A 115,590-nucleotide genomic window follows, 5' to 3' on the forward strand; every position below is an offset into this window, starting at 1 on the left:
ATGCATCTTGGATCTTATTTTTTTTTTTATACTTTTTATATATATTGATAGCCGAAAAGCATAATTGCCTAACTGTTACAATATCAATAAAATACTTTTTTTTCTTGTTTTCCGAAAACATTCAAATATGACTTAGGCAATTATGGTATTAGGGCCTAATACCATGCGCCTTAACATGAAAAATATCTAGGCTAATGATATTTTTCATGTTAAGGCGCATGTTCCATGTGTCCAGTAGATGTCGCCAGAGGCCAGGTAGAAGATAACACATTTTTCTACGGCCGATTGCCATGCGACGGTTTTCCAAGTGCCAACATCATCCCTGGGTCGACCGCGCATGCGCATGACGATCCCATTCTTGTCCCGCAGGGCCAGGCCAGGAAGGCAGCATTCCGGGTGGAGAGAGTAAAGAGAAATAGACAGTAGAGACTTGAGGCCGTAGGACTGTTTATTTACAGCCAAGAATTACGGGCTGAGCGTCCGGACGAGCGGCGGCTTGTATGCGGGATATGGTGAGTAGAAACACGGATGATGTAGCGACACCTCCTCGCCACCTTTATCACGTTTTCTTCTTCTTTGTGGCGAACTGACGTTTCATTGAAAGGTAGGGCTCCGCTAGGGGCTAGCTTCAGCTTTTATTCTCACTAGCCTGCTCAGCCTGGCACGGTGGAAAGGGTTGACGGCAGTTTTAGAGGTACAAAAAGAAAGAAAGAAAAAAAAAAGGTTCGTTAACATTTATTTCATTTTTTTGCAGCTTTTGTTTCACTGCCGAGCCGCAGTGCCATATCAGGGATGGTCAGGCTAGGGAGAGATAGCCGGGGGCTCGGCTAATGCTGCACAAAAGCAGAGGTGTGCATGTCACAATAAAACACACACACAGACACTAAGCAAATCTGACAAGTGAGCCATGAAGGTTTTTGAAATGAGACTTTAAGAAACATGTATTATAACGTGGCACCAGAGCAGGCTGCAACAACAACGAATTGTTGTGACAGCTGACAATTATATTTTGTTCTCCTTCATGCACGCATGAGATTTATTTTCACTCACACAGAGAAATCCTGACACTTAATAGTCAGTGCATACAGTGATTTACACAGTTTGTGTTTTTCTCCCAGCCACTTATTTCTAGTTTCTTTTATATATTTTTCAGAGAGCTGTTATTTAGTTTTGTATATTTTGTATATTCTTGCAAATTTGATATTGTTAGTGTATATATTCTTGTCCTGTGCATCACTGTGACAAGGAAATTTCCCATATATTGGATAAGTAAACAATATCTTATGTCTTATTTAGATAGATAGATAGATAGATAGATACATACATACATACATACATACATAAATACATACTTTATTCATCCCACTGGTAAACTTCACAGTTGCAGCAGGATTGTACAGGCACTCGACACCAAACAAAAAAAATAATTTGTTTAGTTTCAGTTGGAATTTCAAGTCTAACCTGGGACACAGGCGGAAGGGAAACAAACACATCAGGCACTTTCATTTATTTCTCTGCCTGAAAAGATTGTACTAATAAGGAGATAGTGTTATGTGTTATTGTACCTTGTGGAGGCCGGTCGGTAGACTAGCAGATCTGACGATCTTCCTTAAGACAGACAGTCAGGCAGGCTTAGTTTTCATCTCCCGGAGCAAAGGCCCCTCAGCTGATAGGGGCGCTGTAGACATTCTTTTCTGGGTGATAATCGTGTTAACAAAACACCCAGGGTCATTTGAAGGGAAGGAGACCTCTCGGCATGTTCGGAACAGAAGCAGACGAGCAGCAGTGACATTTTTATTTCTTCTTTATTTGAAAATGCTGCTACATCTCAACCTGCAGTGCCTGTGTTTTATGAGAAGCGACTGGGAGTGTGGTTCAACTCCAACCTTTATTTCTGACTTCATTTTGCAGGATTTTCAAGCGTTTGATTACCTAAATATTGTACCCACGCGTGCTTGTTGTTGTCATGTTCTTGAGCATTGATGGTGCTCTGCTTTAGTGGGAAGTCTTTCCACAAGGTGTTGGACCTCGTCTGCAGATTTTCTTCCAGTCATCTTGGAGAAGTTGCCTCCAATATTGACTGAGAGGCTTACAATTGGTGATCCAGTTTGCGTAAAGTTGTTGACTCTTCATGAAATTGCCAAAACCAATTCTCTATGGATATGGCTATGTCCACAGAGATGTTGTCCATTTGAAACAGGAAGTTGTCTTCCCTTAACTGTGGCCGCAAAGTTGCACATACCGTGGAAGCAGGAAGCAGTCTTTTCAGTCAAGAGATAAATAACTATTTTTAAGTATTGTTTAGTATATTTTGAAGCTGAAAATGCTAGAAAAGAACCAGTGAAGGTCCTTCACTGGTTCTTTTAAATGGACATGATCCATATTTTTATTGTTTAATAAAGTCAGTGCAAGCTCAAAGTAAGAAATAAATGCAGTGTGTTGACTTTCAGACTGTAGTTATGCAGCTGGAGGCAAATCATGTATGTATATCACATATAATATATGTAAAGTAAGCAATTGATTTATAAGATATTTCATACTTACTCTAATCTGTCTGTTTGTTTGTTTTTTTGTTTGTTTTTTAACTCCTCAAGGGCAACTCGGGGCAAATTCTGGGACAAGACATGGAGCACTAAGATAGCCCTCTCCATCCATCTCCATTTGCTGCCTCGGCTGCAGCTTGCCAAATCCAACCATCTACCCCTGCTGTAGCGGTTTGGCCTGGGCTCCTCCAAGAGAAGGAGAGGGGGCAAAAAACCCAAGTGGGAGGGAGTAGTAAACTCTCCCCAGCTGCTGTCCAGACACACACATGCTGCATTGCTGCCATTCCCCAAGCCCTGCTCCATCTTTCCCTAGGGCACAGCCACTAGCTTGCTAGCAAGCTAGCGATTGGCACGAAATCAAGGCCTGTCCTCAGGGATAAAAATACAAGCTGACTGTGTACACGGGCCTCTTCCTTTTTTCTCCCTTTTCCCGGGCCAGCTAGCCACATACTTACCAAGTGGGACTCCTTTTGTTTAACCGTCATTCCTGCTGTCCCGAGCAGTGGCCGATTGATAATAGGCCGTCAGTCATACAGCTGGGCAGACTGAAGAAACCAGAGGTTCTGTTCTTCCGAGGAGAGGATGATGGAGCCGAGCATGGAGAACTGCCTGACCCAGGTTCTGCAGAAGGACGTGGGCCGGCGGCTGCAGGTGGGGCAGGAGATCATCGATTACATTTTGGACAAAGAGAAGTCTCATGATCTGGAGCAAGATCAGACAGCGCTGGACAAGATGGTTGATGGCATTGCCAGCTCCTGGGTCAACTCTAGCAACTTCAAGGTAAACTCACATGACAAGTCGCGCAGTGAGAGGCCTTGTGGGAAAGCGCCAAGTCGTTTCTAAGGCTTTCACAAACCTGCATCCACCCAGATTTATGCCTTCACTATTGCCCAACATCGGTATGATTCTCCATTTGCTTTCGGACACAAGCTTCCATCCATGTGTGTGTTGCTTTCATCCTCTATTAACAGCACCGTCTCCACCTACACAAACCTTCTTTCAGTCGCTGACTGACACTGTTTTCACAGAGGTAGTGTTTTAAAAACATGCTTAAGGTGTGGGGTTGGATGTTATTAGGAAATGTCATGGTTCAGGTGAGCATAACTGCTCATGTTTGAAATAAAAGTACTTTATGGTTTAAATCTCTTATTTAATAGACTATCAATCATGAACATGACATTAGGCGTCAGCTGTCTAAGCTGGGCTCAATGTTGACAGTTTACACAAATAATTAGTATGACTGACGCTTGAATCCCATGCAGCAACTGGAAAGCAACAAAACAAGTATGAGCTTGTGACAGAATTCTCTTGTTTTTTGAGTACACACTGTGTTATCTTATCATTGTATGGTCATATAATCATTTCTAGTTTGTTTAAGGAAGAATTTCCAGTTTTTGTTGTGAGATAAAGCAAAGAATTCTTCGACAAGGCCATGTAATGTTATTGTTTCCCTTCCACCATGGAGCTGGACTACATTCTTGTGGTGTCATTGATTGTGCTTTATTTTGGAGTTCAATCTAGGGCACACTTTTATCTGGCCCCGAAAAGTAATTACATCAGCAGTTGTTCCAGCGCCCCAATCCTGGAAGCTTTCTCTGCCTTATCTGTGAAAACCCATTGTTTACTAAAAGTCTGATTTCATGTTGCGATATGCTGCTCTTGCTCCGTGTGGGCCTAGAAATGTCAGAGATCTCTGCACGAACATAGCCTCAGTAGCTCAATAAGAGAACGTTTTCAGCCATATTTTTTTCACTTCATGCCTGTGCAGTCTCTTTGTCAGTTGTACCTGAATGATATGGGTTCACCTGTGCCGCTCCTTTGTGGAGTGGAACATGGGGAAGGAGGTCGTTTAATTGGCTCTGGCTGGGATCCTGCTCAGATGAAGGAGCAGTGTGACAGCAGAGCTTGCAGAGGCTAGCGGGGAGGGCTACCCAAAAGGGATGCTTCTTAGTCCACGTCCATATGTACCAAAATGATCCTTTTTTCTCCTGGTTTTTTTTTGGCGTTGTTTCTAGAATTTCTGTGTAAAGATGAATCCATCGCAAAACCGCATCTATTTGTAGAAACGCTGTAGTACATATCCCAGGCCCATGCGTGGCGCTCTTTCTGCTACAGAACTCAGCCAAAAAAAAGAAGACGAAGAGGCGGAGCATGTGCATCAACCCTGTGCACAGTTAACAAACATACAGTCTGGATTACAGTCACCAATCCTTTTTAGCTCATCTCTGGTGGCGAAACAACAGTATGTATTTTACCCTAGTAGCAACCCAACAAGATTGTAGTCCGCCATTGATGTTGCTGCTGTTATGAGACATCGGGGACTAGGGTTGAGGGGCGATGTCATCATTGTGTTCATATCAGGCGTCCACACAAACGTCTTTTCCTCTCTGGGACCTGGACTCAAAAAGGTTCCAGTCACAGAAAAATCCAGATTGGTCATGACGGTCAGGACTTGTGCGGTTTCACCCAAAACCCGTATTCTTGCAAATGTAGCCGTAACAAACTTCTTCAAATTGTGCCACACTCAAAGTTGGGGCTGTTTTAGCCCTGTTGTGTTGTTCTAAGTTCTTTGGGTTTGAGTTGCTTTTCTGTCTTCAGAAACTTGCCAAAGCTTAAGTGAGTCTTTTTAAGGTGAGATTGGGCTAGTTAAAAAAAAAGAGCCGTCTACTTTTTCAGGCTGTTCGTTAGCTCAACACAGACCGTGTCCTCTGCACAGGCCTAGCTGATCACTTGGCAACTAATGTGGAAAGTATTTAGTTTGAGAGAGAGAGAGAGAGAGAGAGAGAGAGAGAAGGAGGGTAATGGATTCATTTGCCATAAATGGAGGTTTGGGGGACGTCTCTAATACCTAGCAACGGCTTAAAGAAAGAAAGTTACAGTCTTTCCTAGTCATCTAACCTCAACCTAAATGTAGCTTTTAGTCACTTAGGGTGTTCTCTGCTGTGGATGTCTTTTATGTTTGGGTAGCACATGTCAGGTTGCTGTACAGGATAGTTTGAGAAGTCAAGGGTAGAGGCCTTTCACAGAGCTACAGAGTCAGCCAGTGTACTTGTATGTCAGACTGGAAGGGCTCAAGATCAGGATAAGGTAACAATACTGTTTGGTTTGGAGTCAAATTATCGGATATTTCTGGAACAAATTAAATTGTTACTACAGCAACGCTGGTATTGTCTGTGTTTTTCCTAACATCAAAAGGTTACCAAGAGGAGGAACGCTGTTTATGAAGGACACTGCTCGTGACGTTTCAGCCTGTAACGGTTGTTTTTCCACTGACAGTAAACTTTAGCTTGTTACAGCTGATACGCACAACAGTAATATTCATTCCCAGGCTATTGTCTTAATGCTCGAAGAATTTCACATGAAAATCGGCACACGTGTGGTAGACAGACACTTCTCATTGTCTTATTCCAGAGAAATGTCCCTCGTGTCCTCTCCTCCTCGGGCTGCGTCAAGTCAGCAGGCACCTACCAGCTGTGTTTCAGCTGTTAAATCCACTCAAATCAAGCTTACAAGAACCTAATCATTGGCTCCATGCAGAGGTTGTGGCGCTGCCGGGGAAGCAAGGCTGAGTGAGGAGTGGCCTGTGTGTCAGAAGTACACTGAGAGGCTTTGTAGATGGTCTGCAGTCCCTGGCTAAGGTTACATTTAGTCTCGTAGTACGTTGTCTCCGTGTGCTCCTGGGAACATCTGCTCGTGTTTGACGTCTGAATTGTTCCGTCTGTGCTCCGTAATTATCCCGCAGACACCACGCCCTCATCCACATTCACATTAGCCCATTTCACAGCAGACTTTTAAACTGATCAGGCATAACATTATGACCACCTGCCAAATATTGTGTGGGTCGCCCTTGTGTCTCCAAAACAGCTGTGACTCATCAGAGAATGGACATGGACCTTCTGAGGGTGTCCTGTGGTGTCTGGCAACAGGACGGTGTTAGTGTGGGGGCCTTTGGGTCCTATGGGTTGAGGGGAGGGGCCTCTGTGGATCATCCCACAGATACTTGATCAGTTTGGGATTGTTCCTAAACTTGTGTGTGTGTGTGTCAGGCTGCATCCTGCTGTGTCATTGTTATGGGGTGGGGGTGCCTGGTCTGGTCTAGGTGGGTGCTACATGTAACATCCACATGAATGAATACCAGGTCCAAAAGTTTCCCAGCAGAACAATGAATTGTCAGAAGATGGTCTATGTTATTTACTTCATTGGTTTTAATGTTGTGGCTGATCGGTGTAGTAGCGAAAGCACATAATTAAGACACAGTCTGTTCTTTCCTTGTGGGGACAAGTTGAATTGTGAAAAAGATGCTTGTGTCATCATTCATTTATATTTCCTCCTGCTGCCAATTTATGCTAACCTGGCATAGGCAGACTTGATTAACATTAAGAGTTGGACTCTGATAGCCATTGGATTTCAGTATAGATGGTTTTTAAACCAATACAGAGAAGAGAAAATACAACTGGACAGTCCTACAACCAACCAGAGCCGTTTCACTGCAAACTCCACGACGCTCAGCTGTCACGTATGACCACGTTGCTGTTGCTTCTCTGTCCATCACCACATTAAGCCCTCCCAAATGTTTCTGATGAGCCCAGCAGATCTTTGCCAGAGCATAATCTGTTCCCAACTGTGTGACTCCAAACCAACATTACGCCACAAATAATAACTGGTGGGTGGGGGAAGTTCGGCTGGATTCCGGCTTAGTTTCATGCACTTACCTCTCTCTCAGCCAGCACAGCACCTCAGTATACTTCAGTACATACAGCACTGACCAACTGAAAAAAAACAAACAAACAAAAAAACTAAATTCTATTGACCTTTCACTAATGGTAAACCCTGATAAAAACCTGAGTTCAGGCGTCGCTTTACTTTATTCATTGAAGTTCACCCTTTAACAAACTAATGATTTAATATTTGCATTAAAAAGCTATTGGCATACAGAGAACACAAATGAATATGTAATATTTGATCAGCTTCTTCATTTACCACTCCACCCGTGTGACAAAGGCGTATGTCAAACCATAAACCAGAATGCAATTCGTCATCTCTCTCGTTTCACGCCTCCTGCTTCCAGGAGACCAGATAGGGTCCTATAAGTAATAATCCACCCTGTCACCTTTCCTCTCCGTCCTTTCTGTCTCACAATTGCATGTGCAGAGCTGAGCATGGGAGCTGAGTCGCTTTACCGACTAAATCAATTCAGGCTGGCAGGACCAGTTCCCGGCTTGACGAGCCTTGAAGCGATTGCTCAGACAACCTGGTGCCACCTGTAATGTTGTTCCGGTCGGTCTGGGCTCAGCAGGCCGAGGCGTTTTCTTCTAGAGACAGCCTAGAAAGATCTGCTGTGTATTTGTTCCTGTGCTCAAAACAAAACACAATACAAAAATGTCCTTCCATTCTCCCTCCAGCCCTGACCACCAGACAGTCATTTCTGTCCTGTCTCGTTTCGTAGCTCGTAGCTTTTGTAGCTTTCTGCTCAAATGCAGATGCCTTAGGGACTAGCATGACTGGTCGTGCATCTCCTGCGCCTTGTCAGGCTGCTCTAGGGGTTTGGGTCAGCTTAGCTGCAACTGTTTGTGAAGTACGTCTATGGTTGCGTTTCTCAGACTCAGCACTAGGGACTGGTAGTGTCTTTGGTGGCTGCTTTACTGGCTTTGTTTCCTCGCGTGGAAACCATTTCTCCACTGCTTATTACTGTGCTGTGTGGTTTTATACGGGACAATAATCTCAGTAATTCTGTCTTCCTTCAGCAAAAATAAACAGTTTTCTGGTCTCTGTGTCTAAAGCTTTGAGGGGAAAAAAAAAGTGACACCAACATAAACAAAACACAGTTGAGTGTCATGTGGTGTACTCGCTTCAGGCTGCTGCTGATCTGGACTGCACGGAGGAAAATGTGCTTTATGGGGAAACTGGAATAGAATAAGTGAAGGAGCGAAGTCCTAGCTCTTCTGTTTGTGGCGGTTCTTGTGTGTCTGAAGGGAGGACTGGCTTGCTGACATCATCACAGACCGGACGGATGATTAGTTGCGAGGTACTCGTACTCTGAGACAGCGAAATGTTTGAGGTTGCAGCTGAGTGACATCACTTTGAAGCTGCGCTCATAAAAGGCTGTTTCTGTAGCCCTGCAGGGGAACATAACATCTCTACAGGATATTGTCCAGCGAGCAACATGGCCTATAAAGAAAAGAAAACCATTTCCTTCTGGCAAGTGCTTACATTAGTTAGCTTTACTCCACTCCCTGCAGGCATTCAGCATTGCTAAATGTAAGATTAATGTGGACATGGTTCAATATTTAGTTGAAATTGTCCCGGGTGCACAAGTGTAGCTCCTATGCGTACATGGACCGGCAGAGAGGCAACATTCCAGCCTGACTATCAAAATATTTAACACTGAAAACACACGGGCATATCCACATTTTTCTCAGGTTTTTTTACAACCTTTCCACTCGTTGAGCTGGTAAAGAAGAATTCGACCACGATACAATAGAAACCCAAAAACCAAAGAAAGAGACGAGGGACGCTGAAAGCAAAGTGATGCACCTCCATGTACATGTGTGCAATATATTATACTTTTGTATGTGGGCTCTTTCTTTGGACACAGGCAAGCTTGAGTAATGACTGCCTCGGTTGCTGAAGATGACAAATCAATACCAAAGAAAGGTGTCAAGGTCCAGTGAGGATTTAATATTTGTCAGAAGTTTAGAACTAACCATGTCAGCACGGCAAACCTGTTTCAGCACCTGAAGCAAAAACACACGGTGGAATGGGAGCTTTGCGTGTCTCTTCAAGGTTCGGATCCCGGCTCCCGTCCCAGCTCTTAAAGCACGGCCTCAGTTTCCATTGTCACCCCAGTGAACGGGTGAAGGACATGCTACTCATTCATGTGGTCACAGCTTTTAAACACAGTGAACCACGAGCCGCACATATTTAGCAGAGGTAGCGTTGCCTTAAACAAAGACTGTGGCGCTGGAGCAGGCTTCACTCTCTGGTAACAAATGAAAGGTTCACTTGAACCATTCAGCCTGACGTGAGTCTGAATGTTTGTTTTGTTGAGCATGACCAGACAAACATTTCCTACTAATGATGCTTTATGTTTTAATTTAAAAATAATTTAAAGTGATGGGCAGACTGGTTCCGTGAAGAACGTTAGTACGTCAAAATCAATCAGACACACTTTTCTAGACTCTTGGGTCTTGTTCTTTTATGAGGCCGACTTTTTTGTCCGTGTGTCCCTGGGGTTATTTGACCAATAACACGTCTCTTTCATTTACTGCATCACGCTGTACAGGTGGAGTCGACTGTGTGTATTTTATTTCTGCTTTCACTTTGAGTGATGGCAGCAAAACCATGGGAGACCTTCTTTAAACTTTAAAGTGTAAAGCTAGGGCTTATACTTTTGGATCTGTTAACTTTAGACAATGAATGTACAATATTTCCATCCATGTCCACTGCATGTTTGTACCCGAGGTGAACATCCAGGTCTACTTCCTGACTGAGCTGGTCACTTCAGTGTGAAGGAGGACTTTGAATCCTTGGCATGGTCCCAGGGTCAAAGTTAATCCCAGACACGTTAACCGTGGGACTGCAGAGATTTAAAAGCTGCAGCGCTGCTGAAGGAAAGCTTTCAAGAAGATGTCGGACACGCTGTGATTTTACTACATCTGGCTGATTTGCGAAATAAAAATTGTACTTTTGTGTGAGAAAGACAAAGCTGGGGAAGGGTTAGCAATGGGAGGATTTATGGTAGTGTGAAGTCAGGAGATGCAGTCGTGATTTATGAGTTGTGGGAATGTGCGGTGGTGGGATTTCCTTTGAGCAGAGCTGGACAATGGTTTGATTAAATTTAAAAGTTTGTAATAAAACTGAAAGCACGTTCCCTGGGATTTATTTATTCATAAGGAGTCGTTTCTGATTTCTGGTTCAATAGTGGAGCAGATTATTATTTATCTAAATAACTTCTTCATGAATCAGTTATTTCAAATTCAGGTTTTAATTTCAGCACCTGTTGAGGTTTAATAATGAACCCGAATTGATTCTGAAGAAAATTTGGTTTTGTTAATTGGATCCTGTAAGATTTACATTTTACATTTAGTCTGTTTTACTGCTACTTAATCTAAATGTCCAAAATGTTAATGAACATTTCAGGTAACAGCAGCCACATTAAGAAGTCTGTTATATTATTTTTATGACGGTATTTGGGAAAAAAATGGTTTAAATCTGCCAGTACCAGTCCATTGTGCTTAGGTTAGTATTTCCAAGGACATGGCTTTAGTCTGGGATTAAAGGGTGGCATTAGTCCCTTTATGGGATATTTGCTGCAGTCAGTATTAACATAATTGGGTTAAGCTGCAAAATTCTAGTTTGTCGGCCTATTGTGTTGAAATAAAATGACGCTAGGATTTGCTTACCCTGGAGGAATACTGCTAAATCAATCAAATTTTAGGCCTAGAGAAGATTTTTAGCATCCGTGCAACGTCCTCTGATTCTTAATACTGTGGAAAAATGGTGGATGAAAGCATTCATCTGACTCTGGAGTGCAAAAATCGACACTGTTCAACCGCTGTTTGATTTGGAACCGGTTCTCAACCTCGCTTATCACTGTCCCTCCCTATGCAGCAAGTGTGTAAGGGTTTTACTGACTGGGAGCTGATTTGTATATCACAGTCATGGATAAGACATCTTTGCTTTTTACCTTTTGTCCTGTCAACTGTTTGTTTACTTATTAGTAAAAATAGGAAAATGCTGCAGCGTTTAATTTTGCCGAATGCCAGTTCCGTTAAAAGCTAATGACGTGGTTGCCTGTCGGTGGTGTGACTGTAGTGAGCCTCCCTGCCTGTGGTGGGTGCGGTCCTGGGCTGCAGGAGCAGAGGTGCAGAGTGTGGAGCGGAAAGTGCTTGTGTGCGTTCGTCCAACGACAGCAGAGCCAGCTTGGCTACAGGGCTGCGCCATGATGTTTATGACACAGTAGCGGAGGAGGAGGAGGAGGAGGAGGAGGAGGAGGAGGAGGAGGAGGAGGAGGAGAGTGTAGTAAAAGATCTGATGCTCTGACTTAGTACCCAGGGCCTGGATCCACACCAAGTCCTCTGTTCCTCTATTTCCTATCCTGTTTCACTGCTGCATCCCTCTTTGTTTTTTGGATTCTTCCTTCGTGCATGCTCATATATATGTCTAACTTTGTAGCACTCCTCCTTATGTATTCGTCCCTTCCCACACACTGTTATCACTCTCCTCACTTTCTACAGTTATCATTCACTGCCACCCTATTTTTAACCTTGTGAAATCAACCTTCTTAGACATTTCTTACTGAAAGCAATCTCTGCTTTCTTGTCTTTATTTAGTGTTGGAATGTGTGAAATCTGATGCCTTTGTGTGTCACCATCATTGTCACCAGCAGCAGCAGCAGCAGCAGCAGCTATAAAGTTACTTTCCTGGTGATCTACCCACATAACTGTCTGTAAAACAGTGTCTGGTGGTGGGGACCCTTGTGGCGCAGACCCCAGTAGTAATCTGTTCTCTTTTTTTAATCTGCTCAGCGGGAGGATTTTTTTTTCTTCCCTTCTTTCCTCAGTTAAGCTAGCATTTCCACGTGCGTTGCAATCCCCCACCTCGTCACGTCTCCACATGACATTGCATGCAAATGAGATGGAGCCCGGTTCGATTGTCCTGCCGTTTATAAAAAATTATGCATTTTTGGTTTAATGTTTAATTTTTAACAGTTGGGGGGGAAAGTTAGATGTGCTTTTCCCAGTTAGTCTGCCTAAATTGAATTTTAAATTCCATCTTTCAAACTATTAGTTGGGCGTTTGGGAGCGTAACAGTCTGGCAGATGGAGAGAAGAGATAGACCACTGAGTCAGCTTAGCCTGGGCCAGTCTGCCTCGGACAGTTCAGTCTCCCATTACAGCATGATGAGAGATGAATGAGGGACCAATAATTCTTATCAGCACTCCACCAGGACCATAACAGGCATGGCATTATGATATCATGAGCTGACTGTTGTGGTGCAGCACCCCCCACCCCGCACACCTTCTTTCAGGCATCGGTAATTTAATCTGAGGACAGAAAGCTCTTTATTATGATTCGATCCCCACAAAAAGAACTGAAAGGACGTTTTTTGTGCATTAAAATGATACCAAATTGCATGACTGATATCTAATGTAGATATATTGAGTTAAATTTATCCCACTGTTGGATAATTAAAGGATTATCTTATCTATCTTATCTTACACTGAGTTCAAGTTCTTTTCATTTCCATGAAATGACTGTTAGAGTCAATTTAAGAAAATCCAAAAATACCTTTCTGAGCCAAACATTAGGCAGATGGGCGTGGACCTGCTCCTCAAGAGTGAAGCCAAAGCAAGTAGAGCTCCCCCTGGTGACTGACTGCAGTATAGGTCATAAGCTCCATGTTGGTGGTTGGGACTAAGGCCGAACTAAAACACAAGTTAAACAATTTTTTAAAATTTATTTGTAAGTTTGTTTTAATTTGTTATTGGACGCTACAGAAACGCGATGTAACATAACAGATGTTTATATATTGCCATGCCAACGGCTCCGTAATGCAGTCCCATGGTACTACACCAGAGGCGTGCATACTCCAGTCATTCAGTCACATCAAGCACCATGTTCTTCCTGAGGTGGACTACCTCCCATTCCCTTTAGGAGAAAGTCACAGCACATTATAGCTCGTCTCAGCTGCTTCTTGTTTGTGTGTGTGTGTTTGTCTGAGTAAACAACCTGCAGGCGTTGATCAGCTGAGCGTCAGTGAGACAGTTTGTATTGTATTCTTGTACTGGCACTGGCCTTCTACGTGTGTAAGTAATGGAGGCATGAAAGCTTCTGACCAACATGCTGCATACTTCATGCAGACTTTTGCTAACGCAGGTTCATCCGTAGCACAATGTAGGGTAGGTTTTGATTTTCCACACAGATGGGTTATTATTGTGTTGTTATAAGTCTCAGTAACTTTGCATTGGTCACAGTGGATGTTTCTAAAAAGGCTAGCTGTAACTTTGCTTACAGGATCTGTTTGCTGCAGGATCTTTGCAGCAAAATGCAGAAGCTGCTTGGTAGTGATTGGGCTGCAGCATCATGCGGAGCTAAGCCTGTGGAATCCTGTAACTCAGGATTTCTAGTGAAAGACGTCAATAAGCCTGCAATAAAGTGATCTGTATGGTTAAACCAGGCCAAACATGGGAATACATACAGCAGTTCTAGATTTTAGTATCTGACAATCATGCTCAAAGTTTCTCCAGAAATCCTCAGTTTCATAACATTCATCAAGTGGTGAGCCGAGACTTTGATGTGTCCCTCTAGTGTCCCTGTGTGTAACACCAGGCGCGTGGCATTGTCCTTCATGGTAGATGGAGCTCTAGCCTCCTTGAGCACCTGGATTACATCACAGAGTGCGTTTACATGCACGTGAAAAAAACTCATTATTGCCTTAATTGGACTATAACAGGAGAACCTAAGTGCATGTAAACACATTACTCCGATTAAAATCGGAGTTCTATTTATCCAGTTGAGACACCCAGATAATGCAGAGATTGGAACAGAGTTTTCAATCGGATAATGTGTGTGCGCATGTTCTGCAACCACTGTGCTGGCGTGTGACTCTGGAACAAAAACATCCAAGAAAGCCGGTCACAGAAGAAGAAGAAGAGAAACGGAGCTGCTACAAGAACCGTCTGAGGGATAGCGCGGATCTTACCTGCACCAGAAGTAGCGCGAACATTATGTACAAGATTAAAAAATGTAGTATTATCCGTCTGGTTGTTGTTTAAAATGCTGGTCTGCTGCATGAACAACTCCTGTTTATTTTATCACATAAATATTAACGTGGTATTAACCCGCTGAAAAGACACGTATCGCCACCTAGTGTGGAAGAGGAGAACAGTTATTCCATTTTCTTGCGCTGCATGTAAACTGGGACAAGGACTGTAGTGAGAAAGTCGAATTTTGAGCATAGCTCGATTAAGCTCTGCATGTAAACGCACTGACAGATAATAGGCACCCAGTCAGGCCTGCCCTGCCAGAAGTGACAATTGCTCATTTCCTGAGAAATGAGCGAGAGAAGAAAAAGCAGACAATCAACTCTTTCAATCAGAATGGGCCAGTCGGCCTCTGTGATCTTCTCTCAACCTGCTAGACCGGACTACTTGGAAGTGGACCAGCACACAAAAGCATCTATCCTCCAGAATGAGACAGGCTGTACGCAGAGCACACCGAAACAAACAAGTTGCCGACAACAGAGCTGACACTGTGAAGGTGATCTCCTGTAAAACCAAACACAAGACAGATGAGGGCTGTGGTGTAGACTGCAATCACCTCTGAAAGGAGTTCAATCTGTGTTGTGAGGCTGTGTGAGGGATAACACATTTATTACCTGGATACTTCATAAACAAAAACAAAGTCCAGGGAGAGTAGCCATTAGATTTGAATTTTGGTCAGCGTTACATGACGCAATTCCTTCCACAGTGGATCAGTGACTCATCAGGAACACAGTACACAACAAGGTGTTATATTTTCACCTTAGAGGATTGGGTGTCGCTTCAGGTACCACTAAGACAATGTGTCCATCCATGAGCTTGAATGTTTATCAGATGCCAAAAATATGGCAAAGCGGTTTGACACAAGCTCAGCTTTTGCAGCGTTAGTATCATTCATCTCGATGACCACTATTTTACCAGTGCACATGCACTCACTTGTCACTTCATGATGCTGAAACAGCGTCATGAAGGTACCGGTTCAAATCTGTGATCATTTTGGAGGTTGGAGATTGGGGTGGTGTCAAACTGGATTAAACTGAAGTGCATTACAGTTCAGTAATGCTACAAACCACAGCCTCCAATATGAAAATACGATTGAATCAAGAGCTCACGCTGTTCTTTCAAACAAAGTTTGATCAACCACAGTTAAATTTACAAATCAGAGAAGTGTGTTACTGGCCAACCTGTTGCCAGATTTTATTTTATGTGTTGACACAATGTAGTGTTTTATCATAGACTGTATAAATATGGAAGACGGAACTGCTCCTCTAAAGTGAAGCCAAAGCGAGTAGAGCTCCCCCTGGTGACTGGCTGCAGTATAGGTCATAAGCTCCGCCTCCTCTATTTTAGTGGATGGGACTTGGGCCGAACTAAAACAGTAAAACACACGTCACTTAAATGGTTTGGATGGTTTTGGTCATTTTAGATAGTTAATATAATACTGATGCGTGCTCAAGCGTCAGTGTTGTGGTTAAATTTGGTTTTAGATGGTTATTTGACGCTATAGAAACAGGATGTGCCATAACGGTGACCATGTGTTGCCATGCCAACCACTCCCTAAAGCCGTCCTTTTGTACCGTGACAGATATAAAAAAGAAATCAAAAATAAGTCTGGTGTATAATTCAACATTTCCTTGTAACTGGTGGAGGCAGAACACAGCACAGTATTTATTACACAAAAACTCTTTGAGTCTGGAGGAAGTGTGGTCAGGTCATAAATATCATGGCTCCCTGTGGCTCCACTACTGGACCGTACTGATCAGACCCTGGTTCCAAAGTGGCAAGATAGCGCCACCCACATCCCTGGGAAAATAGCATCAGGGAAGCAGAGAAACGTTGTCCATATTTATATAGATGGAGAGAATACTGGACACATGGAGTTGATGGGTCCATGAATCATATAGTACTGTGCCCTGAACAGGGCCCTGATGCTGGTCCTGAGTGACTACCTATAACACTCTTGAAGTTCTAGGCAGCATTTTCATTCAGTCGCCACCAGGAACTCTAACATCTGTGTTGTGTTGTCAGCTTGGTCATATGTTCTGCTGAGTCAGCAGAGCCCAGGGAGGAAGCCACAGAATGGACTAGCTAATCCAGCTAATGTGCTTCGTCATGGTCCAGAAAAAAAGTGTGGACCTGTGCTGTGTCGGGGGACGGAAGAGTGTCTTGTGTAATACAGAAATGTCCTTGCTGTCTTCATATTGCAGTGAAATGTATCCTTAGATTTTTTTTTTTCATAGTGCAAAGAAAGTGCAGCTTGTATTCACACTTGAAGTGCTACATGCAGTGTCATCTAAAAGCAAAAAGTTGTTGCTGCAGTTCTAATACAAAGGTGTCATCTGACTTCTCCTGTGTTCTGTGAAATACTGAAGGATTACATGTGGAAGTAAATCAGGATAGAGATCTAGCCATTTAATATCGGCATTAATATCTAACAGGACGCCACCGACTTTAAACTAGAATTTGAAGATGAGGGTGCAGTAAACAAGTGATTGACTTGACTCGTAATAATAAAAACACATTTGTATATGCAATACAGTACACAATAAACAAAGGCAAAAATGAAGTAGCTACCAGATGCTACAGTGTATTCTTTATTGAACAGTTATTTTCTATTGTTTTGTGTTTAACTGTGTAAATCTGTCCCTGAATCTGCCTGTTTTGCCCCTCAGGTTGTGGTACCATTTACCTGAGGGCAGGAGAGAAAACAGTCCGCCCTGGACAAGCAGCACAGTTCTCATTTTATTCTTAACACAATCCACAACGTGCTGATGCAGCTCGTCCCACACCCTGACATGTTAGCAGCTGATGTTTAATTTGCAGAAATACCCCCGGTATAATCTCATCTTTATCAGTCCCGAACAAACGGCTGCCCTCCCCGTTTCAGTGTGCCAAGTGTTTCTGTGGTCGTAATAGTTTGCTGCCACTTTCGTAACACCCTTGTCTGCTCGCAGAGTGATGTCTTCCCCTATTCTGTCTGGCAGCTGCCGTGGCGGTGTGTGCATGACGCAGCTTTGTGTGTCCAGGCTTAAGTTGTACTGAACGGCCCAGAAAAATGCTGCAAAATGCAGTTCACGTAGCAGGAGCCAACCAGAACAGCTGAATATCCTTGTTGCACTGTTGTGGATGTTATATGAATTTAGCAGATCTGGATTTAACTTGGCTATGTGTGTTCATAAGGAGATTGCATGTGGTGATCAGTCGGTGTCCTCCGTGACCCAGGCTCTCTCTGTCGTGTGCGTGCATTCTCTGAAACATACCAAAGGTCACTGCGCTTGTATAACCCTTCATCAACAAACAAATAATTGCTGACGCGTCCAATTGAGTTTGAATGTGGTTGCTTCCCGTCTAACAGCTATTACAGTGCCCGGTCTGTTATCAGTGTGCTTTTTCTGAGTGTCGTCGGTTGTTGCCTGCTTTGCTGTTGCCGTTTTTAGTCATGGGCCCGTGGCGAACGGAACTCATGAGCGCCTCCGCTCACGTCACAGCCGGTCCCGTGGTTGCCGTCTGATGGACCACATCTCTACCTCAAGGATGCAGTTGGCCGCGCTGAGGCCGTTTCACAATAAACACTGTCAGTTGCACCACCGTCAAAGCAGAAAAAAATACTTTATTAGTGTATGGTGACTGAGAGTAGCAGGCTATTTCTGACCTGTTTCCCTTTAAAAAAAAAAAAATGAAATTTACCAGTTTTTAGCCAATCTCTAGTGGCCCTCTGGGGCCCTTCTGTTTGGAGTTTGCATGTTCTCTGTGCGCTTGCATGAGCTTTCTCTGGGTGCTTCAGCTTCCTCCCATATGTGTGCACGCTGGTGTGGATGGTTGCGTTAGCTCTGCCGTAGACTGGCAACCTGTGCAGGGTGTCGCCCAGCCAAGATACGTTCCTCATCCTCCGTGATGGTGTAAGGAGAAGCGCTTATGGATGACCCCATCGTGGAGGCCTCCAGCCTTACCTTCACCGGTCAGATATGTGCAAATCCTTCAGAGCAGACTGCCGTCTGGTTTCATGCCTTCGTCTTTGAACAAGTGTGCTGCTTTCCACCGATTTATTAAACCATTTTCTTTCCGTCCATAATCAAATAATGAGTTGTGTTTGAATCCGTCAGCATCTCTGTGACTTTATCTTAAGAGTCTGTTTAGGGAACAGATGTTGTTGTTGTTATCGTAACTGCCAGCCACGACTGTGACCATTTCTGGCAGTTTACTTCTCTTCCAGCCCCTGCAGAGAGGAAACTGGTCCAGGCTCCTTTGTTATTAGAAATTCTTGCATGCTGGCATTTGCAATGAGTGCAATGGAGGACAGGAACATCAGCAGTATCTTTTAATAACAACTCTGAATGAACTTAGAAAGTAGTATTTCCTAATTAACCTTGTTAGTAGCTCATTTCCTACTTGCACAGTTCTGATAGTATTATTTAGTTGAGCATATTCTGTCTTAAGGCTCTGTTAGGACATAGACACCGTAACTTAACGCACGTAACCTCCAAGCGTCCAACTGCTAGTCGGCGCTGTGTCTTATTTGCCAGTTGGGTTCATTTTCGTTTCCACTTCCTGCTTCATGTTTGACAATGGCAACTGAAACTTTCAACGTAAATTTCACTGTCGTACAAATGTATCTTTTGCTGCATTTCCATTGCCCCTAGAAATGCACAAAACCTAGATATGGTGGAGGGGGGCATTTTCTGAGAGTTGGGGTGGTGTTTAGCTCGCTCAGTAGAGCTCCCGCCCCATGTGTTGAGGCTATAGTCGTCGCTGTAGGCGGCCCCCTGCCTCCCCGTTTCCCGTCCATCTCTCCACCACACTTTCAAATAAAGGCTAAAATGCCAAAAAAATATACTTAAGATTTCATCAGAGTTGCAGTTCATTCGCAAAACACCTTTAAATGGAAACACATTAAAAGAGTGATTGTACTGTATCGAAATTGCAGAACTATTACTTTTATTTTGCGGAAAACTGTAAAAAAAGACATGCAGCTTCTGAACCTCCCCAGTTAACCTTGCCTCAGTGTGATCCATCTGTATTGATCCAGAACAATCAATTGAAAAATTGCGGAGATGGAGGAGAAATACTAAAGCAGAAACACACAACAACCAAGCAGACTAATCCCAACTCTTGCGGTCTGCAATGCCACCGCGTGTAGATCCATTTGTGTGGAAGTCAGGTGACAGTGGTGGAGCACGTGTAGGGTCTGGGTTGGGTTCCTCGTCAACTTAACGCAGAAGTCTAAACCTCCTATTAGCATCTGCTAGCTTCTCTCTGTTACACTGACAAATGACTGAAGAATTCGTTCACTACTATTATCAGATGCAGCTAATGACAGGGCTGTGATCTCGTGCCTTTGAAAGTGTGAATACAAGCATGTGTTTGTCCTTGTCTTCAAACTATTATGCAGTCTGAATGTCATTCCCCACAGCTGTGTGTGTTCAGGCATCAAGAGATGTTTTGCCTGTACTTGTACATAAATCTGACTTTGTGGGTGTAACTCTGTGTGTATTGTTTTCTTGCAGAGCCTTTCGGGTGGCTTAAAGAACTTTGCACAATCATAGCCCAGTACGGAGATTTGTTGAATGTCAGACCCCACAGCTTTTGTCAAAACAGTATTTATATGCAAACATTTGAGCTCAAACTGGATCGGCTCAGGAGCTCCACATGGTTCCACCAGCAGATGCTATGGGGCTATATCTGTTTAGTGGATAGGTTATGTTTATGGATGACAAATTACAGGAAGGACTGGAGACATGTGGAACCCAGATGCACATGCAGGGGGCAGGAGGGGTCACTGAAGGGTTTGAGTTTGAAAAGGATGGAAAACGATGTGGCAAACAATCACCAGAGGCCGGCTGGGCCGTCGGAGATGTTGCTCGCAGATTTATCGGCTGCAGCGAGTTCATCGATTTTGCCCCTCTGGTCTCTGGGGGCCTATCGTCCCGTACACTTGAATATCAGACTAGTGTGTCTTTTTAAATTAAACCTGTGTAGGGAGAAAGAAAAACAAGTCTCAGATCCACAAAGCATTTACATACCAAGCATCACTGTTTCTACAGCCCCACGCGCTTCACTTCAAACTGGAGAGAAATGCAAAGCTTGACGGGTGAGCCTGCTGCGCATGGCTACGGTTGCTATGCTAGGATTGGACACTTGTGGATCAAAGGCATAAGTTGTATTAAAGATGGACAACTGAACAACTCATCCAATGTGAAGCCAAAGCAAGTAGAGCTCCCCCTGGAGACTGAATGTAGTAGTGTAGTTATAAGCTCCACCTCTTCCGTGTTTTAGTTTGTTATTTGACGCTGTAGAAACAGGATGTGTCATAAATGTGACACATGCCAAATGTTCCGCAAAATGTAAAAATTGTTGTAAAAAACAAAAAAAAAATACGTATTGTGTATAGTCCAACATTTCCTTTTAACTGGTGGAGGTAGAACAGAGCGTAATATATATTATACGATGACATGCGTGGTACTGTTGTCGGGTCATCAGTGGCGCCACCCATCTCCCCGGGAAAATAGCGTTAGTTTGATTAATGCAAGAAAGTGGCGAGATGTTGTCCGTATTTATACGGTCTATGCTCAAAGGCCAGAGGGAATTTTTTGTGTTGCTCAAACTGCAGAGCTCTTTGAGGTCAATTTTGGGCCATGTAAATAAATCTGACTTCACTGAAATCCATTAAAACACCAAGTGAGGGAAGAATATGTTTAAGGGGAAGTTTGTCTTCCTTCCAGTTGGCAGTTGTTTATTTTCTACCAAGTCATGACTAGATGCATGCAAACAAAGCATAACAAACTCTACCGTTTGAAGCTGGATGAGAAAGAGAGAGTGAAAGAGAGTGAAAGAGAGCGCTGCATTAGTATCAGTGGCATTATGTCCGCAGGAGGATGCTCCCGTTTCAGTGTTTTCACTGCAGTAATTCAAGCATGAAGCGCTGGCTCCGGAGGAAGTGAGCCGCACAAGAGTGGCGTGTCAGTGCGTAGCTATACGTTCGTACGTGTGCAACTCTGCGTGTTTACTTGTGCTCTTTGGTATTTTCTGTAATGAGTGCAGTAGTTGCCACCCTGCCTGTGGTCCTGAGCTGAGTCACTGTGTGGTCGCTGCTGCCTGATCACACCTCAGGAAAACGATAAGCGCTGCTGCTGTTTCAAAGCGCTGGCATAACATCGCACTTACTCATTCTCTTACTGGTGCTGCATCCAGCGGCCGTTAGAAATAGTTCGGGTGAGTGCAGCCGTGTCTGTGGAAGGCTCCGGTTCAACCGTATGGCAGTAACATCACGACACTTTAACTGTGCTGAGCTGTGAATATGGAGGTGCTCGCTAAAACTGTGAAAGGAAGAACAATTGAAACGACTTTCGATATGAGTAGACGTTGATGGATGTAGTCTGTCCAACCAGTATTAAATTCCACGTAAATGATGAGGTCAGCAGGTGTTAGTGAATGTGAAAGCATGGCCAGACTCCTCCCTGTTACAGTGGTTTGTGTATTAATAGCCCGTCCTTGGGTGTGGACTGAAATGTGCATATTTCACAGTAATTATACTTACTGGCAAAACTAATTTCATTAACCACTGTTCAGAGAGTAAGTCATGTCAGTGAGCCAACAAAAAAATAAAATAAATAAAAAGCCCTAGAATTCTCTAAGTAGTTTTGCTGATGGGTGCTTTGGACACTCCCTTCTTACTTATGTTAATTATACCTGTGCTTTTCTTGTAGAGACCTGCTTGATGACCAACAAAGTAGATAACTGTGGGGGGGCACAGAACTGATTTGAACAGAAATATTTATTATTTTATTTTCTGTATTTTCTGTATTTCAGCTACTGCATGGAAATGCACTCGGTCTGAAAACTGGAAGTTGAGCCAAAATCATCTTTATCTGAAATCTTTATCTCGCACTTTTTTTTTTTTTTTTTAACCTTTACAAAGAATCCCCCTCTCTGTTCATAGTTGACATTCCTTTTCTCTCCACACCTAGACAGAGAACTGATTTGCATACAGGAAATCAGAACATTTCATTTGGAGCACGATTTGCATGAGCGAGTCAGTGCAGCTGTCACGTGGACCGATTGTAGTTCGAAAGTTTATTTGAGCCAAACGTACATTCAAATGTCAGCTACAGCCTTTAGAGCACGGTTTAAACCTCCGACCCACCCAGCTCTAATCTGGCCACAGCATGAATTTACAAAGCAAAAATGACAAGATAGCTTATGTTCCTAATTTGTCCACTGTTCTAACTCAGACTAGTGGACAGAACACGACACTGGGACACAAGTAAACAGCAGACAACAATGAGCCCAAATCACGCTTCTTTTTCTTAAGAAATGTCTTTTTTTTTAATTTCTATATTTTTGAAGTTATTAAACGTAACCTTTCTCCTAATATACTTGTTCTGTCATAACTTACTATTATTATGCTAATTGGGCTTTTATGTGACCCGCGAAGTAAAATGAGTTTGACCCCCTGCTTCAGATGCTGGATGTTTTTTTTTTTATAATCTCTGAGTAATAACTGCAAATAAAAAAAAAGCCTTGTGAGGTACCAGTTGGTACCACACACATGCGTTTCCAGCTGACCTTGAAAAGTAGACCTGATGTAGACACGGGCCACGCTTTGTGGAAATGTTAGAGATGTTTGTCGCAGGGGGCTGAAAAGAAGTAGCCAGGTATGGCATGCTTAATCACAGAGCACCAGTCTGCAGGAAATGACAGGTTTCTCAGTTTGTTCCCATGCACTCATTCTAACATCTTACACACTTTGTTCTGTGTAGTTGATTCAGCTGTTTGATTCTGGGTATCAGATTTATCCAGTTTTACCAGTATTTTACCTGCAGGAAAATACCGCAAAGATGATTATCTCTCTCTCTCTCTGCCTTTCTGTTTGTATCTGCGTGTGTGAGCCAGTGCACAACCGGTGCATATGTGTGCGGTGTTTCCACTGGTAATGAGATGACAGGGTGGATATTGAGGGGAAAGACAAGAGAGAAATCCTTGATTTAATTTAAAGTCTCCTCCACATCACAGACAGACGGAGCAGCCGGCTGTGGTCTGCTGGGTTTTTCCAGCAGGTCTCAGGATGAACCGGCACATGCTTTCTAGGGAATGAGGTTTGATGTCGGTGGGTTAGTTTGATCAAAGACTGATCGTTAACATCCACAAATGCTTGTCTGGGCTGCTCTCTCTCTCTCTCTCTCTCTCTCTCTGCTAGTTCCTCAAATCATGTCATGTTGTTTCTTTAGTTAACCGTGGAAAAATTAGCTTTACATAAACAAAACCTTGTGTAGTAGAACTGAACATCTTGTAAATAACGTTGGCAGAAACACACACAGGAAGTCTGTGGAAACCTGCTCCACAACAAAGGATTGGTGTCAGGGCAGAACAAGGAAGAAAATCCATCCATCCAGGCAGGCTACTTTACACGTACAAAAAAAATACACTCTGGAAAAAATGTTCAGTTGCTTGCTAACGTACCCAGCAGCTGCAGATTGACTCAAAGGCAAGAGACGACGTGTCTTTTTCGAATCTGTCTCAACACATGTGTTGTGTTGTAAACACTGCAGAGACGCTCACTGTTCACGCTGCTCCATTCAAACTGCTGCGTGTGCTCAGGTCGCTGGAGCAAAGATATGACTGAGTCAACATGTGCATATTTGTTTAGCTTGTCAGTTACTCAAACCACCTTATTTAAAGGTTTTAGAACGGCCTTGTTTAAAGCGGTTGATTCTCAACTGGTCACGGCCCAAAAGTGGGTTGCAGGCTTTTGCCTGGGCAAGAAAATGTCAGGAGAAAAAAAATCAACAGTGTCATCCATTCACACTCCTTAACAGTAGATGGCAGCAGGCAACGAGTGACACCTGCCATTTCACACCACCGAAGCAGATATGAAGTGTTTGTTTACATATGAAACAGGTACAACACAGATGATATGAGATATGGGTTTCCTTGTATTTAGTAGGACAAAAACCTGGTGTTGGCACTTGAAAGCAGAATGTTTTCCAGTATTTGCCTTCGGTAATAAAACGAATCCAGCGCGAATCACATCTCGGTGATTTATGGAGTGTGTTTTTACGTTTCTGCCTCTTGTTACTTAAGAATTATGAAGGACCTGCTGTAAGTTTGGACAGATGTTAGGGAGCAAAGTGCAGATGTCACTGACCCATTCACCCATTCAGACAGATGAAATCATTCAGCATTGATTTGTTCATCAGTAAAGGTGGGGCTGGTTGAAATACCACCAGGTCGTTTGTCATTTCTTCACTGGGAACAATAGTCAAGTAACCAAAGCTGTCAAAGTGTAAAATGTCCTCTGGCTCGTAGCGGAGTGAAGCAGAAAGCAGCAGACGCATAACTATAGATAGCACATCAGAGTAAAACAGTTTGTTTATCCTGTGTGAATGCACCACGTCAAACATTTCCGAATCACATGACGTCCCCAGGTAACACTAATCCTGTGCAAATAGGGCTTAATGCCGTGATTAAGCTTTTTAAAAAGGCTGTTATAGAAAGACTTCTGCTTCTGCAGACTGAACGCTAGCGGTGAAAAATCCCTGACCATCCTCACATTCACCCTGACATACTGTATAACATGTGGTAAACCTGGGTGAGTTTTCTCCCAGTGTGGATGTGTCATTTAATATTTTGTATTTGCTGACAGTGAGTCACCATTTCTGCTGTGAAGGAAAACACTGTGGATGGGAGGAGTGAAAGAAATTAGACCCGAGCATGTCGGGCAGGAGGATTTAGGAATTTGGAAGGGATGATGTCTGCAAGATTTAGGTCCTCGAGGGGGGGTTGTTTGCATGTGTGAGTGTTTTTTTTGAGGGGCTCCATGTGAATGATGGCAAAAAAAAAGCTAGACATCTGTCTGCAAAGAGGAGGAGTCTTTCTGTCTGTCCACTACGCTCATTATTTGTCCTTCCTCTTCTTCTGTGTGAAACTTTGTGACTCGGTTGGTCAGAGTTCAAAGATGAAACTAGGAAGAGCGTTCCAGCTCCAGCTCTCACAGTTAAATAGGTCAAAAAGACCTTAGATTTAGGTTTACCTTTTTAATTTTGAACTTATTATTGGAATTTGCTCCAGATGGAGAGCGAAGGGCCGGATCGTAGGATTAGCAAAAGCGTAAAAGCATAAAATCACAATGACTGGATGCCATTAAAATCCTAAAAAGTAGTTGATTACAGAGTGGAAATGACTCACATTTGTTTAAGTCTGTGGGAAACTGACTTTCTGTGCTGTAGAAGACCTATAAATCATGTACTGCAGCAACTGTGGAGGATTCGATGTAGTGAGATTTAATGCAGATGATTCCTGGTGCCCACAAGATGGAGACAGAGCTACAGATTCAGATTCAGTCAGGAAGGATTCATTTGTTTGTGAACATTATTGAGGGGTTTTCCAAAAATTGCACCATGTCCTGGACAGAAGTCCAGGTGATGCGTATGTGTTGCTATGGTGTTAGCAGGGCTGCTCTCACTACACGTTCATTGAGCAGCTCTCTCACCCCATGACAAGGAAAGTTGAAGTGGGAGGGGCTTGTTCTTTTATATCAACGTTTGGGCAGAGGATGTACAGTCATGGTGCGGGACAGAATCGCTACTTTATGCACTAATCCAGTCTTATGTGTCTTATACTGTGACGCTTCAAACGTTATAGGGACGTGTGTTAATTCTAAAAAGAGCAGATGCTTAAAATGTACTGATATTGAGTTTACCCAGAATGCTTTGCAGCAGAGCTTTTTCAAATCCCTTTCTCAGCATGGATTTATCCAAGCCTGTGGCAGTGGCGCATGCACAGATTAATGCAAATGATGTGTAATAGTTAAAACATTGTGTGCAGTGTGTTCTGGGTTTGTTCTGCGGTTTTACTATCACATGACGATTAAGATGTATTTCCTTGTTCCCTTGTGTCTCCACTAGGTGGCTCTGCTCGGCTTGGACCTCTTATCTGCTGTAGTGACGAGGTTACAGGAGAGGTTTAGGGCCCATATAGGAACAGGTAAGCTTCAGTATGTTATTTAATAATTCACTTTCACATGGCTGCTTCTTCGGGTCTCTGATTTCAATCAACTGATAGTTTGCTCTAATTTCAGTGTTAAAGACAAAACAACAATGGTCAACTGGCCGTCTGCTGAACATGAATGTTTAAACCAGTGAAACCTTCTATCCTTCCTTATCTTTTACCACCATTCTCACCTCACTCTCACCTTCTGCTTGGTTGCTGGGTGCTCTCTGTGTTTAACTCCTCCTCTGTACTCTAGTTGAAATGAGAATTCCAATACCAATTCATATTCATTTTCCTGTTTCCCACCAAACAGCCCCACCCCTTGTGAACAATGTTAACACCAACATCTGATTGACTGATCAGATTAGATTAGATTAGATTCAAAGTTATTGGTATTCCACGTGTACAGATACAGAGCAACAAAATGTAGTTTAGCATCTAACCAGAAGTACAATAAGCAGTAAATACAAGTATGCATGTAGAATCAATAGTATGATACAATATAATATACATTTTTATTGCATATGGACAATATTTACATATGAAAGCCTATGTACAGGTGAGGTCATATATACATTGGAGTGAGCAAAATATACACAATGACTGGTTAAGCTACGATATTATACAGATAGGTTTGTAAAAGTAAGTAACTATGAACAGGAACTATAACATCACTTACATTAAAGGAAATGGGCAGATGATAAATTAGGTGACACAAATACAGATGAAGTGAGCACTAAATAATGAGCAGTAGCTACCTAATGGTACTTATTTCATTTCTTTTGTCCAGATCACAGCATTGAGAGAATATATATGTACTTAAATTAGACTTTCTGTCATCTTTCCCTCAGTTCTACCCAGCCTTATTGATCGATTGGGAGATGCCAAAGACCAAGTGCGAGAACAAGACCAAACTTTGCTGCTAAAGATCATGGAACAAGCAGCCACCCCGCAGGTATGAAGACACACACTGAGAGAGGTTATCTGTTTCATCACTTTAAAACTTGAGCACGACTTAAGGTGAATTTTTTTTGCCAGTTTAGAGCATTTTTTTGTGTTGTGTTCTCCTGAAAGTACACGTCTTCGTCTAAGCTCGTCTTACTTAAACTGCAGCTTGTTTTCGGTGTAATCAAAGTCCTTGCTCTAGTAAAAGCAAACGTTTCACCACAGTCCTCCCATATATAGTGAGTATACCTCACTTTTAATGAAAGTGTTCAGGGTTATTTAGTTTAAACAGTGTGACTGTATTCACAACATTTACACTGTAAAATGTGATGGTAGGTATTTGCTTTGTCACAGTTCTTAAAAAGAAATAACAGTTCGACTTATTTTTATTATGATCCAGTTGTGGCTATAATGTGTGTGCGTGTGTGTTGTTGCAGTATGTATGGGACAGAATGCTGGGAGGCTTCAAACATAAAAACAACAGGACCAGAGAAGGAGTGTGCCTTTGTCTCATCGCCACACTGAACACGTGAGCTCAATCCCTCCAATTAGCTCCAACTAGTTGTTTACTAACTGTCCTCCATAGGAATCATCTTTCAGTAATGGTTTTCATTTTTATTTTCATAATTAATAAGGAACCTTTCTATGAAATGTCCAATTCCTTGAAGTAAACAAACTAATTCTGACAATCCTTTTATGTGTCGCCTCCAGTTCATGTGTTCATTGAGCTGATATTTCTTCATTATCATTTTTTTTTTCCAGATATGGAGCTCAAGGCCTGACCCTGAGCAAAATAGTTCCCCACATATGTAACCTCCTGGGGGACCCCACAAGTCAGGTAAAAGCAGTCATACTTCTTCATCATCATCATACGGATACACAATAAAACAGGATGTTACATCGATGGTTATTTCATATAGTGAGATGAATTCCAAAACAAGAAACTCACTTAGAACAATTCAAAAAGTCTCCTCTCACTGCAGCGTAACACCAGCGCCACATATGTCAAATCCAGCAGAAGCATCAATGTTGATGCAGTAAAATGTCAAAAATATACATAGAAGATGTAAATATAATTGATTTTACTCACCAGAACTTAAGAAACTATTTAGAGTTTATAGTTGCTGACCTGGAAGTGGTGGACACACCCTCTCCCTGGCTGGGTCAGACTAAGAAGATCTGCAACCAAACTGATAGCCTCTCCTCCCTCCACCATCATGGTTGCTGGCCCTGACGTCCCACCACTGGTGGAAACAAACCCAGCACATTTGCAAAGGAAAACAAGTTAATGTGTTTGTGGCTTTGTGATCATCAGGTACGTGACGGGGCTATGAGCTGCTTGGTGGAGATCTACAGACACGTGGGGGAGAGGGTGAGGCTGGATCTCAGCAAGAAGGGCCTTCCTCAGTCACGGTACGGTAAAAGCCCAACATGTCCCCTCCTTTCTCACTGTGTCCATTTCACTTTCTCCGTTTCTTGAGTTTTTCCTTGTTTTGCTGTTTCATTTCTCACTAATGCCAGTGTTATTACCTCTCATGTTCAGACACAGAGGCAGCAGGTCATAGCAGACTTCATACAAGCTTCTCCCTCTACTGGAAACTTTACAAACTGCAGGCTTAGAAATCTGCTAAGGGAGATTCACTGCTCTTATCCATCCAGTCGTCCTATCTTATTTTTTTTATGCCAAAAAATGGTTTTCAGTCAACTTTGCCCTTCTCATCTTCAGACCTCCTCCACAATTCACCGCACAGCCGCAAGCTATAATACAGAAACTTGCTAATTTCAGGGTGAGCCTTTTTGAAGGTTAGTCCATCACGCAGGGCTGGATTTGGCAGCGCACACGTCTCAGCCGTCCTTGTTTTGGGTTCCCATAGATTTCCACCTAATTTTAGCTGGCCTGGATTATAATTACTTCAAAAACTAAACTGTGCTAGAGAATTAAATTCTCCTTCTCAACTGCTCGCTGGGGCATCTGTGAAACTTTAATTTGTGACAGATATTATAACACTTCCCTCATCTTTTGTAGTTTTATCATGTTTTTGCTTGTTTCCACATGATAATCTCTGTTTTCAGTCCTTTATTCTTTGTGTTTCATGTATTCCGACAGGATGTTTATGACATAACCTCCCAGCTTTTTTTTCTAGTCATACATGACTTGTCTTTTTTGTAATAGGCCTATAAACAAAGTACGAGAAGCTGTATTTCTTTCTTTATTACATTTTCCAGCAAACACGTAACCCTATTTTCTGTTACCTTTGCTGTCCTCTTTGTTGCGTTCTTCACTGGACCATATGTCTTTCTCTGTGTGTCTCTGACCTTACTGCCAGTTACTCATCTACGTGGCGGTTTCAGACGCGTCTATTTGGGTCTTGGCCGTCCCTGCTGCACGGAGCAGAGGGGGAGCATCTCACCTCTGCTGTGATGGACGGTGCAGTCGGCAGGCCCTAGGATCCTCTCTGCTGCCACTGTCTGCCACTTCCTCTCGTCTTGTGTTTTCCTGGCTCTCTGCGTATTTATCACCACATTTTTTTCTCCCTCTCTCTCTGTCACCTCTCATAGGTTGAATGTAATCTTCGGCAAATTCGATGAAGTCCAAAGATCCGGGAACATGATCTCATCTTCTGGCTCAGGTGAGCGCTGTGCGTCGTCGCCGCTGTTGCCTCCTGTGCAACCTCCTGCTTTGCTTTTGACATCAGCCTCGCTCACCTTTGCTTCTGTACGGAAAGGCCTTTCACCATTTAATGATGTTCCAGCAACAAAACACATTCAACAAGTTCAAGAGCACATATTCAGAAAATGCTTGGTGGTTTATTTTGGTTCACTCAACACTGTTGTCACATCCAGCTCAGTGGGAAATGGAGAAAATCACTCGGCGTAATACGGAAGGAACTGAGGACAGTCTGTGGCTGTGGAGCAGCTCGTGGTTGTTTGTCATGTGGCCGAGACTGAAAACGGCTTCATCATTCAGAGCCTCATTTTTGTCACATTGTCAGCCATTTCCCTCCCGTGTTACCACTCCCCTTTGTGTGGCGCTACGTCCGTGTGTGCCAGCTTCAGTTAGACTGTAGTCTCGGCGCGTACTGAATGTGGAAATGGAAAGTGGGGTGTAAGCCAGACGGGCAGCCCGGGGCTAGAGGGGATGAGTTTTCACCACAGGAGGCGGACGTCCACTGGAGCTTCCAGATGTCCCTCTGAGGAGCCAACGACTAAAAACAGACACCCAGAGGCATCCCTGTAACCAAGTAACTGTATGAGGATAGACGAGGCTAGAGCAGTTACTGTGAATGTGCAGATGCTTCAGTGTTTTTAAGAGATAGCGGTTTGTGACTTTCGTTGCTCAGACACACTTCAGACACAGCTGACCTCCCTGCAGGGAGAACACATTCGACATGCATCAGTATTTCAAAAGAGTCTGGGACACCCACTCTCAGCTCCTGCTCATTCAGTCCCTCGTTTAATAGGCGGTTCAGACTTCTGCGTTAAGCTGACGTATGAACTAACGGCGTGACGAAAAGTCGTGAACTGTGCTGAATCCATTCCCTATGTGTATACACCTCACTGCTGGTGCCTGCTGTCAAAAGAAAACCACTCAGCTGTTTTCCTGCTTTTTTAACCTGTCATTTATTTTAACAACACACTCTGATCTGAGGCTGCTGTCCAGTAGAGTCCTTCTGGTTTGTCACCGTGTAATTGTCGTTGTCATGGTAAACGTTTCTCAGGTAGAGGACCTTTAGATCGTGCTCCTGTGTGTATTTCTGAAGTCTGAAATTTCTTTTCTTTTTTAATTTCACTTGAAGGACGCTGGCATTAGATAGGGACGGGCAGGCAGGGTCTAACAAAGTCTGATGTTTACATTATGGAAAGTGTCACACTTGGAATTTTTGGAAACTGGCCAATTCTGAAGGCTGAAAGTCCAGATATCTAGATCTAGACCGACTCCTCTGACAGGAAAAACACTACATCTTTTCATGAACAAAAATCCCTGTAACTGTGTAGGAGATGTACAGTTTTAAATTCTGAACATGACAATAAAAGATGGATTTTCTTTCTCTGTGCCTTCCCTCCCAGTCACCTCTGCTGATTTTCTTCTTGTTACTAAGTAAAGCATCTTAACAGTCATGTGGAAGACTTGGAGGACTATGTAAACATGAGTCACATTAGCAGTTATTAGACGCTCAGTCACCTTCTCTTTTTCACATCTGTGCTGAAATTGACTTAGCGACAGCCGAGAATGTCTGGTGCTAACGCGGAACTGTTAGACCTACAGCTTAGTTTGACAGTTATGCTAACATCTCCAAAATAAACTCTGTGCACAGGAGAGAGGAATGCTAGAGAGAAGGGGGGATATGCCGTGTAAAGTTAATGACTTTCTATATGACTACGGATGAGATCCTTCAGAATTGGGGAGGATTTAAAAACACACAGTTACCTCAAATTCTATTGACAAGGCGACAAAAAGGGTGCACGGGCGTGAAATTATGAATAATCTGCCTGCGCACGAGTAAATGATCCACATTTGCACCATCTGATGCAGCTCGTGGTGGTGAGATGGAGACGGAAGGACACACGTGAGGAGGGGGAGGACGGTAGAGCTGGAGGTAGACGAATAGGGAGAGGGAGCAAAACAAAACGGCCATTTCTGTAGCACTACTGAGGTAAACAGTGGTGGAGATACAAGGCACAGACCACAGAGAGAGAGAGAGAGACAGTGCAGCATTCCTCTTCCCACTTCAGTGCTGAAGGCAGCTCTGCATCATGACAGCTGGAGAAGGTAAGACTGGATACAGGATGAGTTTTCAGTTTGTGTCGCACAGATTTGAATGGCTCATAGATTATCCATCCTCCTCGTGGTAGCGCGTTTGTTTGTGCTTGTGTAGTGAGGGCTGGTTGATGAGGAGAACTCTTATGTAATCTTCCTCCCACACTGTTTCAATTGTGTTGTGACTCAGTGCTGCTAAATAATATAGCTGGTTGGTGCTGAGAGTGGAGGCACTATCTGTCCTTTCTTGACACTTCAATCAATAGGTGACTGAATTATTTAGAGGTGAATATTTTGTGGCGTATTTTTTTTTTTTTTTGCAGTATTTCTGGTGTTTTTGTTGTTTCATTCCGTGGCTCTTGTTGATGTGTTCTGTGGAAACCATCTATTCTTTTCAGCTGCGCAAGCATCGGCTCTCCCAAAGAGTCTCAACACACTGATCTCAACCGAGACGATGAGGCATGAGTACAAGTATAAACTCTGTAAACTTCCTTTTGTTTTGAAGTTTACCTACAGCTATGTAGGTGGAACTGTTGTACTGCTTAAAGAACATTCAGTTCATGGCCAAATCAGTCCCTTATTCATAAAATAGTTTTGAGAAAATGGAACAGCATCATGTACTAGTATATATTTATATACATTACCTGCTGTGTTTGCTGAAAAAACTCTTTCTCTGTCTTTTATGAACTCAATCAAAGTGAATGTCTGGGTCTGCAGATTTACTGTAATCAGCAGGATTAGGATTATTATTGCAAATGCTTGCTCAGACCATAAACCTAGAATGATGCCTAATCCTAAAATTAAAAGTGCCTCTCAGTGTTTAGATCAGAATAGCAAGAATGTCATTGAGGTAATTTGTCTGGTGCAAAACACTGAACAGAGCATGGAGATAAGATTAAATGGTACAAAATAGTTTAGTTTTAGATAATCAGCAGTCTAAACCCTCAAGATATCACATTTTGTGTCGTATAAAAGAGAATAGATGAAACTAAATGATCAAACTATCAGAAGGGGTTTGAATGATTTGTAGGAACTGCTGTTATTTATGATGCTTTACAACATTTTAGATTTGATGCCCCCTAACCCTAACATGTTTGCAGACCAGCGGTACCATGTGGAATGAATTGGGAGCATTAAATGCAGCCCAGCAGTGGGTGAATAGGGTAAAGGAGTACGCCCAATTTAGTGGTTTCTCTTAAATAACAGAGCTCCGGTTACTTCAAGTTTCCATGGCTGTAGGGTCGGTCTGTATCAGCGTTCACCCATTTATAACAAATCAATGCATAATGCAAACTGAAGCTTCAAACTGAGGCAATATTTAAAACCACAAAGGCGCTCGGCCAGCAGCCTCATCTTAAAACGGAGAAGTTGAATATGGGTGGTTTGTTGTAGCTACAGTCTATCAGACAATGAGTTCTCAGTCTCTGCAACACAATCTATGAACTCCTTTATACTCCCAAGGCTTTTTTTTGTGTTTGTATTTGTGTGTGTGTGCGCAGGCTTCCTTCGGTGTCCTCATTTTCAGTGCCTCACTGTTACATAAACATTGCGGACACAGCAAGTCTGTCCTGTCCCCAGTGTTCAGCTGTGACGAGCAGCAACCCCAGCACATCTAACGGGTCACCTTCAGCTCTGTCTTGTCAGTGGGTTTAGGTACTCATATTGACACACCCATCGAACTTTATTTTATGTTTTAAAAGATAACGCAAATGATAGGAGTCCCTGTTTCATGTAATGTGTCAGCCATTTCTGCTAATGTCATGGATTCGCACATAGACTGTATATAAATATGGACAACCCATCTCCACTTCCTTGCATTGGCCAAATTGATGGTGCCATTTTTTAATTTTGGAGCCAGAGTCTGATCAGTACGGTCCACCGCTCTACCTCCACCAGGTACAAAGAAATGTTAGATTATACACTGTACTTGTTTTTTAAAATATTTTTTGCAACTCTCGCGGTCCCATGGGAGCGCTTTATGGAGAGGTTGGCGTGGCAATTGGAAGTTGCTATTATGTCAGGTCCTGTTTCTATAGCATCAAATAACTAAAACAAACGTATCCAAAACAGTGACACATTTAAACAGGCATCAACATTGTATTAATTAAAATGACTCAAACCTACACAGGAAAAAAAAAAAAAGAAATTTTTTTGAATATATTTAGTGTTTTGGCCCAAGTCCCATCCACTAGCATAGAGTAGGTGGAGCTTATGACCTATGCTGCAGCCAGTCACCAGGGGGAGCTCTGTTTGCTTTGGCTTCAGTTTTGACTTCACGCAGTTGTGCTGTCCATCTTTATACTATCTATTATTTGGCATGGCACAAGTGCTGACATGCTGCGTACATGCAGACACATGCAGGAAAGAGTTAACAACAGTGGGTGAGGGGGAGAAAAAAGGGATGAATGTGGAAGAAAGAATGTTTTTTCTAAGGAAGCCTTTGATCATCACACACTCTGCTTTGCAGAGAGATTAACGCCTTCTTATGCATTGTTGGTCTGTGTATCTGCTCCCATTGGCTGTTTCGCAGTGCGAAGGAGGCTTTGGCTTTAAAGCACTGAAGAAACCCTTTTTCTGTTTATGAATAGTTCCAATTCTTGATGTTATTTATATCTTGGAAAAAATGAGATTGAAATATTTATTTTGCACTGTTAGATGTCCGTTGTTATTTGTTACAGAAATGTACTATTACCATGTAAATTAAAGTCTAATATTATCTATTTATATTCACCTTTAGGTTCCTAACCTAGCATTTCAAAGTTGCTAATTAATGATAAAAGTAATGATGAAGGTATGTATATCTCCTTTAAGAGGGGGACTTGCAGACGCCTCTGGTCAATAACCAGCTGAGATGAGACCAAAACTGTGAATGTGGCACTTTATATGCAGCAAAGAGACATAGTACGACATGTAGCCAGGCTGCTGAATGATGTGACTGTCCTCCTTGTGCCCTCTGCCAAGTGAAAAGTGTGAGTAGTTCTTCTGCCCATGTGACTCTGAGGGTTAAAAGGAGTCTTTTCTGAGTAGAAGAAGTGAAGCAGTGGCCTCTTTGCCAGGGCACAGACTAGAGCACTGATGCTCATACATCAAATTATTTGGCAGAGTTTTTTTGTTAATGAATGTACTCTTTCTCTATTTCTGTCTGGCTGCTTAGAAAATGATTTGTACACTGCAGGGAATTGATGGAGCATTAAGGCTCTTTTAAAGTACTGCAGGATATAGATACCACACATAGCCTATGTCAGTGCCAGACATTTATACTATATCTATAGTCAGCGCTGTGTCTTTTTTGATAGTCAGGTTAATTTTTGTTTCTGCTTCACTTTTGACAATGGCTACTGAAACTTAGCACAGGTCCTCTGTGGGTGCTCCTCTCGGTAGGTGTCTCATGTAATGCTGTAATCCTTCATGTCTGGCCTTGTTGTAATGCTGTTGGTGTGATGCCAGTACAGGTCCTGGAAACAAATCTGGGGCTGATTGTTTGCAGTTCCAGATTTGAGAGAAATGCTTTTTATGGCACCATGTGTTCAGATCACACTGAATAGCACAGTCACATATTTATTATATATACTGTATTCATATTTCCCTTTTCAGTTTCTCTTCTGTTCCTCCTAAATGTAATTTTGGTTGAAACAGCTCAGATTGGTTGTCAGTTTCTGTTTCCCCTCTACACTTGTGATGTGCAGTGCTGCAAGGGAGGAAGGAGAGAGTCGAGTCATGGCCTCTACATTTTTCTCCCCTGCTGTTTTTTTTTTTTTTGTCTCTTGAGCTGGATTACTCCTGCGGTTACCTACTGTTCATCAGTGAGAAATCCAAGACAAATAATGCAGAGCATGTTAAGATTCACAAGCCTTATTAAGGTAAATAGACCACCTTTTAATACTGCCTGCTTATTCATGCTGAATTAATTCATAATACCACTGAATTAATTTATTATTCATCCAATTAACAGACTGAACCAATTATAATAAAATACTAATATTTTAGGTAGAGTTGAGAAGGAAATGATCATAGATGGTTTTGAAAGCATATGTATAAGGCTAACTACACTATGTACTATGTAAAAGTCTGGAGCAAAAATTGCAAATATTGTAACAGTCTGATAAAAGCAGCACCATAAGTCCAGCTTCTTTTCAGCTGAGTTCATCCACATGTGGTGCACTGAGCAGGTTTGCCAAGAGGGAAAGCATCAGTCAGCCTTTACTTGTCAGCTGGAAGTAGCAAGTCGATTCCCTGCCTCTATGAAGTCTAAGTGACACAGCCAGCTCATTGTCTTCAGAATGAGCAAGGCTACAATAAACTGTCTCTGTTCAGTCTGTGTGCTGTGGTTACAACACACCCGCAATGAACGACCGCTTTTCCTTTGGTTGAAACATGGCAGTTTGGAGAATGTTGTCTCAGATTTCCTCATGTATTTCTTATACCAAGAAAGATGGAACAGTAGTTCCAGTCGGCTACAACTCTTATTCCGTGTTCATTAAAGAACCATGAATAGAATACATATATAAAAATATACAAATAAACCACATACTACAAATAACGTTTTGGAGTGTGTGACTTCACAGTTGCTTCATTTCACAAGCAGTGCGGTAACATTTCAGGATCTTAACATTGTGATGACATGAAAACTGAGATTTGCACTTTAGATTCCAGATCTAATAGGTCTGAAGTGTTTAATACTTTTGTTTGAAAAGCTTTGTGAAACATTTGCCTTCTGGTTTTTGCTCTATAGCAACAGCTGACAGCTGATATCTGTATCTGTACAGAGAAACAACAAAAGTTAAAAATCTCTCAGTACAGATTTCAAGACCAAGTTCAAGTCCTCATGTCATATGATTAGGAAACGCAACCAGTTTTATCTTCAGTCCCCATGTTCACACATGGAATTAGAGACCAATTAGAATCCTAAATAACATTTTCAGTACTTGTTGTGAATCTTGTGCAGACAGTGAGAGCCTGAACTGAGTAAACCCATGATTATCTCCAAAGGATGTGTCTACCTCTTTGAGATTTGTTTCCTATGCTTTACTGTAGCCGTGTTCAGTTGCTGTTTGTCCATGGGTCTTCCTGCCTTCAGTTCAGCAAGTGAAATGCTGAAATAGTTGTTTTTTAGGTTATTGTATTGAAATGTGGAGCACGGGCTCAAACAGCAGAATTCATTGGAATGCTTCTGTCACATCATCAATAAACAAACTGACCAGAGTTACTGGACACTATAATAATACACATGGCATTGCACTGCGTCCACCATGTTTTGCAGATGATATTGTGTGCTTCGTATCATAAGCCATTCTAAGTCCTCTCCATACGCTTCCTTCTGTCATTCTGGTGCAGGTTGAAATAAAATCTTGTACTTCCAAACCCTCCCTCACAGTTGGATGTGAACACTGCAATTATAGCTGTATTTCTGCCCTGCGCTCTATTAGCAATACAAAAGCCTTCGGCAGCCACAGTATACAATCAGAGCTCCCCTTTCAGTGCAATAAATTCCACCCCTGCTTGGTTGTCAAGGCAATGATTCAAGAAAACAAGAACTCTGTTCCTTGGTAGATTTCTGACGGACCAAATCCTGATGGGATTAAACGGATGGAAGTTAAGCTTTGAGAGAACCAGAAAGTCAGCACAGCACACTGCGAAATCATCAATGAGTGCTTAATATCAAATTTCCTCAACTCATAACTAACATTTACAGGGAGTTAATTTTCGCTACTTCAGCAGCGTTTCTGGTTTGACAGCAAAACACGACATCTCTATGACATATGGCTGATCAGCAGTGATCTGTTTCTTATGTAACTCCACAGTGTTCTGGCTGAGCCACGTTAGGCCTGCAGCATGATGCCGAGCCCAGTTGGATTCCCCTGAGCTTCAGTGACCAAGTGATAGGGACAGACTCCTGGGAAAGAAGAGAAAATAAGAGGGCAAAAAATTAGGTGTGGGATTCAAAAGAGTTTTACTCTACTGTACTGTGCAGAGAAAGATGAGGGATTAGAGAGGTTAATGGGAGGGGGAGAGGAGACGCTGAGACCCCCCTCCTGTCTTTTCACATTGTGTGTGTTTCTTTGGATATCTCATTCCTGTGGGCTGAGAGTACACCAACGGGAGAGAACATCCCCCTATTATATAAGTTCAGACACAGCTTACTGGTGACTCTGATGATGAGAGTGCAGTTTCAGCATCTTTGAGTATTTTAATGCGCAACACACTGCATTCCACAGTTTATCCTGACACCTGGTGGACATTAAAGGTAGCAGTGTGCGTTTATGTTGTGTGATTAATTGACACTAATATATTCATGTAGTAGGGCTTGGACAGAAAAAAATTCTTAATAAAGTATAAATAGATATTAATAAAGTTTTATATCAGCCGATTTCCCCATCAGACTTAATGTGCATGTGATCTCTTACTTCTTCCTTTGTCTGGCTTGTTCACTGTACTGACTACGCACCAAATAAGTAGCATCCATGAGGTCTCATTGGGTTTTGGGACTGCTAGCTGAACTTGCAGGCAGTGCCTTGACAAGCAAACGTGTGGACTGCCTCGATGTGTCTTTCTTTGCCAGATATGTACCATTTTACCGCAGCCAACACAAGCATTCAGGACCAATATTATAAAGCATGCCAAGCAGCATTTGTGTTCACAGTTTCAATCGCCCGTCATTTCACTTTAAGAAAGCACCGTTATCTGCCCCGGGCTCAAGCAAGCTGTGTGTTAGTGTACATGCTTTTATGTGTGACTATGTGTGTGTGTTTCAAATGCTCATCTAATGTTGCACTTAGCTCCGATGTTCCCCCGACGCCCAGATTAATCACCTCGGCATTTGTGTCAGCATTGGTGACAACAGCTGCTCCGACAGCTGTAATCAATACTTTTCTAAGTGTGGCATTCACGCTCTTTCCCTTTACGTGGAGGGATCTTCTATCTCCTTTTTGATGCCTTTTGCTTTGTATCATTTCCTTTACTGTATATAAAATAACAGCATGTTAAAAATCAGCTTTCAATACAGCTATGTTTCAAGGTTAATAGTATTCTTTAGGTTCCTCATATATTTTTTGATTTTAGGATGTCACTTTAATTTGCCAGGTTACAGCAGCATATGGTAAGGACAGTGTTCAAGACAAGAAAAAGTAAAACAATAAATAAATACCAAAAGGACAAATGAAATAAAACAGTAGTTGTACGTGTGTGGAGCAGGATTGGTTGTACAGCCTCACAGCAGCCACATCTGGTCCCGCGGGAATGTAATATTTTATATCTATCATCCCCTTTATCCTCCCTTAAATCTAAGATTTTAATTTGGAATAAGTCAGTGGAAATCTAAAGGGTAACCCACAAAAAAGAGCACAGTTATATGTCTGCATTGTTTGCAGTCATTGTGTACTGTACATGAGGTATTTTATCGAAAAAAACTAAGCTAAAACAATGGCAACTGACTTTGGGTTGGGTTTCATCCAAGCAGTAAGACTGTTGGGGAGTTGAGGTTTAAATAAGAACATCTTTGGGTGTTAGTCATCTGAAACTCGCATGACGAGGGTCTGTTAGCGCCAGATACTTACCTGTAATTGTAGGAACGTATGTCGATGACATCCTTCTCCCAATAAATTGTACACTAATGACCCATTATTATGGCTTGTGAGATTTTACCACTAGTTCAAGCCGGCATTAGTGACCTGTGCGATTTTGTGCCAGCCAGGCCAGAAAAGACAGATTTAAGATCCCAGCTAAGCTGATGCAAACTACAACATAGAGCAGGGCTGGGCAATTGATTTCTACAGGGGGCCACATGAAAGATCTGGTCTGTGAATGTTGCCTGAACCATAACTTGAACTTAATTCTGCTCAATATTAATTTTCTAAAATTGTAAACAGCAGTAAATTATATATTTTGCTACCTGTAATCAGCTGTAATCAAAGGTATAAGAATATTTTGCCAATTTTTATTTAAATTTATGAATTTTGGTGTAGGTCAAAGAGGAAAATAAAGCACAATTGTCTATAGTTTTGGATATAACACACTGGATGTTGGAAACTTTGTCCTTTGGAAAGCCTCAGCGGACCAAGGAGGGACCATGTAGCTACATGAATTATTTTCTGTATCTCAATAAATCTCAATAAATGTTGGATAGATGTTAGATGTTAGAATAGATAGCAAGAAGCTGTCTAAATGTTCCTTTTTGAAGAATTAACGAATGCAGATTGTAACAGCACTGTGGCGTGAATTAAACGTCATGGCTTTTCAAAGTAAAAGCAGCACAGTTGTATTGCATGCATAGCACAAATAGTTGCCAGACAGGGATCTCAGAAGTGCCGAATGTGGCACGCGGGCCTTTAAATGTCCAGGTCTGACATAGAGTCATATCATATCCAGAAGTTCTCAGATGACACTGCAATTACGGAGTCATCAGTGACAAACAGGAGCAGGAGTAGAAGGATCTGATGAACAACTTCATCTCATGGTGCGGAAAGAGAACCTTCTTCAGATCAATACAGCTAAAACCAAGGAGATGGTAGTGGATTTGTAGAGGTCCAGGCTCCACCTGCAGCCTGGAACCATCAACAGATGTTGTGTAGAGGTGGCTCAGACCTATAAGTACCTGGGTCTACAAACTAGACTGGTTGGCTAACATAGTCTCAGTGTACAAAAAACTTCAGAACCGTCTCTATTTCTTCAGGAGGCTAAGGTTGTTTAATATCTGCCAGAAGCTGCTGGACGTGTGCTACCAGACTATCGTTGCCAGTGACCTTTTCTATGCTGAGCTGGGGAGGCAGCACTAAAGAGAAGGACACCTCACAGCTGAACCAAGTGGTACAGAAGACAGGCTCTGTGGTCTGATTAACTGTAAAGCACACGCCTCAGAGGCTATTCTACTTAACACGAGAAAGGGATAATGGTACACATTGATTATTGATGACAACTTTAATGAATTTTGAGCTTTTAATTGCAGTAGATGAATTGTACCAGTCATGCTGTGTTTATCCACGAAGCCTGTTGTTGATGTGAATTCGTTTTTTTGTCAGTTTTTGCAGTAATGAGATAATAATCATTCTGAGAAACTAAATGCTTTTAAACACAGCTGTATAGTAGTAATATTATCCACTTGTTTTGTTGTTGGTGACATACGAACGTGTACTCGGTAAATGCAAAGTAGCAGAGCTCACAACGACAGACCCCTCCCCGCTGGTATCATGGAAGCTTCCACAGTCCAGCAGCATCACCGGTGATGTTACTGTGACACACACGCACGCACGCGCTCGTACATCATCGCACACGCCGATAACTGAACTCTCGGGGAAGGCTTAAGGGGCGCTTTGTCTGGCACCGTGTCAGAGCCCAGCATGCACCAGAGGCACATGCAGAGCGCGCACACACATCCAAACACACCCTGTCTGAGGAGAGATGCTTGGCGAAAAAGAGGACGCGTGTTAGAGGGTGCTGCAGAGACATGCTGAAGAAGCTGATGTGCAAGAAAATCTGCGATCGTAAGAACGATGCCTTTATCTCTCCTCTTTCTTCTGGATCCGCGCTGCTTCCTTCCTTTCATCTTACTTTGTGTTTGTCGTCCTGCTGTCATTCTTCTATCTCTCCCTGCATGTATCCTACCCATCCTTTGCCAGCCTGTTGCTTTCTCTCCCTGGATTGTACAGATTGACTGTTTTGTGATTAGTTTCCTCTACATAATAGATAGATGGATAGATTGATGGATGGATAGATGCTTTATTAATCGGTTATGTGATTTGGCTTCATTAATGGAATAAATGTTAATGTTTGGCTAAAAGAGTGGGGCTTTATTCACATAGAACAGATTAATGTACGCCTGTCTAAAAGCGTGCAATATTTTCTTTGGTGAATATTATATATGTCCTCAGAAATAATTCAAGCTACCAGCGCCCGGATAACAGATACCACCCAGCACGGTCGTATGTGCCCCGGGCTAATCCTTCATGTGAACGGTCACGTTGGGCAGGTGACAGGGGGCCACGGATCCATGCACGCCTGCCAAACCAGATTAAAGTCAGACAGATGGATAGATTAAGGATACGTACACACAACCTGACAAATTGACTGTGTTGCACCATCCCCTGAGGCGAGAGAGGTCACACACTGTAGGGATGACTCAGTTTAACAGGAAGAGGAGGAGGGGGTTTGACGACGCTAACCAGAAACTACTCCTTGTGGAAACGCTGAGCTCTGAGGGGGGAACAATGTGTTTTTCAGCGATGACTCGACGAGGCCTTACGGGAAACCAGTCATCCAGCCATCAAGTGGAAAACATTTTGCATTTGGCCGTAACCCAGTGACCGTTTCACTCGATTCAAATCAACTGTATCCTCATTGATTTCTTCTTGCTCCTCTTGTGTTACAGATAAGAACTTTGAGGATGAGGACTCTGTGGATGGAGGCCGGTCCTCCTCCTCCTCGTCCTCCAAGGCTCCCCCCAGTGGCAGGAGGACCGTAGTGAGCTCCGTTAGAAGACCCAGCTCCGCCACCACCACAAAGCCCACAGGTGAGGGAGGGGTTTATTCCACCCTGATGCACGTACTCTAGCTAACAGGGATCCTGTACCATACAGTACTGTCAAGGCCTATAATGTCTTTTACTGTTGCCACTGAAAGTTGCATTTGCTCCAGTGTTAATTATTGTTATTGTTAATACTTGAGGTGTCTTAACTCCGGGTTCCCTTAATTAAATTTTACACTCTTTCATTCGTTTACCTCTGTGTATGTGTTTATACCACTCATTACCTACCAGCATTCATGCAATTCATCATTGTCATATCACAGCAATACCATGTCATTGACCACTTTCATATTATATTATACTGTATATTCTTATACTATTACTAGCATTTCCAGTCTTATTAGGATTTATATTATAAGATAAGATAAGATAAAACTTGATTGATCCCCATTGGGCAAATTCAAATGTTATAGCTGCACAAGTCAGAAAACAAGAGTAACCAGAAAGAAATGAAATAGGACACAGAGAGCAGGCAGCAAACAGCATTAAATAGGACAAACACAACGGGCAACAAAAAGTAGAGTACATAGAGACAACAGTTGTGCATACAGTGACAATGTAAGTAGGCTACATTATAATCCACAAAATCAATCAGCAATTCTCCTTTTTTCCTCTCTTTTGTTCATTTATGTATCTCTCTTCTTTTCCTTTAAATACATAAACCTTCCAGATTCAATATTCACCCATACAGCACAGCGCACCCTTACACGCATGCACACACATAACACTACACATAACCTTTTATGTTGTTCCCTTTTATTATTATCATTCCTCAAAAAAACGGTGGCACTTACAATGCAGTTCCAATACTCATAAACTTGTTTTATGTATTTTAGCTAAAGAGGCAGCTGCTGGGGCTGTAGATGAGGAGGATTTCATCAAAGCCTTTGAAGATGTGCCCTCAGTCCAGGTACACTGAGCTCAGTATTTCATATGTTTGGTGGTTAGCCTGCCCTTCATACCTATCCACTGAATTATCTGCTTGATTATTATATCCATATCCATGACATAGGTGACTCTGTAAAACACGAGGTTGACACATATGCTCTTGATTGTCTCAATTAACTTTGAATTAATTATTATGAAGAAGTTTGGCACGTCCCCTTCAGGATGAATCGGAATCATTTTAGTGAAAAAAACAAACAAACTTGTGATTGTTACCAAATGTGGTGAACACTGTACTTGCTTGGTATCTGAGTAGACCTAACTAAAAGCTGTATGCAGCTATGCCACATAAATACGTCATGGTAAATATATGCCTTCCTGAATGTCTTCCTGTGCTCAGTTCTACTCTAACAAAGAGCTGGAGGAGCAGCTGTCCAAGATAAGAGAGGTGCTGTCTGACGACAAACATGACTGGGAGCATCGAGTGGTAGCGGTAAGACTCCAAATTTAGACTCTCTCATACACATGCACATGAATAACAAGCGTGTGAATTCAGTGATAGCACACCAAAACCTGCCTTTGTTTCACTATGTTTCTCCTGTTTCTTCAGCTGAAGAAGATCCGTTCACTCCTGTTGGCGGGAGCTACTGAGTATGAGGGTTTCCCTCAGCAGTTGCGACTTCTGGAGGCTCCTCTCAAGCTGTCAGCTAAAGACCTGCGCTCCCAGGTGGTTCGTGAGGCCTGCATCACATTAGGGTAAGATGAGGAGAGTGCACTGCCCTGGTTTTTGACAAACGACAGTTAAGCCCCATATTACACTAGGTCAGATCTGGTAACCTCTGTTTAAAATGCTAATTACAGCCTCACTGGCTGTGTCACAGTGTGCACTGAGAAATACTCCAGACTCTTTTCCACTTAATCAGCCAAATAAAAGTCTGGTTTTATCACAGTACATTATGGTAAAGATGGTTATACATGTGTCGCGTCCAAATTTAGGAAAAAAGAAAAAATGTCATCTCAACAGCAGTGAAAGAGTTTTGGTGGATGCATGTTTTTTGCGCTGAAAAATGGCAAACCTCAGGATTTTGGTTTGACAAGGGCCAAATTGTGTTGGCTACATGGGTAGGTCAGAGCATCTCTGTAGGGTGTTCCTGCTCTGCAGTGGTCAGTGTCTGTCAAAAGTGGTTCAAGGAAGGGACAGTGGTGAACTGGGAACAGGGTCATGGGTGACCAAAGCTCATTGATGGCCATGATGAGGAAGGGCTGGCCCTTATGGTCTGACATTGCTGAAGGAGTTAATGCTGGTTCTGATAGAAAGGTGTCAGAATATACAGTGCATCACAGTTTGCTGTGTACGGGACCAGTCAGGGTGCCCATGCTGACCTCTGTCCACTGCTGAAAGCACAAACAATAGACACATGAACGTCAAAACTAAACCACGGAGCAATGGAAGAAGGTGGTCTGGTCTGATGAGGTTTTCTGTCCCATCAATTGTGTGTGCGTCCCTTACCTGTGGAACATATGTTACCAGGATGCGCTATGGGCAGGAGGCAAACTGGTAGAGGCAGTGATTCAATGTTCTGCTGGGAAACCTTGAGTCCTGCCGTCCATGAGGATGTACCACCTACCCAAGCATTGTTACAGACCATGTACGCCCTTTCATGGAAACAGTATTCCCTGATGGCTGTGGCCTCTTCAAGCTTTCTGGGTAATACACCCTGACACAAAACAAAAATGATTCAGAAATGGTTTGAGGAGCACAACAATGAGTTTGAAGTTTTGAGCTGACCTCCAAATTCCCCAGATCTGAATCCAGTCGAGGATTGGTGGGATGTGCTGGACAAACAAGTCCAGTCTGACCTCACATCCTGTGTGCAATACAATGAAACTAGTGAAATGGTCATCACCTGTGACTCATTGTGGGAGTCAGTGTTCGTTAATAGAAAGGTTTGATTGACAGCACTGGCATTATCTTGAATCTGTAACTGATGAGGTTACGCTGTGAAGAGAGTATGCTTAAGTGTATTTTTTTTTTCTCCACATGCTTAAGCTAATGAATATCACTGCTGCTCGGGTATGAAACTAGCAGCAAAGCATCTGTCATCCAAGTTTTAATCCAACCCTGATGAGCTGGAAAAGAGCACAGATGCCCTGAAAGAGCAGCGGGTTGATGAATGGATGGGAGCTCCAGAGCAAACACCCTAACTTTTCTCAGTCACTCCTTGCTGTTGTCGAGCCCTGTTTGCAGTGCATTAGTTTTACCTGGGGACCTCTGGATGCGCCGCATGAAACATGGATGTAGGGGGGGTCGTTTCTTAGTCATGTGACGTTCCAGGTAAAACTGATCCCATGCGAATAGGGCTTTTGTCTAACATTCAGTTTTCTTTTGACATGGTTTCTTTCTAAAAAAAAGACAATAGATGACATCTTAATCTGACACACCGATCTCTATTAGCATCTGTCCCCTTAAGATAGAAAAGTGAAATAAACTTTTATGTGTTAGGTTGGATGGTTCACACGCCCTCCATTTCCACCTTCTTGTTTTGACAGACACAAAACACGCATTACTGTGAACCAGTCAGTTAAGAGTGGGGTGGTAGGTGGGTTCACGTCTTTAACACCGTGTCATTCTGTGTTTCCCTCTCAGATATTTGTCATCGCTGCTCCGTAACAAGTTCGACCATGGAGCGGAGAGTATCATGCCCACGCTGCTGAACCTCGTGCCCAACAGTGCCAAAATCATGGCCACGTCCGGGATGGCTGCCATTCGCCTCATCCTCAGGGTGAGAGACCCAGTGGCTCCTTCTGCGATGAAACCATGTTACAGAAAGAAATACTAAAAGCTCACATGTCCACTTTTACTGTTTTTCCCTCAGCACACACACTATCCACGTCTGATCCCCATTATTACCAGTAACTGTACCTCCAAATCAGTTGCAGTCAGAAGGTAAGTTGGCTTTATTGTTGCTTTCTTGGACATTTTGTTTCAGTAAAGTAAATCTACTCCTTAAATCATCAGCCAGGTTATGTTTTGATTTAAATCCCATAAAAACTCTTAGTAACTCCTTCTGGATATAACTTTCTGATTTTTTTCCTCAAGTTTCTCATTAAAGAAGTGTTAATTTAAACCTTGTGCCGTTTCCAGACGCTGTTATGAGTTCCTCGACCTCATGCTGCAGGAGTGGCACACTAACACCTTGGAAAGGTGAGCTCAGTATCTGCTGTTTCCTCCAGCGCCTGCTGCGTTGAGTGCATTTCATGGGTCTCCTCCTTCTCCTCCTACCTCCTCTCACATGATGACATTTTAAGTCGGCTTACATTTGAATTAGCCACGTAGCGGATCGGTGCACGACTAATGAGCCCCATTAGATTGATGAGTCCTGAGAAAACCGTCATCATCGAAACTCCCTGAGATGAGGCGGCTTTCCACCCATGTAACCGTGACGGCTGCGGTGGAGACTTTAAAAGGCGCGTGAATTATCCTTTGGGTGGCCACATTCCCTGTGGAACACCAGAGGAATTAAACTGGGAGAGACGGGAGAAGAGAAGGAGGAAGCGGATATCCTACAAGCTCTTTTGTTCTTGCATTTGAGAGTTATTCGTCAGTATTATCTGCGCTAATCTTGATGTGTGTGACTATGTTCCCTTACTATCCCAGACATGTGGCTGTTCTGACCGAGACCATCAAGAAAGGCATACATGATGCAGACTCTGAAGCTAGATCCATTGCAAGAAAGTAAGTAATACATCTGAAGTATGTTAAGCTGCCTGGTTATGTTTAAAATCTTCCTCCATCATCTGCTCATCTTCTGCTTTTGTTTTTCCTCAACTACAGGTGCTACTGGGGTTTCCATGGTCACTACAGCCGTGAGGCAGAGCATTTGTTCCAGGCCCTCGAGTCCACTTATCAGAAGGCCCTCCAGTCCCACCTGAAGAGCTCCGACAGCATCGTGTCTCTGCCCCAGTCCGACCGTTCCTCGTCGTCTTCACAAGAGAGTCTTAAGTAAGAGCCACAGCCCTCCTCGTGTGTATAATCTCTTTATTGCTGCATCTTATTTCTACATCTTTTAGTTCTTAGTTTCTATACTGCCATCTGAGATTTAGCCCCCTTCTGTGCGGTCGTAAATTACAATTTGTTCATAGTAAACCACCAATGCATTCGTTTTATTGAATGCAGTTAAAAACATGTTGGTAATTACTGTCAGATGGGCAGCAGACAGGTGAGCACGTCACATGCGGCCGCATGCACTCGCTGTCTTGAATCGATTTCCCAGATTACAGATTCCCTGTGGAACATTTTGGTGAATGACCTCATACTCGGTGAGGAATACGCAGCTAATGTGGTCACCATTATGTGTTTGCCTTTCAGACGGTGAGGTCATTCTTTTTGTCTGATGCTCAGTGCATCAGCTGGACTGACTTTAACAACTGGACAGTCAAACAGAGCTCCGAAATATACTGGTGCCTGCTCTGTGTAGGGCCATGGGTCATTTATCATTAGTATTTATATTTGAATCTCTCTAGTCTAAAACGTGTGTTGCTATTCCTCTTTTTTTCAGCCGCCCATTTACTGTGAAAAGTGTCATTGGAGGGAGCATAACAAGGAGTAAGTAGCTTTCTGTTCTATTTGTTGGTGTGGGAAAAAAAATACATGTACAGAATATTATAGAAGTCTGGTGAAGGTAGCAGAGAGGCTGCAATTGAAAGTGTCCAAGATGAAATTGGTCCAACCTGCTCAGGCTTCTGAGTCACGGTTTGTCTAGTTTATGAGCCTGTTCAGATCTGCAGTTAACATTCGTGTCCAAATGCGTCTCCAGACCTGATAGTTTTGCGCTCTATGCCAGTAAATCCTGACATCATCTGGGGCGGAGGAGAACATTTTTACAGCTGATGTCTGTAATGCATCTATACCACTTCTCCAGAACCGAGAACCAGAGCTGTTTTCTACATGTGCGTCGTTATTATTGATTATTAAACTTGCACAAAACTCGAATGAGAAAGCTTTACCACACACGGCCCCTCAGACATACATACGCATCAATAATTGAAGCAGAATCACAGTCGTGAACTCATTTCAAAGACTTTCATTTGTAATTGTTTTTAGTTAGTTTACTGCTACAAGGAAAACAAAGAGCTAACAAAGACACATCACTTTTTCCATTTTAGCCAGTCATTTGTCACAACAGATTTTTTCCCTGAATGAATGAGGCAAACGTTTCCCTGTTCAGTATAGGAGGTCTTTAATGCAACTCAGTTGCATTGTGCTCAAACCAAGGGAATGCAGACACATGTGACCCAGACCACCTCCAAATGTGGTCAGAGATTGTATCTCTCAAATGTGATATCAGTGCGTCCTGGGTTGTTAACACTTGTCTTTTAATGCGAGGTCTGATATCAGATGAGATTAGACTTTATTGGACGATTCACAGTACAGCACTTAAACTATTTAAAGAGTTTGAAAGGGATATAAAAGGCTACTTAAAATTAAATAGGTGCCATAAAATATTTGACTCTAAAAATGTGTATGTGCAGAGTTTAGTTGGTTAGCGCCTCAGAGCAGGCTTTTCATGTTGTCACGGTTGTTGTTGCGCCATGGTTATGGCCTGCACCTTGAAATAAAAGCATATATTGTAGATATCATTCATTCACTTTGAAATGGAAATGTATCCACAGTTGTATTTCATGTTTCAGGTAAACTGGTGGGGTCCAGGGTGTCCACTACACCAGGCTCCCTCCAGCGTTCCCGTAGTGACATCGACGTAAACGCTGCCTCCAGCGCCAAATCCCGTCTGTCCACCGTCCCCGCCTCCTCTCCCTTCAGCTCTGCGTCCGCCCTTCCCCCGGGATCCTACGCCTCACTGGGTAACTATCACTCATCTTCTCTGACCTTCTTATAAACAGAAATATAAACTTGCATGGCAACGAAAACACAGTGGCACGATTGACGTGAGAATCAGTTCAAGTAGTTGGAGGACAAAGTGATCGGCTGTGTGTGCATGTTACAGTGAAAATTAAAATTTACATGACTACAGTCCTTTAGGAATAGTGTCACACAGAAATGTGTAGAGTATTCAAGCAAAGCTACTCAAGTGGTTATTCTTCCCTAAAACATTTTCTCCCGTCATCAGTGGCCTTTATGGACCTGACCAGGATTATTAATGAGTCTTGATGTTGTAATTACACTGTTCTGTCAACAGGAACGCTTTCAGTTCTATGTTGACACATCTGACAAATTGATTTGACGAGGCAGTGTAAACCACTGCCTGTTAATAAATGTGAAATATACCGGTTCCCATGCAGAACCTCCTTCCCCTGGTTCTCCTCTAACAAGTCTACGGCTCGATAACGACTGTACTAATAACGAGGCCTCTTCCTTTACCCGCTCACTCCACTTCCTGCTTCAATTGCTACTAATGTCTCCCTCTATACCTCTCCTCCCACTCTGTGCTGCTCTGCTTTTCTTAAATGCCCAAAAGATGGCACTCCTGGTAAAAGCGATGGTAAGAGTTACATGTTTGTGTGGCTGTGTTTGTATTCGTGCAATTGCGCACAACCCCAGAAAATGAAGACGTATGAGTGTGTCTCTTTTTTTTTCTTTTTTTTTTGTCAGATGTCACAAACTTACATGTTTACATTTTCTCTTCATCTGTGCTTTCTTTTCCTCTCTTTATCCTCCCAAGTGGTCTTCAGTTATGTGGAACTCTGCATGGACTGTCTGCATGGATTTCCTCCTCTGACTGTAACCCTAACAACTGTGTCCATCAACTCTCTTACTTACACAGCAATATCTGTCACAGACAGCGTGCAGCAAGATGTCATGAGTTTCTATACCCTGACACCTGAAATGTGGAGTACCCTCAGGCTATTTGGTTCTATTGCATGTGTAATATCTACACCAATTGAGCATAACATTATGACCGCCTGCCTAATATTGCATAGGTCTCTTCTGTGCCTCCAAAACACCAGAGAATGGACGTGGATCTTCTGAGGGTGTCCTGTGGTGTCAGTGTCATTGCTATAGGGTGGGGGTGTCTCGTGTGGATGTATTAGTAACATGCACATTAATGAATTCCAGGGACAAAAGTTTCCCAGCAGAAAACTGAATTGTCACAAGACGGTCAAGTTATTTACTTATCCTGTCAGTGGTCATAATGTTATGCCTGATCAGTGTATGTGTAATATTATGCATTACAATAGCACATGAAATTCAGTGAGATGTCACAGTGACACTGCAGGTTCTATTTTCTTTGTCAGCCACACGTCAAATAGATTTTTATGATGAGAAAAGGAAGCAAATCTTTGGTGTCAAATGTTGACTGTTGTGTCACTGACCCTAGACTTAAATTGATGTAGGTGAGATGGGTTTTGGTGCATATTTAAAGAAGTTGTAGGCTTCACACCTCCTGGTTTGTGATGGACTTTAAAAGTGAGTCATTAGAAACTCCTTTGTCAAAAAACAAATGTATTCACTAGGGCTGTCAAAATGAATACTTTTTAATGTGGCCACATTCTGTTCTTAGGATCTTGGCCTAAAGTTAAATTGGCATCCTCCCCACCCCCGTGTAGCAGTAATGCCTTTGAAAGCAGTCTGAAGTGTGGTGGTAATAAATCGTTTCCCCTGCGGAGGGCATAAAAACGCCCGGGAGCATCAAAACTACCAAGGAGAAGAAAGAAATCAGAGCTAAATTAGTAGAAAGATAAATAAATTATTCTTTGGGCCTGAAGCTCCAGCGTCAGATCCCTGCCAAACGTTTATTTACTGACTTTCGACGACATTTAAAGCAGATTTTTAAAAGGTGCGACTGATTCATGTTAATCCCACGTTTATTATGGACACCGTTCAATTAATGACAATTAAATATTTAAATGATTTGACAGCCCTAGTGCTTACGTTTTATTGATAACAGAAGCTACATACCTACATACATGTTCTGCTGGCTGTTATATCACATTTATAGCAGATCTAGTTTTTAGTTGGTTGTGCAGTCTATGTTCTGTTTTTTAAAAAAAAATCATGATCGACTGTATGTTTGCTACAGCAGCACCACGACATGATATGTAATGTACATTCATGCATTCACAGGATATTACTTTCTGTTTCTGGAATAGGCTTATGTTCACATCTAACTTAAAAACAACACGTTAACATTAGAACATTTCTTACTTAAGCCCATGTGCAGCTTTTAGCCTAAAGCTAGCAGTTTGCAGCTTAGCAGTTCCTGTTGGTTTAAATTAGGAAGGCTAACACATTGTGGCTAAACTTACAATACACGTTTTCTCCTCATCTTAAGTCATTTTAACTGGAAGATGTATATAAATGGAAATGGAGCATTCTTTACAGCTGCAGATACAAGCCTAGCGTGTATGGCAGCTGCAAAGAATATGTAATGTTTGTCTGTCTTTCTCCAGACCTGGGTCAAAATGTTTGCAAATATTTCTTTTGGTTTCTTTTAATGCCTGAAGAATCATAGGTGGGATATGACACAGGTACTATAAAGTCCCTTAACTTATCCTGTGGTTCAGATTAACCGTATTGACAGCGCACGTCTAGCCATCTTGATGTCAGGATGCACATTAAAATGAACCCTGAGATTTATTGGGAAACACTAACTGACCCAGGTCTGTCTGTTTCCCCCCTTCCTCTGTGTTTTCAGAGGTTCTTTGTCCCTTCATCCAGGTCTTCTTCATTCTGTCCCTAGACTTTTCTTCCCCAGCATCTCTGTCCAGGGCCGGGGTAAACGCGGGTTAAGTTACTGTCCTCTGTTAAACTCCTCCACCTTCTCTTTTTTTATTTTTAAAATTCCAGGTCGCGTTCGCACGAGGAGACAGAGCTCGGGCAGCGTGGGGGGAGCCAGTGCGTCAGTAGTGGACAGCAGGGGGCGAAGCCGGGCCAAAGTGGTCTCCCAGTCCCAGCGTATGTATACACACCTCAGACACACAGCCGAGATAACGCAGAATCTCTTCAGTCACGTTCACGCTATCAGTCTGAGCCTCTCACAGCTATAAGCGCGCGTGCTCCATACCAGTCTGTCCCTCTCATACTGTATTCCAGTCTTATCCTCGTCTCCACTGGCTTCGACATCATTCTAGATGTCCTGCTGTATCTCGTATGTCTATCTTTCTGCGCCCTGAAATAAATTTCAGTCACTCACAAATCTTGTGTATTTGTGCGTGTGCCTCCATGCATACACAGTGTATGTGCCCGTGTCTTAATTACGCCACATATGTGTATGTGTGTTTTGGTCTCTCCGCATATTCTCCAGATCTGTGAGTGATCAGTATGTTGCTAACAAACCCACAGCCACGCAGAGCGCATGATGGGTGAAACTCAGTACGTAACCCTTTGTCTCATTTTTAATGTTCTTGATCTCCATCCTGTCCTGCCTATTGCTTCCATCACCCAGGATCCAGATCAGCCAATCCCATCAGTGGTAAGGCCTCAGCTTCATCCAATCACGAGCCAAGAGCCTCATTCTTAAGTCCGTCCCGTAGCACACAGAGCTCTGCATGTCGTCCTGTTCTTTTTCAGCCTTATGTGTTTGTTTCATCATAAAAAATAGCAGCATGCTCCACACATCACATTGTTTCTTTTATTTATGATGTCTTTCCCCACAGTTTCGGTGCTGATTGAACTTGGAAACATTTTCTACCAGCCTACTTTTTTTTGTTTTCTTTTTGAGTGTTGAATCATTGTCTCGTTGGTGGCAGGTTCCAAGGTTAATGTCTCCCCACGGTGTAGTTAACTAGGACATGAATACACCCCCCCCCCCCCACCCTGTGTGTGTCTTAGCTGTAACATCTGTATTTGATTGTTCAGTGTTTCTAATGTAACTTTTTTTTTGTAAAGTTTTTTCACTTCCACGTTGTGGTGAATTATTCATTCACATTCAAACGTACAGTAAGTGACAGAGGTGCACCGTTAAAATAGAGTAAGTTAATATGTGTTGACCCAGGGCCTGTGAGACTTGGCCAAACAGTCCGAGCATGTTCTGAAGGTGCCACCACTCCCTGACCCTTATCCTGACCAGCCTCCCTGAATATTGTCTAACAGCGACGTATCTTTTCGTGTGTGCTTCTCTCCTCTTCCCTGACAGCTGGCAGTCGCTCCAGCTCCCCAGGCAAGCTGCTTGGTCACAGCAGCTATGGCCGGATCCCTCGGACCGCAGCGTCAGCCTCCACTACACCAGCAGACAAGCGCAGCAGGATCCCTCGGAGCCAGGGCTGCAGTCGAGAGACCAGCCCCAGCCGACTGGGCCTTGGTAAGGCCGGGGCTCGCCACGCACCACTTACACCGGTCGCTCTCTTAAATCAGAAACAAGATGCGGTTCTGTGAGACCACTGTTCACGGGGAACATCTGAAACTGTGAATTTCTATGACTTATTGCAGCTTACATGAGTTTTTGAAGCTGTTGTGTTAACTTCTCTTACTGCACAATTTACTGCTGTGCTTCAGCACTTTGAAATCTTAACTTAAACCATTTTACTTTTATGTGGTGTGATATACCAAACAAGGCTTTGATTTCACGGGCAATATATAATTAATTTAATTATTTCTATTATTCATTGTTTTTTTTCTAAGAAACACTACAGCATTTACACAGCTCAACCACAACATTAAAACCACTGACAAAAGAAGGAAACTATTGGACATCCCCAACTAATGAATCCCAACTGTTTCTCAGGGTCCAAGGGAGACATACACAATATTAGGAAGGTGGTCATAATGTTATGCCTGATCTGTGTACATTTTCTGTACTGTAGCGATAAATCTTGCACTTGGAATCATGGATGTTTGTATTTAATCGCAAAGCATAGCACAGTATTTGTTAGTGCATCCACTTTTTGTTGTTGTTGCTAAGTCTCTCATCATCGTGCATAATCCTTGATAGAGTTATTCTGACGTATGATTGGTCGAGAGGCAGCATTGTTTCCGCGTGCTGTGGTAGTTGGCAACTTAAAAGGAGGTAAAAATGAAAAACTTTGTGATGAAAACCTTGGATGATCATCTCTTGGTCAACCAAGAAAACCCAGTGATGCTTTTTTATGTGTCTAATGTTTGCTGCAAGTTGTCACCAGCTTGATTGTCCAGACTGTGTAACCTTTACTAGCAGTGTGCTGTTTGACCAACTCACCCACTCACTCACACTCTGCCTAGCTGCTGCTTCTGTCTCTGTTTTATTGTTTGCTGTTTCCCTTCTTCTCTTCATTTCCATTTCATAGTCCTTCTGTCTCTCTGTATATTTTAGACAGTTGAAGGAATCAAGAGGAAATCTAGCCATATCCACTGGTTTATCAGTCCTGTGCTTGTATTTACTATCTTTTATACTATTTGACCCAAACAAGATATTTAGATTTAGATCAGCACATCTGGCTTTTTTTTTTTTTTTTTTTAACTTAACATCAACGCCATTTTAGCACCTTTACAGTCTTTTGTAACGTAATGAGCGGTGCATCATTCATGACTTTGCACTTTCAGTTTTCTTCTCTCTATCATATCTATCCCTCTCTGCTTTTCCCATCTGTGTGTTTCATTCCCATGAATGCTCACTGACATTCCCACCTAACTTGTTGTCCTGACAGCCAGGCTGTGTGGTAAAGCTCTTCTCCCTGCTGCTCTCCCCTACCGCACGCTAGCCCGGAGCCGTATTCCCCGCCCCAGCATGAGTCAGGGTTGCAGTCGCGACACCAGTCGCGAGAGCAGCCGTGACACCAGCCCCGCTCGGGGCTTCACTCCTCTGGGTGAGTATGGCTTAACTAATAGCTGTCAGGACTGTTTTCTCCCAGCGGGTGTCGCTACTGGGCAGTCTGTACCAGACGCTTTCATGAGATTCCCAGCCCGCCTACTGTCTGTTGTCTGTGTTCCCCGTGGTAACCTTGTGGACACTTAGCGTCTGCCTGTCTTACTCTGTGCATGCACTAACCGTTTTTCTCTGGGTTTAAAAGCAATTTTTAAGATGAGTTTTTTATTTCCTGCCGTTTATTTTGGATCAGTGCATCTAGTTATTAAATTATGTGGATAGATAGAAGATAAATGACTGTTACCAAGACAAACAGTAAGCAGACACTATAGTTCGTCTTCTAAAGCCTCACCTCAGCTAAACTATTATCACCAATTATTATAAAAAAGCAGTTGTGCAGAAGTGTGTAACAAATCATAATATTAGCTTTGGAGTCAAATTTAAACATAGTCTGTGTTTGCAGAGCTTCTCAGGAGAACCGTGACTGTAGCACAATCACTTTTGTTCCTAACTGACCCATCATATGACGTAATGGGCGTAACGTTTTCTCTTTTTACTGTAGCAGCTGACACTGTTCAGTTACACATTTTATACGCGGCTCCGTAGATCATTGTTGGAAAAGGTCTCTTAATAATAAATGATCATCAAAAACAGTTTCAGATTGAGAATCTCAACTCCCGTGGTTAATTTTTGAGTTCTTATTTTACACGAGGAAGTGAGGTTGGAGGGACCAGGGAGTTGTTTGCGTGTGAAGGTCATGGCACACTTTCTAAAAAATGTCTAATACAATCAGTTATTAATCTATATGTAAACTTTTACACTCTCATTAGCTAAGCAGAATTTCCATGGAGGCTTAGCCATGTTGTGGATTTTGACTCAAACAAGCCCATCTTTCCATAAATTTGATGTTGTATCCGAAACCTTAATACCTGTAGGGAAAGGGCAGAGATGTGTTCTGGTCAGTTCAGCACATTAAATGGCGTCTGAGGATAACGTGAAAGGCTGCTACGGTATGTGACTCCCAGTGTTCGTGTGCACCACTAACCCGCTGGTGCGGATGTTGCCCCACTCTCCTGTCCCCCGCAGCCTCCCGACGTCACTCCCGTTCAACCAGTGCTCTCTCCACAGCCGACCCCCACGGCCAGTCAGGTGACCTGCATGCCCAGACCTCACAGCATCCCCTTCCCTCTCAGGCAGTCTCCTCCCATGTTCCATAGTTTCGATTCAGTTATGCTCACCAGCTTGTTCCTGTGGTTGTGTTCGGTGGTGATGTGACTGCAGGAAACAAATCCATCTTCCGTTCATTTCTGTTCGCTCCATCGTAGTTCAGAGCATTTGATTTCAAGTTTCGTCCAACAGAAAAGGAATGGGTTTAGTACTCTGTATGTACTAAAGCATGTACACACAAAAAATCATGATAGTTTGCTCTTTAAACACCACTCAGTGCCTTATATGTTTTTCTTTTTGAGGTTTTTGTGAATTTTTGATCGCTCTTTTTTTTTTTCGGCCTTGTCTTATCTGGTGGCATGTGATTCATTTGTAGTTTTGTTGTTCAGGTGTTATTCATCCAGGAGGAACGTGTTTCTTCACAGTGACATGGCTATACGCTGTCATGTGGTTTATCATCCTTTGAGTTTTATAATTTGTGCCTCTTGTTCCTGTGTTGTTCATATTTAATGGTTTTTCTTCATTGGTGCATTGATGGTTGTCATCTCCCAGGGAAACAGCATACGGTAGCTGCAACTCTTGCCTGCGCTTTTACCCAAGTTTGCAATTTGGGTTTTTGTTTTGCCTCAGTTTTTCTTTCTTTTTGCGTTTGGTGGTGGAAGACATTCCCTTAAATTTACACCAACGTCATTTATGTTCAAATGTGTCCAAAGACCATTTATCTTTGTGGTTATAAATTATAGTTGAAAGCAGGTAAGTTCACATTCTTCATGTTATTCAGCTAAACTCATCGACTTCCTTTACCTTTTCGTCCCTGCTTCTTGTCTAGACCGCTATGGTTTGATACACCAAGCAAGAATTTCTGCATCAGTTAACGCCATGAGGGTCCTAAACACCGGCACCGAGGTGGAAGCAGCAGTTGCTGACGCACTGGTATGTTGCTGTGATTTTTTCAATAAATGTGTTGTTAATTAGAGAAGAGCAAGTGAAGAATTTAACGAACACTGAAAGAAGTTTCTTAACTGTTGGCTTAGGTGCTTTTCAAAGTCCTCGTTCTTACCAGGCCTTTGCTGTTATTAGTGTGCAAGCGTATCATTGTTCAAAAATAGTGGTATTGTTTTATCATTATGATTTTTTTTCAAAAGTGGACATACGCTTAAACTAATACTTGATTTTAGCACGTTTTGATTTTTATTACAGCTCTCTGTCTGTCTGGATAAGTAAGACAGACATACGGTCAGCCTGGCACGTTTTTACTTCCAGATCCAACAGATGAAGAATAGAAAGAGCAGTCACAGCTAGCAAGCAATCAGACAGAGCTGCAGCTCCTTTAACATTTTCTTTTTGACTTCTTGATAGTTAATGGAGAGTTCTTGCATGTGAAGACATGTGTGCACTATTTCAGGAGAACTTGATGGGAATTTGATATTGAACACAGCCAAAGTGAGCTCTTTCTATGTTACAAAGTATTTTTTTTTCTTACAAATGTGTTAATCTGATGCCTAGCTGGCATTGTGAACATTGCACATACACGCATTGTGCAAATGTTTTGAACATATTTATGTTTGTTAGATTTTTTTTACACTGCAAAAACCAGGTTTATATCCGCAGTATGTCAAGATGTTCTCACATTCTTTTATTTTGACCTTTACGTGGAATATTCGAACTATTAAAACTTGTCTGACCACAGATCAGTTATTGTGTGAACCTGCATCCCCAGAAGGACTGTTGTTATAATTTTAAACCTTCCGTCTTTCCTCTTTTCCTCTTGGTTGTTCGTTACCATTTCAGCTATTAGGAGACTCCAGGAATAAGGTAGTTGGTCATTTTTACATACTGCTTGTGTAACCATGCCATCACACACTAATCTAAATCAAAATAATAATAATGCAGCTTGGCTTCTGATATTTACTCATGACCCACTTCATCTGTTTACCTATTTAATATTAAGTTCATTTCACCTTAAATGTTTATCCCTGCCACCTCCCCGATGTTTGCATCAGTGTTATACCAGCTTTGACTTTTTTTTTTCCAAAAGTCCATTGCATTAAATGCTCTTATATTTGGCATATCCCCCACTGCACTGCATTTGTTATCAAGACCTTTGCTTTCTTGTGGCACTGCTTGACTTGCTTTTTAGACAAAATTTGAACAAAATGATTCTCTAAACATTAACAATACCATATGTGTATGTACAAATGAGATTTAACTTCCATCCACAGAAGAACTTAGATGTGTTTTCAAAACTCAGCAGAGAAAACTGCATGACTACCAGATGCAACTGACAACCTTCAATGAAAGCTTCTCACCTCATGGCTGAGTTTTCATATTTAGGTGTCCTCTGTGTCTTACACTGCATTTTCGTCTTCCATCAACAGAGGAAGCCGCTGAGGAGACGGTACGAATCGCCGGGCATGTACTCCGATGACGATGCCAACAGTGATGCGTCTAGCGCCTGCTCGGAGCGCTCGTACGGCTCACGAAACGGAGGCATCCCCCATTACCTGCGCCAGACGGAGGATGTGGCAGAGGTCCTGAACCACTGCGCCAGCTCTAACTGGTCAGAGAGGAAGGAGGGCCTACTGGGCCTGCAGAACCTCCTGAAGAGCCAAAGAATTCTGAGGTAGGAGTGGGCTCACGACTCTGTGTCAAGCATAATACTAGACCGGAAATAGGAGCTTTGACATTTTGTGGTTCAATAAGGACTTCATTATTCATGTAGTCAGGGGACACATATAAAGGCCGAGGTGTTACGAACATACAGTTCAAAAAAACATGAAGAACAGCACAAGGTGTTGACCTGGCCTCCCCACTAACAACATTGTGTTACCGAACACCACAGGACACCCTCAGAAGATCCATGTCCATTCTCTGAAGAGTCACTGTTTCAATAAAATTCTTCAAGGGGACCAGCATTTATGAGAAGCCAGTATTTTCTCTAGTCATGCTCTATATTGATGTTGTGTACTGTGCGTTGTTGATTTATTGGTTGAGAGATGTTGAGAAATGCTCCTCTGACTTCTTGATGTCTGTTCATTGTTGACTGCAGTCGAGTTGAGCTCAAGAGACTTTGTGAGATCTTCACAAGGATGTTTGCAGATCCACACAGCAAGGTATAGAAGATACACTGTACACACTAAAGCAGCATTATTTATTTATTTATTTTTTACTAACCATGTAAATGCATAGTATCCAAAATACAGCAATAAATCATGGAGATCTTTAATGTAATAGTCGTTTGCTGTGACTTATTTGGTGCTGATGGAGTGTCTCTTGTTGCATGGCCTGCCTTGCTGTGGATTTAACAACAGAGAGTAAGTGTGCATCTCAAACCATAATCTGACTAAGAAGTTGTTGTTTTTTAATAAAGGAAGCAGTGTTCTGAGCTAAATGTCTAAATGGACTGTGCACATGTTCTCAGGTGTTCAGCATGTTTCTGGAGACTCTTGTGGACTTCGTCACAGTACACAGGGAGGACCTGCAGGACTGGCTTTTTGTCCTGCTCACCCAGCTGCTGAAGAAGATGGGGGCAGACCTGCTCGGCTCAGTCCAGGCCAAAGTTCAGAAGGCACTGGATGTCACAAGGTCTGAATTGCAGAGTGGAAGATAACTGGCTGTTAATTTCCAATAGATCTGGGGTCATTATTTCATGCTATTGGCAAATAGTCAATGTGATTTAGATGGAATGTAAACTGCAGATATTTAGGGAAACTCATTGACTTCTCTTTCCTTTGTCTTTGTCAGGGAGTCCTTCCCATTCGACCAACAGTTCAACATTTTGATGAGGTTTATAGTGGATCAGACTCAGACACCAAACCTCAAGGTAAAAGTAAAAGAGAATTCTGTTTGATTGGCTGGTGCCGCTGGTGTAATTTCAGTAAGATGTGATCAAAACCCGCTCTTCCTTCAGGTTAAGGTGGCCATTTTGAAGTACATAGAGTCCCTCGCTCGGCAGATGGACCCAACAGACTTTGTCAACTCGAGCGAGACGAGGCTGGCAGTGTCTCGAATTATTACTTGGACCACTGAACCCAAAAGTTCAGATGTCAGGAAGGTAGGCCAGCTCATAGTGTTAAAACCACAACTAGCATCTCTCATCATATTTGGCTTATGGTATTATTTAACACTGATAATTGAAACATAAAGTTATAATGTTGCCTTGTTTTTATTTGTTAGTTAGTAATCAATTCTGTATTTATTTAATTTCTGTTCTGTAACTGTGAGTGTAATACAGGCTCAGAGGGTGCTTTAATTGCCATGTCAGAAAATTCAATTCAACTCGATTTCATGAAAGCAACAATTTGATCTATAGCTTTTTTTCTTTGCCTAACGTATGCCTTATGAAAGTGTTTCAGTAACATTACAAGTGGACGGGGCAGCTTGTTGCGTAACTAACTGCTGGAAGATTTATAAAGTGCAGTATTTATTTGCAGATAAAGATAACATTTTGGCTGGACGGTACCTGGCAGATATCGATATCTGGTTGAACCACTCCACGTCTTCATTTGCATTCCTCAGCCTGTGGTGTTTGTCTTGCAGCAGTGGTAAACTTTGACGATTGGCACTCTGCGTGTGGATGGCCTTGGGTCAACGGCCCAGTATATTTCCCTAGTCTGTGTGGGCGTCATATGTCCTCCCTCCGTGTGCCTTACTGTTTGCTTTTCCACGGCCGTTCATCCAGATGAAATCTTCACCTAGTCTCAAATCACGGCCTCCTCCAGACAAGCTTTAAATAAGTCTATTACTTTAGAACACGTGTGTGAAGGTTTGGTCCTGTATTGCATTGCACTGTGATGGTAGAGGACGTGTGTCATGCAGTAATGCCCATTCTGCCTTGCCCATTGTGCCCCAGACCCTTCATAACTGGGTGAGCGAGGAGCTAGCTGGCAGGTCCAGTACTGCAGCCTTACTGTCCACTGAGGGCAACCAGGAAGAAAGGTGTAAGCAGGTAGAGCTCGCTCCAGTAGCCAGTCTCAAACACAACAAGCACGCAATGCCCTGCCTGCCCGGTGCCTAACCACCAGCCTTTAAAGCTGAAAACAGAGTCTACCATCTGTCACTCACCATTTGCGCTCAAGCTCCTTTGCTGTGACAACCTAAGAACAGTGTGTGCCTTGCAAATTGATCACTCACCAAATAAACCGAGCTTGTTGTGCAACCAGAAAACTTACGTTTAACCTCAGAGCCTCTACAGATTACAAGGAAAGGCTTGTCGCTTCGTATGGATTTTTAGATTGATTGCTCAACATCGATAGGAATGCCCTTTTGTCACTACTGTGTGCCTAACACATTTTACGTTCGACTCACTCTAACAACCTGTCACCCACCTGCATACCTGCATGCTGTTAACATTTTACGTTTCTACAAAAAGAGGGATTTTTAAGGTTTAAGGTTTTGATGTGTGTATTGATTCTGGCAGAAATGGTTTTTGTCCAAAGAAACCTACATTAAGTACATTTAAGCTCCATGGCAGCAGCGAGAGCTATATCAGATTCATTAACATGTCCCTAGAAAGTCCTTTTTTTTAATTCACACATGAAGCCAGTCAATTTCAGAACCATAATCCCAGGTTCCAACAGTGGATATGGAACATTATACATGAAATTTACATTTACATCATTACATTATCAGTAACTTGGTAGTCCAATGGTAGTCCTCACATGTCTACCGGTTTTAGTGTGCATCACATATTACCTAGCATTAAATATTCATTTCTTTTCTCCAAAAACAAAGTTGTCCTTTCTACCGACTCTTTGAGTTTATCTGTATTCACTTGCATGATTCGACGTTGACATAGCAACAAAGTCCTTGATGGATTGTGTTCTTCCTCAGTGAATGCAGTCTTGAATACTCACCTTTTAACAAGTTTCTGTCTACAGGCTAATGTGTTCATTATTTTAACAAGAAGTGCGCTTGTAGCTGAACAGTTGGTTTCCTTGGTTTCAGATGTGTTTTCAGCATTCATTAGAAATAATCTACACATGTTGGCCTTCTGTTCTTGTTATTGATGCTGACCACATGGGAAGTTGTCAAGTATCACAGAAATTTAACCAGATTAGATGTGAATGTCATTCCATCTGAGTGCTCCTGAAAGCAAGGAAACCATCTGACCTGTCTGATCAGTTGTCCGCCCTTTCCTAACCTGTTGTGCTACGCTGCGTTTAGGCCGCCCAGGTGGTGCTGATCGCCTTGTTTGAGCTCAACACCCCAGAGTTTACCATGCTGCTGGGAGCTCTGCCCAAAACCTTCCAGGATGGAGCCACCAAACTGCTGCACAACCACCTGAAGAACTCGAGCAATACCAGCAGCAGTGTGGTAAATAAAATATGTCTCTGAATGGTCGACATATAGTAGGACAGACAGTGGAGCCAGCAGATACTGGGGTTAGCAGGATTGAAAAGTGTTATTCCCTTGATTTCCAGGGTTCTCCCAGTAACACCATAGGACGGACGCCACCGCGCCACACCCCCAGCAGAACCAGCCCCCTCACCTCGCCAACAAACTGCTCCCATGGAGGACTTTCCCCAAGGTAGTTGACCACTTGCTATCTTACTGTTTAACACGCCTACTGTTTCAGTGCATGGCTGCGGTTTAAACCTGGGGATTCTGCTGCCGCTGTCTTTATCTCGTTTGTAATCCAACTAACACGCAAGCTGACCTGTGGGTTGCTTCAAGCATGGTACTGATTGAGTCGCTTTGAGAGATTATAACACATTCTTCATCCATTATAGTGTCTAACAAACATCTAATGCAAAACACTTACCAACTGATGAAATATTTACTCAATAATCTCAGACACAATTACTCTCGTATACGACCGTCTTTCAGAGACACAAGAGGAGCAATTTTTGACTTTTTTACCTGCTCAGTTTCCCAAAACTAAATTCTTCCACATATCTTTTGTCTTTGTAACACTGGTAATAAATTTAGTGTATCTTTGTTGTGGTTAAACCTTAATTGTACACAAATGCCCCCCTTCACAACAGTAGACAGAAAAGCTTACTTTCGGGAACCCTGTTGTTGCTTTACAGTGTTCTCCACTAAAATAACACTCACTTTAACCTCAAAGCTCAGACTAGTTTCTTTTTGTCTCTTGTCTTTCTCTTTCTGCACACTCGTTGTTTTTCCTCTTTCTCCTCCCCCCTCGTGTCGTTTATTACCATCCACCGTGCCCCACTCTCTCGCTCCTGTCCGTCCGTCCTTCCCTCCCGGCCGCGCTGTGGCAACAGTCGGTTGTGGGGTTGGGGTGTCGACGGGCTGTCAAAGCAACCTGCCCCTGCCCCTCCTCCTCCTCCTCCGCCTCACTCCACCCCTGCTGCCCCCTCCTTAAGGGTCCTGCGCAGAGCATATTCACCCAGGTAATGAGGCGGCCTGTGACACAAAGGAGATTATGCCCCTCGAAAAAAAAAAAAAAAAAAAAAAAAAAACACTCCCTATTTTTTTTCTTTCCTATCTCCAAACCTGTGGAAGATATTATTCAGTCTTTAAGTATTTCTCGATGCAGCATTGCTACAGTGATTATGCTGTATTGAGTGAAATCTGTTAGAAGTTAAGGTTTATGTCAGCCCCGACCTTTCCCCCTCAAAACTAATCTATAGTGTCCATTAAAAGCAATGCTAAAGCACGTTGCATGTTTATGTGTGAAAATTCAGGCTCGCACATCTGCTTCTGATGCACACTTTACGTAAACGTGTGTGTGTGTTTCTGTCTGTGTGTGTGTCTTGTAGCATGATGGAATATGACACAGAAAACATGAACTCGGAAGAGATCTACAGCTCACTCCGCGGCGTCACAGAAGCCATTCAGAGCTTCAGCTACCGGAGTCAGGAGGACCTGAATGAGCCAATCAGGCGGGAAGGCAAGAGGGACGATGCAGTAAGTGCTCAGCTTCTCATCTGGTACAATTGTCCTAGATATTCCTGCTTGGATCACAGTCATTTTCCATTAAATGCTTCTCTACCGCTGTCACTTCATTTTGGAATTGCAAAGAAGTTAATAACTTAACCTGTATTGATTTGGTTTTGATTTGTATGATCATCTCTGTGTCGGTTACTGTTGCTCCCCCACTAAATAATAGGTTCAGGACTGTTTTTGAACCATGTGGTCAACAGCTACGAGATTCTACAGTTTAAGACTGATAATTGTCCCTCTCCTGTCTGCTGTTCTGCTCCGCCCCACCTGTCCTCCTGTCTTCCAGGCTGGGCGAGAAGGAGTCGCATCCTCTCCTGGTTCTGATGCCCGCTTGGGCTTGGACATGGTGGAAGGGGGCCGCACCGCTTTGGACAACAAGACGTCACTACTTAACACCCCATCGCCTCGCTCCTTCTCAGGACCACGGACCCGTGAGTTTGCCCCTTACGGTTACGGAGAAACCATCTGCACCTATGACAAGAGCGCCCTGAAGGAGGCCGTCTTTGACGACGATGTGGAGCAGTTTCGCGACTGTGAGTTTCTGTGATAATGTATTTGCGAAGAGGCGCTGCCTTTATGATTCTTTCTGGGTTTTTCCAGCAGAAAGACCCACTCAAAACTTATATCAAGTGCTAACATTTGAAGTCGAAAAAGGCGCAAATAGATTGTATTGCCATCTTTTTTTAAACTTGACTTGTCACATCTTACACATATAATGGTCAGTCTTCAAACTATGCTTTCAAGGCTTTATCATAAGACGCTCATGGCTGCTCTATACAAACCACCGCTCCCAGATGATTTTAATGATTATTTTCAAATAAGAAATTGTATCTGCCACAACTGTGGCAGTTAGTATGTGTTCCCCACTCTAGTTGACTAAACATTCAGTGCGCTTACATGCTGAGCTTAATCGAGCTATGCTTGAAATCCGACTTTCTGATAATAGTCCTTGTCCCAGTTTACATGCTGCGGAAAAATCGAATAACTGACAGGAACATGTCCTCCTACACACTAGGTGGCGATATGTTAATACGGCCCCCTTCCCAGTTGATCTATTACCTCATATAATAAACAAGAGTCGTTCATGCGGCGGCCCGACATTTCGAACAACAACCAGATGGACAATAGTACACTTTTTTATTCTCGTACATAATGTGTGCGCTACTTCTGGTGCAGCTAAAATGCGCGCTATCCCTCAGACGGTTCTTCTACTGGCTCTGTTTACCGTCTTCTTCTGCGACCGGCTGTCTTGGATGTTTTTGCTCTGGGGTCAGCGTATGTGCTCGCGTGTTATCCGATTAAAAGTCTGATTGAGCGCACACATGACAGAGAAAATTGAATTCCAATTATCTAGATGTCTTAATCTCATAAGGAGAACTCCAGTTGTAGTCGGAGTAACATGTTTACATGCACTTAAGTTCTCCAGTTAGAGTCCGATTAAGGCAATAAGTAGTTTTTTCATGTGCATGTAAACGTATCGAGTGTCATTAATGCCAGTTGACACGATATTTAGACCACACAATGTTTGCATTATGTTTCCCACAGTCATGGGTGTTTGGGTGTGCAGCTCCTCTGCCACGCTGTGCTGTGTCAGTTGTTGTTATTGTCATCACATCCTACTCTCTACGCCCTCCTGTGTCCCCTTTATCTCCCACCTCCACCTCCATCCCTCCTCCACCCCTCCCCCTCCAGGCCGACGTCAGGAAAGTGGTGAAAACAAGATGACACTCCCCAAGGTCTTTGCTCCTGGTAAAGATACGCCTTCCCTTCCTGACTTGCCGTTCTGACTTTCTGACCCTCGCTGACGAACAGGATGACTTTCTGACTGCACCTGCACGCCGTTCACCTTTTGTCTGTGTTTGCATTGCATTCACTCCGCTCTTTCATTTCCCCTCCTCATTTTCCCATTGCCTTCTAACTCCTTCTTCACGTAGTAGCTGTGTGTTCACTAAACCCAACCCACCCTCAGGTTGATGCTTTTAGTCAGAGCTGTGACATTCTTTATAACGAACTGACCGCCTCTGCGATTGTGTTACTTGTGTCATATTTTGAGTAAGAGAATATGTTCATACGATATATATAACATCTGCAGCATGATATTGGCTTCATCACAGTAACATCTGTTAGTAATTAAGCATAGAGAGCTACTGTAAATAATAATAATAACATCACACTCAGGAACTAATTTGTGCATCCAGCTTTCTCATGTATTTTCACAGATATGTATATTCCTTTTGTGTAAAAATCCAATTTAAAGTTTAATTTAAAATTTTAAAAGTTGATTTTCATGCGGCTGCAATTTCAGGCATTCATTGCATACGCTGCACTGTGTTCTCACACAGAAAACATTCCAATTTACATCGCTGCATATTATCTTAAATAATATATTGACATATATTTAAAATTGAAATGAATTGTAGATTTGTATTTAAAATGTATATATGTCTGTTTTCTTATCTTGAAACAATTAAAAACTGATGCTATATTAAATGACAGATGGATGACGTTAAGACTGGACTGTTATTGGGCCACGGCAGTAGTCAGTAGTTGTCTTTTTTTTTTTTTTTTTTAATGCTTCAACGTATCTCTCTCACCTTCTCAAGCGATCGGTCAGGACCACTCAGACCTGGTAGCCGACCTGCTGAAAGAGCTGTCCAATCACAACGAGCGCTCTGAGGAGCGGAAAGGCGCCCTGGTGGAGCTGCTGAAGATCACGCGAGAAGACAGCAGGGCTGTGTGGGACGAACACTTCAAAACCATCCTCCTCCTTCTGCTGGAGACGCTGGGTGATAAAGATGTATGTTGACTGTTGGCTCTGCATGTGACTCAGAGAGCATGTATGCTAGAAGTTTGATAACTATACAAAGAAATGATGTGAACAGGTGTGTTAAGGTAATCTCAATAAATTTAACGTGGGTTTGTGTGGATGTTTAGGATTGAAGTATGAATTTGCTCATGCTACTGTTTCCCCCCAGCACACCATCCGAGCCATGGCCCTGCGTGTGCTGAAAGAAATACTGAGGAACCAACCGGCCCGCTTCAAAAACTATGCTGAGCTCACCATCATGAAGACACTGGAGGCTCATAAAGACTGTCACAAGGAGGTACAGAGCTCCTGCCAAATGAAAATCAGGCATAACATTATGACCACTGACATGAGACGTAAATAACATCGACCATTGAACACTGGAACATTTGGACCTGGTATTCATTCATGTGGATGTTACTTAGACATGTAGCACCCACCTAGACCAGACCAGGTTTAGGAACAACTCAATAAATGTGAAAAACATTACCTGGCCTCTGTGGGATGATCCACAGAGGCCCCTCCCCTTAACCTATAGGACCCAAAGACCCCCACTAACAGCATTCTGTTACCCACCACAGGACACCCTCAGAAGACCCATGTCCATTCTCTGATGAGTCATAGCTGTTTTGGAGGTACAAGGGAGACCTACACAATATTAGGAAGGTGGTCATAATGTTATGCATGATCGGTGTACTATTGTGCTGTGTTTTAAAGTTGCATCCACTGTTGTTGTTCTCCAGTGTTGTGGCAGCACCACAAGTTGAGCTTCATAAGAAGGGAGACATGGATAAAATGTTTGCCACTTTTTCCTTTTAGTGAAAAATATATGTATAGTGCATCTTATTATTAATTGCACTTACTAGCGTTTAACAGGTTTCTGTTAAAAAGCCTCACTATTAGCTTTGTTTTGGTTTCTTCTGCCCTCGAACACAAATTTCAACCAAATCCCCATTAAATTCTCAAGCTAGTTGCTAACTTCCTTCTGCAGTCGTGGCCCAAAAGTTTTGAGAATGACACAATTACTAGGTTTAACAAAGTCTGCTGCTTCAGAGTTTCTGTACTTTTTGTCAGATGTTACTTTGGTGTACTGAAGTGTAACCACAAGCATTTTGTAAGTGTAAGACTTTTATTGAAAATTACAATAAGTTTATGCACGGGGTCAATATTTGCAATGTTAAACCTTCTCTTTCAAGACCTCTGCAATCCCCCCTGTCATGCTGTCAGTTCATTTCTGGACCACATCCTGACTGAGGGCAGCCCATTCTTGCATAATCGGTCCTTGGAGTTTGTCAGAATTTGTGGGTTTTTGTTTGTCCACCTGCCTCTTGAGGATTGACCACAAGTTCTCAATGGGATTAAGGTCTGGGGAGTTTCCTGGCCATAGAGCCGAAATGTCAATGTTTTGGTACCATTCTTTATTCGTGGCTGTGTTTCTAGGCAAAGTTATGAGTGACCCTGCTCCCTTGACTCAGGATCAACCCCACACATGAAAGGTCTCAGGATGCTTTACTGTTGGCGTGACACAGGACTGATGGTAGAGCTCACCTATTCTCCTCCAGACTTCAGCTTTTTCCAGATGCCCCAAACAACTGAAAAGGGGGATTCATTAAAGAAAATGACTTTACCCCAGTCCTCAGCAGTCCAGTCCCTGTACCTCTAGTAGAATATCAGTCTGTCCCTGATATTTTTCCTGGAGAGAAGAGGCTTCTTTGCTGCCCTTCTTGACACCGGGCCGTCCTCCAGAAGTCTTCACCTCACTGTGCGTAGAGATGCACTCACACCTGCCTGCTGCCATTCCTGAGCAGGTTCTGTACTGGTGGTGCCCCAATCCTGCAGCTCAACCAGCTTTAGAAGACGGTCCTGGCACTTGCTGGACTTTCTTGGGTGCCCTGACGCCTTCTTCACAAAAATTGAACTGCTCTCCTTGGAGTTCTTGATGATCCGATAAATGGCTGATTTAGATGCAGTCTTACCAGCAGCAGTATCCTTGCCTGTGGAACCCTTTTTATGCAAAGCAATGATGACTGTGCATTTTTCCTTGCAGATAACCATGGTGAATGAGACTTCAAGCACCACCCTCCTTTTAAAGCTTCCAGTTCGTCATTCTAACTCAGAATCACAAAGTGATCTCCAGCCGTGTTCTTGTCAGAACACTCACCTGTGTTAATAAGAGAGTCACTGACATGATGTCAGCTGGTCCTTTGGTGGCAGGGCTGAAATGCAGTGGGAATGTTTTTTTTGGGTTGAAGTTCATTTTCATGGCAAAGAAGGACTTTGCAATTAATTGCAATTCATCTGATCACTCGTCATAACATTCTGGAGTATGCAAATCACCATCATGAAAAATGAGGCAGCAGAGTTTGTGAAAATGAATATTAGTGTCATTCTTAAAACGTTTGGCCTGGCTGTACTGTTTGTTTGTTGAGAGAGGAGTTTTCAGGATGGAAGCCCAAAACCATTTGAGAGCTGCAGCGATAGTCATAATTCACATAACGTTCACTTTAATAAGGGGAATCTTTCATTGCACATGTCATTGGATTAGTCCTTAACATATGAAATTGAAAAAAATAAAAATAAAAAACATCTTCCAGACAGCATGCAATCTGCAGGTTTTACAGTATACTCTGTAAAGCCACACATGCCTGTTTATGGCGTGCCTAATGTTCATAAAACTGTCTAGATTGGAAGAGATTGATAACTTTCAAAGGCTCACCCACCATCATTGAGACTCACTGGTCCAGTTATCAATATGAGAATAACAATGGCTGAACACAGCAACTTCAACCTTTGAGCCTTAACCCGGGAACCCACAGGAGAAATCGCAGGAGTTGCTCAAGGTTACTTAGAGATAAATCCTCATGCTATGATGGTCAGGTGTGCTGAGGTACAGAGAGAGGGTAAACAAAGAGCTGATGGTAAAACACAGTGAAATACACATACACACACACACACACATATTTCCTTTTTTCAAAAGCAGACATCCAATGAAAGCAGTTCACATATTCTTCAAAATGCTCTCAATAAATGAGTTTCCTTTCAATTGCAGAGGACTTTTGAAACCTGAAGTAGATATTTTTGCATATTTTCTTTCAATATCGTACAAAGAAGCGTCTGCTGGAAGCCCTCTTATTAAGATGACAACAAGCTGTCCAGGTGTCATTCACTAACAAGCTCTTCAGCCGACCGAAAATCCAATATTTGTATTTATTTACACACATTAAACCGCGCCGTATGGTTGATGTGCTTTAGGTGCTGCGTGCGGCCGAGGAGGCAGCATCCACCCTGGCCGGATCCATCCACCCCGAGCAATGCATCAAGGTGCTGTGCCCGATTGTGCAGACGGCCGACTACCCCATCAACCTGGCTGCCATTAAGATGCAAACCAAAGTCATTGAACGCATCGCCAAGGACTCATTACTGCAGCTGCTGCCGGACATCATTCCCGGACTCCTGCAGGTATGTGAGATATAAGATCTCAGGTCAGACAGTTCTCAGGAGGTTGCACGTGAATATAGATATGGATTATGTATGTTTCAGTGATCCTACCTGTGACTTTCCTTTCTCTAGTTCTGCTGAGACTCTTTTAGCTTTAAATTTAAAAATTACAAAACTAATAAAAATTAAAAAATATATATATATATGTATATGTATATATATATGTGTGTTTATATATATATATTAAATATATAATATATATTATAATATATATAATATATATACATATATAATATATATATGTATATATATATATATATATATATATATATATATATATATATATATATAATATATAATATATATATATATATATATATATATAAATATATATATATAATATATATATATATATATATAATATATACATATATAACATATATATATATATATATAACATATATATATATATTTAAAGAAAACTGAATGAATATAGTGTTTAAATAACAACAAGAGAGAGGGTTTTTGGGGACAAGAAGAGGAGAAACATCCATGTCGGCTCCAAAAAGGCATATTTGGACAATGTTCATATTTGGACAGTGGGAAATATTTGCCTTATTTGTCCCTGGAAATGTTTGCGTGTACTCTGCACTCTTTGCAACTCCTCCCATGTTCCTGCTGACCCCGCGTGTGTGTGTGCGTGCGTGCACGCGGCTGTGCGCGCGCTGCCTGATGCTGCCTTGTTTCCCTGCAGGGCTATGACAACACAGAGAGCAGCGTTCGCAAGGCCAGCGTGTTCTGTCTGGTGGCTATCTACTCGGTGATTGGCGAGGACCTCAAACCCCACCTGGCACAGCTCACGGGCAGCAAGGTACCGACTGCCGCCGCCGCCAGCAAATCTTTCCATGTACACACTCTCACGCGCACCCACACACACTTTGTTACCAATACCTGTTCGACAGACGCAGGGCCTTATCATCTTCCCATGTTGTTGTTTCTCAGCCGGTTCTAGCCGGTTGACCAATTATAAAGCCGGGGTCGTAGTTGTCCTACTTTCACTCATGTGTCCTTGAGTTATGTAAGGGTTGAGGTCTGAGGGTCAGGTTCACCTGACTGGAGGGACCACCCTCCACCTCTGATCTGTTGGTCCGTTGGTCTTATGTGTGAGGGACCATCTCGCGGCTCAGGAGCATGCGATGAAGGCGTTAGCTGACGGTTCAACCAGCATCACGGCGAGAATCCATTTTCCCTCCTCCAATGAGGAGCTGTGTTTTTGTCGCCCGTTGAAATGAGGAGGTTAACCTGCTTCCTGATTATGTGGCACCTCCACAGTGAGCCTTCACAGTTAAGACTGGGTGGAAACTAAACCACAAGTATTCCACTTTTAATTCTTAATAAATCCCTTTTGAACTGACATCCTGCAGTTAGAAACATGAGATTAAACGGATCACTTCTAAAATGCGGCACATGAGGTTTTAAACCAAAGATACACACCTTTCCCTTAAAGTGTCTTTATCTTGTGACTTCAGGATCCTTTGACTCTAATCTCTGATGCTCATGGTGAATATTAAATACTAGTTTCTCTTAGTGTACTTTAAATATATTTGCTTTAAATTGTCACCAGCCAACATGCGTGGGTGCCTCTTTTGCATACGATTGCTTCCTAACCAAATACCAGATGTGATTTTAGTGCCACCTGTTTTTGCTGATGTTAAGATGAGTATCTGTGTTTGTTTGCAGATGAAGTTACTGAACCTGTACATCAAGCGCGCCCAAACCACCAACAGCAATAGCAGCAGTTCCTCGGACGTCTCCTCTCACAGTTAATGGAGGGAGGCTTCATTTGGAAGGAGGCACCGTTCCAGGATTTCCAGGACTCGAAAAAACAAAAAAAAACAAAACAAAAACAGAACAAAAAAAAAAAAAAGCCACGCTTCTTTCAGACTGCTCCCGCTCTGATCTCCCCCTTCCTCATCAAAACCATGCTTTTCTCCCGTTCCGAGGGGAGGGGGGGTTCCTCTCAACCCGTTTTAGTTCCTTCCTCCTAGCACCTCTGCTCTACAAACTTTTGAATGTAACTGCTGTATTGGTTTTAGAACGGTGGGGAGCTAATCAACACATCATGAGTTGTTTAAAGGTAGTTTGTCGTCCCCATGCTTCTCACCACCTTTCCTTTATTCAGACCTGTTTGAAATGTGTTAGTATAAGGAGTTTATACATGATGCTGTGAAATGCTCACACCTTGAAGAATCTTCTGTCAAATCACCCATGTCATATGGCTGGCCCAGTGATGGTAATAAGCCCATACACTTTGGGACGAGTTCTGTTTCGGTTTCTGATATTACAAAGAAGTAATATATAATGGAGCAATGTGATAAAAGGTATTTTTAGTCAGTGCTTAAATTCGAGGATCGATTGCACTCTTTTTTTTTTGTATGCTCATTTATAATTAAGAGTGGCTTAATACGTTGTTACACTCGAGGTAACAAGCAAACAAAAGATAACATTTGTAAAACAGACAGAATTGACAATCTTTAAAACGTGCGCAGGTCTTTTTATGTTGTGGTGCAGAAGATGAGATCGCTGCACCGCTGATGGTGGCTATCACGAAATTTACAATCGGCACAAAAGAAGAAGAAGAAGAAACTGAGCGTGGGAAAAGTTCTGTTGCTTTTTTTCACTCCACACCTTCTCGTCAGTTACAGAAACAGTGTTTTTTGAGAAAACGGCGTTTGTTGCCAATTTTTGCATCCCCTCTCCCACCTCCCCCTCCTCCTGCCTCCTCCTGTCTCCCCCTGGCTCCTGCTCGGTCTGAACGTGCTCAGTGGCTCAGCGGGAAGTCCTTTGTAAATACTGCAGATGTAAACTTGGGGAGAGGGACGTTCCATAAGACGTCACCAGGCCTTATTCACTTCACACACGCTTCGCTGACTGCGGAGAGGGAATGAGATGTACAGCACTTGGCTTTTAAATAATGTGAATCTGCGGGAGAAAACCCCCTCGCTGCGTTTGGACCCGCCTCGATGCAAAATACAGTATTAGTTGTTTCCTCCGATCTCCTTCGCTTCCCTTTGGCGCGTACACGGCTTCCGCAATAACCACACAGTCCACCAGTAAAGGAATTTTGTACATACAGTCTTTGACCACCGCTTCACAACATTTCAAATGAGGTAAAAGTGAACGGGTTGACTGCGTACCTTTAGCGAAATAGCTTGCATGAAATCTGCAGCGCTGTTGACTCTGTTCCGAAGGGCCCAAGGTTTTAGGCTGTCCAAGTGCACTTGTAACATCATCGGCTTGTAACCCATCTCTGATTTAACGTTTGGGGAGAGGAGGTCGTCACGTTAGCCATGCTCACATGTAAAAGGTACAACTTGGAGAAAATCCGTGACCAAAACTTTGTGTTTGGTATATTTAAGTGTGTTAAAGCGTTCAGGCAGGGGATGAAATAAATACCTCCGGGCACGACTCTTTTATCTGAGGTACCAAAAAGCTTTAAGATGTTGGATTCTCTGCATTGAGCGCCGAACGAATTCCCTACCTGATCAGCTTTTTAATATTGGACATGGTTCGGTTTATCCTGGTACAGTTGATTTACTGTAGGAGATAATGTTTGTTTTTTTGTTGTTTTTTTTTTTTTAAATCCTCCTTTAATCTCGTTTGCTTCCTTGGAGCAAATTAAGAATAATATCTGATATTCCTGCTTTAGTTCTCGTTTAGGGAATCCACTGAGAATGGGCCAATTCTGGTTATTTAAGTAAGAATGAATGTAAAGAATTGATATGTTTATGTTCAAATTTGCTTTGTTTGAACTTCAGGAAAGTACGCTCTGTAAAATGCGTCTCGACACTCTGCCTGACTCCTCTGGTTTTTTGGGGCTATATTTTCCCAGCGTCCTAAACCATTAATCTGCTCACTTTTGTTTTCAACGGAGCCTCTCCCTCTCTCTGCCTCTCACTTAAAGCAAACCTGTAGTCGTCACGAGGGGGGAGAGGTCATCAAATTACCAGTTAGCACCTACCATCTGTCACTGAGACACACGAGGTGGTCCTCTCTACCAACCGCTCACTATGCATGTTCAACTCTACACTGTCTTTCTTTTTCGCCTCGGCCGGTCATGGAATACTCATGCCTGTATTTATATATTTTATTTGATATTATTTTATTTGTTCTCCCATGATAAATTGTACAGAAGATTTTTTTGTGTGTGTGTGTGTGCGTGTGTGTGTTTTATTTTTTTTTTGTTAACATCCACCTGTGATAGATTTGCAACAATGTAAAGAAACTGTTTGCTCTAGAAATAAACAGACTAAGAACTGGTCTCACTGTTTTCTGGCCGTTCACCTCAGATTTCACAACTGCCATCAAGTTACTTAATCTTGTGAAAGATTTCCATCGGAGCCTGTGTGCCTTCTCCTTTCTTACTTTCTTTCTTTCTTTCTTTCTTTCTCTCTGTCTTTCTTCCCCTCCCCTCCCTCGCAGGTTGAACCTTGGCTTCCACGGGGGTCCTCGTGCTGCGGCCGCTTTGCCCACTTGTCCATCCATTTACCAGCTCATGCATCCGAGCGCTGAGGTGTGCTTAGCCGCTCCGTATAAACATTAACCCCCGGCCAGACTTTGAGATGACCTCCTGCTAATCTCTCTCTTGAGGATCTCTGAGGAGACTGGACAGCAGCTGCCGGGGCTCGTGCTCCATTTGTGTTAAAATTTAATGTGGGGATCAAACTGTCTGGTCTAAATTTTCATTTGTTTTGCTTCCGTTTAGATTTTTCAAGTCTGAAAATGTTCATGCCCTGATCACAAAAGCGCACGGGATAATTCCATTCCCTCCCCCTCATTTTCGAGGTGCTTGTCCTTCTCTTTTTGTGCGTTTGTTTTCCAGAATGTACCTCCAAACGTCATTACCCAAAGTGAGCCTGTCTTTGTGGCATTACTGTTGGCAGTGTCAACAACTCATCAGGTCTAGCTGCTGTGAATGCATCAACCAAGCCAGACACTGGTGGTGGGAGGAGTGGCTGCACTCCTCTTCTCAAAGGTCACCCATGGTATGCTAATGACCGCCCTCGTGACATCACCGGGAGCATATAAGAGGCGGGCGGTGAGGCTGGGCTGCAAACCCCCTCACAGCCGAAAAACGCAGAGGAAGCCAGCGGCAGGCTGCAGAGCTAGCTCCGTCTGTCTCCACACCTTCACTGTGGTCCCGGGATACGAGAAGACACCACGCCGGAAAATATGCTGTTCTGCCACTCCCAGCCTGAGTCCTACCACCAGCACTCTGCTAGTTACATTAGGTAAAGCACGGCCACGTTGAGACGCTTCAGAGACTCGTGGATTTCATGCACGTCTGTCAGAGGAACAGTGAGGTTTACCTGCACAACAGTGTGCTCTTTCGCAGTAGTTCTGCCTCCAGGAGAGCATTAATATATTTGAACTATTTACATGTGAAATTCAGACTTTTAAATTTAATTCCACTGCACACAAACTCCACATTAACATGACAAAACCAGGCCATGCAGAGTGCCTCTTTCAAGCCAGTACACTGAAAGTTAATTATGCTACATGACAACGTTGTCTTGTGTAACATTAACCTTTTACACTTTTGCTCCAGTAATTAAGTGATTAGACAAAAGAGACAAGAGGACATATGCCTTCATTGTCCCCCGTGACCCCCACCCCGGTGCTCAGCCCCTCTCCTCTCCTCTCTTCTCCTCTCCCTGGGGTCTCTTTCAGAGAGGCCTTGGCGCCTTTCTTGAAGAACGAAGAAGCCAGGTTTATGGCTGAAAATGGTGACAAGAGGACCCCATTCCAGTACATTCTGTGTGCAGCCACTTCGCCAGCTGTGAAACAGCAGGAGGAGACTCTCACTTACCTCAACCAAGGTAGCTATCTGTGCTGCTAGTTGAATGTCCTTGGTGACTGAATGGACTGGAGCTCATTTTGTCACATACAGCAGCAGCAGGATTAGGCAAAATCTTGCTGCATTAAAATAATTGATAAACTGTCCCCTTGCAGTTTGGGGTTCAACAGCCAATTAACACAGGAAAATAGAGAACGTAGACTCGCATCATTATTTTTTTTAAGGTGTTTTTAAGGTTCACATATTTAGAAAAGCTGTGTGGGTTAAGGAAAATCAGCTCAACTTTTCTCTTCTGATCATGTGACTGATTGGCTCTGTAAAGGCTTGATAGATCATCCTTCTTTAGAGGTGGTCTCTGCATCTAGTGAGTCCAGTTAAAACCACATTATACATATTTTTAATCTCTTGATTTTATTGTTTGTTTTTAATCAGGATTTGAACTCTTAAAGAACAGTACTTTTTTCACTTCTCCATCTGAATATGTGAACCTTTTAAAAGACCTTTCAGTTAAGGTTTTTGTATTGCAAAAGTTTGAAATCTGGAAAATTGAAAGCGTCTAATTCTAACCTGTCAATATTTTGACACTAGAAATGACACCATATTAAGAATTTGACACAGTCCGAATCCAAATAATCACTGAATTTTTTTGCTCCCATAGTGTTGTGTCTTTAGATCGTCTGAGTTGCGAGAATAGGATATCCTGAACACATAATTATATTCATACACTATTCATACAACTATTTATTATTAACCTATCCAGGCATGATGAGCTCCTACGTGTGTGTTTGTCTGTCTAACTTTCATCTGATAATGTAATTCACACTTCTCTCACTTTTGTCTTCTGGCCTTTCTAATTTGTACCTCCTCCTCCTACTTCACATCAGTCTGGAACCTTTTGATTGTTTCCTTGTTGAACAGTGACATTGTTTTTTACTTGTGCCTTATTTGCCTCTGTGTCTCTTTCACATCTGCCCTGCTTACCTGCTCTACAGTAATTTGTTTGGAGTCAAAACACAATGACAGCGAGCTTTTTGTAACCTGCAACCTCTGGGCAACAATTAACATTGAAATGCAAAGACGGCTTGTATTGATTAGAGGTTAATTGCCATCAGGGATGTAGCTTTAAGTCACATAAGTGCTGACAGTACCCTTCAGTGAGTCTCATTGGCTATTTTTTTTTCTGTCATTTTCTTAATGTCTGGTATCTGATCAGGACTGAGATATGTTTTCTAGTGGCTGGCCTTGATATCTTGGCTTACGAGGTTTCTAATTTGATTCCATTTCTATCTCCACTGCCCCTCTTTTCTGATTGACTGATTTCCCATTTTTCAATTTTAATCAGGTTTTTTTTTTTTAATGTTTTAAAATGTAGGTCAGTCCTACGAAATCCGTATGCTTAACAGAAAACTAGTGGAGTATACTGATATAAGCAGCAAATATGTGAAGGTAGGTGTAAGGTATTGTGTAAGTCTGTGTGTTTGATTTTCATGTGACCTCTTCCTCTTTCTTCTCTCATCTGTTTTCAAGCCTCACTTTCCTGAATTGTCGCAGGTCCCTCAACCCTCACTTCCACTTCAGGGGTGGGGTGTCGACCTTTGGAGAGCTCGGTACTATCACCCAAACTTACCTGTCCTCTTTCCTGAGCCTCACATAAACCCCCACATACAAACTCCATTCACTCCACACTCCCAAAAAATGACAGGTACAGTGGTGTGAAAAAGGTTTGCGCCCTTCCTGGTTTCTTTTTTTTTTTTTCTTTTTTTGCATGTTTGTCACACTTGATCTCTTTCAAACACATTTAAAAATTAGTCAAAGTTAATACGGGTAAACACAAAATGCAGTTCTTAAATGAAGGCTTTTAAAAAATACCAGCTCAACACAGGATTATTAGACCCGGGTCAACTCACCATTGGTGTGGTTGCCAGCAACATTGCCAGCAGTCACGGTTCTGACATCCTGCTGTGAGAGCTGTGTGCTTGTTGTTACCTCCCTCTTATACATCATCACGACGCCAATGTCATCATTACACATTCAAGTGCCAAATCTCCTCTTCTCCTTAGATGCAGATCAGCTTGCGGATCTCACGGTCTTGCCCGTGCGCTGTCATGATCATTAAAAAAAATCTCTGGCCTTTAGAGCTCCATTTTTGAGCTGCTTGTAGCCCTAGACCCTCTACAATGACACAGAATGTGACAGGCAGGTACATCAACGTCATCATGTAAATTAGTTGGTTGATGTTGAATTCCTGTTCACATCGAAGCCGATACGATAAAATCTCGGGTCAATTGCCGGGTTCAGGATTTCCGGGTCAAACCCTGTTTTCCGTTAGACGTGAAAGGGGCTTTGCTGGTGTGTTTTGATCATTGTCCTGCTGCAGAACCCAAGTTCTCTTGAGCTTGAGGTCACCAACAGAAAGCTGGACATTCTCCGTCAGGATTTTTTGGAAGACAGCAGAGTTCATGGTTACATTTACCACAGCAAGTCTTCCGGGTCCTGAAGCAGCAAAACAGCCCCAGATTATCACACTGCTACCACCAGATTTTACTGCTTGTATGACATTCCTTTTCTCAAATGCTGTGTTACTTTTACGCCACATGTAACGGGACAGACATCTTCCAAAAAGTTAAACTTTTGTCATGCAGGTTATTTTTGCCTGGTCTCTTTCTTATGGTTGAGTCATGGACATTGACCTTAGCTGAGGCAAGTGAGGCCTGCTTTGGATGTTGTTGTGGGGTCTTTTGTGACCTCTTGGATGAGTCATCACTGAGCTCTTGGGGTAATATTGGTTGGCCAGCCACTCCTGGGATGGTTCACCATTGTTCCAAGATTTCGCCATTTGTGGATAATGGTTCTCACTGTGGTTCCAAGACTCCAGACTGATAAATCTCCATTACCTTCTCTTTAATTCCTTATTTTCTTTGGATCTCAGCATGATGTCTAGCTTTTGAGGGTATTATGGTCTACTTCACTTTGTCAGGCAGGTCCTATTTAAATCATTTCTAGATTGAGAAGATTGTACTGTGATAAACCACAGTTAAGTTAAGTTTTAACAGTTGGGGCAAGTAGTTTTTCACACAGGGCTATGTAGGTTTGGATTTTTTTCCCTTAATAATAAAAAAGTGCATTTTGTGTTTACTTGTGTTATCTTTGACTAATATTTAAATTAGTTTGATGATCTGAAACATTTAGGTGTGACAAACATGCAAAAAAAAAAAGAAATCAGGAATGGCGTAACACCTTTTCACACCACTGTATACTGTATATCTGATGCTTTGATGCTTTGTGGGGGGGAAGAAACATGACTTGCGACCATTTCCAACTGGCTATTCATATTCATAACACAGATTCCTGTGACACACAAAAATGGGGGTTTCCATCTGAATAAATTTCAAGTGGAACAACTGCATTCATTTAATGGTGTGCTCACTTAATTAAGACTGAGGAGTGGTCGTTCCAAAATCTTGTTGCATTAAGATGATTAAATTGATTTCCATGCGAGTGCATCCTCTCGACATGCCTCTGTGGTCAGGCTGCCACTGATTGTTTGAGGCTGTAATTTTACCTGTAGCATCCTAGAAACACAAGAATGGGACAGGTGGCATCTATGCAAACACATGACACAATGGATCTGGGGCTGTTTGACTCCTGGTGCTCGACCATGCACGAGGCTCCCTCTATAAATATCCCAATTGTACGTGTTTTTACAGGTTCATGCCCCAGCAGAACTGAAAAAAGTAAATAAAAATATAAGACGTATCGTACAGTATCGTTATCATCTGTCTAATATTTAGCTGATCAGTTGTACACAGTACATGCTAATAAATGAAATAAGACATGGGCTTTCTCTGTTCAGGGTTCCCACATGTCTTCCTAAGACTAGCTGGTTTGTGGATTTGATTTCAAGAATTCTTTAATATTCTCTTCTATATCATGTTATTAGACCTTTAATAAAATAGCTTCCTTCGTCATGCAGGGGTGGGAGCTGTTAAGACTGACAAATTTTCAGTTGCACACACGTGTGCAACATGAGGTCGCTGATTTCCCGTGATCCAATGAATTTCGGGGGATGTTTAAATTTCTCCTTGTGTGCGTGGGCACCCTTTTACACAGGTGTGACGTCTCTACAGGTGTCCCATGTAATATCACTGTCTGTAGGTAATGGACAGTCACAGATACATTCATTCAAGTGTCATTGTACGATGGGCACAAGTGGAGCTGAAATTCCCTGTGAATTTGTACCTCCTCACCCTAGCCTATTGAAACGGTTTAACTTTTTTTAAATTAATAAATAGTGAGGGGAGCCTTTTTGGCCAAACAGTTAAGCTGTGGAGCTTTGTGCAAGCTTTGCTCCTTTGACTGTTGCTGTGCTCTAGTCTGAAGCCTGAAGCCTGCTCCTCCCTGTTCACAGAGTATTGTGCGAGTGGTGTTTCATGACCGTCGCCTGCAATATATGGAGCACCAGCAGCTGGAGGGATGGAGGTGGAACAGACCAGGAGACCGAATCTTAGATATTGGTGAGTTAAATGTACTAACCAAAGATAAATGAAAGCACTTTCATATGACTAATTAAAGACTCTTTTTTTATATAATGGGTGTCCTCATTGATTATGACCTATGAGATAACATATGAGCTATGCAGGACGATTAGTGATTTATATCTCTTACGATTATAATAAAATAGTAGTATTTTAAATCAAAATGCTCTTTCAGAAGGTATTTACCTGTTAACTCTGCCAGTGCCTCTTTTCCTTGGTGACAAAAGTGCAGCATCAATCTGGTTATAAAACACTCTTCAGACCATTTGTTAGCCTCAAGACATGTTTTCAGTTAACATTTAATATTTCTTCATACCTGTAAATGTTCACGAGTCAAAAATACCTCATACATGGACACATGGATTATTTCACTATACAAAGTTAACAAAGTAACCAATGTGTAACAAAATTCAAATCTTCGTTCTCATCTCTGAACATGGCTGTGTAAATGATGAAATCCTAATGTCCTCAGACGAGTACTTAAAGTGCTTAGTACTTTTAAATTGGAAAAGTTATTAAGCATAAATAAACAACATTCAACCGTAAAAATTTGATGAGGGCTTACACCCTATCCACTCTTGTCCTGTGACAGGCTGTAGAATGAATTGTCTGAAATGCTTGCTATTATGTTTTTGCTAGTGTGTTGACCCTGTGCTACCACTACATGGAAGACAAAAGTGTCCACTTATGAGGACAACAGGTCTAAATCAAGCAGAAAACAAAGAAAATCCATAGCTGCTATTCTCTTCAGCTCCCTATGTGGCCTTTTGTCTAAATGCTGACCTCAGCATGCTAACGTGTTGATGTTCATTGATTATAAGTTTAATGGGGAATGGTGCAGTATTCTAACATTTCCTAATACACATGAAGCAAAGTGCAGCTGACACTGATGAGAGTTAAAATCAGTTGACTGAAAGCGTAAGTAAAAGGGCAGGTAGACATAGCCTGATGGTGGTGCTAGTTATTAGATGTAATCTTTCACAAATTCTGTACAAGTACATCCACTCAATATGGAAATGAGGCTACTAAGACAGACTGCCCGCAATTGCGACCTGTGGCTCTACAGTGAACAGTGGTTGGAGTTGGTTGGAGGAATGGCAGCATTGCCAGCTTTTCTTTGTCCTTATTTGTCTCAAGCTGGATGATGCATTAGCTAAAGTGCTAGCAGAATCCCAGACCAACATATGCGTGGATTTAATTTGGTTTTCTTTTAAGCTAGAAGTGCTTCGATGAAAAGAAAACTCCTTCCTTCCAGAGTTTACATAATACTTTATGTGAGTCCACTGTTCCGTCTTGTTTGTTTTGTACTCAGATTTTCCAGGTAGGGGACCAATGTGTTGTTTAGCATCTTCCATTTTTATCCGTTGGTTCTGTCACTACTGGATCAACTGCCCATTTGTGCATGCGCAGTGGTAACTCTATTTGGATAAACTGCCTGAAATGCACTGCCAGAGAAGTTCAGAGTCATTCTTCAACTCTGACTGGTGCATGAAATTGTGTAGTTTCCAAATAAGACCTGCAGATTACAAATGAGTCTTAGCAGAAGAAAATGTTTTGCATAGCCTTTAAAGCAAAGCTAAGCTGACTGACTGGATCATTACGTGCAGATATCCCTCTATCAGTGGGGATAATGGACCCTCGTTCTCACCCTCTGCACCTCAACACCATTGAGTTCATCTGGGATCCAGTCAAGAATGCTTCTGTTTTCATACAGGTACATACAGGTAGTCACATGTCTCAGCGTCTTTGCTTGATCTGACTGTTTTATTTTTGTACAATGACAATAAAAGCTTTCTATTCTATTCTGTTCTATTCTGTTCTATTCTATTCTATTCTATTCTGTTCTGTTCTGTTCTATTCTATTCTGTTCTGTTCTGTTCTATTCTATTCTATTACCTCATCTCTTATTTTCTCAGGTCAACTGCATCAGCACTGAGTTCACCCCCAGAAAGCACGGCGGGGAGAAAGGGGTTCCCTTTCGTATCCAGGTGGACACTTTCACCACCAACGAACACGGGGAATACATGGAGCATGTCCATTCATCCAGCTGCCAGATCAAAGTGTTCAAGGTATGATGCTGCCCTTACTGATGTCCTTCTGTTTGGCCGATCCTCATTAGCAGTTATACCGTACTATTCAAATCTACGGACTTGCAAAACCAATCCTAATATATCCATGTTTTACTTTTAATGCTGTGTTTTTCAGCCTAAAGGAGCTGATCGCAAGCTGAAGACCGACAGGGAAAAGATTGAAAAAAAGGCCCCTGTAGACAGAGAAAAGTACCAACCATCCCATGATTCCACCGTGCTGAAAGAGGTGAGGCCTACTGTTCCCTTTCTTGGCCCACAGCACATAGCGAGCTGTTAGCTTTCAGTAGTGCTGCAGTGATGTAACTTTATTGATCCAAGTGGTAAATTCTTAAGTCACCTGGATGTATCTAATCTCATCGGAACGAAATCCATCAGATTAGTTTCCGTCTCTCTTTGCATCCTCGCACACGCAACGGTTACAACCAGTATTACTCCAACGGATGTTAATGTGTTACAGCTTTTGAGCCATTCTTTGTCTCAGTGTTGTCCTGCTCTGTTGCTGAGGTTTGTCAATGATTGGGGTCGTCTGTGTGTCACTTCAGTGTTTTTGAACATCAGGTGATCCGGCACATGTTGGCTCGGCTTTAAGGTTTATTATTCCACTGAATTGAAAAAAGGAACCGTCACACTGCGTGCTAAATAAGAGTCAAGTATATAAAGACGCTAATTAATTCTATTAATATTAATTATTATATTTTAGATTATTAATATATGCAAGAATTAAGTAGCACATCAAAAATATATTAAGCTTATCTGGAGAATGTGTACTTCTCATCTCCCACACAAGAAAGTCAAGACAACAAAATCAACAAAATCCACAAAATCCACAGAAAGAGAAAAAGTGAGTCTGGAGGAAGTGTGGTCATCGATACTGTGGTTCCACTCTCAGACCGTACTGGACAGAGTCACAAGATGGTGGCGCCTGTATCCTCCATATTTATATACAGTCTATGACTTGTTAACTGGCACTAGGTTTGTTTCTGAAGACATCTGGGCAGCTTTGATATGATATTTCTTCATGCTTCAGTCTTGTATTTTCAATCATGAAGTCTTTTTTGCAAACTCATTTTTCCTTTGTCCCTCTTCCCCCCTGTCAAGTGTTCCCCGTGGCCTGATGCACTAAATCTTACCACCGCCACCACCATCAACAACAACAACAACAACAACAGCAGCAGCAGCACTCCATCACCAGTTTATCACAGCTCCCCAACATCCTGCAGTTTCACAGAGGGGTGAGTCAGCATTCATGTTGACATCACGTCAACATTTTCAGTTTGCACCCATGTTATTCACTTGGTTCTGTGGGGAAACTGCAGGTTAGGCTAGACGTATAGACCCCCAAAATGGAATGGGTTTGGTAAAATGCATCCTGGGTGATCTGATCTCTAGTAGGCCAGTCTGAGATTGCATGTTCAACACCACATTAAAATGCATCTCCACATACATTTATCTCCACCCTGACATCAGTGATTTTAGACACTTGCACAAAGAATCAATTATAACTCAACAGACTCAAATTCTCAACCAATCACCCCGAATCTGTTCTTTCTTCCTCGTGTGCATGTTTCTCTAGCAACTGTTCTCCAAACCAGCAAGGGGAGCTGTTCATGCCTGGCTGCTCTGATGTAAGTAATGGGGAGCGGTGCAGTGTGAAAGTGTTAATGTTGCTCTCTTATTCCCTTTAGGCCATTATTTGGAGACAGTGGATGCTGTGCAGCTATACTCATTTCAAGGGCTCTTCTTCTTTTTGACATGTAGCATCTCCTGCCGTCGTTCTCGCCGCAGGACACTCAGCAGTGGCTGCAGCGTCACAGGTTCACGCCTTTCTCAAGGCTCTTCACCAGCTTCTCAGGTAACGTGGGCAAAAGTCAAAGTTAGTGGGTTCGTCGGCCCAAGCTCGCTGGGTGAAATCCAGAGTGAAACACAAAACGCATCCGATTGGCACAAATGCATTCTACAGGGTGGCGAACCGAGCAGAACCTCATACTGTCCTCCCCTGTTGTTGCAGGTTCCGATTTGTTGAGGATGAGCAGAGAGGATCTGATCCAGATCTGCGGCCCGGCGGATGGCATTCGCCTCTTTAACACTATGAAGGGGAGGTGAGACAGAAAAGGACACCAGCCAGAGTTTGTTCACAAAAAAAGTGAATACAGAGGTAGAGAGGTTAGATTTTCACTGCATAATAAGAGGAAACGAAATCCTTCCTGGTACCAGCATTTAAGTTCGAAATTCAGCATTCAAGTTGTGATGTGAGGGTAAACAACTCAGTGACTTGAAACATGTCAGTGTTGCACGTTTTTCAGTTGCTGGTGTTACAGTGTCTGCTCACGCTTTCCAGGTCTGTACAGCCCCGTCTTACCATCTATGTGTGTCAGCAGCAGACCAGAAATCAACCTCCTAATAAGCCAGGAGGTGGAGACAGTAAGTGTGTTACATGTGAATCTTGTGTATCTTAGTCCACAATGCAAATGCAGTTCAGTTTTAGCATATCCAGCTCTGTACCTCAAGCTGTGAGATTCAGGCTTCTTCTAACGAGATGTAGGCTGTTGGGTTTATCTAGGATGTGACGGAAGATAATGAAATATCAGGAAATCTGTAAAATATTACAAAAACTTCAAGTTTCATGTAAAAGATTAACAAAGGAGATCTAACTTTGTCCTGGAATTGCACATGGAGATCACCTATGCATACCCTCCCTGCAGTCTACCACGCTCTGTACCTGGAGGAGCTGACACTGTTGGACCTGTCTGAAAAGATCGCCATGCTGTACAGCATCACTCCACAGCAGATCACACACATCTACAGACAGAGACCCACCGGCATCCACATCTTAGTCTCTGATGAGGTAGGTATTTTAGCTATTCATAGAGGGGTAAATATTTCATTCGGTTTAATTTGGGCTGTAGATCTTCTGATTACCGAACACGAGAGTGCAGTTGTCCAAATCTTTCTAAAAGCTAATATTTGTGACGATTTCTTCAACTTGTCTGGTGAAGCTAACCAGGCCCAGTGTTTACTGCCTCCATGTGGTGTCTTGTGTTATAGTTCACCCTTTTGCTGAAGTGCCAACTAAAGCTTAAATCAAAGCTGTGAAACGCTGGTGATAAAGGAGGAAAGGGATTTATGAATAACAAACTACAGGTTGATGTTTTTGTCCCATGTTGACGTGGAATTGTCCGTTTGTTCGTTTCAGATGGTGCAGAACTTGAGGGAGGAAGCAAGCTTCATCATCAGTGCTATCAGAGGTAACGCTGAACTCTCAGGCTTCCTTCCATTTAACTTGTTGAGCTTGAATCCTGCTGTTGCTGAATGATCTTTCACTTCTCTGTTAAACAGATGAAAACACTGACGGGTACCACATGGTGTTGAAATGACCAGCAGGAACTCAGGAGGTTCAGAGTTTCCCCAGGGGAATTGTACAGATTGTAAATAGGTCTCTCTTCACAATAGTTTGCGCTAGGATGTTTAGCTTTAAGTTTACTTCTGCTTTTGCTGTCTTTAATGTTCCTGTTTTATTTGTACTTTCAGTTACTGATTCATGTTGGTATCCTTTGTAATTAGTGGTAAACAGTGCTACATTACCGGCTTACATTCATCTGTCCACACATTTTTTGCCTTAATGCAGAGTACACGTGAATGGCTTTCATGGCAATAAAACAAGCCACATTACACGTGTTGGCATGCAGAGACAATGAAAAGAAAAATGAACAAAACTGCTGTGCAATTGCTTTAATGAAAAGTGCGTTCATCTACTGTCCCCCGCTCCTCTCCCACAAAAGAGGAGCTCTGGTGTCATATGATGTGGACTGCTATAAGGCTCTGTATTTTTTGGAACACATTGCAATATTTTAAATGATTCAGGACTCTGATCACAGAATGAAAGACTTCAGGCTGTAGTTTGGATCTATGAGTTTGACTTGCTCTGTATATTACTCGAAAATAAAAAGATTTAGTTTTCTCTTATGCTGCTCTTAAGTGACATCAGTTGGGAAAAGGTCATATTGCACCAATAAAGATTTTATTAAAATTAGCAATGAAATGAAAATGTGAAATTCCTTTTGACAGTTAGAGCCACTATGCATAACGTATATGTTGATTAAAATTGTTTCTCATAATGGCTTATAGTAGATTAAAAAACGTGTCTTGTATATATACTTTTTATTTTTTAAATAAAGCAAATGTGATATAACCAGGACATAAAGACTCAAGGAAACACCACTAAATGAAGCATGATTTAATCCGGCCCGGCATAAATTTCTGAGTATGTCAAAAAAAGAAGCGAGTCTCTAGCTCATTTCTATTAAAAGTTGTGATTTTTTTAAAATAAATACAAACCAAATGCTCCCTCCGGCCGCTAGAGGGCAGTAACTGTGTAAAAGCGCTCACGTCAAGCATGAGGCACTGACACGAGTTAGTCACAGGAAATAAACATTCGCAACGTGATGTGTCCAAGTAAAAAATAAACCGGCAATCTTGCTTCACCATTCACCACTACTAAACAAGTTATCGGTCAACACACCCTTCCCAAAATGGCACTGTCAAAAAAAAGAAGAGTGGACACGGAGTGCAGAGTTTTCCAGGAGAAATGGACCGAGAAGTATTTATTCACAGAAGTGAATGCAAAACCAGTGTGCTTGGTATGTAATCAGCAAGTTGCAGTGTTCAAAGAGTTTAATATTCGGCGCCACTCTTCATAAAGACAAGTATGTCATATTAAAGACAATTAATATTGTGCAGTATATTCTAAGCCTCAGTAGGCCCAGCCTAGTAGTTTGATCTGATGTAGTCTAATCTTATTGCCCATGCACTGCTATAACTTTTTTATTTTATTTATTTTATTTTATTTTATTTTATTTTATTTTGTGTTTCTTTTTTCATTTATTTCAAAGCAGTATGACAATTAAGGCGAAAATGTTTTTTTTTATAGCTCCCACTTGAGTTTGTTTAGTGTGGTGAGTTGGTTCAGGTGTAAAACTGCATTCACTCAACTGTTAAAATAAACCAGTTGTTAACACATTCACGGCCAAACATGAAAAATCATTTTTTTCCCATTGTTTTTGAATAAATGTGTTGTGCTTAGAAAAGATCCCTTGTCATCCGTGATTATAATATGTAGGGTAGGCTACAAATGTAGGTATGTTACTTAGACATGTAGCACCCACCTCACAGAGGTGACACTTCTTGATGGCAGCAGACATCCCCAGCAGGATGTAACACGACATAGATCTACACACAGAAACAGTTTAGGAAGTCAAAACACATAAAGAACAGCACAAGGTGCAATATTAGGAAGGTGGTCATAATGTAATGCCTGGTTGTGAAGATTGTGTCCCTCCTACACTGTGCACATGTAAGTGTGACTATGTCAAGTGTATCTAGTGTGTTATGTACACTTGGTGTAATCATTTACACCTCTATATATGTACATAAGCAGTATCTTTGATATACACACTTGTACACAGTAAATCTAAACACGTGTAACAGCTATATTCTGGATAAAGCTAGATGGCCTGGAATTCAAAATAATGGCAATAAATACAGAGCGGAGCTTAGCAGATTGTAAGCCTGTGACACAATTGTTATCAGTGCAAAGTTCCTAAACATCTGAACAACAGGTAGGCACCTGATCAACAGCTCCGGTCTCATTTACAACATGAATTCTGTATTGGAGAAGAAGTAAACATGAGATAAAGTTAAACTGCTTCCCACTGAATATCTAATGTCTAACAAATATGAGCGTGCCTCCTTGTGGAAAATGTCACAGAGCTTGCGATGTCCTCTCTTAACTCTAACCTCAGCACATGCACACAAGATAATGTTTGCACACCCCTGACATGTCATTGACCACCGCTGTGGTCACTCCAGACCTGAGTGGTATTCATCAAGTCCAACAAAAACAATAAGCGTTTTTTTCTGTCCGCCTGTCGATCAATGACGACTGCGCAGACGAGTTTAGCTCATTCCGGAACGGCCGCTCCAGGTGGAAGATGCCCAGTCAGTGACGTGAGGTAAGGGCATCTAACAAAGATTTTATATGTTTGTATATTAAAATTTCAAATAAAGATAATAAAAAAAACATTGATTTTTTCTGTGTCCGGCTAACTACGAAGTTATATAACGTTACGCTGCCGTGTAAACACTGATTTGTATTAAATTTAACGTAGCAGTTGTAGCAAATGAATGAAAGGACGTTTTTATTAATTGATTTGCATGCTTCTCCTGCATAATATGGTACATCATGTCCAAATAGTCCCTTGACCCCTGGTGGATGAACATATATGTGCGTGTGTGTGTGTGTGTATTCAGACACTGCAGCATCAACGTCAGCTGACCAGCTAGCTGTGGGCAATGACATTGAAGAACTAGGACTGTCTGGATCACTGCCTGCCTCACCTCTCAGTTGTGTGCTAAATTTTGTTGCTTCCTTTTCTTCCATTTACCTTAAGGTTTTGATTTGATCTGAAAAGGATAATCCACTTTTGCTCAGCGTATGATGTTCATTTGCTAATACAGGGCAAACCAAACACTTAAAGTAACACAACATCATTTAGATCTCAATACCAAACATAAAAAGATAAATGAAAATATGTAACATCAGTGTTATGAGCAAACTATCAATGTGATGGCGATTAGGTTTATGAGTTCAGGTTCTACTGATGTTGACACGAATGACGAAGAGGCTCTTCAGGCCCCATCTGCACACTCTGCCCCAGCTAAGTCTCTTGACCAGGACATGTTTATCCAACTTTTTTTCAACCTACCTCAAAAACAGGAGAATTATTTTTGTGTTAAATTTGATGTGTTATGGATCATTGTTCCTGTAAAACAAATTAGAAGGAGAATTAAACAGTTCTTCAGTTCAGATGTTCTTATTGCTGTTCTTGAGGGTTTAAACATTTACAGAACATTGTGTTATTGCACTTACTATATTATCCTCCTGTTCTGTTGTCTAATTTATCATTTATTTAAACAATATTCAACTGAATCATTGCTTTAGACATCATTTTTTTTTATGATAATACATTATACCTGATATTATAGGCAGGTTGATTTGGTTGAGGACTTTAATGGCCTACAGTGACAATTGCTCTTAATATTTTGTAACTGGCCTTTGCTAAAAAATGACTTATTTAAAAAACTGATACTGTTAAAATAACCAGAGGTTCCCAGATACCGTTGCATGCAGGTTGAAATGGAGTAGGACAGGAAAACTTGTCAAATGTCAAGACAGCAGTCTGATACTAAATATAGACCATTCAATGAATGCTTACATGAGTTTTGAACCCAATTATTATAAATGTATGTAAATGTTGGAGCAAAGCAATGCAATATCTACCAATTTGATCACATGCCAATCATAAAGTTCTCCTGACATGTGTGTGTTGTGTGTGGGGGGTATTTTCCTACTAAGCCAGTGTGGCATTTGCATTGCTCCAACATTTACATGTAGGGCAACAGTCCCACAGGTCATATGTCTCCAGGTTCAATGAGTGTAGTCAGAGTTTGTCAGGGTGGATGCTCAAACCTGCTTCCTACATTTGAATGTAATGTTTTGCCAATAGAGAATGCCAAGCTGGTGATGGCTAACCAACTGGACATTATAGTGGTGGACAGACATCAGAAGAGGGCTGTAGTAATAGATGTCTCAATCCTAAGTAAAGCAACATCCAGAAGAAGAAACTTTAGAACCTTGAGAAATACCAAGGGCTGAAAGGGGAACTACAAAAAATGTGAATAAGGTGAAGGCAACAACTGTTTCCGTGGTGATTAGGGCACTTTACCCGCAAACTGGGAGAGTGGCTCCAGAAGATTCCAGGAACAACTTCAGACATCTCTGTCCACAAGAGTACAGTCGGAACAGCTAAGATACTGCACAGCAATTTGTCTGCAACCTCCAGAGCAAGCCTGAGGGCGACGGTGGCAAGGAAAAACTCCCTTTTAACAGGATTAAACCTTGAGCAGAACCCAGCTCACATGGAGGGACCCATCTGCCGAAGGCCAGCCGGTTAGAAACAGAGAAGATAAAGAGAAAAGAAGAGCAGGAGAAACACGATAAACAAACTTCTGTCATAGATACATACATCAAGCGGAAAGTTGCTGCGCAGGATGTGGTTGATGATAGACAACATGTTCTGCAGCCACACTTAGACTTCCATTCATATTGAGCATCTTCTTTGAGCCTATTCAGAACGGATATATGCATACGTTTAAATATAAACCTTTTCTCTCAACAATGTTTATTCATTTATTTATTTAGTATCCATCAGTGATGTTAATCCATCATTGTGATTTGTTCTGTAAATGGCCATATATAATATTTATATTGACTAATACTACTGTATACTAAATAAATAATATTTAATTCGACTTTAAAAACTAAACATCTTAAACAATTATTCAAACCACAACAGTCTTCTAAAGTAGGACATGCAGTCGGGACGCAACATATAACTGGCGATATAAATGAAGGACAATTCCGTATTTTACAGAACGGGTTGCAGCCATACTAACATCAAAAGTAGACTACTACAGTGAATACCTTTTTTTTTTTTTTTTTTTTTAACCAAAAATATGCTACACGGAAGTAAGTCAGCAGTCCTGCAATAGGTGTTGATTTAGGTTTCGTTTCCTCAGAATGAAAATCTGAGAGCTACTTCCACAGTGTCATATTTACTGCGGAAAGCGAGCACGTAAGGGCGTCGGTGCGAGGTGATTTATTTACTTTTCTCCGAAAGTCTGTCACATTAAGCCTTGAAGAAGACGCCCAGGACGGTTACACTGCGGATGAGAGTGGATGAGAGTCTTTGTACCGATCGGTAGGTTGTTTCTGTTGTCTTTGGTTTGGTTTTGTGGACAATTGTTCATGATACAAAGCTCGCCTTAATTTGTAGATACTATGATACATACTATGATACATGTATCATAGATCATAGATGTAGATGCATGGAGTCCAGCATTCTTGAACAGAGTTAAGTGAACCTTGCCATGAATATAAAACGTTCATGAAACAGATGAAAGTGAAATGAACAAGTTCACTGCTGAGGTCCTTTGCTTTGTCAGCGTGTTCGTTAATTCTTCTGAAAAAACACCATACGACTTCTTGTTATCAATTTAAGCTATTTATTCAAAAATGTATTGGAATATAGAAATTCATGCGCATGGACCTTGTCTGTTCAGTTAATCTTGGCCAACGTCCAAGAGAAGGATGATTTTCAGTAGTTTCATGATTGGTTGGCTACAGGTGGGGAGGAGTCGTGGTTTAGACTTAACTCTCCCATCGTTGGTGGAAGGGTCGGTACCAACCCTTGGCCACTCAGGTCCTCCAATCCCCTGGGACAGTGCCCTAGAAAGAAGGGAAAGTCCTTCCTACCTGTTCCTCCCTGACATAGACCTCACATGCTCTGTACCGCGCCCATCCTGTGACTCCCTCCTTTGTACCTTTTATCACTTCAGAACAGCTCCTCATTGTTCTCTATTTTGTCTCTCAGAATCGCTACATGTTTCCTTCTTGCCCTTCCTAGTCAGCTGATGGCTACTTTCTCAACATGTATCAACCCTACGCAAGTAAACTTAAATGGGGTTGATGCTCTTGACCAGGGCTGGCCAATTAATTTCTACAGGGGGCCGCATGAAAAATCTGAACTGTGTTGGAGGGCCAAACCAAATGGTAACTTGAACGTTATTCTGCTCAATATTAATTTTCTCCCATTGTAACAAGCAGTAAATTATATATGGTGATAAGCTGCTACTGGTAATCAGAAACATAAGAATATTGTGTAAATAGAGTTTTGGTGTAGGTTGAAGAGGAAAATTAAACACAATCGATCTGTAGTTTTGGATATAACGCATTGGAATGTTGGAAACTTTGTCCTCTTTGGAAAACTTCGATGGATCATATAGCTACATGAATTATTTTCTGTATCTCAATAAATCTCAATAAATGTTTAACCCTTTAAGACCTGAATGTCCGTCTGCCCACAAAGAGAAGCTTGCTGTATTTGAATTACCGTAACTCCTCGATGGATAATATTCAAGTTGCGCTTTCTAGAAAAAACGCTGCCATTACGGTAATGATGACGCACCGCTGCTGTCGGCTGCAGGTTGAAGAGCAACGATCGCGGAGCCCCAGCAAGAGAGACTTGTTTGGAGGAATTTGTTGGTAAAAACAAAGTTAGTTATACCCTTGAGATGTCACGAAGGTCTTCCAGGCAAAAGCACAACTAACCAGTGTTCAGTCACAATGAATACTGTCAATAGCGCAAACCACTGTGACTTACGGTAATTCAAAATCGGCCGCTTTGACGGATGCCAGCGATCCGTTCAGGCTTTTAAAGGGTTAATAGATGGCAAGAAGCTGTTTCAATCTTACTTTTTTTGTTGTTGACGAACTAACAGTGCCATGACGTAAATAACACACCATGGCTCAAAATAAAAGCAACACAGTCGTATTGCATGCACAGTTCATCTGTGCTCATGACTGACCGCGGGCCGGACGGGACCGTAAAATGCCCAGATCTGCTCTTGACCCTCCCATTATCTAGAACCTCATTCTTTATTTGATTATATGTATGTTAATTATGTTAATATTCCCGCTTCTAAATACGACCTAGAAAATCTCAACTGATTATCACACGTCTAGACAGCTTTGTGGCTTTCTGGATGAATAGCCACACCAAGGGCACCAGGCTTATTGCATCTGGATACCTTTTACCCATCAATTAAAATATATCTGTTTGATTTAACTCTTAACAAAGACAAGCAGCCACACAAACAAACCACAAGCCACACAAACAAACAAACAAAAAAACAACAACAAATACATGACATTTGCATTGACATCTGTTGGACAGACACACTGAAGCTACTTCCTGATTTTATTGTGACCATGGGTGGCACCAGAGAGCAAACACATGCAGTACCAAAGTTTAAACAGGTATTATTATGGGAGATTATTATGATATTCCTGAGATGCTGTAAGAGACGACATTACATTTGTAGTCTGAGCTCTGCCATGGTTATTGCATAGCTAATTACACAATGAAGACACATACCTTTGTAGGGTTGGTTCTGGAAAAAAAAAATGGCTCTTCCACTTGGATGACGTCCATTTTATGATGAGAAGCAATGTTAACTATTTATGTGTCAGACCAGAATTAATACTGTAGGGTGTAAGAAGATTTGTATATAAAAGCCTCATGTCTGACACTGTAAGCCCATCCTCACTATTCATTATAATTCCCTATAAACACTATTTGGAACAATTTGAAAGAAAAACATCAAATTGCTTCAGAGATGCTGGTTATCAGTTATTGTGTATCATGAAGTGTTGCCATCTTGAAATCGACAATTCATCAATGCGAAAGGTTGCATAAGCAGTGACAAAGATGATTAAATTAATTTCCCTTGTGGATCATTAAAGTTCGTCCATGTCTAAGTCTAAATCTAAAAAGATGTGCCAGCAAGCCAGTGTGCTCTAAAATAGTGAGTACAGAGCAATCACTAGTGTTAAATTTATGTTATTTTTAACATGAGTAATGTAAAAGATGAGTTTAGTGATCAGACTACTAAATTTGAATGGCAAGTCTATAAGTTTGCTCAGATGCTGTATTTATACATTAACATTTCTTCTTTCTTTTGCAGCATTAATGGTCAGGATTTGTGATAGTAAATCAGCTGCAATGGATGTTCACAATGAATTAAGGTAAAGCTGAAATGTTTAGTTTTTCATTGATATCTATGATATATTTAGTCCTCCATTAATGGCCCTTTCTAAATGTTTGCAGCATTAGTGATTTACATTTGTGACCAAGGAGCCACGTTGCAATGGCAGATCGGGATGAAAAGAAGGTAAAGATTAGTGGAAATAATATCAGTAAACATAATCATTATATCACATTTTAACTGTAAATTATGGATGTGGAGTATTGTAAAACTAGGAAAAAGAACTACTATATATTTTTTATTTTAGTGTCAGGAGGAGGATCTCTCACTTGACCTCAAGGATTGGAGTAAGCATCATGTGAGACAGTGGGCTCTCAAGTTGGATGGTGTGGATGACACGGTTGCTGACATACTCTTTCAGCAGGACATTAATGGGCATAGTCTTTTGCTTTTAGATGCAACAGACTTAAAGAATATTGGTTTGACTCTTGGACCAGCAAAAATTATCATTCATGCTAGAGATGAGGTAGTACAAATGAAGAAGGAGGAGCCAACAAGCTCTACCAATCAACCTAGGAAACCATGCAAACCTTATCCATTTTGTAGATACCATGATACATTCAGATACATGGAGAACAGCGTTCTTGATATTACAGAGTCAGGTGCCTCAGACATGATAGAACCTTGCCATGAGTACAAAGCTTTCATCAACACGACAGAAGAAACTGAAATGAGCAAGTTCACTGCTGAGGTTATTCGCTTTGCAGCTGCCTGCATGAATTGCCGCACTAATGGCACCATACACTTTGGAATAGGGGACAAGCCAGACTTCATCCATGGCCAGGTGTTGGGGGTGGTTGTTGGGGACAAAGAGGCTTATGCAAATGAACTTAAATCTGCCATAAATCGTTGTTTTGAGCACAAACACAAACAGGCTGCTCAAACATGCATCAAACCACCTCGATTTGTTGAAGTTCTCAACAAGAACATGATGTCATCTGACAAATGTGTGATAGAAGTGGACATAGTTCCTGATTCAACAGTGTGTGAAGAAAACATCTACCACACCAACATGGACACAAAAAAAGGCAAGAAAAAAGCTAAAGTTAAAGAAATGGAGACACCATCAAAATGTTTCTTTATCCGAGATGGTGGTAGTAGCAGAGATCTTCTCGCACCAACCACATCTGCCAAATCCATGAGAGAGTACAACCAGTTTGTTGAGAGTATGGCACAACGATCACAACTCCGAAGAGAAGCAGAAGAGAAGCACCTCAGTGTGATAAGAAGCAGTACTCAAGGCTCTAGATTAGGTCAGATGATAACCGGGGGCTCCTTGTCTTTAGATAAATCTCACTTTGAGCAGTATGTGATAGTAACTAACAAATCACATTCAAGCCAGTTTGAATCTCTAGGATTTCTTGTAGAACTCAACCCAATAGCTGTTTTAGACTTTGATCCTGAATCAGCTGAACATGGATTGCATCATTACATTGACCAGCATAGCACAGTAAGTGTCCATGTACCAGCACAGTATAAAATTACTGAAGGAGTTGAGGACATTGCAAACAAGTTGAAATTAACTCGAAACACCAGCTGGGTATTCTGCAATGGAGGCATTAAGGATGAGGCCCCCTCCGACATTGACCAGTGGTTGATGGACAAGGGAGCCTCGGTTCGAGATGTGATATCTTTCTTGTGTCGGAAAGATGTTCTTCCAAACAAGAAATTCCTTGTCATTTTCTTACTTTTGTCAAGAGTGAATGAGAAGATGGACCCCCTTGTTGAGACGTTTAGTACGTTCTGGCAAGAGCTCAGAGGCACAGAGCAAATCCTTTGTGTATGTGACAATGAAAAAGCGTTTACGTCCTGGAGGGACCTCATTGATACTCGGTGTGGAGTTAACATCTCTGGTAGATGCATATATGAGCTCAGTTTTGCAGAAGTCAATGGTACTATCCTTAGTCTTTGGTCAAAGAACCGCAGATCCAAACGTTTCCTACCCTGTGGTGGAGGAAGCAACGTGCTTCTTGAGAGGAAAGTGGAGCGTAGCCTCAATACTTTAGGAGTTCTCTCTGTGAACCAGTGTGAAGGAGGAAATGAGGACAAAATTGTCATAGAGGAGAACTTCTACAAGGGAGGACAAGTGTCATGGTGGAATTTCTTTTTCTCTGAGCAGCCTGGATCTACACCATTCATTAAACGAGACAAGTTTGACTACATAATGAACACAGTCCTACCAGATTTGTGCACCCTGAGAAAAGCCTGTGTGTTGCTGAACCTCATGCATGTACCTGGATGTGGTGGGACAACTTTGGCCATGCACACATTATGGGCTCATCGGGACAGATTCCGTTGTGCTGTGCTCAAGAACAACAACGCTGACTTTACTGAAGTAGCTGGGCAAGTGGTCAAGCTTTTAATGTATGACCACGAGGAGCAGTCAATAAGAGTCCCTGTTTTGCTGATGATAGATGACTTTGATGATATGGAAAAAGTGTTTGACTTACAGCAGCTCATTGAAAAAGAATGTGCAAAAAATGACGTTCAGTCCAAGACTGCACAAATAATTCTCCTAAACTGCATGAGGTCAGAATCCCCTGAACTGATTGAACCAACAACAGATACTGTGTTCATTGGGAATAATCTCTCTGACAAGGAACAGAAAATGTTTGAGGAAAAACTTGTAGAAATAGAGAAAACGCACAGGAATGCTGAAACATTCTATGGTTTCATGATTATGAAGAGGAACTTTAAGTCGGAGTATATTGAGGGTGTGGTCCGCAACACTCTGAAGAGCTTCAACATGAACCAGAAACATGCACAACTCTTGGCTGTTTTAGTTCTGCTGAATGTTTACTGCAAGGGTGCCACTCTCTCTGTCTCTCTGTGTGAGGAATTTCTTGAACTTCAACCAAAACCATTTTGTGGAACCATCAAAGTTGAAGATGGATTCTTGAAATTTTCCACTTTAATTTCCAGGTGCTCAGTGGAGGGAAATGTGGTATTCACTGCTGTGAAAATTATTCATTCAAGTATTGCGAAGCAATGTTTGCAGGAACTTACAACAACACACAATGTGAAGAAAGCTGAAATTACTGACCTTCTACTGACTACAAACAAACTTTATGAGAGCACACAAGGGAAAGGCAATCTCCTGCAAGATGTTCACCACATTTTGGTGAGGAGAGATTATTCTGTAGAAGAGGAATCCAAGTTCTCTCCGCTCATTCAAGACATTGCAAATGATACACCTGGACTGGAAGAGATAGTGCTAAAAAATGCCTCTAAACGATTTGACAAAGATGCCATTGTCTGTCAGTTACTGGCCAGGTACTATTACCTGAAAAAGAAAGATTTCTCAGAGGCAAAAGTCTGGGCAGAGAAAGCAAAAGGCCTTTCCAAAGACAGCTCCTATATTGCAGACACATCAGCACAAGTTATTAAGCATGAGCTTAAGTATTCCATCGCCAACCACAAAGAACAGCCCATCATTTCAGACAAACTGTACATGTTTCTGAAAATGGCTCAGTCGGCCATAGAAGCATTCAAGGAAACACAGAACCTTGCAAAGAAGGAGTCAATTCAGAGATCAAAAATCAAAACAGATAACTGCCCTTTCAATACAGCAGGATGTCTGGGAGAAATTCAGGTTGGAGTACTTGTCATTGAAGTGCTGGAAAAGACCCCTGTGTTTTCCTCTGACGCTGTCCGTCATGACTTAATGAGCCAGGTTCTCTCTGGAGAGGTTAAAGTTCAGGATGTAGAAAGACAAGATCCCAGACGCACCAAAAACAGACCCTATTATGTTATTCTAAATCAGTTTGAGGATCTACTCTGCAGCCTCAAATATCGGATGAAAAAACACTTTGACTTCCTTGACAATTTTTACGTGAATCTGGGTTCCAGATTTGGAATGAAGGACAGTCGTGAGCAAGTTTCCCAAAATGAGCTTTTCAGATGTTTCAGACAGTATGCAAAGCTTTTTTGCCAGACAGATTCTGCATCTCTTTGGAAGAATAAAATGCTTCATAACAAGCTGAAACTACACCAGACAAGACAGTTCCTAGAGAAGAACAAAGCTGATACTTATTCTGGGATTCTCAATTGTCTCTCAAATAACATCTCAACCGAAATGATGGAGAAGATTGCCAGACAGTATTACTTTCTTTGTGAGCAAAACCCAACTGCAAAGGAGAGAATCAACTTCATCTATGTCAATGTTGTGTTGAGTTGTATCAAACTGGAATCACAACAAATTCTGCCATACCAGCAGTTAATAGATTTCCTCATCAAAGTTCAGTCTGAACAAATTCCACTAGGTGACAATTTGTCATGGCTGTTCATTGCAGTTGTGCTGTTCTGGCCACAGCCAAATGGGTCAAAATGGCGAAGTCTGGGAAAGTACATCTCACAGATGAAGCACTCTTATTACACTGAGATGAACGAAGTGTACAATGGCAAGAGCCCCATTGTCCATTTTCTCCTAGGGAAGAAGCAGGGCTATGGACAACTGGTACACATTGGTGAGATAAAGAAATGCATCACAGCTGGGCAGGAGCAGTTTGCCTCCATGTGGGGGAATGGCAAAATATGGAAAGAGAAGAAGGTGGTGGAGCTCCTTTGTAGGGTCACGGGTGAGGTCAGGGGCAACTTAATATTGGCAGATACTTGCGCAGATCTGAAGGTCGAAGTCGCTCCAATGTACCGAAGTCAGATAAGTGGACATGGCGAGGGTTCAAAAGTGTCATTCTTCATTGGTTTCACGATGAAAGGCCCTCTTGCCCTTGATGTTGAACAAAACCTTTGAAGGAATCTGTTCCAACATTCTGTGTTTTTAGTTGATGTCAGCAAATGAATCATACATATTCAGTCTTGGGTTACTCCTCATTGACAATGCAACTTTTGTCCTCCCAGATCAAAAATTACTTTATACAGCCTGAAATATAGTTTGTTATCATATTGTTATCATAAATCACTATATATCGGAAATGTCTTTGCAGAATCCGTAGGTTGTAGACAGCATTTATAAAACAATCTGTGATATAGAAACATGCCAGACAGTCAAATTGGAGGACAATATGAACATTACCATTTTTTTTATTGCTGACGTGGCACTGATGATCTTTTTTACGTTTTTTCTTTATTTTTTATTAAAACGCTGAGACTTGAATATAGTTACATAATACATAACATAATACATTTTGCAAAAAAAATGGTCCTATATTGATACAATTGACCTGTTTTAAATAATGTTTGAACAATGTTTTAAAATTTTAAATGGGTTTTTAAAAGTGAGTGTCTTTTTTGTATCCAACACTGAAAGGCAGTTCTTTTTTACCTTTATTGTGTTGTAGTACAATGCCTTTATTTTGTTAAAATAAAAAAGTGTTTGTTTTGTGTTTGCATTCCACAAGAGACAGTGATGAACATTGGACTTTTTTAATTCTTTTATTTTGAAATCATGATAACATTATTGATTCAGCTCTTGTTTTTGACCAGATATTAAAAGGTTACTCATTTTGCTCTTCTGTTGTTTTCTTTATTCATTGATGTATTTGATGTTTGAAATTCAATTATTTTTACCTTCATCATCATGAAGTACAGTACCTTTGTCATTTTATTCAAACAATGCTGTTTTGCAATTTATGAAAAGCTTCAATGAACATGAACTGTTTAAAATCCTTTTACTTTCTAATAAAGTTTATTGTAACAATGCTACAATATGTATGAATTCATTATTCTAGTCAGCTAGCCAGTTGTAATTCACGGCCTATGAACCTAGTCCAATTTTTACAAATATTTGTTCACTTTCATAACAAATACAATTTTCCCTGCATTGCACACAAGAGGGCGCCGCAAGCACAGAAATTAGAAAACTTCTGGGTTTTGAGTGTGTGACTGCTCATGATTCATTTAAGAAGACGCAACATTTAGCAGTGTTCCAGTGTTCAGCACCCTCAGACAAAATGAGGATAGCTGATTACATTTTAGACAATATTACTGCTAAAGCAAACCTGAGTTCACTTAGAATGCAATTCCATTTAATCTGATAATTTAAATGCTGATCGTGACATGAGCCACTGAATGAAACATGGATAGCACAGGAAAACAGAGTTTTATGAGAACAAGTATAATAAAAATAAATGTTATACTAAGAATAATCTTTATTTCTGTAACCCTTTCAACATCATTAAACAGTGCTTATCAGAGATGTAACATTTTGTTTTAAAAACAGTCACATGAAACAAAGTATAACACTATAAAACACACAAAATACAATAAGAAAAAGAAATTATCTCAAAGCACAATTAAATTCAGGAGAGGTTATCTGATAAAAGTATGTCTTAGCAGAGATTTAAAAGAAGAAAAGACCACATAGATCATTTTTTTAATCATAGCCGTACTAGACCGTACTGTAGCGCTTCAGATGCCTGTTACTGCGTCTCTGTCTTTGTTCTCAGGAAATGTAGTTATTTATCATCCATCATTTCATTTTGTGAAAATAAAATACACATATCTCAGGTATTTTTCATATATGTGATGTAAATATTATATATATTGCGGCCTCAATATATTTACTCTTATACACACTATTGCCCATAAAGTTGGAATCATTTTGTTTTCAGACACATTTCTCTCTTTAATCCTGTTTATACAAATCACATTGTCACAATTACCTTTTTCTATTTTGTATCTAACTTTCTTGCCTTGGCATTAGGGAACTTTGATGTCAGAATATGTACATTTGAAAAACCGACTTCAGAATTCTGGTTAATTGATTGCTAATAAATTTTAGCACACAAAAAGACAGATGGTTGTAAGTGGACCCCAGGCTGGAGGAGGACGATGCATCCAATCAGTTGCAGTTGCAGTGTCACCGCACAGAAGAACTCTGTAGTCCCAGGACAATGGCGAGTCTGACTCTGCTGTGCTACCAGAGGTTTGAGTGGTCAACAGGCCACAACTGCTCTCTTTCATCTCGTTCTCATTTACCTACTTCTGCTCTGTGGAGACCCGCGTGCGCACCAGCATCTGGACTTCTACAGATGTTGCGTTACCATGTGGGTCAAGATGATAAGTGAGGTGCAGAGCGTGTCGCTGAATATGTATGTTACTTTGTGGCTCGGGTCCTCAGCCTCCAGAGACACGCCTAGACTGTGTCACACGGATGTCAAAGCAGCAGATGGCTCAACAAGTGATAAACATCAGCAAGAGATGCATGTCCAAATTAGAGATGAGAAAGAATACAGATGAAAGAAAAGACACAAAGGTGAATTTTTGTTTTTCTGTGCTTAAGACAAGCACTGTATTATTTCTACTGTGAAGGCCCTTGAGTGTAAAATGCTAATAGCTAGCTAATTTGTCTCCTTGGTTTGCCCTGTGTTGGTCCTTCACTCCAAGAAGGAGTGAGTCAGATGATAGCCCTAAGTTTAACTATCACTGTGACGCATGGCTGAACAGAATCTTCAGGAGGTCATCTACTGGGGTCAAAAGGTTATTCTGGTGTGTCTTTTTCCTTGCATGTTGTAGTGAAAGGGAGATTGCGCAATCGGCAACCTAGGCGCAGTATAGAGTCAGAGGTGGAATCGTCGTGAGTATTCGTCAACACTGATTCACACACCAGCACTGTTATCATCTTGGCTTCAGTGACTTACTCAGTGACGCTTCGGCATGCTGTCTGTATACAAGGGATCTGGTTCATGGATAACCCCACATACTGAGCCACAGCCAGCCCTATGCAGCACATGCAAAGAGTTCCCACATGAAATGCATACAAGTATATCCATTTCACTTTCTATTGCTATTTTGCAATACACAGCATTTAAACAACTAATTCTAGGGCAGTAGAAGTGTGCCAGTGTGATCTGCCACTCACACCAAAAACTTTGACACTGAGGGTCAACAAGGTTCAAGAGGCTGTTGAACATGCATCTGTTTGTCCCTGTCCCAAAGTGCAGTTACATCTTCATAGTGCGTGAGAAAAACTGAAAGCAAACATTTTCATTGGAAAACACACAGTCCGGAAACATTTTCACCCATGCATTAGTTTTCCCCACGATATTTAGCATACTTGCATACAATGGAGTTCCACAACAACATATGATCAGAATTAACTTTAATATGCAAGGCTGCAGTTAGTGACACGCTTAGAGTAAGATTACTTCATTCTAGTTCAGTTGTTCATTTTAGCCGTGTGAAGGGAAATCGCAAAGAATTTCAGGACATACGTAAAATCGACAAATCCAAATAATATGTGTCATATATATGTACGTACACATATGTATTTTTGCCTAAATCATCTCCTCTTGATGACGCTTACATCTTCAGTCAAACACATCTGATTCTACCCTTGTAATGTAATGGCTTAAATAGCATATACTATCATTATATCTGGATTCTGAAGAAACCTGAAAAAATGACTTGGGCCATTATTTTAAGAGGGAGTCCATATACATGTATCACTGATCTCCTGTGTTGTACAAAAACTATTCAATCAAACGCATCCAGGAAACGCACTTATGCACAGGATGACATGTTAACTTTGTGATCATCAACACACACACACACACACACACATTCATTTTTCTTTTCAGTTCATCCTGTATTTCTCTGTCCTGGTGCCACAAAATCTCAACATCATATCAAGTGTGTCATATCAATATTCTGCACCTGAAAATAGTCCCCACCACCACTGCACTTCCAAGACTTGGGAATTGATTAGGTTTGTTGACAGGGAACTATTGCCAGTTTTATCCCGGTTTCATCCTTCCTTATTCCATAGTCACATTATTTATAAAGTAGCTGCTTTTTATGCCAAGGTTTTAATAATCAAACACCATCTTTAGTATTTAGCTTAATATTTAAACATCATCTATTTGCTGCAAGGCATCTTTAGTATAACTGACAAACCAGATAGTATTGCCTGCTTCTTATTGTTGAAAGGGTACTGAGTCAAGACATTGATTGCATTAAAAACTATGCTGTGCAATATGTGACTTGTGTGTGTGTCAGAGGAATTTTGACAAATTGCTTCCTCCCCTGCAGAGAGCGTATTGGGGCTGTGCGGCACTGATCTCACAGCTCCCTCTGACTGAGGCCTTTGTTGCAGCAGGAAGGACCCCTCTTCTCTCTGCCTCTTTCTCTGGCAGCCCGGTGAAGTTTTTATTTTTGATGAACTGAAAAGCGCGCGTGTTCCTTCCGCGGAGGAAAATGATCCTGATCATCTTGCACTATACTGCCATAAAGTGCAGCTGTCCACCCTGCGCTAACACATCTGTGAAAAGCTGAGCCAGCTGAAAATTGGAAGAAAAACTCATGGTCGGCTATGCCGCCGGAGATTTGGCCGTCACAAATCCTGTTTGTATAATGCGCCCCATTCATGATACGTTGCTGCAGAAGACAAACTGGATTTAGAGGATTGGAGTAAACATTTTTCTTAACGTCAGGATATTTAAGATATTTCAAGCTGTTTTCCAGCATTTTCAGCTTAGGTCCTTGCAATCACACATTGTGTGAATATATGGATTTATAATTCAAGTTTTGTTCCCACAACCCCACGAGCAGTGGTTCTCATCCAGCCTGAAATACACAACCCTGTTGACCTTCCTCCCAAAAGTCCACTACCACCCAACCCAACCTCCCATCTCTGCCTGCTCGTTGTTGTCTAGGTCTGAATTATAACCTTTGCACACTGGAGGGAGCACAATGTGACGAGTGTGATTGTATTTTAATTCTGATGGTGAAGTGAAAAAAAGATAGCTTCCTCTGAGAATGGACTAGATTTATGGGCCCTGTCCTGGCCACTGGCCCCACATCCTCTCTGATCTGCTTTTACTCTGACGACCCCGCGACCCTCGGGGGTCATTAGAGAGCCCTCGAATGGTCCGGCTGGCCGCCAGCCCATCTCGCACTGCTTGTTTTCCAATCAAATCACTATATTTAACGGGGACACGAGTCCAGGGCCAAGTCCAAACAGACATCTGTTTGAAATTGTTCCTCGCAATTATTTCACACAGAAGTTCTCCCTCTGCATCCCCCGTTCAGCACTCCTCGCCCCACTTTGGTCTTTTGTTTGTTGTTGTTTGTTTTCAGCTAAACCTCCCTCTCTGGATTTCTAATGGACAGAAATGAGCGGGGGAAGTGAGGGGGGCTCAGGGTTGGGAAGCGCGGTGGTGGTGAGAGTCTGGCTCCTGGAACCGCTGTCAGAGATATGCTGCCAGATGAGAAAAGCAAAAGCAGCAAGGGCTTTTTGATTCAGCACAAAGCAGGTTTTTCACTCTGACCAGGGAACAGCTTTTATACTCAGGGGCCCTGTACTGGTGCCAGCACATGATGTCTGCATCTAGATTGTCAGTCACTGGCTTTTATACCTCGGGACCAGCAAGGATTTTTAAACCATGCTAATCTAATAGAGGAAAATTAATTTATTACATTTATTAACATCATTATTTAGAAGTGATGAATAAAAAGATTCCAGGCCTAAAGTGTTGTTAGCTTGAGTGGTAGTTATTGTAGTTAATTATTGTGCAGGGTACAACATTCTAGCTGTTCATATTTATCCTAGTGGATATCCAGAGCCAAAAACATTTGGCTCAGTGGACTTAGAGGAAAGATTCAGACCAAGATGAAACCTTCATGAAGCTGCTCTGCATCTGCACAACAACATGAAGTCACATTTAACCACGCAGGCAAGTGTAGGAGGCAGTATGAAGCTACATGCTAATATTAACATACTAGTGAGTCAGTATCTTATAAACCAAACTATTATGCCTTTTTTGACCTCACCCTGACGGATCACCAATATGACACATCTAGATATAAAGGTCTGAAAAAAATATCCTCTTTTGACCTTAAAACTGCATACTTATACTTACTGCATTTATTACAAAGGTAAAAGCTTCTCGTGGCTTGCACTATGTGAAAAAGCCACATAGGTGTTTACACGAACAGCAAAAGAAAAAAAGAAGTAGAGAGGGCATGGTGAGAATATGTTTATGTCAAAATGTTGTACTTTGAAGATCAATCCTCCACTCGTGTTTTCCCCAGTCATTGAACTGAACAGCCATTGCATTTTGACACGACTGTCTGATGCTGTCAGAGGTTGTTTTCTGCTGAGAAAAGTCCATAATGTCTGTGAGGCAATGAAGATGTGAATAAGAGGTGTGGGGCACTGGTTCCAATACACAGTCCCAGTGGTGTGTGTTCTTAGCCCACATGAGTCCAGAGAGTTGAGAGGAGTCTGGGAACCAAACGAGTCACGGTATATTACGGCTGCTTTTCCACATAGGTAATAATTAGGGAGTAAGTGCAGAATGATCGGATAACTGAATGCTTTCACAGCGATGCTTGATGTGTAGATCACTGCTCTCTGATGCGCATTCGAGTCTGTTAAAGTTCATGGTTGGCTCAGAAAAGCTGAGCAGCTTGGTTGTGTTGGATATTTAAGTATTTAGCAGGGGTGTCCTGTTCTCAGTCAAAGCGATGCTCTTAGTCACCCCCACCCATGTAGTTGGATATTAGATGTGTGATAATGCTTTGTCACCTAAAATGGGATGCTTTGACACTTTGGAGTGCTAAAAGCCGACATATGAGTGGAGACTCTAGCGCTGTACCTGAGGTATAGCTCACTAAAAGCCAAGTAGTGAGTCAATTTCCTCCAGTCATTTGGCAATCAGCTAGCAACAAGTTGTGGATTACTTCTCTGTGGAAAAATCATGTTTAGTTTCTTATTTAATTTAATAAGTCATGTCCTCTAATGCAAAGACGCCAAAAGACAGTCCTGTTTTCTATACATGCAATACTGCTGGCTTTAGAGGAGTTCCACAACAGGAGCAATTACTTTGTGTTAACCCTGCACACGTTTATCCATACACTGTCCAAGTGAAATGTACCTTTAAAAGCATTTATACCCAAACATGGAACCACATGGGAGGGATTCCATTCATTATCACACAGGATGAGATGTTACAATCTCTTGTGGCAAGATCTGAGGCAAAACATATTTAGAAGCCCAGTCTAACTGAAAAACTGACCAGCAGGCTAGCAGTTAGCTACCAGCCAGCAACCAACAAGAAGACACCAGCAAACTAGCCTAGCCAACAGCAGCAGGTAAGAAGTGATGGGATATGCAACTACATGTCAACTCCCCTCTGCCAAGATCCAAGACAAAACACATTTAGATGCCCAGTTCGACTGAAAAAACTGACCAGCAGGCTAGCAGTTAGCTACCAACTAGCAACCAACAAGAAGATACCAGCTAACTAGCCTAGCCAACAGCAGTATATCAACCAACACTTCTCCTTTGTGCCAAGAGAAGAATGTAAAACGGTATTGTAGTATTGTAAGTCAGCTATGCATAAAATTATATTGGATAAAAAGGATGTGGCCACATTTCTTTCCTAAGATGAAGTCAGGGTTTATTTTATTTGTTTTTGTTATAACTTTATTATGAAGCAAATGCTGTTAGAATGGCCATAAAATAGTGACACCATAAAGTGAAAGGTGTAGATGTGTTGCTACAGGTCCTGCTCTCACTGTGACAGTACCCAGGGGAAATTAATTTTTGATTTGGGACCAAAGAGCAAAAAAAAGTATGTGGCAGAAAAAGGACAGGGCTGTGGTCCCCCCCCCCCCCCCCCCATTTTTTCAAAGCAGTCAGAAAAGGAGAAAGAAGTGAAGAGGCACAGTGAAACCGATGAATGCCTTTACCATACTATGCGTGGACGGTAGCCAGGCTGACAGTGGCAGCCAGCTGTAACGCTAACACTGTTGTTAGCAACAAGAAGAACATTAAGTAAGAAGAGTGTTTCAGGAACAAACCTGCCATCAAAGACATTATGGTATATGTTCTCTTCATATTCATATACGCAAAGTATTCACTATCATTGTCTCTGATGCACATTTCGTAAACATATAAAAAGCTGAACACTTTTTTTTCCCCATACTGCTTTTAGGCTTTAGACTTTCTTTTTTTTTTCTTTTTTCTTTTTTTTTACTTGGACTTGTTTATTGTAATTTGATCTACAGCAGCAGTGCACACTAGAATAAAACTGTATTACAATGGACAGCTGGGATAGGCTCCAGCAACCCCCACGACCCTGATGAGGAGAAGTGGTTGTAGAAGATTAGATGAGGTATTACAATGGTTCTTTTGTGATCAGAGCTTGTGGGATGAAGCTGTTACAGAACTTGTTAGGTTCGGATCCAGATGTTGCTAAACCTGTTCCCTGGAGAACAGTCCATGGTGGATGTAGGTGGGGCAGGTATTTTTTATTTATTTATTTTTTGTTCTGAGTGTCCTGGATGGGAGGAAGCAAGGTGCCAACAATCAATATTTTGTTGTCCCCACCACTCTCTGCAGCTACCAGCTACCGTCTTTCTGGTGCTTCAGTAGAAAGCTAATGTTGGGGTTCCCTTCCCCCTGTTTGGAGTTATTTTTTCAGTAATATCTCATACATTGCTTACTTCTCTAATGTTGGATTATTTTCATATCATCATCTCACTACACATTAGCTCATACTCATTGTACTCCTAATGTTGTTGTTCTTGTGAAGCAATACTCTCAGCTTGCCTCCTAAAGTAAACATGAGTCCTAGAGTAAACATGATTTCTTCATCTGTCTGCGTTCAAGTGGTGTTGAAGGAGGTCGGGTGGATGGAAGGGTTACTAAAACACTGAACACTCACAGGTGGCTGTCCTTTTCCAATTTCAAATCAAGCCTCCTTTCAACCATTTCCATATCCTTTAACTTGGTAAATCCTTTAATAACAAAAGTCTTCTGTTGCTGATCTCTGCCCTAACCTAACCAAACAGTTTTTGTGTCAAAACCTAGTCAAAGGGAGGTGAAAAGTATCTGCGCTGTAGTTCCTTGAGTGTGTGCTGTGTGTTTATCCAGGCAGCCAGGGGTTTATATTCATTTCATGGTTTGAAAAACCTTAAGGAACTTCAAACTTGATTTTGTGACCAGCAGGCCACTGTGATTGATGTTTGTGTTACTGTTTCCTCCAGGGAGGTTTTATCTGAAAGTTTAAAATGACAATTTCTGGGCTAGCCCATTTGCTAAGTTACCCTTTTGTAGAAAACTCAAGCATCTTGTGTTTCGTCCCTTTTTGTGCTGTACACATAAAATATTTATGTGTTTAATTTGTCACGTTTGTCACTGTGAGTACAGAGACATTGTCTGCAGACACAGAAACAAAGAAATCTTTGTAGATTTTTATAACTTGAAAACTTACAGTTTTGATCCTACAGCTTGATAAAATGGTGGAAGCTGAGAAGAGTCGCAGCTCATGTGGTATTCTTTACACTGCTAAAGTGATCATCAGCCGAGGCGTGTTTAAGGCATGCACGAGGCAGTGGACATTTAAAATGCTGTAAGAGCATATCCCATGAAGTTCAGCTATGTCTTTCACAGAAACGGAAATTTTTATCAAACAGAATATATTTGTTAGCTGTTCGTGATATAACAGATGGAAATCTTTTCTATATTGGACAACAGAGGCATTCATTCAGAGTGAATAAAACTGAATTGTAGGAAAGGTAAGGGAAAGTAGAAGAGGAGCTAGCTTTTTTTTTTTTTTTTGATAATGTGTCCATCTCTCTCTCTTAACTTTCATCAAATGGTTGCTACCCTGTTCATTAAATTGTCCCAGCTCGAAATCTGTGATTCATTGCCTGCCCTGTTTGAAAGTTCAAAGACGGTTTTAACCTCTGACCACGTCCAGTATCATTGATGCATGCTGTTAGGTGTGGTCAGACATGTTCCGTGTTACACCTGTTATCTATTGTTTAGATGACATTAAAATGTATGTAAACAGGTATATTATCTATGAATTACAATGTTTGTTTTTGTCATCTTAAATACCAAATACAGTACTTCCTTAAGATGTGATCAACTTTTGTTGTTTTTAAATGTGCTTTAAGTGGGTGTTTGAAGTCTACTGCTACGTGTCACCACGCACATTCTTATTGCATCCTGCATTGTCGAATGAATGATGTTTTCACCACTTTTCCATATTTCCTTGAAACCCTTACGCATTTCCGATAATATGCATTGCAATGTGCATTTCTGGTGGTTCACAAAGATGCAGCGGATTCAGTAACTGGTCTTGCACAATACATACATATCAGAAAATTCTGCAGAGCCATCTACGAACTAGGTTTCTTCTGCTTATGAATTTCCCCCTGCTAAAATTTGGAATTCTTCTGAACCACATTTCTTTGTGAAATTTTTGATGCACCTTTGAAGGCATACGCACAAGCAGTACACCTTCACTTCATATATACGTAAACGTTGTTATCTACGCAGAGCCTGCATGCTTGATTCAATACATGTATAAAACTCAGTCCAGTAATAAGTGCATAGTGTTTAGGGTGTGTCAGAACTTTGTGTCAGTATTTTTTTTTCAATCACTCTCTGAATTGGAACTAAATAAAGATGTAAAAGCATCGGTTATGTTAAAAAGGCAAATGAGAGAAGGTGCTGTATCCTGAGGCCTCTGCAGACATGGCTTTTCTCTACACCTTGTCAGATGTAGAAAAGGTATAACAAAGCCTTCAGGAAAACTCAAATGAGTTGCCTTATTATTATTATTTTATTTTTTGTCACCTCATTTATTTATTTATTTTTTGAAAGAGAGAAGGATTTTTTGCCTGCCCATTTTTATCAAGGACACATCAGGAGTTAACTTGTTTAGACTTGGGACAAGCAGCTATCCCAGAATGCATTTCAAGTACACAATCACAGAATGATCGTGTCCTCCCCTCCTCCTGGCTCCACTTCACAGTCAAACTTATGAAATCTGAGCTACAAAGTGTGCAAGAAGCGGCCAAGGAGGAGCAGAGGGAGGGATAAGCCACTAGTAACCGCTAAGCTAACAGATGTAAAATAGCACGTTAACCAAGCTGCTGCCTGGTAAATGCCTAAAGAGAGAAGTTTAAACCACTGATGGTCAGCAAAAACTATGTTCTCGGTAGCATCTTTATGTCATTAATGTCAGTTTCATGCGTATAGCCTCTTGCATTGAAACAATAAATGTAGCTTTCATTTTTGGTTCTTTCCTTGAACATGTAAGATCATCTGTAAATGAATACACATTTGGTGCTGTGGTTAGTATTTCTAGCAGGATGCAGGATGTTGTATGTGGAACTGAGCAAAAATAAACTACATGGTAATGGAGGAATCCAGTGGGCGCATATTTTCATCACCATGTGGCCGACAGTGTGGCCCATGGATGTGTTTTTAATAGTTCTGGGCAACAATGGAGCACCATGGTACAGAGGAATAGTATCTGACTTTGGATACACTCTTTTGAGCTTTTCACAAGATTTTAAGAAATTGGCAGAACTTTACCAGACCCATCAGCAAATTCAACAAAACAGTCCATTCACTGAATGAACAATACTGAACTTATAGCTACACTAGGTGTTTGATCCCTTTATCTCACCTGGGAATTTTTATAATGTCTCACTGATAATGACTTGTAGCAATAACATTTTTTTCAATCTGCTGACATGAGAGCCATTTTAAACTTCATTTGCTAACATACCACAATATTTTTTGCTCATTAAAGTTATCAAAGCATCATAGGAGTTTATCATCTATTTACAGTTACAGATCACTGACAGAGCAACATTCTGTGCATTTTTAAACATAGTTTAACAAAATTCTGATGGTTGACAACCATGCAAGAAGAAGATGATGCACAACGAAGGGGGGCATCCTCCAAATAGACAAAATCCCACGTGTCGACAATTTGGCTAGGATATACGCAACACTTGTTCCTTCCTTCTAACAGCGCCACAGGGTTTTCTCATCCCACACAAACCTGCTGTGTGTGCTAAAAAGAGGAACTTTATTTGGCAAATGGACCATTGTGCATTGTATGGAAGGAAACAATCTATGTTTTGTCTGGGCAGACTTTTTTCTGCATCAGAACCCCTTTCCTGCTTTCAGCCCTGGGGGAAAGAAGCCTGATTATATGATACTTGTGAGATGCTCAGTCCTTGTGCTAAGCGCAAGGCACCAGGTGGGAGGTGGGACCTAAAGGAAACCGACTCCTCAGCTTAACATGCTGGGGTTGGTTTCTCTAAAATGCCTCATGGCAGCAGCCTCCTCGTTGCTAAGTTGATTTATGACGGTATGGAGGGTATCTCAGGGGCAATCTTTTTAAGCCGCTTCACGTCTATGTGATTAAGAAAAACAAACATGTTGAAATATCTGTTAGCAGGTTGTAATAGCAGATTCTACTGTCGAGGGCTCATGTTGAAGGCAGGTCATTCCACTGCGTCTCATCCTGCGGAGACACCGAGGAATAACTGCAGCTCTGCATGGCATTTCCACGACATAATTACAGTGCTGTGCAAGACCTAAAAGAGGTGAAGAGTTCAAGTTCAGTGTGCAAATCCTCCCGTGGTCTATTAACGCCTTGGTTCCACACAGTCACGGGTTAGGACGGGTGCTCAGGTCAGTGTGGCCTGGATAAGATGTGAGTTACCAAACCAAAGGAACAAATGCACAGCTATCCCTCAATAATCAGGCTTGTGAGCACTGGCAAACCACTCACCTCAAAGGCACTGTGGCTGAAGGAGATGAGTGGGTGTGCCAGCTTCAACAGGAAGTGGAAAAGTCTAGAAAGCATAAAAGAGGAGCTGGAATCATTGCTGAGCATGAGCTAAGGCTAGTTCACTCACTCCCTGCTCTCTCTGCCTGTCTCACATAAGGCTTTAATGAGAAGATACCCCAAACTTCAATCAAACGATGGCATTCCTCATTGGCCCACTCACCATGAGGCTCTCAGAACATCTGACCTCCAGTCTGACTGGCAATAGAGGATAACCTAGGTCACGATCTGGGTTAGGGTTCGACCCTCGACTCTTACACCCCCCAGGAAGGCCACAATGCAAGCCTTCATCAGAGACACTGACGCGGCTATGTGAGAGTTGATCATAATTCTTGCACTTCTAGAGTTTAATGGGGCACGTTCCGCCCTCAGGCGGGCAGAAGCAGGATGGGCCGGAGATTTGTTGGAGCAGTAGGTAACTCTGACTCAGACACGGGTCATGCCCTTTTGATCTTAGCAGGCACGGAGCTCAGTGCAGGAAACCTTTGATGAGAGTATGAGCAAAAGCCTGGGGAGAAAGGCACAACAGCCCCAGCCAGTGAATCGCTTTATTATGATGACCTGGCCTCTAGGGTCAAAGAGCAAAATGTGACACACTCCGATACTTCAAATGCGCTCAGATGCGTTCAGCATTTCAACCCGAATCTTCACTTATTGTACTACAGTTTCATATAAGAGTTGGGTGAAATATTCATGGTTTTGCTGATTGTTATGCAGTTTGTATAGTTGCCAGCAACCATTAATTATTATTGTTTTTAAACACGGGGTTTGTGTGCTCTTTTACAGCAATGCCCAGTTGAATTAATGAAGCAGCAAGAACTGATACATTAAATATTAAATTACATATATACAAGCTCTTTATTATAAGAATAACCATCATATGGGAATCATATATGCTTGTACAGAATAACATACTGTATGTTTTACCAGAAAAAGTCATTTTAAATTATTCACGTAAAAAAAAACAAATCTATACCATTCAGTAGGTCTACTTTGTATAACCTACATCTTAAGAGCTGGTACTATTAGTGTTACCTCTACATATATTGACATTCCTGAAAACTTTCTTTTGCATCCTGGACCCACCTCAGGCATCCACAGTGGCACCACAGAAGCTTCGTAGTGGTTGTGCACACAGAGGTATATAGACAAGCCCAATCATGACATCCAAATGCCGTGTTTCCAGACTCAATATTCTGTGTCTCTAGTGTAGATTAGTCTTACTTGTGCTTTACAGTTTGAAGGACTCACTATATTTGGGGAGCTATGTCCAAGCTGTATAAATAGCATATGTTTCATGTGGGTCAACTGAGGACAGAAGTCTCTCATCCACTTGACCCCCTGGCCCTCTGAAGCATGTTGTTTTGTCTGGTTGTAGCGATGGTGTATGGCGCAAATGTCACCAGCTAACAGCTGACTTCCTCTGCCTTCTATTTGGCGCAGCTTTAAATTGTCTGGTATCTTTGCCAGTACAAAACCTTCATCCCAAAATGCGAGTGGTTTTTGTAGGTGGTGGTTAAAAGACAAAACCAGTGCAGTACATCAATACCTTAGCAATAAACATATTCCCCTTAACACGTCAATGATTGAAAAATTGAACATTATCATCATTGTCAAAGTAAAATTGATAATGATGATGATGTGATTACTGACCGGAGCCTCTATTAACTCAACATAGATTTTTATATATTTTTTTATCTGCTATTGTGGTGTATTCCCCACAACTTAAGTGTTAAGTTTAACCGTCAGCACTTCTTAGACAAGCAGCTCTGCAGTGAAGTCCAATCTAAAAGGAATGAAGATCGGATTTACTGTATGCCGGTTAGATAAGAACGTGTGACATGGTTTTTATGACGTTGGAAAGGTCTCCTTTTAAGCGGCTGTCATGTATAAAATGGAGCGATCCCTTTACTTTTCACTGTGCTGTACGTACACCACACTCAGTCTATGGTATGAAGCTGCGCGCTTCAGAGCACGCAGGCCCCACTCATCTGTGTGCTCTGTCTAATCATCCATTTCTGCCTCACTAACCTCTTGTTCTCCTCTCAGTTGAGACTCCTTACCCTGGGGCTATTTTTCATCCATCCTCTCTCTAAGAGAATAAGGAATTCCAGTGGCAAAAGTAATCAGCAAGCTCCGTTTCTCAGCGGCTCCCAACTGAATTTGCTGTCAAATTAAAAGTGATTTCTTTCCTCTTTTAGCACTTTGCATCTTTTCTCACACACTCTTCCCCTAATGTCTAGTCTCTTTTTGCTGCCCACCTCTGACTGGTCTGTGGTCTATAGTAATAGTAATAGCTCACTCGTTCTCCTGATTTCTACCCTTTCTTTCTGTTTTACGTTGCCCTTAGACCCATTTCTCTGGGGTCAGCTTGGCACCGTTCACTTTGGACGGCGTGTCATCTAACTTTAGCAACTGCAATTTATGCATTTTCCATGTGCGTGATAACCTATTTCACCAGTTTTCGCACCGGAATTATTATTTTTTTCTCTCTCGCACTCATATAAAGAGTGGAGAATCGTGGATAAAAGCGCAAGTATACAACGTACCAAATACGCTTCACATTTCACAGAGCTACAAGAAAGACACGAATATACACACAGGAAGGACCTTGCCCCTCTATGGTTGAAGATCAATGCCTGTTGTAAGACACTTGATTCTGATACAAATAAATGAATATCTGTATATGAATAAATATAAGTGTGAAATAAAATTGATGATGACGATGATTTTGTTTAATCTGACAGTCAAGTGAAATACAAGAATATATGCATTTAAGAAATGAAAGGCCTAGTTTGAAAATTAGTATCTTTTTAAAAAATCTATTTAAAAACACACTGAAAAAACAGACACATATAGAGCAAATAATACCCCCAAACCCCTGTCATCATAATGTAAACGAGAAACTGTACTTAGTTCATTCTTGATTTGATTTATATTGTATCCGGTCAGAGATTAACAAAACCGATCGAGATGCAATACCAATGGCGTCGTATGTTTGTGACCATGTGTGCATAGTCTTTATACACCTTTAAAGAAAAAGTAAAATAGTTTGTTGGATGGGTTTAAGGGGCCTTTTTCTGAATAAAATGAATGACACAACCCTCACACCTGGCAGTATAGAATAGCATCACCCCATGTCTAATGAGTATTTATGATTCTAACCACTGACTGATGGTACATTTTTCAGTTTATTTGGCCCCTTACTGAAGTTCTTACTATTTATTATTTATAAAATACTGACAATTTAGTCATTTTCAGCTATTTGTCACACAAGAAAGATCAACTTTAGCTAACACAGACATGTTTTTAAACTGACAGAAATGAATATGTAGTAAGTATGAGTAATCCCTTTCTATATTTGTCTATT

At 41.8% G+C, this 115,590-nt stretch overlaps 3 protein-coding genes and 1 non-coding gene across 43 annotated transcripts; 3 read left to right on the forward strand and 1 right to left on the reverse strand.

The window, feature by feature from the left end:
• Positions 1 to 356: 356 nt before the first annotated feature.
• clasp1a (cytoplasmic linker associated protein 1a) lies at positions 357 to 74,774 on the forward strand. 39 transcript variants are annotated; one of them, XM_047601796.1, is made up of 45 exons: positions 357 to 512; positions 2,595 to 3,323; positions 26,205 to 26,283; positions 27,141 to 27,244; positions 27,672 to 27,763; positions 27,997 to 28,072; positions 28,550 to 28,647; positions 29,794 to 29,864; positions 42,354 to 42,494; positions 43,345 to 43,418; positions 43,794 to 43,886; positions 44,004 to 44,149; positions 46,041 to 46,176; positions 46,270 to 46,340; positions 46,539 to 46,598; positions 47,052 to 47,129; positions 47,229 to 47,396; positions 47,953 to 47,999; positions 49,085 to 49,255; positions 49,870 to 49,893; positions 52,200 to 52,307; positions 52,798 to 52,824; positions 53,488 to 53,652; positions 54,974 to 55,132; positions 56,218 to 56,280; positions 57,128 to 57,231; positions 58,090 to 58,113; positions 58,677 to 58,921; positions 59,348 to 59,411; positions 59,610 to 59,612; positions 59,720 to 59,883; positions 60,043 to 60,121; positions 60,209 to 60,352; positions 61,151 to 61,246; positions 62,464 to 62,613; positions 62,721 to 62,827; positions 63,528 to 63,656; positions 64,026 to 64,173; positions 64,496 to 64,742; positions 65,902 to 65,958; positions 66,813 to 67,006; positions 67,185 to 67,313; positions 70,268 to 70,474; positions 71,208 to 71,324; positions 72,194 to 74,774. In XM_047601796.1, the coding sequence occupies exons 2-45, from the start codon at positions 3,126 to 3,128 to the stop codon at positions 72,278 to 72,280; spliced, it is 4,944 nt and encodes a 1,647-aa protein (XP_047457752.1). In that variant the 5' UTR covers positions 357 to 512; positions 2,595 to 3,125; the 3' UTR covers positions 72,281 to 74,774. The 39 variants fall into 39 exon arrangements, with proteins under 39 accessions (XP_047457752.1, XP_047457757.1, XP_047457758.1 ...); XM_047601801.1 differs by having other exon boundaries at positions 55,028 to 55,132; XM_047601802.1 differs by lacking the exon at positions 65,902 to 65,958.
• Positions 25,680 to 25,806, reverse strand: LOC125018300. The gene has a single exon (XR_007113933.1). It is a non-coding gene; the product is annotated as a U4atac minor spliceosomal RNA (small nuclear RNA).
• A 154-nt stretch (positions 74,775 to 74,928) lies between the features above and the next one.
• tfcp2l1 (transcription factor CP2-like 1) lies at positions 74,929 to 87,130 on the forward strand. The gene is made up of 15 exons (XM_047601838.1): positions 74,929 to 75,744; positions 76,184 to 76,332; positions 77,683 to 77,756; positions 80,719 to 80,824; positions 82,453 to 82,559; positions 82,762 to 82,914; positions 83,051 to 83,161; positions 84,034 to 84,167; positions 84,509 to 84,560; positions 84,694 to 84,787; positions 84,944 to 85,034; positions 85,274 to 85,356; positions 85,638 to 85,780; positions 86,129 to 86,180; positions 86,272 to 87,130. Exons 1-15 carry the CDS (start codon positions 75,686 to 75,688, stop codon positions 86,307 to 86,309), a joined length of 1,446 nt encoding a protein of 481 aa, XP_047457794.1. The 5' UTR covers positions 74,929 to 75,685; the 3' UTR covers positions 86,310 to 87,130.
• Positions 87,131 to 90,935: 3,805 nt separating this feature from the next.
• LOC125017159 (sterile alpha motif domain-containing protein 9-like) lies at positions 90,936 to 100,317 on the forward strand. Of its 2 annotated transcripts, none has more exons than XM_047600016.1 (4): positions 90,936 to 91,751; positions 94,576 to 94,636; positions 94,719 to 94,782; positions 94,904 to 100,317. In XM_047600016.1, the coding sequence occupies exons 3-4, from the start codon at positions 94,759 to 94,761 to the stop codon at positions 99,404 to 99,406; spliced, it is 4,527 nt and encodes a 1,508-aa protein (XP_047455972.1). In that variant the 5' UTR covers positions 90,936 to 91,751; positions 94,576 to 94,636; positions 94,719 to 94,758; the 3' UTR covers positions 99,407 to 100,317. The 2 variants fall into 2 exon arrangements, with proteins under 2 accessions (XP_047455972.1, XP_047455973.1); XM_047600017.1 differs by lacking the exon at positions 90,936 to 91,751 and adding an exon at positions 92,009 to 92,602.
• The last annotated feature ends 15,273 nt before the right edge of the window (positions 100,318 to 115,590 follow it).

Source organism: Mugil cephalus, chromosome 12, assembly GCF_022458985.1.
Source record: "Mugil cephalus isolate CIBA_MC_2020 chromosome 12, CIBA_Mcephalus_1.1, whole genome shotgun sequence".
Taxonomy (NCBI): Eukaryota; Metazoa; Chordata; class Actinopteri; order Mugiliformes; family Mugilidae; genus Mugil; species Mugil cephalus.

What these genes read in the sequence shown, in the direction of transcription:
- tfcp2l1 (XM_047601838.1), top strand. Translation starts at nt 75,686, where the DNA reads ATGCTGTTCTGCCACTCCCAGCCTGAGTCCTACCACCAGCACTCTGCT. An exon ending in CACTCTGCTAGTTACATTAG is followed by an intron (nt 75,745 to 76,183) that starts GTAAAGCACGGC and finishes GGTCTCTTTCAG; the next exon opens with AGAGGCCTTGGCGCCTTTCT. An exon ending in CATCATCAGTGCTATCAGAG is followed by an intron (nt 86,181 to 86,271) that starts GTAACGCTGAAC and finishes TCTGTTAAACAG; the next exon opens with ATGAAAACACTGACGGGTAC.
- clasp1a (XM_047601796.1), top strand. Translation starts at nt 3,126, where the DNA reads ATGATGGAGCCGAGCATGGAGAACTGCCTGACCCAGGTTCTGCAGAAG. An exon ending in TCAACTCTAGCAACTTCAAG is followed by an intron (nt 3,324 to 26,204) that starts GTAAACTCACAT and finishes TGTCTCCACTAG; the next exon opens with GTGGCTCTGCTCGGCTTGGA. An exon ending in CGACCCCCACGGCCAGTCAG is followed by an intron (nt 56,281 to 57,127) that starts GTGACCTGCATG and finishes CTTCTTGTCTAG; the next exon opens with ACCGCTATGGTTTGATACAC.
- LOC125017159 (XM_047600016.1), top strand. Translation starts at nt 94,759, where the DNA reads ATGGCAGATCGGGATGAAAAGAAG. An exon ending in CAGATCGGGATGAAAAGAAG is followed by an intron (nt 94,783 to 94,903) that starts GTAAAGATTAGT and finishes TTTTTATTTTAG; the next exon opens with TGTCAGGAGGAGGATCTCTC.